At 44.6% G+C, this 104,392-nt stretch overlaps 2 protein-coding genes and 1 long non-coding RNA gene across 4 annotated transcripts; 1 reads left to right on the forward strand and 2 right to left on the reverse strand.

Moving 5' to 3' along the window:
* The first annotated feature begins 1,339 nt into the window (after nucleotides 1–1,339).
* Nucleotides 1,340–8,584, forward strand: RAB33B (RAB33B, member RAS oncogene family). 2 transcript variants are annotated; one of them, XM_081135397.1, is made up of 3 exons: nucleotides 1,340–2,271; nucleotides 7,558–7,779; nucleotides 8,160–8,584. In XM_081135397.1, the coding sequence occupies exons 1-3, from the start codon at nucleotides 2,023–2,025 to the stop codon at nucleotides 8,214–8,216; spliced, it is 528 nt and encodes a 175-aa protein (XP_080991523.1). In that variant the 5' UTR covers nucleotides 1,340–2,022; the 3' UTR covers nucleotides 8,217–8,584. The 2 variants fall into 2 exon arrangements, with proteins under 2 accessions (XP_080991523.1, XP_080991522.1); XM_081135396.1 differs by having other exon boundaries at nucleotides 1,344–2,271; nucleotides 7,558–8,584.
* Nucleotides 8,585–20,109: 11,525 nt separating this feature from the next.
* SETD7 (SET domain containing 7, histone lysine methyltransferase) lies at nucleotides 20,110–59,602 on the reverse strand. The gene is made up of 8 exons (XM_081134438.1): nucleotides 59,249–59,602; nucleotides 51,230–51,359; nucleotides 41,548–41,749; nucleotides 37,641–37,830; nucleotides 34,170–34,251; nucleotides 31,687–31,804; nucleotides 30,083–30,240; nucleotides 20,110–25,819 (listed from the first exon to the last, which is right to left on the reverse strand). Exons 1-8 carry the CDS (start codon nucleotides 59,286–59,288, stop codon nucleotides 25,639–25,641), a joined length of 1,101 nt encoding a protein of 366 aa, XP_080990564.1. The 5' UTR covers nucleotides 59,289–59,602; the 3' UTR covers nucleotides 20,110–25,638.
* A 1,479-nt stretch (nucleotides 59,603–61,081) lies between these two features.
* On the reverse strand, nucleotides 61,082–98,423 carry LOC308555937. The gene is made up of 4 exons (XR_013998655.1): nucleotides 98,231–98,423; nucleotides 69,722–69,856; nucleotides 64,586–64,698; nucleotides 61,082–64,161 (listed from the first exon to the last, which is right to left on the reverse strand). It is a non-coding gene; the product is annotated as an uncharacterized lncRNA (long non-coding RNA).
* Between the last annotated feature and the right edge of the window lie 5,969 nt (nucleotides 98,424–104,392).

Raw genomic sequence — 104,392 nt, forward strand, 5'->3', positions numbered from 1 at the left:
AAAGATGTTCGATGCCTTTTTCAGCATCTCTGAAATTACATGATTATTCACATCTCTGAATTCTTCAACTGCTTTTTGCCCTAAATCTTCAGATTCTCTCCTCTGAATGAGATATAGGTAGAAGTAAATTAGAGGAATATATTCTAAGGCTCTGTAATAGTTTCTGGGATAAATAATCTTCATGAAAATAACTTCACAATGAGAATTTCCCAGCACACGTTCCAATTCCTGTAACTGGAAACAACAAATGTAATTGGCACACACGTTCAACCAGGTGAGTCAACTTTTTCCCCCTGGCTAATATAAACTAATATAACTTGGTATATTAGTGACTGTATGAAGTTTTTCTGCTGCAAATTACTGTATATAAGGCTTTGTAAATTCCTGTTAACTTCGGGCATGCTCAGGTTCTATTACTAATTTGCTCAAACTACAATTTCATTTTATCTAATGGAATAAGCAGTTTATCTCCTTTCCTGGAACTTAGTGGTCTATCATTCCCGGCACTCTTATTTAAGACCTGCCATGTCCTCCTCTCCACTGTCCTTGACTTTTTTTTTTTTAAGGTATCTTTATTGATTTCAGGGAGAGGAAGTGAGAGGGAGAGAGAGTCATCGATGAGAGAGTCATCACTGGTCGGCTGCCCCAAACGGGAATGGAGCCCACAACCCGGGCATGTGCCCTGCGGGGAATCCAACCGCGACCCCCTGGATGCTAGGTCGATGCTCAACCGCTGGACCCCGGGCGGGGCTGTCCTTGACTTTCAAAACGGCATAAGCATTTGCTCAAACAGGAAAAATAAGATAGTCTTGCCATTGCAAAACAAAACACCTTTTCACAAAAAGTAACGTTTGCACACATTGTGAACCTTTTGTATGACAATGTATGGTAGGTTTCCTCTGAAGACTTCAAGGTAACCCACAGAAAACTCTATAAGGCTGGGTGCTCTTGTCTATTAGGTCAGTTTGCCAAAGACAACATCTGCGCGCGCTTAGTAATATTTAATGGCGACATCATCCTCACCCAGGCGTTAGACATAAATAGGGCATAACGGGTTTTATTCTCATCAGAGAGGCCGTCTAGCAGCAACTCCTCGGTTCGATGCTCACATGTTACCTACTCTACTTAGACCGGGGGCATTAGCCAAACGAGTGCCGGGCACCAGGGTCCCGCGGATACAGCGGACGCAGCGGGCGGCCTCGAACTCCCGCCCGCGGCCCGACCACGAGGTGCCTGCCACGCCTGAAGGCTGCCCCGTCCGCGCGGCCCGCAGCTCGCCCCCGGGGCTTCCGGCGCCGGACCGGCTTCCGGCTGCACCTCGCTCCCCACCCAGTTCTGGTCGCTGTCTGACTCCCGCGGCGCAGACAGCCCGGAGGGGGCGGGGAGCGCAGCGGACCCCGCGGCCCGGCGGCAGGCCCGGGAACCCGCCTGCACCCGCGCGCCGGGACAAACCCCAACAATACGTCGACGACGGTGCCTCACGAGGCACCGGCGCCTTGCAGACCCTCCCCGGGCACACGCCCCGGCAGAGGCGGCTCTTCGCCCTCTCGCGAGACAGCGCCGGGCGATAGCTCCTTCCTCTCAGCTGTCTTTCCCTCCCCGCCCCCGGGCTGATTGCGCCGCTTCCTCCGGAGGGCGGAGGCCTTGGACGTGGCGGGGCCGGGCCAGCCAGGGCGCCGGGCCTGGGCCGCTCCGCTCATCCCTCGGCAGGCTGGCCCTGCGCCGCGGCCAAGCCCCCGACAGGTCCCGGGCCCTCCCACGTAGACCGAGTGTCGCTGGGGCGGAGCGGCGGGGCCGGGCGGGAGGACCAGCGACGCTTTGCGGTGGGCGCCTCACCTGCGCGGCGGGGGCGGGGCGGGGCGGGAGGTGCGCACGCGCACGCCCGGCCTAGGGAGTGGTGGCTCCCGTGACGTTGCGCAGCGCGGCCGGCGGGCTGGCCGCGCTCGTTCGCTCCCGGTGGCGTAATTTCCCAGCGGGTCTGCACCTCCTTTCCTCCGCCTCAGATTGGGGCGGGTCTGGAGAATGGCCTCGGAGATGGAGTCGTCGCTGGAGGCGAGCTTCACGTCTAGCGGAGCGCTGTCAGGGTCGTCAGTGTTTCTGCCGCCCGCACGCTCCCGCATCTTCAAGATAATCGTGATCGGCGACTCCAATGTGGGCAAAACGTGCCTGACCTACCGCTTCTGCGCCGGCCGCTTCCCTGACCGCACGGAGGCTACTATCGGGGTGGACTTCCGAGAGCGAGCAGTGGAGATTGATGGGGAGCGCATCAAGGTGAGCGGGTGGGGGACTGTAAGGGGAAGGACGCCCCGGGGTGACATGTGCCCCCGCCTCAGGGTGGGTTAAACGCCGGCACCGCGCAAGGTGTGCGCTCCATGTTTTCTCACGCTCGTGTGGAGATTGGAAGGATTTGTATATAGCAAACTTCTAAGGCAGTGCTTCTTCAGCTTTAATGTCATGTTCATTACCCAGGGATCTTTTTTTTAAAGACAGATTCTGACTTGGTAAGGTCCCAGGTGATGCAGATGCAGATGCGGCCGGCCCGAGGACCACACTGTTGAGTAGTAAGAGTGTAGGGGGCAGCCACTGACTCATTGTCAGTGTCTCCTGTGCTGGGAGCCAGTGAAGTAAGACCAAAGGAATTTCTCAATCATGGAACATTTAATAAGTATTACTTATTGAACAGTCATCTGAGCACTGCCTGAGATATTGTGGCAGTAAGGCCCTGTTGCCTTTGAGAAATGCTTTGCATCCAGTTTTGCTACAGGTTTCTATGTGACATTGAGTTGTTTAGAAAAATCTGTTTTCCTGCTGAAATAGCCTGTACATGATAGTTCCTGTTTGGGTGCCAGAAGCACATTTTTGGCACCCCTCTCTCCCAATTCTTTAATTCTTTTTGGTGGCTCCTGAGACTGGAGACACAGAAATAGTGGGGAAGGCAGTAAGCTCAGGGCCAAGACTGGGCTTCTGAGGAGTTGGAATGGGGCATTGGAGATTGAGGATCAGTGACAGGGCCAAGGCCTCCTGATGGTGTAAACCTCAGACACACTTCTTCATTGCAAGCCACCACCAGCTCCTTAGCCATCTAATACCACCCCTTAAAACATGCGGGCCCTAGGAACTGCCCTGCCTTCCTCATACTACCTTTACTTTTTTGTTTTAAATTAGAATATTCATCTTTGCCTCATTTCCCCGTGGGGGCAACTAGGCTCACTGCTTCATTTCTACCTTTACATCCTTGAAGCAAGAAATATTTAATTTTTAATTCCCTGACCACTGCCCTTCTCCTCATCCCTAAAGGGGTTTAAATGCTAATGATGGTGAAGGAGAGGTAGGGCTGAAAAGAAATCAGCCTTCTGTAGGTTCCTTTGCCGTTTTATTTTCACTTTAATTTTTCGTTGTTCCATTCAAGCTGCCATTGGTGGTCCTCTGGGTGCACTGTATCAGTGAGTTAAGAACAATTTGTATCCATTACAGAGGAAAAGATAGAATGAGAGGGGCTGAATCTTTTTCATCAGAATTAGGTTAGGCCCAGGAACCTGTGAGAAAATAATGGGGCCTCTGAGGCTTGAGAGGGAGTTTAGTTTGGAAGAAGCAGGAGTTCTGGGAGAAAGTGTGTGGGCTTTCCTGGTCCACATCTGAACCTGTGAAAGGGTAACGATGGGCTGTGTCCTTAGTAGGGTGACCAACTTTGCCCAAGACCGCTGCAGTTTTAAAACTGGAAGTCCCAAGTCCCTGGAAGCCCCTCAGTCTCAGGTGAACTGGTGTGGTTGGTTACTCTAGTCCTCAGGCAGGCTCTGTTTTCTCTTCTGAAACACTGGATAATGATACCGCGTCAGGCTGGTGGGAGGATTAGAAGAGGGCATATATGAACTGCCACGTTTGTAGTTGGTAATCTTAAGAAAAGTCATCACCTCCTTCCCTGGTGGCTTCACATCATTATTCCTCTTTGGCACCATCAGTTCTGTGGCTGTATAACCAGAGAGTGAAGCAGAGATAAAGCAGGGCACAGGCAGACGGCTGCAGAGGAGAGAAATTCCCCCCAAACGGGAATAGGATATTTTTAAAAAATAAATAGAGGGAAGGGAGGCAGGGAAGGAGTTCAGATTTGATGGCCCTTTACCTGTTTCTGGGTTGCCATTTATACAGTAAGATCACAGATGAATCACGCATGTACAAATTTAAGAGATATTTAACATTGAAAATAAAACATGCCCAGTGTATAAAGTTGACTGCTTTGCTGGGATGAGTGTTGGCAGTGATAAGCAAACCAGGACCACTGCTGTAATGAATCTGGGAGCATAGAGTTGACCTTTCTGGTTGAGAGGGGCAAGGAGAAAACATTTTGGGGAGAATTATTCCTCCTGAGCTTCAGCCTAACCTGTTGTGTTAATAGGGGCCTGGACACTGAGTTTCTTTTTCTTCTTTCTAAGGCCCTAGTCATTGACTTGTACCTCCAACTGTAAGACTTGAGAGAGATTTTTATTGTGGTTGAAAAGACTACAGCAATGTTCTGAGATTTCTGTAGTGGAAAAAGATACGGTTATATTGGACACTGTTTCTAAAACTTAATTTTTATTTCTTATTGAATTTATTGGGGTGACTTTGGTTAATAAAATTATACAGATTTCAGGTATATAGTTCTATAATACATCAGCTGTATATTGTATTATGTGTTCACCACCCCAAGTCAAGAAGTCAAGTCTCCTTCTATCGCCTGTTATTCCCCCATGCCCTCTTCCTCCCCCTACCTACCCTTTCCCTCTAGTAATCACCATACTTTTGTCTGTGTCTATGATTTTTTTTGTTTGTTTTTTGCTTTAACCTTCACCTTTTTCACCCAGCCCCACAACCCCTCTCCCCTGTGACAACTGTCAGGCTGTTTTTTATCTGAGTCTGTTTCTATTTTGTTCGTTATTATAGTGTTAAAAAAATACTCACTGAAGTGACATAGAAGAGCTTTATTCCATGTACTGTTTTTGCTTCTTTTTTGTTAACCTGTTAATACATCTTAAGTGCCACTGTTTCTACCATGTTTATATTTTCTCTTTGGAAAATTATCACTTTAATCTGAAATGACATTTCTTCTAATTTAATCTTTGTTTTAAATATATCTTTATTGATTTCAGAGAGAGGAAAGGAGAGGGATAGAGAGACATAGAAACATCAGTGATGAGAGAGTCATTGATCAGCTGCCTCCTGCACACCCCTGACTGGGGATCAAGTCCACAACCTGAGCATGTGCCCTGACTGGGAATTGAACTCCGATCACTTGGATCCTAGGTCGACGCTCAACCACTGAGCCAGGCCCGGCCGGGCTCTTCTAATTTAATCTTAAAGTGAAAGCTGGAAAGCGCTATGTCACTTTACTAATAAAATAAAATTCTAGACTTTATTTTGTTTGATAAAAATAAGATGTGTTAAATGTTTTTAATTGTGGACTGGAAAATTTTCAGAGAGCATGTTTTATATCAGTGACCTTTTAGGAAATGTAATAAAGTCTGTATTTGTGCATCTGTTCCTGACTACTTATACAGGGTGTCCCCAAAGACTGCATACGCACTTTAACAGCTGATTTCTAATACATTTTGAAAATGAAATGTATTTTAATAAACACTGCCTTTATAGTTATTCGGTGCATGTGTACCTTTTTTTGGGACACCCTGTATGGATAATTAAGAGAGGGAATCCGGGTGAGACTCAGTCTGCCCCTTGACTTTCTCTTCTCTCTTGTCTGCTCTCTTTTTGTAGTAAGTAGTCTCTTACTTCAGCTGTCACTTCTCTGAAGGTAACTTCCAAATCTTTGGTTGGCCCAGACCTCTCTCCTCCTCTATCATTCTGCATTTCATTCTGTCTTCTAGACATGGCTATTTGGATAATCCCTCCTTTGCCTCAAATGTCTGAAGGAATCCATCTTTCCTGGCAAATCTGTCTCTCCTGTTTCTCCTCAGCATCACCCAGGGGAAGAAGGGAGTGACTGCTAATGGGTATGGGGTTTCTTTTTGTAGTGATAAAATCTTCTGGAATTAGATAATGATGATAAACAGCCTTGGGTATATACTAAAAACCACTGAATTGTATATTTTAAAAGGGTAAATTTTATGATATGTGAATTTTATCTCAATTTTTTTAATTAAAAAAGAATCCACTTCAAAATGTATCTTTAACATTTTGAAAGGTATTTTGGGAATAATTTGGATGACTCATATAAATGCTGTCCAAAGAAATTGGAGCTGATCTTTTATTTTTAATAACATTTCCTGTAACTCAGGTATTCAAAAGTGATTTCATCGATGAAGAATCATTTATAATGTTTTAAGCACAGTCTATAAGTTTTTTTTAAAAAACCTACGAAAAGGAAATATACCAAAATATTAACAATGGTTATCTTTAAGGCAGTTTCCCCCTTTATTTCTAACTTTTTGTTTTCCATGTATCTCTTTTATAACAATGAAACTTTAAAAAAAAATTACACAGAATTTAGACCTGCCTTGAAGAACTGTGGAAGTCCTTAGTAAATGTAAGTAGTGATGAGGAGGATGTTGATCCCTAAGACAGCCTTTGTTTTGTTTTGGGATAGGATTGACTCAACCATACTCTTCTTCCCATCAATCCTGCTCAAAACTCTATGCATTCTAATCATATCAAGACACCTGGGAAACAAGAAGTATGAAATAATAACTTCATACTTTATTGGAGAGCCATAAAAGTCATTACTAGGTTAATGAGGCATTTTCTAAGGACCATCTATAATATATCCTGTTTCCTGTTATTTCTGTATTGCTCTATGTGAAGTCACCAGTTTAGGCTTCCAGTCCATACTTTGGATATCTATAAATTGTACAGATTTTTCAGTTAAATCTGCCTCTAGTCTTTTCTACTGTGACTAGTAAACCCTCATCATTTAACTCTTTTTTTAAATGCAGTATAATTCAGTGTTTTAAGATAAGTACACATGACTTATATTTAGCTTTAGATATAATTTTCCTCAATTCTTCCGTATTTCAACTAGGAGACAGTGTAATAGTTTTGTTGGTAGAGATGTTTAGGATAGAAAAGTGATTTTCTAGACTTTAAAAATTTTCAAGGGGGCCTAGATTTCATAGAATGTATATATTTGTTGGTTTGGGGGCTAGACCTCATGACTCAACATCTGTATTAAGTCTAGTATTTTAAATTAGATCTGTGAAAGGTAGACAAGGGCATATAGTAACCAAATTTATAGCAATTTGACACTTAATGTTTGTAAAAATCTGATATAGTTTTCTCTTAATATTTTAAAATCATTTTTTGAAGCATAATTTCATCCAGACATATCTGATGTATTGAGGTTTAAGTGCTAAATTGAAATATTTGTTCTGTTACTTGCATTATTTATGAGGTGTGTAGACTAGCATCATGAAGTATAGATCCCATAAATAACACGGAAAAGGCATTATGGAAGGGAACCAAGTAATATAAGTGAAGACATACAAAAGCCCATGCAAAGGTGATTCAGATTTTCAGTATGAATAATTGGAATGAAATTTCAGTTTTCCTCTTTCTTTTTTTCATTTTTAGATCCAGCTGTGGGACACAGCAGGCCAAGAACGCTTCAGAAAGAGCATGGTGCAGCACTACTACAGAAACGTGCATGCCGTTGTTTTTGTGTATGACATGACCAACATGGCTAGTTTTCATAGCCTCCCATCTTGGATAGAAGAGTGCAAACAGCATTTGCTAGCCAGTGATATACCGCGGATTCTTGTTGGAAATAAATGTGACTTAAGAAGTGCCATTCAGGTACCTACAGACTTGGCACAAAAATTTGCTGACACACACAGTATGCCTTTGTTTGAAACCTCTGCTAAAAACCCCAATGATAATGACCACGTGGAAGCAATATTTATGACCTTGGCTCATAAGCTTAAGAGCCACAAACCATTAATGCTTAGTCAACCCCCTGATGATGGAGTTACCCTGAAGCCTGAACCAAAGCCTGTGATGACGTGCTGGTGCTAAACAACAGTCTTTACGATGCTGTTGAGTTTTGACTAAAGAAATAGTTGCGAAGTATGACAGTGATAGTCATAAGATTTAATCTCAGATATAATGGATCATCCTGGCACTTCACTGTTTATCGTCGTCATGCTCACTTCTTTATTATGTCTTTACATAATCAGGTTTGTCGGTGTGACAACACAAGGAAAATGTTGGTTTTCAGGCGAAGCTGGAAATGAAGCAGAGGTAGGATGATCAGACCATCTTCCCATTAGAGCCCAGTGAAGGAGGCTTCAGTTGAGAGCATGATGGAGTTTCAAGAGTCAATAACTGTTCAGTCCTATGTTCCTGAGATTGACAAAAAATATTAAGGGTTTAGTACACACATCATGGTATGTCCTTTAAATGGGAAGTGTTCTCAGTAGGATCAAAACTTGTATTTGCTTCTCCCCAGAGTTCTTTTTGTATTATTAATAGACTTAATTGCATTATTATTGGTATATTTTAGAGCCAATTTTTTAGTTCCAGTGGGAGGAGAAGGCATAGAATGTTTTCTGGGTCTCAAGTTTTTGGGTTTTTTTTTTCCCAAATATATTTTTATTGATTTCAGAGAGAGGAAGGGAGAGAGAGAGAGAAAAATCAATGATGAGAGAGAGTCATTGATCGGCTACCTCCCAACCCAATCCCCACCCTCACCCCACTGGGGTTTGAGCCCAAAACTCAGGCATGTGCCCCGATGGGGAGTTGAACCCTGACCTCCTGGTTCATAGGTTGACGCTGAACCACTGAGTCACAAGGGCCGGGCTGGGTCTCAATTCTTTTTTTTTTAATTTTATTTTTGTTTAAAATATTACAGATGTCCCTTTTTCTCCCCAATGACCCGTTTCCCCCTTCCCTTCCCCCTCCCCAGTCCCCCTCTCCACCATTGTCCGTGTCGGCGTGTCAGTTCTTAAGGGACTTTCCCAACAGTTCTAGATACTTAATATTTCTAATGAATGTCAATGAGTTTTCCAGATATCGTTGTTTTTAAAAGAGTAATTTGTATTGTTTTCTTAATAAATTCTATTAAAATGTGCAAAAATGAGTCAAATTCTAGTGCAAATGAAGTGACAATAAGGTGCTTTATATTTTATTATGATATCTTTAAACAGTGAAAAAATGAAAGCATCTGAGGAGTTGTAACTTGGGGGGAATATAGGTAAACATGATTCCTGGCTATCACAGAAGCCTTATTCTTAGCTTTTAGTAATTTCAAGATAAGTATCTGGCATAGTATCTCCTGCTCTCTGCCACCCCCAATCAACTTAAATGACTCAAGGCTGAATTAACAAATCATCTTCCATTTGGATTGTAGCTCTGAGGATACACCTCTAATTGCTGTGAGTGTACATATATTTCTGGAATAGTATTGTGTTATAGTACACCGATTTTTAAAATCTTTAAATTTTGTGGCCACAACATGCTGTTTCTCCTCGGTATGAAAATCAAGTTAGATATTGAAAAAAATCTTGCCTATTCCTCAGTGGTGGAAAGAACACTTCAAAGACTTGTTTTACCCTAAATATTTTTACTTTGAATTTAGGACTTTGCACATAGAAAAGAATAAGCTTGCATATGAAACTCTTACATGAATGGAATGTAAGCCATGAACTTTAACTGAAGTGTGCACATTGACTAATTCTGAAAGATTGCTGTCCGTGATCATTTTATTTTTAAAAAATGTTTTTATTGATTTTTAGAGAAAGAAAGGGAGAGGGATAGAGAGATAGAAACATGGATGAGAGAGAAACATCAAGCGACTGCCTCCTGCACGCCTCCTACTGGGGATCAAGCCCACAGTCCAGGCATGTGCCCTAACTGGGAATCAAACCAGTGACCTCTTGGTTCATGGGTCTACCCTCAACCACTGAGCCACACCAGCTGGGCATCCTTGATCATTTTAGAGGAAATCAAGCCAAAAGATGATTGTACTTATAATATTTTCAGAATATATGAAGCCAATTAAATATGTATCTAATCTAGTTTAGGTTTTTTGTTTTATCATCATGATGGTCCTAACGGATAATTTAATTATAAAAATGGGATAATTCTATTAAATGAACTAACCAAATTTATAGAAAATAATTGTTCAGTTTTAAATATTAGAACTTAAGGATAAACAAGTTGGCGTTATTTGTATTTAGAGAGATTAATTCATTTTTCTTATCATGCTAGAATTAAAAATGATTTGACTTTATGTAAATTAATGTTGATTTGTAACTATTTTTATAGTGAAACAGTGACAGCTGTAATAATTGTGATGGGCATAATAGTTTTTTAAAGAAGGGAATCTGTTTCTTGCTTTTCAAAACATTTTCTGGAGTGGGGGAAGAAAGTTTACAGACTTTCCAATCACATTTGTGTTTTTTCATTATGTTATTAATGATTTTTAAAAAAGGAAATTATTTCTTTTTGTAAGAACTTAGGAAGTATTTACAGTTCTGTGAAAGGACTTATTTTTTCACTTTAATATTTATTAATTTAAAACTTTGTATCTCATTTGTAATGATTTATTGTTTTAAATTTTTTCTATGTATGTTTTATTTTTAAAAAGAACATACATGTTAGTTGAATGGGGATAAAACTTTTAGATATTTTCTAAAATGTTTATAAATTATTTCATTGACTATTGAGAAATCATTTTCAGAATGGTGGTTATCAAACAACTATTAATTTTAAAGCACAAATCACACATTTTGTAACTCCTGTGTGAATTTATTTAAACTGTGACTTTAATTGAAAACATCAGATATGTTTTGGAGAAGTCTTAATTTAAAAACACCAAAGGAAGCTAATCCAGAATCTAATGTAGTTAGCTATTGATGACAATGCTTTATTGACGGTGTACTGCTATGTTTCCTCATGAAATCTAAACTCAATACTTTTGTTGTGGAATAATGTCACTGTAACATTTCCCCCATGCAGTTCAATAAACCAGCTTTGCCATAAAGAAATTGTTTCGATTGGGGCCATTTGGATGATTCCCTGGTTATCTCATGGCAGAGAAACACTTACCCAACTGAAAGATGTGCTTAGACATTTTTCTTTCCCAAAATGACACGACTCCAATTGCTCACCATTTCTGTAACAACAGGCGTCTGGGATGTATTTTATACTAACGACCATGCTACTTCAGGAGTTAGTTTGAGAGAAACAGACACATTCTGTCTCTTCCTGGTGTCTGTTTGGAGATGTTTCCATCTGTCTGCCTTTATTTCTAAAGTCTGTGTAACCTGACATGCTCCTATCTGAGCACTTTAAAAGTTAAATTTTCCATTCTGTTTCAAAATGTTCCAAACTAAGACTTACACTAGGTTTTGGATCCATTTGTTAAAATGTCAATGAGACATCAGTTAGTTTGTAAGAATGAATTGGGGACATGGAAATCTAGCAAATGAATTCAGTAAAAACCTTTGTGTAGCTGGTGGGCGGGGCTGAAAACTCAGATTTCAGGTTTAATAAGCTCGGTTGGTGATGTTCCTCTATTTGGACCCAAGGATCTTTGTGAGGTCTTTTTCTTCCCCCTTAACTCTGACAGTCATTAAATGCAAGTATCAGCATACACTGGATTTAGAAATAGATCATGAAGTGTTAACTCAAGATTTTCAAAATAATGAAACATTTAATCCCACCACTTTCACTCCATTTCTCCCTAGAATATTACCGTGGGAGGAGGGGGAACTACATTAATTCTGCTTCTAGGAGCCTTGATTGCATGTAATAGTCTTAACATCTTCATAGTCAGCATCTAGTATTTGATGTCATCTGTCTCCTCCACAATCATCCTTTTCTCCAAAGTGTTTGCTATTTGACGACCACTCATTTCACTAAGTGATTCCTCTTGATTCTTTTAACAATTTGGCTCCAAGAGGTTTTAAGAGGAAAAACATTCCTGATGTGATGGTTGAGTCATGCTTCGTGAAATGAGCAATTCATGCCCAGCACGGTGTGATAGCAGCATTGCATTCAGACTTTGCTGAGAACATGTGTCTTCTGGGAGCTTTACATGAAAGTAAAAATGAAGTCACTCTGCTTTTAACTCCTTTGCTAAGCTTTAAAAAAACAAAGCAATTCTTTATTTTTAAAAATGGACTTAAAATACTGAAGTCCTCATTTTTTTCTCTTGAATCATTATGGCAAGCAAGGTCCATCCAGTTCTACCAACTGAATCTCAGCAAGACCTCTACAAGGCATGTTATGTCTCTCAGCCTCAGTTTCCCCATCTGCAAAATAGGGTCAATAATAATACCTGTCCCCTTTTATGCCTGAAGACAATTACTATTATGTTGACTTATACTAATGAAATCCTCTTAGAAGCATAAATAGGACTCCTTTCTTCCTCAATTGAGAAAGTGTCTAATACAGACTTCTCTACTTTCTATTGTGTTTTTGTCTTATGAGAGCCATCATCCCAAAATTTCCTACAGCCAGAATCTTTTTTGGTTTTATGAATTAAATTCATATTAGATACTCATGATTTCAGATATCCTCCACAGCAGAAACAAAACAAAAAGCTACCAAACTCTTCCAAATTAGCCCCACTCTGGAGTTTCTGACCAGTGCAGAGGCTTGTTCAGATTACATCTTGTAACTACTGTCTTAAAGCCTAGTGCCCTCAGAGGTGACCCATTGCCACTGGGATGCGTAGGCAGGAAACGGCTGTCTCCTAGAAGCAGCTTTTATCTCACCCTTTCTTCCCCTCTGAGCCTCAGGACTCCTCGCTTCAGCCCAGGTTTTGGAACTTGGGCAATGGCAGCTGCCTCAGGGAGGCAGAGGTTTGGGGCTTGAAATCCCTTTCTATTTTGGAGGCCACAGGCTGAGTTACCCTCTCATACCTCCTGCTCCCAGCAAGCTAGCTCTGTCTAGTAGGCAGCTCTACACCAGTGCCTAGGGCCAAGGTGCTTTCTGAAGACCTAAGAAAATGTTTGAGACCTGAGAAAAAAAGGAGTGACCCCAAAATATGAAAATGAAATTAAGAAACAAATGTCTATAAACTAAAAATTATGCTGACATTAATTGATAACATGTTAATATTCATAAAACAGTAATTATATATATATCTAAATATATTTATTGATTTTAGAGAGAAGAAAGGAGAGAGTATGAGAGAGAAACATTGACCCTGTATGCACCCTGACCAGAGATCCAACTGCAACTTGGGTGTGTGCCCTAACAGGGAATTGAACCAGTGACCTTTTGGTGCATGGGACAATGCTCAACCAACTGAGCCATACCGGCCAGGCTAAAAAAACGTAATTATATTTTAAATCAGTTAGTAAGTTAGAGTATTTCCCTTCAAAAAGACCATGTACCATGCTTGCTGAGAGACTAGCTGATCACAAAATAAATGGTTTACTTGTAGCTAAATCATTAAAAAAAATTTTTTCAGAAAAACGGTACTAGGGGTGCATTTTAATATATTTGATATGATATAGAATGAGACCTCCAAAAGAAAGAGTGCTTGGAAGTTTGAATACGGACTGTGTTCTAGATGATATTAGGAAATGCTTGCTAATTTTCTTAGTTGTGACAGTGGTACTGGATTAAGTGGGAGACTCTTAGGAGATACCTGTATAAGCATTTAGGGGTGAAGTGTCTTGATGTCTGCAACCTGCTTTCAAATTGTTCTGCAAAATAACAACTATATGGTGGAAAGGAGGAGGAACTAGTCTCATTTATTCTGTTCATAGTAGCCTTTATTATGTATAATTGTTTCCACATCATTGTGGTCAGTATCTTTTATTTGAATGTCATTTGTTTTCTACACAATCATCCCCTTCCCTGAAGTGTTTGCCATTTGAAAACCACTCATCATGTCAGCCACCTGCTTTTAAAAGTTTCTGCAAAATGATAAATATATGTTTGTGTGTTTATATATACATATAGATGGTCCCGACTTGGAGAGTTCAATTTAGGAATTTTTGACTTTATGATAGTCTGAAAGTGGTACACATAATAATTTACATGAGATATTCAAAATTTTATTATAAAATAGGCTTTGTGTTGGTTTTACCTAGCTATAGGCTAATGTAAGTGTTCTGAGCATGTTTAAGGTATATTAAATGCATTTTCCATTTAGAATATTTCCAGTTCGTGATGGGTTTATCAGATGTAACCCTATGGTAAGGCGAGGGCCTTTATACATAAACACGTATACAGAGAGAGACTAAATGTGGTGAAATGTTACCAAGTGCTTTGAAGAACTTGAGGAGGTGAATCCGAGTAGTTGGTTTGAATAGAGGAGGCCTGTGAGGAGAGGAAATAAAGAGAAATGGGAATTTAAATGAACAGTGAGAGCCACTTCACCCCAGCATGTGAATTTACAGGAAGCAGAAATTTTACCTTGACTCGTATGTTTCAGGCGCTGTGCAAGGGACTAAGGATACAGCAATAAACAAGGTAGACAAAAGCTACAGTGATCCTCATATTCCAGTGATAAAAGATAATAAGTGAACAAATACACAGAGTAACTGGATTGGGATAAGGCATCACGATGAAACAAGTTAGGAGATAGAGGGCAAATGCGGGGGCCTTCTAAGACAGGCTGATCAGGGAAGGCATCGCTAACACTGACCATATGAATTAGAAGCTAACAGTTGAGAGAGCAAGTCATGCAAAGAACTGGAGGAGAGCACAGGGCAGAGGAGTAAGCAGGTGTCACGGCCCGGAGCCAGGAAAACGCTTGGCATGTTTGAAGAACAGAAGGTCTGGCTGGCCTGCAGCGAGTGGGGGAGAGCAGACTGAATGACACCGAAGAGGAAGAGGGAGCCAGTCCATTGTGAATAGTTTGGATTTTATTCTAACTTCAATGGAAAGCCATGGAAGGGTTTCAGCAGAGCAATGGCATGATCTGTTTTACTATTTTATTTAGTTATATATTTATTTTTATTACTCATCGGAGAGAGTGAAGGGGGAGGGGGTTGGAGAGAAAGAGAGAGAGAGAAACATCAATGTGAGAGAGACACATAGATTGGTTGCCTCCCGCATGCTCCCCAAATGGGGCCAGGGATTGAGCCTACAACTGAGGCACGTGCCCTTGGCTGGAATCAAACCTGGGACCCTTCAGTCTGCGGGTGGACACTCTAACCACTGAGCCAAACTGGCTAGGGCTGTCTTACTATTTTTAAAGGTCACTCTGGTTGTTCATGGAAAGTAGATTGGAAAGTAAGAGAGGAAGGTAGCAAGCCAGCTAAGGGCTCCACTCAGGGGCTGCCCACCCGTCCTCCTGACATCTTACTGGGCTGGTGGCCAGTTTAGCTGCAAGGGATTCCTGGAATGTGCAAGTTTTAGGCATAGGAAGGCAAAGGGACAAATGGCTGTGAATGGCCTTTGGGTAGCTAGTTCAGTGTCTGCCACTGGAGCCATCTGCATTATACTTAAAACAAGCCTGTGAAATAGGCAATTTTTATTGGACTCATTTGTGAAGGGGAAACAGCATTAAAGAGCACAAAGTTCATAGAGCTTGAGTCCTGATCATTTGACCTCAAATCGAAGGTGCTCATCTCATGGCCTTTCATTGTTCTGGACGCTGTGAAAGGCTGATCCCAGTTACATATGTCCTGGTGTGTCTGCTAGTGAGGCATTCTTCCAGCTCTGTGTTCAATGTTAAGTGTACCTGAGCAATCATCACGGCTGAAGGGCACTGGGGGAATGCCAGGTTATCAGACCAGACTATAGAATGGAAAGAAGCCTTTTAAAAAAGAGAGGGAAAAAATAAAATAGTGTCTTCTGTTATACTAGGAAATATTGTTTCACCAAACAGAATAGTAAGAGCATGCACCCCAGCGGGTGTGAAAGACAATTTACTGGGGAGGGGAAGGACAATAGAATTTTGTGTTTGCATGAATATAGATGATGTTGAGATAGATATCGAAATTCAGTATGGCTAATATTTAACACATGAAATGACACTGGATATCAGACAGACGCATGCCTTACACGTGTGAGGTCAGGTATCCTGATTCTGCAGTCCACACAGTGGGGAGGTTATCCTCAGCACCCTTACTGTTCATTCACTTCCAGTGGATTGTGACAATATGGGCTTACACGTGCCTGGTTAAGTGAGTTTACTAGTAATATTATCTTAGATGGTATACTTTTTATAATTCTTTGTAATAAGACTAGAATCAGAACCAGAATCCTGGTCTGGTCACAGGGAATCAAGACAGTGATAGTTGACTGAGGAGCTGTGTTAGCGCCATCAAAATATTTTCTCCAGGAATGAGAACAAGGGAGTTTTCACTTACATACATGTAACATTTAATGCTACCTAACAGATCTATTTTGCAGTAGAGCTTAGTTTGCCATGAGCCCGGGAAATTCAAGGAAGTTAATTACTTGGACAGAATTAGGATGGGTAATGTTGGTCTCTGTGACACTTGTGTTTAAATATGTTTATAGTTAATAATTTTCTCTAACTTTGTTATGGAGATTTAGAAACATAAAAATCCACAATATAAGATAACAACCCCCCGTAGCCATCACCCAGCTTCAGTCACCATCCACACAGGGCCAGTCTGGTTTTACCTATGTTCCCATCCACTTCCCCACCCCCTGCATTGGAATTTGAAGAAAATCCCAAACATCCTGAATGTTTTGAAAGATATTTTATCAAATCAAGTCCTGCTGGTTTGAGAGCCATTTTTTTCTTTCTCTGGTGACTTTAGGTATCTCTGCCTTGATCGGAACACGACTCCCAGAGAGCGATTTTCCCATCGTCATCAGACAGGATGCATCCCACTTGCTTCGATCTTAATTGCCCAGAAGCATCCCTCTGAGCGTCGCTGCACTGCACTCACGGTCCAGCAGAAACGCCAGGCTTTCCGTGTGCGCCGGGACTCGGGCCACTCGCAGGACCCCTGGGAGGGAGTCCAAGGGTCTGCATAGCTCCCACGTACTCGGGATTCTGCCCCCTGAAGCTGGGGAAGCAGATGTGGGCAGAGATTGTTCAGGTCACAGGTTTCAAGCTATGGTGCTGAAAAGCTGGAAAAGAGACTTCTAGAAAACCAGCCACATTTTTCTAATGCTTCTCCCACCCCTGTCTCTTGCTGGCTCTCATGTTTCGCTGGGACGGATGCTCTGAGGCTGGAACCTGACCCTCCAGGTCAGGGCAGCTCTACAGAGCAAAGTGCATGAACATCTAAATGGTTACTGGCCGCTCAGAAGTCACTTGTCTTCAGGTTTCTGGCTGTGTCCCATGTAGCCGTGGGCGATGCAAGTCTTACCTAGATAAGTGGTATTTCTGTACACACACACGCATACCTACACACATGCTATATTGTGAATAGAAATTTCTCTAATATCCCCATCCTATTGGGATAAGTTAGTTTCCTTTTAGGGACCAGTTTCAGTAGGTGTGGGATGGACACAGTTCCCCTCAGTGTGTATCCTGCTCACATGGTAAGCTTGAATACAGCTCCAGTTTTTATTTCAAGCTACTTAAGATTTCGTCTGCTTGAGCTAGGAACTAGAGTCCAGAAGAAATTGAGGAAGCTGCTTGTGGGTGAAGGTGTGTCTACATACTTCCGTGCAATTCTGCAGTTTGTGCACACAAGTCAGAGAAGTACAAGATTTGGTTAATTTGGGGCTAATGAACTCATAGCCCATGTTTTGCAGAAAACTATGCTCTAGCCAGGTAGATGTTCAAGAGCTGTGTGACATACAAATGCTTTTGTTTGTTTTAAAAGGTAAACAAGCTTTGCTCGATGTAGTTAGCTGCAGGCTCCAAAAGCACTATTAGCCTTTTTGAAATTTGGTCTTATTTAAAAAAACTAAAACACCCTGGAAATGGTGTCTTCATTCAGCTAGTCCAAGTCCAACCCGGTGGCAGGGGAAAAAAACACCAGCCCAGAGTTCATGTTTGTTTTTAAAATGTGTTAAATCATCCGTTGGCTAAAGTTTTTGTTTTATGGCTTCATTTCAGAATTCTCGCCACAAGAGGGAGCTGGACCATGGAAAAATGAATGGGTTGTTCTGGAACTAGAAATAAACATGGGAGTGCAGGCGATTCAGGGCTAGACCATCAGCATTAGGGGTCGTGACCGAATTTATTTTCCCAAGTGACTACTCCATTCGTTTACTTGCTCAGACCAAATTTCAGAGTCAGCTGTGATTCCTTATTTCCCAGTGTATTAAGCATGTCTTTTTATTCTGATGCTTTGACATCTGGGGTCCAGCTGACCCCTGGCTACCAATTGCTGGAGATAGCAAACCACTCGTATCTTTCACATGCAAACCAACCAATCCAGAGCCCTCAAGGCTACCAGCTTCTTTATAGGCTCTTCTACCCTGGCCACTCTCACCGCAGAGCCAGGCACCAACCAGAGGCAGCCCCGACACCCGGAGCCCACTGACCGATTCAAACTAGCCACCTAAACCTGCCAGCTAGGCCTGCCTTGCCTTCTTCCTCCAGAAGCCACAATAAAGGCTCTCGTGCGTCCTTCCCCTGCCCCTCTGCCTCCTGACTGTCCCTGATGCTTCCTCATGGGGTCCGTGCTTGGTGTGCCCTCTCCTCCTGGGAACTGTAACTATCTTTTCAATGGCACTTGTCTCCTGATCTGTTGGCCACACCATACCTGAAAAATAAAACCTACATTTTAAAATAGCTAACCCCACATTTCAGCAAATTCTATTGTCTCTGCCTTTACAATAGATCCAAAATGCAAACACTTCTCATCACCATCACCCCTTTCATCCCACCCATCATGTTGTACTTCCTGTTTCCACCTGGGTCCCCACCCCCACTCCAGTCTACTCTCCACCTCTTAACACCCAAAGTGACCCTGTTACCCAAGGGAGGCATGTCTTACCACTCCTCTGTTCAGAGCCCTCCACTGGAAGAGCTAATAACAAAATGCCAAAAGAGGGTTTTGGAACCTGCAGTAAACTTAGTTGAACAAAGCTGGTTTGTTTAGCATTTACATGATTGGTTAACCTCCCATCACACTCTGAGTTAAAACAAAGTCCTTAAAATGGCTTTGGGGACTCTACAGAATCTGATTCCTTGACCTCCCTGTTCTCGGACACTCCATGCAGCTCCCCACTCAGGGCTTGGCTTCTTGCAGTCTCTCCTGGGCCTGGAACCTCTCCCCAGACCTCCCAATTTGTGCTCTCGCCGCTCAGGGAGGTCTCCTTGATCTGGCCCCTGCAGCCATCTCCCAGCACTCCTTCCTGTCCCCCACCCTCCCTGTTCCATAGCACTTACCTGACACAAACATTATTCCCTGGATGGGTTACAACCAGCGTCCCCATGAAAATGTAAGATCCGCAAGGCAGGGACTTTGTGCACCGATTCGTTAATGGCCTAGAATAGTGACTTCTGGATGGTAAAGCTTGAGAAATATGTGTTGAATGAATGAGCAAACTGAGAACATGATTTTAAGAAAACGACACTCTAGCTCAGTCATTCTCACATCAAATATTTGGAGAATGCTTTGCGTGCACCCAGTAAGATATACTTGCTGTCATCTGAGAGGGAGGTCACTTAGATGGTTCACTTATTAAACCACCTTGCTGATTGGTCACGAGATAGCTCATGTCTGCATTAATACATTAATTTAAGTAATTTTAAACACCTTGCTGACCAAAGTAGCTGGCCACATGGGCGAGTTCTGGCTTGAAACAGCCCATCAGCAAGGTGTGTTAAGCGATCGACAATGTGCGGCATGCAGCCGGGTGTGGCTTGTCGGCTTCCATGGGTGCAGAGAAGGGGGACCAGTGAGGACAGGTTTTTCTGCTTTGCATTCCCAGCTGCCAGATATCTCTTGATAATCTCATTTACATTCAATACCCCTAACATTTATGTTGTCAATCAGAGACACTTTGGGTTGATCCTGCTAATTTTTCTGGATTTGTGGGTGTATGTGGAGTCACACCACCGACTATACAGCCAACTCCTAATCTTCCCTACTCCTCCTCAGGTCTTACTACAATGCTTTGAAAATGGGAAATGGTTAATAATATTTTTAAACAATGTAAAATGTAAAGTTTGCTTAGTAATTTAAATATATAGGTGGATGAGTCGTAAGAGAAAACGTGATTCCCCTTCTGCCTTTGAGGAAAGAAGACAAGGACAGGTGATTGTATATTTTGTTTAATACTTGCATTGTTTCTATAGCGCAGTTATAGCAATCTTTAAATTTACTTTTCATTACAAATAGTTGTCAAGTTTTGTTTCAGAAACATTTTTCCTACTCTCTTGCACATGCACCCAGACACACTACAAAAAACTCATTCATAACACAGTAAGGGCAAACATTATTCATGTAAACATCTTTCATTAATTTCCCATAATTTTAAAAAATCATAGAATTATAGATATTGAATAAGGCTCATAGATTTAGTTCAAATTCCACAGAAGATCAGTCAAAGATGCTCGTTAACTGTGGTGGGGTTAACTTTTGGTTGCAATAAATGCTGAAAGTATACCCCTGGCTTCCAATCCGTAAACATACCTCACAACCTCATAAACGCGTTTCAGAATAAAAAGAGGGTGTAGAAAACCCAGGACGAAAAACTTTTGAAGTAGGGAGCTCAGAACATGAACCTAATTTCTTCTATGATAAGCAGGCTTTACATAGTCCCTGTATTTACCAATATATGAATCGAGATTACTTATAGCAACCCAAAATGTAACCAGGTCAATGTTAAGATACATTGGCATGTGTGTACATATTGCTAGTATACACAGTGAAAATTTGTCATAAAATTGATCATTTCATTATATCCAGGACCAAGGCGGAAAAAAGAAAACCCCTCCTCAAGTTGAAAATCACTATAAAGGAGTGTTTTGGTAACATAAGTGTCAGGAGGGCTGGGAAGTGCGTCCTAGGGGCGTGATGGGTCTTGGTACTGAAGTCCCAGACAGGAAGCAAGGATTGGCGTTATCCGATATCCGAGGGCGTCTCTCTCTGGTTGGAAGTTCGGTGCTTACGTGCATAGTCTCCCAGAGCTGAGACAAGAAATGGACTGTGCTGAGAAATGGGCCCCTTGCCAGGTGCGCCCTCCTCCTTCCTCTCTGCGAGGTGGAGGCCAGGAGGCAGGGACTGCTAGCAAAACTGTGAAGTCCCACCCCGGGGTCTGAACCCCAACTCCACTGAGGGCAGCCTCCCTGACATGTGTGACTAGGCAGTAAGGGTGGCGGTTGAGGGTGGCCAGAAAACCCAGTTCTGAGGTTCACGTGGCCACGTCTGGCTTCTGATTCTGCTGCCCTGCAAAGAAATTGTGCTCTGGATAAATGCACCAGTGTCTCTAATGCCTTGAACCCACTCGTAGGCCCCCCGAAGGCCAGGAGTGATGTCACTGAAAGGTGGACACACCTCCACGAGCACCTAACTTACACCAGAAGTGGCTGAGGCACTGGGGAAGCCTACAAGCTCTCTCCACGTCAGATGCAACAACGCAGGGAAGTTGCCTTGGGTCAGAGTTATTTGTAGGCTTTTGATTTTTAAAAATCAAAATTGATCTGCATTGTATCTCAATAGACTCAGATAATTCTCATCAAAAATTTTGTAATTTGTTTAAACAGCACTGGAATAATTCAACTTCATTTAAATATATTCATTCTACCATGAAAATATTTCATACAAACATCTATTTACATACAAACACATTAAAATTTGTGAAAAGGGTTTCCACCCCTGTGGTTGTATGGCTTGAAATCGTTTCATTGCTTTGAATATGAATGCGCACATTTGGCGAAATAAAACCCTTAAAATTTAGAATTTTTAAAACAAAAAATGTACATCGAGGCTCCAATTCCTGAAGGGAAAGATCAAAGAAGAAAAACCAAAACCCCAATCTATCAAGGTACCCCAAGTAGATGTAGATTTAATATATTTTGTGAACCTTTGATCTGTGGCAAATAAACATCACAACGATCGGTCTCGCAGCGTAGTTTTGCTTGTTTTTTTCTAAAAGGAAAGATGTCTGGATTCTAAGTCACTACTCTTAAGACAGAAATTTGAGGCAACTGTTTCAAAACAAAGCAGAACAAAACTATACCTTCTTGGAAGATCTTAAATGCATTTTGCAGTTGAGTGACTTAAAATTTTATATATTAAAGGAAAGTTACTAAAGTGCCACATACTGTCTCACTGAGAAGACAACCCTTGAATTCACTGTTCACAGTTCCTGCCGTTTTAATAGTTACAATTAGGTGTTGTGAATGGTTACACTTGGCCTCCGTCTTGGCCTTTTCAGATTGTTGGTGGTAAGGAAATGGTTTTTTCAAGTGTGAAGAACCTCCAGAGGGCAGAGAAGTTTAACCACAGCCCCAGGCGGGTTCAAAGAGGCCTTGAAAAAGGAATTTCCTTCTTAGTTTCTCAGGTAGACCAGGGATGAAGCAATTAAAATAAGAATAGGTCCTACAAAACTCAAGTCTTCCCGGCCTGTTGCTTTTTAATTTCATCATTTCTTGGCATCGGAAATTCAGTTCTTACCGTTGTTTTTGTCAGTCCCAATGTCCATTTGGGGACATACTCCTACGGATTAGTTCCTATTCCTAACTAACACAAGATAATATTTCATCACAGAAAAGCTGCTAAGGAAAGTTCTGGTCATGCAGGGGTCGGGCTGAGACGGCTCTGAGTGAGTCTCCTGGGGACCAGGGGCGCCCACACCACGGGCGCCAGCTGGTTTTGGGGCGAGCAGAAAGCGACTTCTTCATTCCCGCCACGTGGGTCTTCCACGTTTCTCCTGTGATTATGACGCTGATGAAACCACCAGCTGTGGCTGCTTCCTGACATATTTCCTTCTACAGCGGATGTAGATTCAGCCGAAAAGCACATCCTGAGGCTTTCCCGGCGGACTTTGGCTCGCACAAGGAACAAACCCTCATTTCCTCACCAGTCACTTCCTTAGGGACCGTCAATCCCCTCGGCTTCTTTTCCTACCTAAGAGCACAGTGGACCTCAAGCCCCCTCCGATTCTACCCTGGCTGACCCTTGCATTTGGGAGCGTGAGCGTGTGTGTGTCGGGGGGGGGGGCAGGGGGACAACAGGAAAGACAGAGCCAGAAGAGACACAGAATAAATGAAGAGAGGTCCACACAGATTTTGGAAAGACAGACGGAGAGGGTCCGAACGAAGGGCGCTCAGAGCCAGAGAGAGCAGCAAGGGAGGCGCTGCGAACGCAGAGGAGAGAGGGGGAGAGGGAGGGGGATGGGGGGGCTGGTACACCCCCCCAGCCTTGTCACAGACAAGGGAGAGAGGAAAGAGCAGGCCGGAGAAGAAGAGCCAGGAGGTACCGGCAGGAGAGGAAGGAGGGAGAAAGACAGAGAGGGGCTCCGCTGGCTTTGTTTCCTCTGATTTGTCCGAAGATCAAGACGCACTGCTGGGTTTAAACAATCCTCCAATATGTAATGGATAGCTGGTTAATCACTACTTACAACTCTTGAATCCCTTTTATCATTAAAAAAAAAAAAGAAAAAAAATCCCATTTGAATGGGGTAATTAGAGTAGCCCATTAGGACCGAAATTATACCCCACTGCAGCCTCAGCCAGGGCGGCAGGACCCTCAGGAAGGAGATCCTCCGGGGTGGCTGCTCCGGAGGTGTGACCGAGCCCTCTCTCCCTGACCTCTCTCCCTCACCCCGCTCCCCAGCCCAGCCCACTGGGGTTAATTAAAGCTTCTTTCTCCTGCGGCCACTCACTTGGGGACCCACTTGAATTAAAGCACCTATCAGAATACAAGTCCCAAGGCTGCCCGTCTGTCACAGTTTACAGACCGGTCTCTTTCTACAGAATAGAAGCGATCCTATCCTGGTGCCTTTTAGTCTAAAAACTCTCTTCGGTCCTTTATGGGACATCTTCTGGCAGCCCTGACCACCTCTCATCCGTGAGCCGTCAGCTTATCTCCCTGAAACCCTGCCACCTGGCTGCTCGGCCCTGCCTGGGAGGGGAGCTCCCGCAAGCCTGGCCCTGCAAAAAAAAAAAAAGGAAGGGTGGCTTTTGTCACCATCTTGAGGGCTGAGTCCTGTGCCCAGGGGCTGCCCGGACTGAAGGTTGCCAGCAGCCCTGAGTCAAGCTCTCTGTTCAGTTCTTCCCAGGGCAATGCGTAACCGACAAGAACCACCAAACTTCTTTCTGCTGGTTTCTTTACTCTTGTCTTCCTCCCAGCAGCCAGAGCTCACTACCAGCTACAGCTTGGAAGGCTTCAGTTTTCGGGACCAAACTGGCTCAGGTGACAACTGCAGGTCGGTGGGAGTCACTGCTGCTCCCCAGACCTCCCAGCCAGCTCATCCAGGCTTCTAAGGAAGACACAGCTGTTGCACGTGGCGAGGGCTCGACCAGAAACCCCAAACTCCCGGAATTCATTCAGAGCAATCCCAGTTATGTTACATACCTAACTAGCTAAACTAAAAACAGGGTTTTTCTCCTTATATCTGCAGTTGTGAGTACACAATGGCTTGCAAAGAGGCTGAAATGCTATCGATATTGTTGCTTTTAAACTATACAGGTGTTATTCTTAATTCACGATGCTCCGAAGCAGGGAAGTGCTTTGAAGTTGCAGGGATGAAGAGTTTCAGCGTTAAGGTTTGATTCGTACCTAGTGATCAGTATGTCTCTCTTAACAGTAGCGATTAAAAAAAAAACCACCTACAACTTGTGAATTCTGCATTAGAATTCAAGCTCGCTGTTTGACTTCTGAATCCAGTGCACTGTGCCACAAGCCAGACTGCTCTGTGTTATGTACAATTGATGTATATGCGCGGAGAAAGAAATTACTAGCACTATTGAAGAGATTGCAAAATTGCCACAGTTACTGCTTAGAAATACTAATTTCCCTCTCTTCTTTCTTAAAGTATATATTACAGCTCTTCCATAACTTAATGCAAACTAAGTAAACTCTTTCTTCTCACATCTTAATGCAAAGATATCTTTGTTTACATGCGCGAATAATAATTCTATAATAATACCCTGGCTCTATGAGCCAAGTTCTTTATATTAGGACATAATAATGAAAGAATGATATAGAAAGAGCCAGAGAGACCTACACACTGGCACTGACACAAAATCCATTTGGGAGTTTTCTCTTATAAAAGGTTATCTAAGATAGAGAACAGGACCGAGGGGTGAAATGACTCAAAAGTGGGATTCTGTTCGTTAGGGGGAAAAAAAAGACATTCTATTGCAAGATACAGATCAAAGGTTAAAAGGCAAATTATACTACATTTAGAGCATAAAAATGTAGTAATTATCTCCCATACGGCCCAACTGCAGGCGTGATAGCAACACACTCTGCATTGGCCGTAGGAAAAAACATCATGGAAAAACCACTGACTAAAAGTGACTGAAAAAACCCCCTTTCCCTTTTTCAGTCTATCATTTGGCATCTCTGAATGTGGTCCAGATTTAGACTGGAACCACCCAAGAACATCTTGCTGTCTATGTCAAGTGCTCGACAATGCCTCTCAGTAGGACGCTGCTGCAAGGCTAGCTAATTTTAAGTCTGGTATGAGTAATACAGTCAAACCTAGTTAGTATGCGAGAAAGTCGTTGCGAACGCAGAGTGAGAGGATGTGATGTCACAGCACGAGCAGCCCCTGGTTGTCCCGTAGTCGGATAAACGTAGTGCATAGATCCAAGTTTCTATTCCAGGCCTCCGCGGCCCAGAGCCAGGCCCTTCACTTCTGCTGGGTGGCCTGGAAGGCCTTCAGCTCCACCTGGTACCACTCGGGCGCTTCCGGCCCACTCTTCCCTGGGGGGCTGTGGTCGTAGCCATAGGCCACGGTGAGCTCCTCGTCGGCCTCCACTGCTCGGAGTGTGCGGATGCATTTGATGGGCCCAAAACGGGGGTGGACAAACCTAGACAGCAAGACGTGCACAGTCATTCCTGGGCAGGGCCGAGGCAGAGGCTGGGGTGTGGGCTGATGTGGGAACCCTCCACGTGCTCTCCCCTGACACCAAACGGAGGTCCCCAACATGTGGTCCCCAGCCAGCATCAGCTTCACCCAGGAGGGGCTAACGGGACTCTCAGCCCTCGGACACCTGCTGGATTGGCATCTGCATTTTAACGACACCCCCGGGTGACTCATAGCCAGGTGAAGGTTTCAGAAGCACTGCCCTACCTTCCTTTCTGAGCATATTTGGCACTCGGTCTTTATAAACCCGAAATCACGGACAACAAAGTCTGTCCTTAATGAGAAATCGAGTCCAGTGCAGCCCGCCCGCACTTCAGCTCCCTTGTCCTGCCTGTAGCATCGGATTACCTGGCTGTCCCTGGGGGAGGGGCAGGGGACGCTTTACCAGGGCACTTGGGAGCTGTAAGAAAGAGCCTGTGGATTTTCAAAAGCAAAAAACTCTGTATTCCGCCCTATACAGAGAGAGAACATATTCTTTTCTAGGAAAAACGTAGAAGAAGATTTCTCTCCAAAAGGTAAGTCTAGACCTCTCTGCAACCTGTGTTAACATTTCCCTGCGGAGCCTCCTGTGAAGGGAGCAGCCTCCATCCCGGACGGAGTTCCCTCAGGACTCGCTATATCACGTTTCTCTACCAAAGGCTCCCAGCCCCGCTCACCTGCCCAGCTCTCTTCAGGAGGCCAGGAAATAAATCAGTAACGGACTCCCCTAACAGCTCCCCAGACCCAAAATGGGTGTACATGAGGCACAGCCAAGAAGAAATGAGCTTTGTTTTTATATGTGTCGGGTAAAAAGTCTCGCGCATTTACTGTCGCATTTTGAACAAAGGATATTGAGACATGGAAGCAGAAGGTTCCAGGCCTAAAGTTAGATGGCCACATGGGGCATGATTACGTCCTTGGCTGGTTCCCTCTATCGGTGGTGGGAAAGGGTGTGTCTGTGGCTTAGGGACACCTTTCGTGTGGTGTTAAAACAATGTCAACCTCATTCGTGGGGTTCTCTGTGTTCACCCTACTCAGGGGTCATGTTTCCTGAAAAGCACACTGAGTTGGGGTCAGACAACTTTAATGTGAGCCCCTGGATAGCTTAGCTCATATCTCTGAATCTCACTTTCCTCATCTGCAAAATCATAATACTAGTTATCCTTATCTGACAAGAGTGGTTATTGTGACAAAATAGGGTCACATATATAAAGCACCTCACACAGTGCTTGGCACAAAGTGAGGACTCACTACGGTGAGTGCGTTCACGTGTGTGAGCACGTGCATGTGCACTGAATTCTCAGGTTAAGCTCCATCACAGAGCAGATCCTTGGATCAGGGATTCAGGAATTCCTTATTAAAATCACAACTCTTTGTCTCAAATTAAAATATTTCATTAAAAGAATAATACTCTGGCCCGGCCGGGCGTGGTTCGTTCAACGGTTGAGCGTCGACCTGGGATCCAGGCGATCGGGGTTTGATTCCCGGTCAGGGCATATGCCCGGGTTGAGGGCTCACAGCCGATCAATGACTCTGTCATCATTGATGTTTCTCTCTCTCTCCTTCTCCCTTCCTCTCTCTGAAATCAATAAAGATATATTAAAAATAAAAATAAAAAAATAAACATTCTTTAAAAAAAAAAAATACTCTGACATGGAGCTCTAGTTAATTTTTTGGTGCACAAAAAAAAATCCTGTAAAAAGCCTATGACTTCTCTTACAGTCCTCTTGTATTTTCATTTTCCTACTCTTTATCATTGCTCTCAGAGTGGAAAACGGACAGACTGAAAAGAACAAACTCAACTCAACTTCAGGTGTTGGTTCTTCAAGGCAGTACCTAAAACACAACGGTGAAGAACACTTGACGGTGAGGCCCGCGGTTCCTGCCCGCGCTCTGCGACAGTCACTGGGGTGGCCGCACACAGACCCTGGGAGGACCTCACCCTAGAGCAAGTGTGCAGTAAACACGAGCTGCACAACACGAGCTGCGCAACGCGGCTTGGACCCCTCTCGACATGCTACCTGTATTCACAGCTAGGAAAGGAGTTCCTGATGGTCTGTTGGGCATTTTGTACCAGACTACAGCTTACAGAGGCGTTGTTTTGTTTGTGTTGCGTGTGCATAATAATGCCAATGATATGAGAAAGAAATGAATGCCATAAATAGGTATCTGACTTTCATATTGGATTGTTCTTCAGGTAGTCTTCCCATTGCCCCGAATAACTAATTGGTCACATTGGGCTTGAAAAAATAACCCTGAGGAGTACAGGGACTTGGTTTTGTCTTGTGTTCTGTTCCCTCTTCTTTTTGGTGAGAAAAATCGTCCTTGCTGTGAAATCACAGAATTGATTTGCTTTAAAACAGCGGTCTAAGTAGCATTTATTATCGTTGTTACCACTGCTTTAAAGGGTTGTTGCTAAGCTGTGTGCAGCTTGGAACGATGCTTTGGCCTAATTCACACTGGCCACGAAAGCCTTGGAGTTAATAAGAGTGTCAGTTTCATTTCACATGACACACATCCATTGCCATTTCCACCCGCCCTTTAAGCAGAAGTTGGAGCTTCAGTACTTGTTACTGACTGCCAAGGAGAGCAAGTCACTGCCAGAACAATTTTTAAGCCGTCTCAGGGATGCAAGAAGGGACAGTTAAGTCCTGGCAATTTTCCTGTAGATTAAATGCACATGATCTGATCCCGCTTATGTTAACCAGCTGGAGGACCGAGGGACTGACTTCAAGCTACAGCTGAGCAGGAAAGGATGCTTGCGGCTCCCTGGCTCCCGGGAAGAACTGGCATTCTCCGCCTGGGCCAAGGACAGCAATGAAAACAGTACAAAGAATCCCAACTGTATCCTTTAAGGAACAGTTAGAGATACTTGAGTTTGGGAAGAGAACATTCAGGGGGCACATAATACCTACTTGTAGGGCTACTGTGTAGAAGAGAGACTGACATAGTGCACCAGAAAGGGAGACAATTAGGGCCAAGGGCTGGATGTTACAGGGAAACCCATTTGGGCTCAATTACAAAAACAAAACCAAAAGAGCCCTGGCCGGGTAGCTCAGCTGGTTAGAGCACTGTCCCGATAAGCCAAGGTTGGGGCTTGACCCCTAGTCAGGACACAGACAAGGATCAACCAGAACGCATAAGTGAAACAATGAATTCATGCTTGTTTTCTCTCTCTCCTCTCTCTCTCTCTCTCCCCCTTCCTCCCTCTCTCTAAAATCAATCAATAAAAAATTAAATAAATAAAAAATCTGGAGCGCCCAAAAGCTAATTTCAGAATATCTGTCTGTCCTGACAGCCACCTCTGTGGTTAACAGTAACCTCCCCATCCACAGAGGTTTCCAAGAAGAGGTCCAAAGAGCAGTTGGAAGAGGGGACTCAAGCCCTGAGAGGAGCGTAGGATTATTTGATTTAAAAAAAAGAAAAAAGGCTTTGTTGAGATATAATTCACATATCATAAAATTCATCCATTTAAGTATACAATGCAGTAGTTTTCGTGGTACAACCGTCACCACTATCAAAAACTTAAAACCTGACCTTCGAAATAACTCCCATATTCAGTAGCCATCAACCCCCATTTCTCCCCACTCCCCCCGCTCCGGGCAGCCACTGATCTGCACTCTGTCTCTAGGAATTTGGCTATACCGGACAATTCAAATAAATGGTCTTTTGTGACCAGCTTCTTGTACTTGGCATAATGTTTTCTAGGCTCATCCATGTTGTGGCATTTGTCAATATTTCATTCCTCTTATTGTCAAACAATAGGGGCTCTTTGATTTTATAGGTCTTTACAACCCTGAGACCTCGCGCCCTAACCTTGGGAGTTTGCCCCCCTTCCTTCCACACCATAAAAGCACTCCCTACCCTCCATTAGGCAGAGTGATTTCAATTTTTACTATTATCTCAAATGACACTATCCTTAATTTTCCAGAATGAAACAACTGAAGGTCAAAAAAGCCACAATAAAACAGCAACCACTAACTACAGTATTTCCATAGCATTCCAACTCTCCAAAGTACTTTCCATTTCTCAGCCTGCCCAGGCCAAAGAATGGTATTGTTTACATTTTGAGTTCAAGTCATAACCAGGAGGCCCCGGCCAGGGGACCCTTCCTTGGGTATTCTGAGGGAACAGCCTCCTCTGGGGCCCGACGACACCTCTGACATGCCCTCCTCTGTCTCAGGGCCCTGAGGCACAGGGTGGCCCAGCAGCTGGGTGTCTTACTTACATGTCATAGATGCAGTTTGGAGTGAAGGAGTGATTTGCCTTGTGTCCCAAGGAGGCACAGTACTTGGACACATGGTTGTAGGGCTCAGGCACGTCGATGACCGTTTCTTCGTCAAGGGAGAGGGTGTTCCCGTTGAGGGCCCAGTCCCTGCTGTCCACCTGCAAAAACCAAGCAAGTGGGCATTAGAGAGGCCCTTTCTCCCCAAAGCTCAGAGGATGTCAGAGATATGAACTCACGTGTCCTGAAACTTCATGGTTTGAGTGCCACAAACATGAAAAGAGCCTAAGGCATCCATCCCTCTGCTGCTGCTGGTGCAAGAGGCATATGTGGCCATCACCAGGGAGCTCAACTTATTATTTATTGACTTTTCCTTATCTTACATGAGAAAAAAGGGTTAAAAGTCCCTTAAAGGCTCACAAAAATATAACCAGATGTCCCTAGGTTGTTTGTTCCTTCACTGCACACTGAAACCTGTTACCTCAAAAGCCCGTGAGCATCAAACTCAAATTTTTATACATCTGTTTGTTTTTTAAGTAGCTCAAAGAAAGCACATTTTTAGTCACTTGAAGCCTACTTTCAAGGGGACTCCCCCTCCCCCTACCATGAGCTTAAGTCCCATACCCTGAATCCAAGTCAGACCAGGGTGGAGAATACAAGCTGTGCTAAAAGCATTAAACATGTTGCCTTTAGGAAGATACTTACAGAAGTTAACTGTGCAGTGAAGAAAAAAGGACAGACAATATGAAATCTGGGAAATATATCAAAAATTGTGTCTTAAAGGCAAGAGGTGATTCAACTCTTTAAGTTTTTATTTTAATTTTTTTTTGGGGGGGAAACAATAGAACCCTCCCTGGCTAGATGTAGGCGATTGTATGGCTTTTGAACAAACAGAAGTAGGGGGTCTTTTTACAAAGCACCCTGCCCAAGGCTGGAAATTAGGTATTGACAGAGTCCAATTGGATCTTGATTTTTCAGACACTGGGTACAGTCCAGTACGAAGCAATTACTGTCTCATTGACGGCACCATCCCACTTTCTGTAACATAGTTGTGGAACTTAAAAAAGTAATTTTAAGGCTCAAAATAAGGAGGAAAATATTTGCTGTATCTGAAAGTTTGTGTTGTCTGCACAAAATTCATATGTTGAAACTTAATCCCCAATAGGATGGTATTAGGAGGTAATTAGGTCTTGGGGGCAGGCAGAGCCCTCCTGAATGGTTCCCTTATAAAAGAGACCCCAGAGAGCTCTGTCGTGCCTCCTGCCGTGTGAGGTTACGGAAAAAAGAGGGTCATCTATGAACCAGAAAGCAGCTCTCAGCAGACACCGAATCTGCTCACACCTTGATCTTGGACTTCGGAGTCTCCAGAACTCAGAGAAATAAATGTACGTTGTTGATAAGCCACCCAGACTATGGTATTTTTGCTACAGCTGTCCAAAGACTGCCGTAAGGCAATATCCAATCAATTTTTACGAAAAAGCCTGTTTGTTCCTTTATACTTCTAGTGAATACTACTACAGCAGAGGGACTAATGACAAAATTACGGGTGTTTGAAACAAAGCCCTTTAACCAATCAGGTCGATTTTTTCTGCTTCTACCCCACTCACCTCTTGGTGTGTAATGCGGACTCCATTATAAAAAGACATAACAGTGTTAGGTTCCACTGCGACCTTTGAGAACAGCCCTTCTCCAGCACTGGAAATGAGAGAGTCGGCAACATAAACCCTAAAGAGCAGAAAGAGTCAAATAATGATTCCTTAAGTGCGATATGTCTTTGACGGACTCCTTACACCAACCTTCAAAATATAATCATGGCTACTGAACCCAAAATGTCAGTTCATAATAGGGAAGAAAGGGAGGGAGGGAGGGAGGGAGGGAGGGAGGGAGGGAGGGAGGGAGGGAGGGAGGGAGGGAGGGAGGGAGGAAGGAAGGTTGGTTAAACCACAACATTTTGGCTTGGAAATTGAAGAACTGGTACTTACATCTCTTTTAAGAGTGGTGTTTAAAATTTGCTCTCTAATAAGAGGATTATTATGATATATCCATAAAGCAACTCAGTGCTTGATATAAGGTTTAAAAATATTTCTTTAATGTTTTTAGTGAATATCAATTTTCACTGTCTCCTGGACCAAATAAAACATTTTCCAAAGCTAACTGAAGCTATACCCAAGTTCATCAGTGCCAAATAGGAGGGAAAGACTTTTTAATTAAGCCCTGGGATGATTGTTTTACAAGAAAGAATGACAAAGAGTTAACAAAATCTACCCAATATGCACTTCCCAACAAAGGGGTTTATAGCAGGTCAGCAAACTATGGCCCGAGGGCCAAATCTGGCTGCTGCCCATTTTGGTAAATAAAGTTTTATTGGAACACAGTCACATCTGTTTGTTCAATATTATCTATGACTGCTTCTGCATCACAAAGGCAGAGTGGAGTAGTTACAAGAGAGATCCACAAAGCCTGAAATACTATGTCGCCCATTATAGAAAATGTTTTCAACCACTCGTTTAATAAGAAAATAGCGCTCATGAACTGGATTTAACAAGAGAATACATGCTCCATCAACTGCACAGTCCTTTGGGCACCGTAATGTCAGGACTGGTGGAATCTGTCATCTATAACTTCCGTTACGTGGATCTTACGCTTATTTTATGGACTGGAAGACTGAATTACTGCTTCCAGCTCTTTGCGCCCCCCTGTGATAGAATTATACATCCTGCCACGTTGCCATGTGACCTTGCGGTGTTTCTTCAGTGCTGGCAGGGGATATATTCCCGCCTGACTGGCTCGGGGCTTGGCTGCGTGATCTGCTTTCTGTAGGAACGTGGGCGAAGTGGCCGCGTGCCAGGTCTCAGGTGTAAGGAGCTGGGCAAGATTCTGCCGGTCTCCTCCAGGGTTCCCACCGTCCCCTCCAGAAGAAGACGGCCCGGGGGCTAGTGCTCCTCCAGCCTCAGTTTTGGAATGAAGATACGTGAAACAGACCTGAACCCAACTTGAAACCTGGAGTCCAGCCTAGTCCAGCTGAGCTGAGTTGAGCCCAGTCAAGAGTGGCTGAACCCCCGCCAACCTAAAGAACCACGGGCGTAAAATAGAAGGTTTGCATTCGTAAACCACTGGTAGTTTTTGAGGATATCGGTATGCAGCAGCATCACAATGACAGTAACAAAAAAAGACTGATACACACGGTCATGTACTGCTGTGTTTTGGGGCTAACGAGAGACCAAACCTTCCCTTTGTAAATGGGCCAGAGCCTCCTGTCAAGAAAGTCACATTCATTCATTGTGACACTGCAGGGTCAGCCCTGTCAGTTAAACCAGGGAAAAGGCCTATTTCTGAGATGGGAACAGAATAGAAACTGAATGGACCCAAGCTTCGGAAGCCAGGATTACAAAAAGTGAGGCCAAGAGAAAACCACCTGCAGATGGCACCCTCACTCATCAACAGGCCAGTTGCTAGGGAGTAAGAACCCCAAGCCGAGCACCAGAAGCCACATACCAGGAATCAGGAGCCGAGTTTAGATAAGAAACGGAGCAAGACTTTGCACTCCGGGAGTGAGCTTATAGAATCAGACCCTTCTAATTTATAGGTGGAATGCCTTTATGCTTCTTATATTTTCTCCGTTTCACTCCTGTGCTCCCTTAGTGAATAAATTGTGTTGTGTTCCAGACGTTCTCAGCTGGGCTGGGTAGAGAAGAAGGTATTCTGGTCCCTGGCCAGGCTAGAGCTTTAAAGAGTGTGAAATGCTCTCCTAGAGGCCAGCATGAGGCTGCAGCACAAATTGTGACACCGGAGCCTGGAGAAAGGGGACACCTGGGCAGGGCATTGCTGGCTACCTGGCCAGACTGCCTCCCTAGGTAGAGGTTTCATTCTAGGACTGACACGTGGGCTGTTCTGTGCTTCAAGGTTGGAGAAACTCTCCTACAGGGACAGATTCTATATGAGAATAGAAACACTTCCTCGGAACACATGAATATTTTTTTTCTGGTCAGGAACTCAGCCGGAGCAGAGAGCCACAGGAGACCATGGGTTCCCACCACCAGGGCTATTTAACCCCCCACAAGCAGTGCCGATACAATCACGAGAAAAATACCTCTCTGATTCATACGGATCTGGAAGAAGAGCGTTGGTGGAAATGCAAGATGAAGTCGACTTATCGAAGTGGTACACCGAGCCTACAAAGCAAACGAAAATCTCAATCCAGCTGCAGAGTTAGGGAAAAGCATAGAAAACATTTCTCTCTACCCATGGGACTGGAAAGAGTTAAATAGCAAAACATGTTATTCAAGTTATACCAACTAGAATGAAAATCTTCAGTATAAATGGACAGCTTTTAGATTTGCTCTTTAGTTTTAGTTTTGGGTGTAAATAAATAATCATCATAGGTATCTCTTAAAATGCTATTTTTTTTTCTTTTGACATTTCTTTATTCAAACGTTTTAAAAGATGCTTGTGTAATTAAATTTTTTAATCAAGAAAATGCTTTGTTGTGAAATTTTGAGAACTCTGGTCAGATCAGATTGGATAATGGTTTTAAAATTTTCTTGTGGTTTTCTTCCTAGTAGACAGTCTGTACAATCCAGCCACCAAGCCCTGGCAATTGTCTCCTTCACTAAAAATAAACATTTGGCTTCACCAGAATTAAGGAGAGCAAAACTACTTTTGATGAAGCATTTATAAAGTCATTCTATTTCTATTAAAGTGGTTCAGAAGTCAATTAGTAATTTATTCCAGAAAGTACAGTCCTAGAATTAACAGCCGTCCTAGAATTAACATTGGTTCTCTGCAAAGGATTAGCCTCAGAGGATCCTCCCGGAGCACAGGGAAGGCATACGATGCTCCAACCGCTAATGAGTAAAGAAACAAGTTTTGGAACTAGAGGGCTTCCTCCTGCAAAGTCAATTATTTTAGGCACTAAGGCATCATAAATAATTCCATGAAGCAATTCCTTAGTGGTTCCCAATGGTGACCAGGTCCTCTTTCAGTTTTTGTCTTAGAAAAACAACAACAATCACAACCCAAATTAATGTCTCAAACTAAAAGTTAGAAAACAATCTAGTCAGTCAGTGTCTAACCAGGCAACAGACCGCTTGAGTATTTCAAAGAGAGAGAATTGAATTCAGGGAAATGGTTACACAGAGGATGGAAGAGCTGAGAAGCCGGGCAGGGCAGGGCAGAGCCCAGGAACTGCCAAGAGCAGGAAGCCAAAGCCGTAAGCCAGAGGGACAAAGGCAGAGCTGGGGTTGCTGGATCTCTAGAGCTGGGGTTCCTGGAGCTTGAGAGCTAGGGTACCCAAGGAAGCTGGAACCATTGGGACCTTCCTGGTAAAAGACGGAATCAGGAGGCAGGTCACTGCTGGGGACACCGCTGGAAAGAGAGGGCTTCTTCCTGCTCCCTTCCCTCTGGTGTCCCCAGCCAGTGACTCCCTGTGGCCAAACCCAGACAGAAGCCAGAGGCACAGGAGCCTGGGAAATGCAGCCTGCAAGGGGCAGACGCCCTGCAGTAAAAGCAGGGCAGGGAAAGAAAGACTGAGGCAGGGAATCTGAGAGCACACATCTGCGAGCATGCTGGTAATGGACCAGCACACGCTCCATTAAAGGAAGTTAGGTCGAAAAAGGAAAAAAAATACCACTTTTTAACCACTTTTCTGTGAAATACATATCCTATTGTGCAGAAATCCTCTTATGAACCTCCATCACCTTTCCTTCGACTAATGCTTCCATCACAGATGTACTAAGCACACCACATGTAAAGCACTGTGTTAGGGGCTGTGCAGACACAAACAGGAGCAACATCTCTTCCCGCTTTCAAGGAGTTGATGCCGCCGTTTCCAGTGCCTGCTGTCCCTTCCCCCGCTCCCTTAGGCTGATGCTCCAGGCAGACAGGAGCATCCTTTACTGTTCCTCCTTGCCTCTATAGGCTACACGAGGACCTGTGGCCTGAAACACTGATTCTAAGAGGTGAACCAAGTCTCCCTATGTGCAGAGGGGAAGAGATGGAGAGAAGACATTCCAGCCAGAGGCGTAATGAGGAAATCAGCAAGAAGAAAGTGGAGACCCAGAAGCAGTCCGTGGTGACAGAAGCGTGATGAGAAAAGGTGTGGGGCAGGGGTCAGGGGGGAAAGGTTAGGGAAGAGGTCAGGAAGAAGCAGGCCAGCCGTGTTTCAGGTGAGATATCTGTGCTCAGGTTTACTCTTCCACCCCCAACTGCTGGGCCAGATAGGGCCCTGTAAGACAAGGCCTATCGGTTAGCCGGCGGTTCAATAAATGTAGCTGATCGAGGCAGAGGGGAGAAACAAAGTGGCAGAACATCAGAGATCTGCGCAAAGAAGCCTCAGTTCCGGACCCTGCCGAGGTCCTTTAAAGACCTGAGGCTGCCAGGACCTTGCCAACACCCCCCCTTCTTCTGCCTTAAGTAAGTAAGAGGGTGTTTGTTATTTGCAACCTTGAGTTCTAAGAAACACCATCCTTCCCGAGAATGATCACTCTTGCTTCCCAAAATCTGTTTCTTACTAATACCGAGAAGAATGTAATAACAAGCGCTTTCAATATGATGTTTTATGCTAGGTGCCGAGATGTGTATTTTATAAGGAAGAAGCGGGTTCTGTCAAGAATATAATACAGTAAATGTTGGCACTAAGACTCAAATTAGGTGACTTTTTCCCCATTGTCATTATTTATTCTCTTATAAAGTTTTAAATGAAATGTATTGATTAATAACATTATGTAAGTTTCAGGTATACAACTTGTCATCCAAAGTCTAGTCTCCTTCCATCACCACATATTTGACTCTTCAGTGCAAGGATCTTGCCATTAAAACTGCTGTGATTTCTGAAGTTTTAAAATTTGCATCAATTGGGATCCTCTGGCCCAAGTGTGCTCATTTCTAAACATTATGATGCTGTCTCCTTTCAGAACATACGTGAAGAGCACAGATATTAGAATCTGAAGTTCAAAGATTAATGTTTCACTGAAAATTTTTTTTTTAATTTTGGAATGATTTTAAATCTACGGAAAAGTTGCAGAGATAGTACAGAGAGTTTCCAATACCCCTCACGGTTTCTCCTAATGTTAGCTTTTTATGTTACGTGGTACATTTGTCAAAATTAAAACCCTAACATGGCTACATTACCATTAACTAAACTCCAGGTTTTATTCAGATTTGACCAGTTTTTCCACTAATGTCCTTTTTCTGTTCCAAGATCCAGTCCAGGACCCCACATTGAATTTAGATGGCCTTAATTTTTAACTTAAAATAAAACCAAAAATAAACAATGACACATTTAAGACAACCCAAGTTGGACCTAAATGTAAAATGCTAGATTTTCTATGTTTGGTCAACTTTCCTTTAGAGAGTCTCTTCAGATCATAAATAGCTGAAGGTTATTCAGGCTTATTAATGTCTACATTTATTATCTTTTCTGCTTTTTTTCTTCTTATAACTTAACTTGGACTGGAAATACACCATCGCAGTGGACTAGACAAAAAGAACAAACTTCTCTCAAATCAGCCCTAACCACCTGCTTTGGGACCAGAGCAGCCCACCTGGAGCCCATTCAACTTACTTCCAGGCATCAGCTCAAAGTGAGGCCTGCCTTCCTCAGTGGACATCAGGGCAGCCAGCTTTCCTTCTATCATCTCTCCATCAATGAACTTCCCGTAAAGCGCAGTCCTCTCATCAGGGTACACATAGGCTATCTTCTCCCCAGTCATCTCCCCATCTTCATTGACTTCTCCTACCAGGCTGCCTCCATCCTGACGGGGGAAACCAAAATCCAGAAAAATTACATAGAGTATTTATCTGCATGACACCAGCTTAAAGAAATTTCTCTTGGGCACCCCTACTGCAAAGAGCATGAATATGGACCCTAACAGTTTAAGGACTCGGAGCTCTTCACAGGAGTGAGAAGCACATCCAGCCCCCAAGAGCAAACTACTACAAGTTACGTGCGTGGAGCCCGAGTTAGAGCGTCAGAGGCTGAGTCGAACTCTCTGATCCTGGACCAGTTACTGATACTCAATCTTGGTGTGTTACCTAAGAACCAAATCTGTCATATTTGTAATATTAGTTACAAACAATGAAAGGACATGGAACAAGTGCTACTGTGGGCCATTACCCGTGTGCTGAGCCTTACCTACTATCCATCTGTGCAATCTCACTCCTCAATGTTGAACTTGGGATTCCTGGTCAATTAGGAAAACTTTTAGTTCAAATGTACTTAAGAATTAGTTTAGTGTACATGAGTAAAGGGAGTTGGCTGCATTTTCTAAGAGACAAATAAAAGGACTTCTGGATACTGCCTTTCTGAGAACCTCACGCCATCACTTTTTTTTGGAGTTAGAAGAAAAAGTGAAAAAAGATCAACGAAATTGCACTTGCTTCCCCATCACGCCCCCCCCCCCTTCCCTGCTTACTGCTCCCTGGGGCCTCCTTCCCAGAGAGCAGCCAGCTGTGCGCCCTCTTTAACAGCCATTTACTCCCCCCTTAAGGGTCATTAAATGCTTTAGGGCAGAGGCTGTCAGAATTCTACATCCCGGTAAGTGCTAGGGACACAGTAGGTGATTCATAAATACTTTTAGAATTGAACTGGGATATCCCAAAATAATCTAATAAATAATCAAAAACAATCTTAAGGTGCAAGAGATCCTTCCTTCCTTCCTTCCTTCCTTCCTTCCTTCCTTCCTTCCTTCCTTCCTTCCTTCCTTCCTTCCTTCCTTCCTTCCTTCCCTCCCTCCCTCCCTCCCTCCCTCCCTCCCTCCCTCCCTCTCTCCCTCCCTTTTCTACACAGAAAGTCCTTATAGTGTAACTTTGAAAATCTAAGACCTTTGTGGGTTTGATAGAACAACAGTAATGCCAGGACATCTTCTAAAAGCTTGGTTATTTCCCCAACTCAGGGGTTCTAGGAGCAGCTACCCAAAGTCAGTGAGGCAGGGTGACTTCTGAGTGACCCCAGGGCTGCTTTCACCGAGAGCCAGCAGGAGACAGTAACACCGGGTACACGGTGTACAGTTCCCCGAAGCCTAATTGCTCTTTGGAGAAAAAAGGTTATGAATTTAAAAATGAATCCCAGCACTGCCACAGAAAGAGAAGTACTTGGAAGTGTTTTTCACTCACAGAAAGTGCATTAGGGATATATTATTGCTCTTTCTCCTCCCGGAGTTACTTCCTAACGACCCAGCCTAACGGGGATGTTACTTTTCGCAACATCTGCTTCAGGCTGTCAGTGGTTACCGATGGTCCAGAGTGTTCCTGCTTCTTACATGCAGAACCGAATACAAGCCCTTATTGCTATTTAGTCTGTCTTTCTAGGGTCTCACCGCTTTTCTCTTAAATGCTTTAAGCCTCTGGTTTTGGGGGCAAGAGAATGTATTTGTCTGGAATGATAAAGCAGAGATTCTTCTTTTTATTTCCAAAAGGGGTTATGAACTTCTAATTAAAAACTTTGCATCACTGTTTCGAGGTAAAATTTTGAAACAAAGAAACTGTCCTTTGAGTGAGTTTATAAGTACTGCAGGGAGATTCATTATTTTTTCCTCCCCTTCTTCCTGTGTCACCAAAACTTTCTTGTCCGCTGTGTCAGGGAGTGTAAGGGAAGAAGCTGCTGCTCTCCCTCCTCTGCTCAGTGGCTCCTCCTCTCTGACACCCTCTGACACCCATGTCACTGTTGGGTGAGGGGTTAACAGGATCCAACTGCTGCCCCCATGGGTCCTGCCGCATTTTTTGCTCACCCCCTCCTGGGACCTGGAACCGGCAGTGCCCGCAGGCCCACCGGACCCTCCCTTCTCCACTGTTGTCTTCCTCTGGGGGAAGCCCCCGGGCAGGCCCCGCTTCCCCAGGGGAAACCCACAGCTTTCCAGCTGCTCTGTCGGCAGCTGATCCGCAGGCTCAGTTCAGAGGGGGGGCAGAAGGCCACACCGCATCTCCAGTCCAACGCTGCCCGAATAAAGCCACACGCCCATCCCTGCCACCTACGCTGTTTCTTAGAGCACAGGGGTGGGATTAGCCCCCTCCACTGCCAAGCGACACCAAAGATTAAAAAAAAGTGTTATAACGGAGTTCTTTTGAAAGCTTGTAACTCCCCGGTGCTTCCTTCCTAAGGCAGAGTCTTCTCTTGGAATTTAGTAACATAACAATGAAGGCTGAAGGCTAAAATGTAGCTGCACATTTAGGTTTCAAAACGCAGCCACATTGGGCAAGGTGGACCCACTCACTTAGGGCATCTTTGATCTCCTCTACGGGCTTTCACAGTCACAAGTAAAATGACAGGGAGTGGGAGAATCTGCTGATCCACAGTTTGCGTCTTTCCTATACCCATCCTAATGCAGGGAGGTCCACTCTCCCTGACTTCAAGAGTCACTGTCACATCAGCAGCAAGATGCTCCCCCTGCCTGCTCATGAAGTGCTATCTTTCTACGCCCGTCAGCACCTCCACCACTTCCCTCTTCCTGCTACTTCTAGGCAGGACTGAAAGGACTTCCGATCTATTGCAGATCCTACCAAGAGCGTGTGTAAATGCTTCAGTAACTATTAAAAAAAAGTGTTTTCAATGTTCTTTTCTTATGCCCTGTTCCTAGAGTATAGCTTATTTTTTAAGAACAACAGTGTGTAAGTAGACTGGGCTGGGACTATTTTTCTTCTTACACATGTAACAGATACTTTGCTTTTATTAATACTTTCTAACCATAAAGAGATAGGGTTCAGAATAAGAAACACATGTATTTTGACTGAAGCTCTGGACAAAATAAAATATTAGATAAAATATTTTCTAAGGTCTATTTTCTGAACATTTTTTCTGGAAATTCACTAACAACAGATGGGATATTTGAAATGCAAACAACAATTAGAGCATTAACGCCCGAGCTGGGGTCTTGTCACGTCTTTTTGCTCTAGTAAACTCCAGACATATCATAAAATGTTATCAACTACTCAAAGGCAAGTTCATATTAACCGCCTTAATTTAAGCACTATAAACCATAAAGCACCTTATAAAGTAGCGAGTAGGGTTATAAAATCAAGTAACTACAGTGTAGTAAGTCCAAACAGATGGTGACTTGCTGGATTAGTTCTTACATATGAGCAACAGGATAAAATTAAATGCAACAATGAAATATTCCACCATCTCTTTCTATACTGTATCAAAGAAACAGTTTAAGAAATAATATAATTTTGTCTTTATTAGTGGTACAATACAACCAATTTGTCCCAACTAGCTTTAATCATGATTAAGCATTCTTTTCCAAAACAACGCTGGCAAGGAATTCATCGTGGACGGAAGGGCCAGCCCTGTCTGGCAGGAGTAACAGGGGAGGACCCAGCTCCTAAACTCCTGGCTTCAGCTGCTGTGACTCTCAAGTTTCACAGCTTCACATTTCTTACGTAGAGAACACAGCTGACTCCCTATTGTATAGAGAGTCAAAGCTCTGCCTATAAACATGCTACTTTGCAGCGAAATGAGCAATCACAAGGCTTACTGGGTAATATATCCAGCACACTCCATGCCGAATGTTGTCCTTATACTGTCCCTTGAAGATCAGCCTCCCGTCCGTGTCGTATTCCTGGGCCGGACCATTGAGCTCTCCGTCCACATAGGTGCCCTGGAGAACTCCCCCATCCTCATAGGTGTAAACTCCCTGGCCCTGCAGGGCGTCGTCCACGTAATAGCCCTCCAGGGTGCTGTGAGAGAAGGCAAACAAAAGGAGCTGTCAGGCCGTGACTCAACTCTCCAGACAGAAAGGGTCGTATCCCAGGACCATGGGCCTGTGCTCGGCACTTCCCCCCGAACCTTGCTAGATCGCTAGGAAAACACTGCGAAGGATCAGGAACAGAGAGGGAGACTTCATTTCTAATCGGGTTCCCACTAATCTTTTTTCTCTGCTGGAGGAAACAGGCGAGAAAGAAGCCACAGGTGGAGACTGAGCACAAGCCTCAGCTGAGTGTGTTTCCAAGACGGGATGCCGACCACCGCCTGGCAGTAGAGGGTCGGTGTCGCCCTTTCCACACATAAGCCACTCAGGCCTAACTTCCCTCAAGAGCGGTAAGACTCGAGGGGCTTTCAGTTGGCTTGTGTATAGTGGTCTCTAACAATACAAATGTGGTTTAGAATGAATGTGAAAATGTCTACAGATTTGTTTTAAATCATTAATGGATTATTTGTCAGTGACAGCCATAATTGTTATCCAATCAAAATAATCCCCTTCCATCTTTTTGGAAGATATAGGGAAATTTATTTGTGTGTGTGTGTGTGTGTGTGTGTACATGACCATGGAAAATAGGGGCAAGTAAGGAAAACCACAGGCTAAACCTTGCGAACATCATTAGCAGACTGATAATGTGTGAGACCCATAGCCCTAGAACAGACGAATGCTCAGAAGGGTGCTCATGGTGATTTTACAAGTGCCTCTCTATCTCTCTCTCTTCATAAAACACTTTCAGAATTTCGATAACATTTTCGGTGCTAGCCTCACACAGGCCAGTGTGCAACGAAACTAACTTTACCAAAAACTCCCTTTATGGACTGATATTTGGAACAAGGGGGGAGACCAACTCAAATTATTTTTGAATTTAAAATGTAAGATGTTGCCCAGCCGGGCGTGGCTCAGCGGTTGAGCATTGGCCTAGGATCCAGGAGATCAGGGTTCGATTCCCGGTCAGGGCACATGCCCCGGTTGCGGGCTCCATCAATGACTCTCTCATCATTGATGTTTCTCTCTCTCTCTCCCTCTCCCTTCCTCTCTCTGAAATCAATAAAGATATATTAAAAAAAAAAAAAAGTAAGATGTTTAGCAGCAGAGACAGTTTGATTCCCTTAACATGTGCAGATAGCATTCATTCATTAATGCAACTAACAAGTATTTATTGGGTGCTTCCTAAGTAGCGAGCATTGTGTGAGGTTCTAGAGAGCCCAATAAACTGCGAACTGGTGGCAGGTGGGACGCAAAGGGGCCATGGGGACTGAGGTGGTTGCACCTGACTGTGCCTGGTAAAGTCTTTTCTTGCTTTAATAAATGACAGAATGATCTGTGGTTATTAAATGGAAAGTACAGTCCAAGTAACGATAACCTCTGATTACATTGTAATTACACTATTTGTGGTCTCCCAAGGAGATAAATAGTTCTCTTTTGGTTTTATTTGTACTATGAATGACAAATAGGCTTATTTTAAAGTGCACTTTAGCAGAACCCTTGCATAAATCATCAAAATTCTAAATCAGCAAGGGTGGAATTAATGAGAGTCGACTGTCATTAGACTCCTACAATTAAAAACAAAACAACAACCTTGGTGAAGGATAGCTAATCAACTGACATAATGATGCAATAAATATTGCAGAAAACGATTTCATTCTCTGTCTTCATTTTCAGAACTGCCAGAGTAAATACAGGATGCTCAGTTACGTTTGAATTTCAGATAAACAACAAATAAATTTGTAGTATACATGTCCCAAATATTGAATGGGACACGGTGCCACTAAAATATGCTTTGTTGTTTATCTGAAATGCCATTTTCACTGGGTGCCCTGGATTTTGATTGGCTAACCCTGGCAACCGGACTGACCGGGTTCTCAGCAGCGTTCAAAACTGAATTGCGTGTCGGGTAGAATTATCCCCTGACGAACTAGTCTGCCAATATTTCCCAGGTTTATGATCACCTCTACAAGTCATGGGTCTTACGAATCAGTTAAACAATAATATGGACTTAGACATATTCCCTCCTAACCACATGCAGTAGCTTGTCTCTTGCAGTGAAGCCCATCCTTATTAGTATCATAAGACCAAGAATAAACTGCTATTTCTTCTTAGCCCGGCTGACATAAGATACCCACATGCAAATTCTTGGGCCATTGCACAGCAAAACTAAACTGCATTACTTTCAGCACCTGCCTGAGAAAGCAGCTTCACTTCCTTGGAAAATATTTAGGGTGGCTTGGCTGGCATCTGAAGACAAAAGGGGCATGTTTCCACACCAGGGACTCCGAGCAATAAAAATGATCTGGCTCTGAAATCCTCCACCATGCAGGAAATAAGATAAAAGCGTCTCAGCCTGGTGTTAAAGGCGCTAACCTTTCTTTCCAACTCGTTCCTCCTGCAGAGGAGGCTGGCAAGCCACGGCCTGCTGCCTGTTTTTGTAAATACAGTTTTATTGGAACACAGCCGTGCGCATTCCTTCCCGGATCCTCTGTGGCTGCTTTCCTGTTACAACAGCAGAGCCGAATAGTTGCAACAGAGACTGTTTGTGGCCTGAGAAGCCGAAGGCGTTCACTGTCTCATCCTATAGAGGAAAAGTTTGCTGACACCTGCTCTCAAGCCCTCTGCTCACTCTAGATGATTTACTGGCCCCGGGCACATGTCTGTGTAGCTTAGCTTCCAAACTGTTTTCCTTGTTTCTTCCCATAAAACATGTCACCAAACTTTTAAAATCCCTGGGGACACAGTAAAAAAAAAACCTGGGGAGTCACATTCCCTTTTACCGAGACTGACATACTGTATTCATTTTAAAAGTCTCTTCAATATCTGAATACACATAAGTGGTCTTAGGACACTTAACAGCTTTGGCCTTTCCTTCGTAGTTTTGGGGTATACATGGTGTGTCTACTGCATGAGGCATAAACTCTGTTCTCTTTCTCCAGTGAGTTCCCTTCCTTCCCCAGGCGGTACAGCCATGTAAGAACCAAGAGGCAAATTTAAAATGGATCACAATTTCACTTTAAATTCCCACCTATAACCAAATTAAATTGTGATTCTTTTTAGAAACATTGTTTTAGGAATTATTTTGTATGACAATATATATATATGATCTCTTAAAATATTAAAGACTAAGTATGGAAGGAGAGGGTCAACGACAAACCCTAACCGGGTGCAGGGACCCCCTCGCCCAGAAGCATCAGCCCCCTGCACCGTGTGGGCAGGAGCTGCATGGAGCACCACCAAGCTTCCACTGCTGTAGGATCTGATTCTAATAAAGGCTCAAGATGACAGTGAAATATTCAAGAAACAATTAGTGAAATTCAGTTTTGCTCTTGAAAAACAAACTGTAAGAAAACTCTGTTAGTCATTGTTATCAACTAATAATAACAGTAACAACAATATGATAAAAGATGATAATAATCATCCATCCTTGACCTTCAGGGCATTATGCTAACTGAAACAAGTCAGGTGAAAAAAGACAAATGCTGTATGTCCTCACTCACATGTGGAATCTACAAAAGCCCAAATTCGCCTGGCCAGTGTGGCTCAGTGGTTGAACATCAGCCCATGAACCAGGAGGTCACAGCTGGATTCCCAGTCAGGGCACATGCCCGGGTTCCAGGCTCCATCGCCAGTAGGGGGCGTGCAGGAGGCAGCCAATCAATGATTCTCATCATTGATGTTTCTCTCTCTCCCTCTCTCTTCTTCTCTCTGAAATCAATTTAAAAAACCCATATTTAAAAAAGCCTCACTCATAGAAACAGAGAGTGGTGGTTGCCAGAGGCTGAGGGGTGGGGGAAATGGGGAGCTGTTAGTCAAAAGGTACAAACTTCCAGCTATAAGATGAGTAAGTTCTGGGATCTAATGTACAGCATGGTGATTATGATTCACAACGCTGTATCAAATACTTGAAACTTGTTAAGAGAGTACATCTTAACTGTTATCATCCCACATGCAAAAATGGTAGTTATGTGAAGGGATGGAGGTGTAGACTACCCTTACTGTGGTAATCATCTCTCAATATATGCGTGTATCAAGTCATCCCACTGTACACCTTAAACTTACGTATGTTATGTCAATTATATCTCCATAAAGCTGGGGGAAAGGCGATACACAGTAATAGAAGAAAAAAAATCCATGCTTCCCCATGAGCGCCTACTAGGTGCCCTTCAGTTTACCAGGTCCTGACAGGTTTTCTCTCCAGTCTTCACAACAGCTCAGAGCAGCGGGGGTAATCATCCCCATTCTATAAATGAGGGGCCAACTCGCTAGAACAGGGCTCCTCTGAGTTGTTTCTTAGGGAAACCTTCCATCAAACGGCCAGGCTCCTACCACATTGTTCCAGCTCCTACAGGAAAGTCACTGAAGTCACCCCAGGGCTCCTTTGAACATCTCACAGTTATAGCTGATGAGTGACCTCTAGTAAAGTCAAGGCATGGAAGAAGCTGTCAGGATCCGAGGAATTTCCTGGCTTCTGGTTAGAGGAGGGTATAGATGTAATGGGAAGAGGGGTGGCTCTGCAACTGAACTCACCTTCGTTTGAATCCCAGCTCTTACTAACGGGGACCTTGGGCAAGTTAGTTAACCACTCCGTGCCTTAGTTTCTTCATATGTAAAACCGGATTATAAAACGGACTTCCCAGGTTGTTCAGAAGGCAGGTGAACAAGTGACAGGTATTCAAAGTTATCCATTCTTTTCTACTCCCTGTCTTCTTGTGTGTCACAAAAATGTTTGCCTTAATCAGACTGTTTATTAGAATACAGATGAATATATTTGTCGAGTCTGGTGCCAACAAAAGCTGGATGACTATCAGGAACAGAAAAGGACTTTTTTTTTTTGGCCTCGTGTGGGAGACTGGAATACATGACTTCAGAAGTTCATTCTGACTCGTTTCTCTGAAGTGTGACCAAGCACTTTCTCAAAAGCAAACATTAAAAGTCCTGCATGGCCCTGTCACCCGGAACCCATTGGCCTTTCTTGGTGGCTCATCAGGTGGGCAGCCTCACTCAGGTTACCTGGCCAATGATAAACTATAAGGAGCCCTCTTAGCTAGACACATTAATGCAGCATCAACTGCAGAACATGATGGGCACAGGACAGTGACGTCATGGAGCAATAAATAATACTTGGAAATCTAATTGGCATGTAAGGAGAAGCAACAATAACATTTAAAAAAACTAAATGAATTAACTCATCTCTATCTTGTAGTCAGGCTAAAAAACATACATTTCCTTAATATTACACAAGCCAAAGCTTATCTGCATTGAAATACCCCTTCCTTGTTAGCATCCTAGGATTCTGAGAAGTCCTGCTAAATTGTCTTTACATTCATAATCTTGGCTGAAATGAGAACAATTATGAGGGGGGGGAAAGCATTATACTAAACATCCAGAATTGAGGATCAGTATGAAAATCAGAGATGTGTATATCAAAGTATTTTGCATGGTAAACATTTTCATAACACCCCACTGTGGCCCAGCAAATCCCCCCCAGAGCCACACCCACAAAGCCCGAGCCTCCTTTCTCCTCACTGCACAGGCGTCTTTATCTAGGACCTGAGTACCAATGACCTAGTCTTAGCACAGTTTTCTTCCTTCCTTTAAAAAGAAGGAAAAATGGAAACCAATAGCTGCTTGAAAAGACAATTTTCAAATGAAGGTCAGTTTTCACATTCATCCCTCATTTGTGGCATAAACGATCTGGCAAAGGATGAGTGTGGTCTGACTTCAGGTTTCCGACTTAATAAGCCTGTTGTAATAAAAGCTCTTCCGGTCTAATTTTGTCATATAATGAAGAAAAGACTAACTGTTGTTTAAGATCTCAAAACTAGCCAACAGTCTGAAGCTGAGACAGTAGTAAAAAGGTAAACAATGTACATCTTAACTATTTAAACTTAATTTAGAGATTTGGAAATAGCTATTTCCTTATTTTACCTTGAATATACTTAATTAAAATGCTTAAATTTTCTGCCAATAGTGGTGACTTCTGTTACATGGGAGTGAGGGTGAAAAAAAGGGAGCATATTCGCCTTTTAAATTTCTGTATTTCTTGAAGTTTTTAATTCTACCAAGCATTTGCCATATATGCACTTTGAAAATAAATTAAAATCTGCTTTTATCTAGGAACTTGGTTAAAAAATTTAACAGGTCCATTTTCCTGGTGATCTGAATATTTAAAATCCTTATTTAGGTTTATCATAACCTGTGGTAAGGGAAAAATTGATTCTGGAATTTTCTTGATAGAAACTCACATTTGTATGAAACCTCATAAATCGCACACCCAGTTAAAGGTATAGGTTATGGTGATGGTTTCATTATGGTGATGGTTTCATGGACATGTGTTTAACTCCAAATTCTTCCAGTTGTAGACATTAAATATGTACAGCTTTCTGCATGTGAATCATACCTCAATAAGTTGGTTTTAAAACAATCACACACCTGAGTTCAGGTTTTACATAAGATTAGAATGTCTCCATCTAAATCTGTCTCTACACTTTGTGATTTTGCAAACACAGGTTCCCGCAGTTGCAAACAAACCCTCTGATGGGAACATTAGCCAGCACGATAGGCTAGAACAACTTCATAAAACTCTAATAGAAACCTTTTGTTTCCTGTTATTTCAAAACCTTGATTTCAGCCTTTGTGAGGGAATTTTTCCTGACCAAAGTCTCCTGACTGGCAATAAAGGTGTTTGTAGGGTTCCCACCTTATTTTACCCAACACATCAGACCCTAAAATTTAGGAGCGGCAATAGGGAGAAAAACCGACAAACCAATGTAAAGTACAGGGCTGCTTCATGCAGAAACAGCTGAGTTCTCCATGACCAAACCCTGCACTCTCCTTAGAAAGACCCAACGGATTCCATGGCCTTTCCCCAGGCATAAGACTCTCTCACCGACTTTTTCAGTGACTCCCTTTAGCAGGTGTCTCATAACAGGATCAGCACTGGGTTTAAGAAAGAAGATGATGAGAGCCTGTCGTCACACGGCTTCATCACACATCATACAGCAGTGAGACTGACCTTCTCCCCTCAAGGCTTCAGTCCCCATCTGTCTGAAGAAAGCTAACAAAGGTAAGCTCTCGAGGTCCTCGCTAGTACCATCAATCTTTGAGTCTACTATCTGAGCTAAAGTGTCTACCAGGGTTTGAGTGATAGGTATGCAAACTAGTGAATTGGTGCCTCAAAAAAAAAAAGTCAATGAATTTACTTGTATCCCATAGGTAGTTTTTGGCTTGGCGCTTCAGCTCTGTCATGTCATGACACACGTGCCAACCACTGCATTCGTCCAACACACTCAGGTGACAGGGTGAAGCTGCTTGGAGCCAGCTTGACAGAGGAAAGGAGGTGCTTGGGGAGTCTCTGGCCCCACTCAGCACCAGGGGCCAAGGGGACTAGTATTTTTGGAGCTAACTAACATGTAGTTCATTCTCGGCATGCTGGTTTGGAAGCTCGGTTTAATCCATCAATACTGTATTATGTCTATGAAACAACCAAGTAACCAACACTAAATTCCAACCAAACTAACACTACTAACCAACACTAATAACCAACCAAATCTGCTGGACTGTCTTCCTAGAGTCAATCAATTACTTGCTCTGATCATCAAGCTACCAGATTTAAAGCATGGGTGTGTGTATGTGTGTGCTCTGGATGAATTCTACTCTCTTTCAGCTCCCATGCTCATTCAGGAAGAAATTTTTTTTAAGTATTAAATTAAGGGAAAGTGCTTTAAAGCCCAGAGGAGGAAACAGACAAGATTCTGCCCTCAAGGAAACCTCTGTCCTGCAGGGGAAACAAGACATTTATACAAATTACATTTGCTAAATGAATCAAAGAATAATTGCTGCATGAGGTAAAGAGAGACACTTTCCAGAAGACAGCAGCAGACCCACTGCTGTGGAAACAGGACACGTTCCCCTCTGCACAGGTGGCAGGATCAGGGGAGAAGAAAACGCTGACGTCAGATCTTGAAAGAGTCCTCCATGGGACTCAGGTATCCACCCGGTACTCAGAGCAGGGCAAAAGGAAGGAAGCAAAATACCCGACCATTTTAAATGTACAGTTTGTAAGCAAAGCTCTGCTTAAAAAAAAAAAGGTGGGGTTGGGGCAACGGGAAAGAGAAGGTTGGAATGAATAGTTAAAATAACGTTTTACAAAAGTCCTAGGATGGGTTTTTATTGTTTTCCTCACTCCTCCTGACATCAGATAATTGACAGCCCGAGGAACTGTTGGTATCTTCAAAAACAACCTACCCCATCCATGGGAAAGGGGTTTGGCTCACACGCCGGTCCCTGCGCTCACCCTCCAGCCGTCAGCTTACACACGGCCTTTCCCAGGGGAACTCCGAGGGCGAGAGGGCCCAGGTCACTCCCAGCGCCGGGAGCCGAGGAGTGTGCTCCGTGCACGGAGTCCTGAAACCGGGCTGGCTAAGCCCAGTTCTGTGCTACCCAACCAAGGTGTCTGAAGAGCTGGCCCTTCTGTGGCTCTCTTTCCTCTCAATGCTTGGGAAGGCCACGTGGACACTCTTTGTTTCTGAAGCTGACAAGGTTTAAAAGTCATCGTTGCAAAGCTGAGCCCCGGCAACCCCATCTCATCCTGAAACGGGAAAGGCCCACAGTCACTGCAGCCATCACAAGAGGGTACACAGCTTCTGCCCCACGCGTCCTCACACAGGAGGCGAAAGCAACGTGAAAGAACGCTGCTGTGAAGATGTTTCAACGAGAGGTAGGACATAGAAAATACAAGTGCCGGCATCAGCATCCGGGCACCACACATAAAGGCGGGTTATCCCAAGACAAGCCCGTGAGGCCGGAGCTGCACACCTCCCGCGCCTGCCTGTCCGCGCCTTACTCACTGCTTGGACCGGGAGGACGCGGCTCTGCAGAGCTCGGCTAAGTATTTTCCTGACCAGCCCCATGAGGAGAGGGAACATGCTGAGAAACTGATGAAGCTGCAGGAGCAATGAGGTGGGGGAATCTCCCTGCAGGACAGCAAGAAACCAGACCGTGAGGACAGAGAGCAGGCTGAAGGCATGGAGTGTGCGGTACACCTGGAAAAAAGCGTGTCGGGCACTGCTGGAGCTGCGCCAACGGGCCCCTGACACGCACACTCAAGTGACTTCCTTGAGACTTACTACCCGAATGAGAGGTGAAATCCATCAAGGAAATGGGTGACCACCTAACCAACTTGTTCAAGATGGGACCCATGCACCTAGCACTGAGGAGCATCCTCTGACTACCACACCCTAGGAGGCAGTGATGACAGCCAAGCCTTAGCCTGGCCTCTCCATAACCACGGGGTGACTTCCCTGTCCCCAAAGCAGTGCATGCATGCATGGTGGGCTCACTTTCATCTCACCTAAAAGTTGTACCAAAAGGCCCACTTAAGTTCTTTCACTGGTATCGTTCCTTCAAATAGTCATTTGGTACCCTCCCTCCCCCAAACAAAACAAAACGGAACCGTGAGTGCTACCTGCCGTCAAAGAAGAAGAACTTCCCGCGTCCGTTCTTTTCTCCGTGAACAAAGTTCCCCTCAAATCTGTCTGTGGAGGAGTAGGTGACTGTGCAGAACCCGTGCGGTAATCCGTCGTCATCCAGGTGCCCTGGAGAAAGGGAATCACAGGCAAACCTTAACATCTTCCACGCTCCCCCACCGACGCGTTGGGCACAGAAGCCACGGACAAGTCCCCCGGGGGGCCAAAGGGTCCCTTCCCTGCTCACGGGGAGAGCAGAGCAAAGCCTTCTCACCTCGCCCGCATCAGCAGTGCCAACCTGACCGTCTGTACACTTTGTGAAGGACAGGCCCACAACGGAGGGACTTGGGCACATTTCAGACATGAACGAAAGTAAGCTTGCATTTTAGCGGGGACTGAGTTCTTATCGATAACAGCATCCGCAGGGCCTGTTCAGTTTACCAAGCACTTCCCCACCTGGTACTCTCATGTTAGGAATTACGGCCTCCAAACTGATGCTTAACAGAAATGCAGCTGAGATAACATCATATTATAGTCTATTGCCAGGTACATTGTCCTTGCAATGAGTCATCGAATTCTAGAACTAGTACACAATATGGTTTTATATGTCATTATGTAGCATGACGTGGAGGACTGCTAGCCAGGGGACTTCTGGAAACCCCACTATTTGTTACATTCAAACAAGGGACGTGGCCACATCTCTAAAACTGCCTGGATATTTATATACCTCACTGTGCTAACGTGTGAACTCAGAGTCCTTCCAAGCCTGAACTTAAGCTTAACCTTGAACTCACTGCTTCCCTTTACAAAATCTTCCAGCTTTGAATGTCTCATAATGACCTTGTCGTATACCTTCCACCACTGCGTTCTGAGGGCTTTTGCTTTAAATGCAGCAAGAAGCAGCTACATGGCCATTTAGGCAGCCACATGGCCAGTTAAGCAGTGATTCTGAACATCACCAGCAGTTCTGATACTGTGATCTTTAAATTGCTGGTTCTGCCTGGGTCACAGGCTGGTATATTCTAACATTTGTGTTTGCAGTCAGTGTTTAGGATTTTATGATTATCTACATATTTCACAGAACCCAGGAGTCCCCTCACTGGTGTCTCCCCAATCGTTCTGGTGAGCTGATTTTGCAGAGGTGGGTGGAGCTGATTTTGCAGAGGTGGGTGAAAACGAAGGCAGTAGTTAATCTAGTGGCTTTTTTCGTGGGTGAATGACCTGGGTCATGGATGAAAAGGTACAAAAGCATTAAAAACTGTGGGGAGTGCAGGGGCATTAAACACTCAAATGTGGCTTCCAGATGGCTCACAGGCATAAAAGAAAACACAAACCCTGTCACCACAATGAACACTTTAGTCTCCCAAAATGATTTCTTCTAAAGGGATAAAAGTACATCATCCCTTGGAAGAGATGGTAAGTAAACACTCTTATAAAGAAAGAAGAGCTCTTTATTTTTATTGTATTCTTATGCAAGCAGAAAATAACAACAAACAATTTTAGTTCTTCATCTGACTGTATAGGATGAGTTACCTAGAATATATTGCAATAAAACGTGGCTGCTTAAATAAATCACAGTTGATACAGTTCCTTTCCACTTAACACAGGTGTTTTTTTTGTTCCTTTTTGTTTTTGTTTTTTACTGAGGGCCAGAAAATTAATGGTCAGGAGGGAAAGGAGCCATAATGCTTTCATCTTGTTCCAAACCCAACTGTATGTGACATAATTCAATGACTCTTAAGTCATGTGAAATAATTTGGACAATTATCTTCTAATTATCTACTGATGATATTTCTCTCATTGAAATAAATTAAATCTACTATTTTATGTTCATTAAAAAAACAGTGTATATAGCTAAATACTTTCTTTTATGAAATGTCGGGATCAAATTCAGCTTTAGCTGTTCACATTCCTATGAATTCAGCATTTTACTTTCGATGTAGGTATAAATATCAGAATACTCATTTTAGCCTTGTATTGAAGTATTTACTAATTTGTTGAAAATGCTTTCCCCATAGAAAACAGTTCACATATTTCAGACTTTCAAAAGTTAATATTTGATGAAATTTGTTATTCTACTTTAGATCAAGAGAAATACTATGGTAACCATGAACACTGAAAGGAAAAAAAACTACCCAATGTAAATTCATCTTCACCTTTCCCCAGTCACAATAGTCCTGTCCTATTTCTGAATAAAACACTGCAGATGCACCGGCAGCAATGGAATTTATATATTAGAGAAAATGGAAAGTGTCATATAACACACTAAAAGCACTTGAGGGTCAGTGCTGATCCCAATGGAGATGAAAGCAGAAATATCAGCCTCGCTCCACGAGGCTACTTGTTTCAATGCCTCTTTCGACAGGTCAGTGAAGAGGAGTCTCATCACCTTCCTAGTCTCCAAGGAGAGAGGAACAGAGAGGAGCTGCTGAACGATGGCCATTTCTCTGGTGACATCATGTGTTTAGAAGGAGGTGCTTGGACACCTGATGCTTCCCTGCCATTTTAAAGGTGTTAGGTTGCTTGTTGTGAGAGAAAGTCCTGAAATCTCCCTCTATCAGACCACTGTGGGACCCCGTGCTGGCCAGTTTGTTGTTTTCTTCCAAAGGAGATGTGATCAATGATCAGGATCAATGAACAGGAGCTAGATGTTAAGGGTTGTCATCATTCAAGACTTCCACCCTGAATGTTTAACAGCCTGGATTCATTGTCCTAGCCGCAGAACTTAATATATAAAACAGCAATCCAACCCAAACAATAACAACGCAGAGATTTTCCTTAGAAAGAAATGTAGGGATAAGAGACTTGGCTGCTGTGCCCTCACCTCTCCTTTCAACGTCAGTGCTAGAGGAGCCTCTGGCACGGCTCTTGTTCAGATGCCATCTGGACAATAGAGCATGTCATATTTGTCTTGTCAGTAATAGTCAATTTAATGGAGAGGAAACTGATACACAAAGGAGAAAGTTTGTGTTCCTTCCTATGCATCTGGCATTGGGTTGTGTGCTTTCCTGTTATCTAAATGGAACCCCACAACCATCTTCCAAGTGCCAACTGTATAGGCGAGGAAGCCAGAACTACATGACCTGCCCAGGAAGCACATCAACTGCTCCGAATGCGCTACTGAATGCTGAACGCCCCTTCCTAAGTCTTTCAGTTCCCTTTCTCTCTAGCCCCTTGCTTCCCTGCTGACGGTGGAAGCAGGTACCTCTAAACAGGTAGGTGCATCCAGGTCCCAGGTACAGAAGTGGAAGAGCCTTTGTAGTGAAGGTAGTTTTTGTAGAGCCTCCAGGACTTGCACTGGCATATCCTGGTCGCAAATTCCTGCCCCTTCCAAGTGTTACCTAACTCAGTGAGAAACACTAGTCTTCCTTGCTCTAGCGAGCTCAGTTTCTGAAACGTACCAAGTCAGCCAACAGCCTTCCAGGTCAGTTCCTACCACATGGAGGCTGAACACCAGGCCAGACAACAAGGGAGGTTCACTGGGATGACTGCTCTGTGTTGATAATGCTGTCCCAGCTCCTGTGCAGTCTGTCTGTCTGCAGCATGATTTTAAATATTTATAGAAGTTAGAAAAAGGGGAAAAAATGTCAGGGTCTCACAGTCTACTTTTGCACTTTGTTCTAGAGATCACTCTCTACTGAATGGATAGAAAGTGAATTCTTTCCCTGTGAGTTCCCTCTGAGCTTTCTCCTTAACCCGATGAGACCCAGGCCTGTCTGTTCTGTGCAGTGACTCTCTCCACATCAGACACCAGGCTGCTTCTGCCTCAGGCTCACTCACAGGAGATCTGAGAGTGGTGTGTGTGTGAGTGTGTGTGTGTGTGTGTGTGTGTGTTTCCCTAGGAACAAGAGACTCTTACATGCACTGTTGATTTTGTAGACTAGAACTGCTTATACAATAATAATAATAATAATAATAAAAGGCAAGCTTATTCTGTTCAGTGCAAAGAACATGCCCTCATGATGATGCATTTACACTGGTTGTTGAAAACTTAATTTGATTTTTGAAAGTAATTCCTTACCAGAGCTCAATTGTTAGTTATGAGGGTCATAATTTTAAGATATGGCCACAGGAAGAGGATGAGCAGGCTTATGAGAGACAGGCAGGATAAGATGTTAGGGGGACATTAAAAATATGCTTGGTATTTTGAGGGGCTTGGGGCAGAGCAACACTGAGATGCTTGTTTTCCTTCTGGCTCCTTAGTTCTGGGGATTCTTTTTTCCCTTTATTGTCTCCTATATATTTCCAGGCCTTTCCATTTTTTTTCTGCCCTCATAAATGCACATTGGGATTATTGCAAAGAGCCTTCTAGGTGATGGCCTCACCTGCTCACCACTGCCCTCTCATCTTCCCAGAGCAGAGGTCTGATCCTGGCATTCCCAGCTCCAAAGAGCCCCCATGGCTTCCTGTGGCTTCCAGCACAGTCTACGCCCTTGGCCTGTGACACAGCCACTTTTTCCTGTCATACTCTCCTTTTCTCCTGGGCCCCTTTTTTACAGTAGGACCAAAAGATTCGTCTCTGAACATGCCTGCATAATACCACTCCTCTATATCTTTATTCACCAAGTCCCCACCACCGCACTGAACTCAACTCCACACCACCTCTCTGGGAGCTCTTTCTTCATCTTCTTTCCCAAGCCAGAAGTAATTTTTATTTCCTCTCAACCACCATAATTCATCTGTTTAGATATGATATATTTATTTGAGATTATATTAGGAACCACATTGTATTCACCTTTTAATCTGTGGGTAGACAAAGACATAGATGTAGTAATAAATATTTCTGTTTCCAAAGTTCAACCTCACTTCCCACTGAACCAATGAGTCTCAAAGAATTTTTAAAAATCCATAGCAGGAGCTCAGGTGTAGGTTTTGGGACTCTGAGGCCCAGGGGCCGGCTGCCTTCCCAAGGGAGCACAGCAGGTCTGGTACACAGACAGAGAATCAAAATGTACATTATGTGACAAAAGATTTTCAAGTCCTGAACAGACCAATTTGTTCCCCAGAGTAAATTTCTCAGGAGGAAGAAAAAGAAGAATGTCTGTTGCAGAGGCTGTAAGTTAAATTCTCATTCCCCAAATACATCAGAACCAACCTCTAAAGAGCTACCACTGATAAAGAGTGATACTGACATAATATTTAACTGTTGCTTCCAGGCTTGGTTCCCAAGTATTTCATATACTTGATGACTCATTAAAAGTCAACAATAAGAAAAACGTAGAGAGATAGTTGGGTAGGATGGAGAGGGGTTCTGGAGGCCCAAGCCTGTCCCCCACGCCACTGAGTGTCCTAGGATTAGTTCTTAGCTATGTCTCAGTTTCCTCCTCTGTAAAATTCGGATAATATTAGTACCCACTTCATAAGACTGAATGGATAATGCATGTGTGAAACATTCAGCACAGAACCTACACAGAATAAGAATTAAACAATTATAGCAATAATAATAATAATAATAATAATAATAATGATAGCTAAGACAATGAAACTACTGAGAGCAGAGGCTTTGTTTATGGAGAGAGGTAGGTTAGTTGCTACTTGAACACCAAGATATTCAGACCAGCTGTATACCAGTCTCCCCAGCATGTGCTAGATGTTAAGTAAAGACTATTACAGACAGCGTTAAAAAGGACAAGGATGGCTGCAGAGAAGCCCACCGGTGCAGTTTCCCGCGTGTACACTCATGTACTCTAGACGCTGTCCGAGTTTGAGCCTTAGATGGCCCTAAGGACTTTTAAAGATTCTGTGTTACACTGATCACTATTATGTACAACTGAGTGATCACGTGTCCTGGATTGCCCCAAACATTCAAGGCTTACGCCTAAATTGTCCCAGCCTAAGTGTATGTGTGTGTGTGTGTGTGTGTGTGTGTGTGTGTGTGTGTGTATATATATATATATATATATATATGTGTGTGTGTGTGTGTGTGTGTGTGAAAGTTTCAGGTATACAACATTATTGCTCATCTGCATGCACTACAAATTGATCACCCCCAAAAGTCTAATTACTATCAATCACCATACAACTGACCCCCTTCATCCCTTCCACCCACCCCCACCCCCTTTGCCTCTGGTAACTACTGACCTGTTCTCTGTATCTATGAGTTTGTTTTTGTTTTACCAGCATAAGTATTAATAGTGACCCCTCTCATTCTCAAGCATTTTCTGGTTTTCTATTAAACAGAATCTTCCTTCTTTATATAAAGAACCTTCTGTTTCTATCCATTGGATAAGCTCAAAAAAGACACTGATACATTTCTAAAGCTGCTTGTTCACAAGGAGCCTGGGGACCACCGACTAATATTTCTAGACAGCTTCAAAGGAGAAAGTCGTTTAATCTGGGGAGCTCTGCCCATGACCAAGGGTTTGCATTAAAATTTTATAAGCACAAGTAAAAGTAAACTTTGAAGAATGAGAGCAAGCCCTGATAATTAGAGAAGATCATTTTTCGTTTCTCTTTCATAACACGAAGGCACAAGGAGTCAATAATTTAAATTGTAAGAAGGCTTCCAATGGATGGACTCAATCAATGTCTTTGGGCCCCACTGAGCCCCAACATAGGCTTTCTTTATCAGAGAGATAAATAGTTCTGTGAGTTCACAACATTGTGAAACTAAAGCAACTGAAGCTGGTAAATATGTCTTAGTAGTTACATTATAATGGATACCTTTCAGAGGATTCAGAAGTATTATTCTACTTACTCTCATCCTAAGACCTCCAAAAAGCACTGCAAAAGGAGTCAAAAATTATGTTTTATAAAAACATAAAAATGGAGTTCTCCCAATGCAGCAGTAACTATGTATCTTTATGCATTTGTACAGTGTTGCCACTTTTTCTTTCCCATTTATGAGAACTTGTTTGAACAAATGAGATAGAAACCAGATTCAACCAAAAAATAAAAATTATGTACTCAGATGCTTAGTTTGAAATATTACGGGTTCTAGGGTTTTACAAATAAGTATACTGAATGTATATGAGTTAAAAATATTTTTAAAATCCCATATTCTGGAATAATACCACACATTACAAAACATCACGACGTCTGGCTGGGAAGAAGCAAATAAATAAATACGCCAAAGAGTATTTTCCAGTATTCACTGTTACAAAATCCTAGCATCTCATGAGACAAACAACGAGATTGTATAACGTCCCCACCTCGCTTTTTAGAACTAGCAAAAAAAAAAAAAAAAGGTGGAGAAACTCGGCAAAACAAAGTGGCGAGAAAAGTCGGGGGAGGGGCGCTAGAAGAGAAGGGGCGGAGAAATACGACACCCAGGCGGTGATATCACCCGCCGCCGACCGCCTGGAATTCAGAAAGTTCAGTGTCACCCAGCAATTTCGGTGCCGGCCCGCGGCGCGCCCGCAGCGCGCGGCGGCCCCGGTCGGCGGCGGGGGGAGGGGCGCCGCGGCGGAGTTCGCCCGGGGACAGCGAGGGGAGGGCCGCCCCGCTCCCGGCCGGCGCGCGTTCAAGCCCCGGGTCCGGGCCGCCGTCCCTCGCCGGGCGATGATTTCATCTTTTCGGGACAGCGGCCGCCCGGGCCGCGGCCGCCACGTGCCAGGTTCGCCCCCGTGCGCGGCGCCGGGGGACCCACCGGGTCGCGGCGGCGGTCACCGCGGCGGGCGGAAGGCAAGGGCTGGCGGCTGGAGAGGGGCGCGGGCATTGCTCCGCGGAGACCGCGGGTCTCAGGGGACCGTCCTCTGGCGCACCCCCCCTCCCATCCTCGAAAAGGGGGAAGGGCAGAGTGCGGGGCAGGGCTCGCAACTCCGAGCACGGGATGCGGGCTGTGGCCGGTGGGATGGAGCAGCCGTGCCCGCCCGGCAGCCCGGCCCGCAGGGAGCCGCTCCCGGCCTGCGCCCCGCCGCGCAGTGCGCGCTCCCGGCCGCCGCCTGGGAGCCGCGCGGGGGCCGCCCGCGGAGGGGCCGGTGGCGGCCGCGGGGCCCGGCGCCGCGCGGGTCGCCCGCCGCCCCTTCCGCGTTCCGAGCCCTCGCGCCGCCTCCCCCGGCCCCGAGAAAGGCCCGTACCTTCCACCGCCTCCTCCACCATCTCGTCGTCGCTATCCATGGCGGCGGGGACCGTGCCCGGCTCGGCGCCGCGCGGCTGCCTCCCGTCCCTCCGGGCGCTCGGGCGGCTGGGCGAGCGCCGGGGCTGAACCCTGCGAGTTTGGGGGAGGAGGAGGAAGAGGAGGAGCAGCGGGGCTGGCTCGCGCTGCCTCCCCCTGCAGCCCTTTCGATTCCTCGGCCTTCAGCCGCCGCCGCCGCCGCCGCCCCTCCTCCCGTCGCCCACTTGCCCCTCGCCTCCGAGGCCCCGGGGTGCCGCCGCGTCCGCCGCCGCCGCAACTTTCTCCTGTAATAACCCCTCTTTGTTGGTGAGCAGCTGATCCGCTGACATCACCCGGCGCCGGTGCGCTCCCTCCCTCGATGATTGACAGTTCCCTGTCCCTTCCCAGAAGTGAGGCTCCTTAAAACGAGCGGCGCTCGGGGTCCGCGCTGCCCCTGCGCCCCCGCCGACCGGCCCCCGGGCCCGTCGGGGTTTCTCTCCTCGGCGCCTCCGAGTCTCCGGGCGCTCCGAGCGCGCCACGCGGTCCCGGGCGTCGAGGGGGGCTCTCGGGCACTTGGGGCCGCTGGGTCCCCGCCCTCGGGGGCTCCGCACCCCCGACCTCCAGCTGTGCCGCGGACACTCGGAAGTTCGCGGCGTTCTGCCTGCCAGCCCCGCGTCCCCCCAGCCTGCAAAGATTGGAGGGACACGAACGCAGCATTTCCGACTCTCTGGCGCCTCGACTTCCTCTCGCCCACGTCCCCAGTTCACCCCGTTTGCCACCCGGAGCTGCGCGAGTGCGGCACGCCCGGGAGCGCAGGTGTTCCCACGTCGCTGCATCACGTCAGAGAGCAAGTTTCCCGGACTCCGGGGGGTGACATCCAGCCCGGGCTCCGCGGGACTGCGGCGCCCCACCTCGGCGCGCCCGGTCCCCGCCCTCCTCGGCGCCGCCGCGCGTCTCGCCGTGCAGACCTCCGGCGAGCCCCAGCGGCTGCTGGCTCTGTGCGGCGGGGCGCGGGGCAGGCGGGCTGCTTCCCCCTCGCCGTGCGGCCCTGGCGGGAGCTGACGACGCGGGACCCTCCGCCCGGCGCGCCTCCTCCCGGCGCCTCCCGCCCCGGACGCGGTGCCCCCCAGCTGTCGCCCTGCTCTGCAAGTTCCAGCCACTCCACAGATCCGGGCTCTTCAAGTGGAGAAAATCACGGGGCACCCGGTTCCCGGCCCAGCCACTTCGCTTCATGGTGGCGTTGTCTCTTACAGGTGGCATAAAGGGCGGCTGTAAATAGCTGGTTAAATAGATGTAAATGTACACAGTGTACCGTGGAATTACCGGGTGCCGCTCTGGGCCTCTGCCAAGAACAGCCACTGCGCGGGAGGGGCGGGAGCGAGCCGTGAAAGTTGTTCCATGTTGTTTTCTCAACAACCGGCGAGGCTTTGGAGACTTCCAAGTACTTCCAGCACGAGGGAGGCCACGCCTTGTTGTTTGGCTCTGTGCTTAAATGCCAGGTATTTTTATCGAGTATTATGAGTTTCTCCTTAAATTCAGTTTTCCTCTGTGAAAAAGAGAACAACGTTAGGGACATTTGTTCCGTATAATGCCAGGAATTTCAACCCCTTTTGACTGTTTTAGAAGGGCCCTGGACCAGGAGTTAGGAGACTCGGGTTCTGGTGTTTCTCACCAGCCCTGCCAGTCGGAATGCCCTCCCCCCCCCAAGATAAGAGGCTCTGGCTACAGTACTGGGATAAGGTCCCTTTTGGCTTAGCCTAGACCACTCTGAGGTCCCCCAGCTTAGGCTAGACCACTCTGAGGTCCCCCAGCTTAGGCTAGACCACCCAGAGGACCTCCAACGTAGTCTACACCTCTCTGAACGCTTGTGGCTTAAGCTGAACCTCCGTCCAATCCTACAGAGCAGATACCTGGACACCAAAGCTACATGGAGAAAGTGTTGCTGCAGTGGAAAAAGAAAGAGCCACTCAGGTGACATCGTTTTCAAATATGCAGCACAGAAAGAGGATTTTATTTTGGACTAAAAAAAGGCCATCATGCATTGAGCTTGGTTACTCACTGGTTTTGAGTTACATTTTTTTTCTTATTTCCCCCTTTTAAACATATTATCTCCTACCCTATGTATTACTCTGATACACAAAAACACACCAGATACCCACCTTCTTCCCCGGTTTATTTTTGGGGGGGAGGGGGAGAAGAAATTTTTTGAAAGCTAAAAGGAAACAAAAATAATGTATTCCTTTACTAAAAGGGGGCTGAGGCAGAGGCAATGTAGGATGAAAGAAATCTCCCCTCAAAACACAGAGGAGAACCACAGAGACACAAGTTCATGGGGGATGGGTATGTGGGGGTGGGGGCAGGAATCATGTCACAGGTGTCCTGCTCCTATCTTTGGGTTCGGTGGAGGAGGTCCAGCTATCCCCTTGGTGCACAAGGATTCCCAGCCTGTACTGCGCAGTCTAACTGCCAAGGGCTTCCTTTCCGCCTGCTACCTTGGGAACACCAGGAACCCTGCACACAGCCGGCATCCGCAGCAGGCCTCCTCCGGACCTGTAAGAGGTGGGCATTCTTGCCAGGGCTGGAAGCTCCCTGAGAACCTTTTCTCAGATTTGCACATGAGGCAGGCAGCAGCCAGGACACAGGCCTGCTCTTCTTTGGCCACCATTTATTCCTGCTGTCTCGGGGCCCAAAATGAAGGCAAAATGTTTTCATGACTCCCTTAAGATACATTTGCAATTTTTACAAACCATTTTGGGTATGTTCTCAATCCCTTTCTCTCGACAGACTGATTGCTTATTTAAAGCCCTGCAACCCAACACAGTGCCTGGTACAGAATGAAGGTCAAACACTGTCAATGGCGATGCTGCAGAGAGGAATGCTGTTTCCCATAAACAGCGCTGCGTGGGGCTGCAGGCGGGCTCCTCTCTCTGCCTGCGTGTTGCCAACGCGCTTTGTTTTAGCTCAAGTCCGAAGAGAGTCTTTGAGCTGCTCCACTTTCCCACATCTACTGGCCCCAGATCTGCTTCCACCGCGTTCTTTCCCACAGTTTTCTTCATTGAGAGCTCATTTCATAAACCCTCTTTTCACTTGGCTTCCCGCCATTCTCCTCTGTCGTGCTCTGTCCCCACCAACGTGGTCATGGACTAGACAATCAATAAAGCTCTTAATCACAGTGGGCGGCTGCAGCTGCCGCAGGGCTCAGCTCCTCACTCAGCAGGTCAATGTGCCAGAACCAGCCTCCCTGGGAGGATGGGGACCGCACTGCCAGGCTCCTGTTGGGGGGGGCGGGGGGGAGACTTGTTTCCACAGGCACACCAAGGAGTGGCTTTTCTAGGCTGCTGTGGTTTGCTCTTTGCATCCAAGGATATATCCCTCTCTTCAGGGATATATAGAAACATAAGTCCCTCTTCCACTGCAGCAAACAGTGGAAATACTGAGTTCTTTCATTCTTTTTTACCATCGATGTCATTCCCCAGAGAAGGCTGGGGTTTACTTACAAGACCGATACAATATTTTTGCAATAAATGGATTTTTATAGGCATCTTGGATTTTATACACCTTCCTACATTTAGGGGAAACAATTGCCAATTCACTACTATGTGCACTGGCAAACTGGGAAAAACCTCGTGGATGTGGAATTCTTTAGTGCCTCTGTCCCCAAGCCCTCATCCCACCCTGCTGGTAGGGGCTGGAGGGGTCCAGGCAGTCTTCTGGGTCTCTAGGCCCCTGGGAGGCAGGAGCCTCTCCTGGTGTCCCATGTTTCTATGGCTGGTGTCTCAGTTCTGCTTTGTTTGTTTACACTGATGGCAGGAAGACAAAGACAGAACGACTGAAGGAACTCTTAAATAATCATCAAAGCTGCTCACACCTTAATAAGATTTCCCCCCTCCCACCAAATTCACCAATTTGATTAAGTTTACACCCCATTTGTTTTGGTTCCTCCAATGAATTAGCCACACAACTGGTCAATGAGGCTCTCTGGACCTTAGCTTTCCCATCTGGAAGTGAGGAGATTGGGCTACAAACATTCTGAGTGCTAACCTCCTCTGTCCACCATTCCTGGGGAAAGGCTAAATAGAGCATGGAGAGCCCCAGGGACATGCACAGAAAAGGGGAAGGGGAAGACACCACCTTCAAGTCCCAGAGTCATCTCAGCTTAATGGCACCGAGATCTGGGCTCGAGGGAGGGACTTTATCTTACCCTAGGAAGAGAGGCATGGGCCTTTCAGAGGAACCAAGGTCCTTGGATTCTGAAGCACTGAGTCACAGATCAACTGGCTAGCTGTGTGGTGACTACTGCAGAAGCTGGAGGGAGGGGCCCGGAGAGGAGCCGAGGAGCAGGCTGGGCGGGAGGGGGAGAGATGCAGATGAAAGGGAAGCCTTTAGAGCATGCAGAGTGCTGCAACCTGGGACATCAAGGGCACCAAATAAAGGTCTGGGAGCAAAGGAAGAAATGGAGAAAATACATTCTGCTGGAAATAGACGTGCCTGCAGTCGTGAGGAGGGCTCGGGAATCCAGGGTGACCTGATTTGATTACAACAGCGGAAAGTGCAGGAGAGAAAGGGAAGAATGACCTGACCTGAGGAAGTGAATGAAAGAATAGAGAAGACATCACAGTTACCATGGCATTAAAATACCTCGTGCCGCATTAAGCTTCTTTTTTCTCTTTTGCTTGATTTTCGTTCTTGCAACATGTTAATGTCATTGCAGTCTACCCAGTAAACTAAATTTAGATCTCTTAGGGCATGGAGGACAGGGAGATGCAGATCTCCCCGTCGGGTTCACTCGGGCACTTCCTCTTCCTCTGAAGCGTGCCTGGTTCTTTCGGTCTTGGCATTATGAGATATAAAAACCTGTGCCAGGCTGGGGTCTGAGGAAACTGCTAAAAGATGTAACTTGGAAAAAAAAAGAGAGAGAGGAAAAAAAAAACACAGAACAATTGGAAATGATTTTTAAAGAGGCCACTGCTTTAGAAATTACTTCAGAAAAATCAATAAGATGCAGAAATTTGAAAAATACAACTACCATAAAAATCAAATGAGTTTCCTTAAGTATTTATTTACTTATTCTTTTTAAAAAATTATTTTACTGGGCTATCATTAAGATTAGTGGGTCCTGCAGTCGGTTATATGCAAATGCTGTCATTGCCAAGGGTGGGCACACTGTGTATTCTCTTGACATTTCTGTACACAAAGTGAATGAAAGGGTATTTCCAGCTGATTTATTTACCACAAATGTTACAACTTTCATCAAGGTCTGGATCTTGATTTTCCTCAATTGGACTCATATTCACCAGCCCCCAGTCACTGATGTACGTACCTAAATGATAACCGACAGGCCAGAAAACCCATGTTGTCGTGGCAAGCACGGTCTTCCTGTGCAGATAAATGTGCTTAAGAAGACAATTCCATCCAGATGTTTGTTTAGCTAGCCTGGAGTTAGAATACATGAAATTAGTTGTGTGGGACACAAGAGGAATACTCCTGATACAATGTCCTGAAAGAGTGAGGCTGCCCACCCACCCTGTCCATGCCGGCTTAGATGGCCCTGTCTGTTTCTGAGACTTTGGGCTTCTTCTTCTTTTTAAAAAAATATATTTTATTGATTTCAGAGAGAGGAAGGGAGAGGGAGATAGAAACATCAATAATGAGAGAGAGTCATTGATTGGCTGCCTCCTGCAAGCCTTCCTCCCCCCCCCCCGCTGGGGATCAAGCCCGATACCCGGGCTTGTGCCCGACTGAGAATCAAACTGCGATCTCCTGGATCCTAGGTCAATTAAGATTGGTGGGTCCTGCCGGGCCTCCTCCTCCTCCTTCTTTTTTTACATGTTCTAGTCTCTTCAAACTGGTTTTTCCACATGGCATTCTATATAGCCAGCTAGGCAGATTTATACTTTTAAAGCCATAATCATATTCAGTTTCTACCTTCCTGATATAACAGTCAAGTCACTTTGATGGGAATTTGGGGCACCTACAAATTCTTCAGTCACAAATTCAGTCACTGTCGTGGTTTACCATCATCGAATTCTAGTCAAATCCATCCTGTGAGCACATTTTGCTAGTCTAACTTTCTGAGGGCGACCTGGTACCCAAGTTCTTGGAGAAGCACCTCATTGTTGCTTCATAGCCACCACCAGTTGCCTAACCTCCCTCAGGCTATCGTGACGGTTGGATAAAGAGATCAGGCTTATTAAGGTCCATATGTCCTGTGGAGTTGTCCATCTTTTCCTGCGTATCAAGCTCAGGGATATTTGGCCTTTTGCTTTGATGACTTAGGCTGTGAAATTTCACCTTGGGGGTGCAGGTACCATCTACTTATAACATGGATGTGGAGTAAAGTATCCAAACAGGACTCTGATTTTGAATTTTATATCCAGGAATGAAAAAATTCACATGGCCCTGTTAACTCAAGTCACAAACAAGGACAAGTTGATGAAGTGTTTTTGGGACCCCTGGCATTGAAATTACACCTTTGCCCAATAGGTCGCCCAGATCTGGAGGGACTTGATGTTAAGCCATCCCTTCCTGGGATGTGCTTTGCTCTGGACCTTTCTTGCAATCCTTTTGAATGTAGAGTGTAATTTCCGGTCATTTAAGTTCCTATTGATCCTCCTTGCTGAGTCCATAGATCAATTCCTGGGAAAAGATGCTGTGGCCAACCTTGTGGAGTATCTTTCACCCAAGTTTAAGGAGTCCAGTTCAAATGGTGGCAGGCCTTGCACTGTCTCCTTAGAGAGCAATGCTAGCTGAGCAGCTCTCCTATGAGGGCAGGTCTTCTGTAAGCCCTAAGCATCTTTTCCCAACCTGGCATCTGGGCAATGCCTCAAGCCTGGGTTGAACCTGGGTCCCCATCAGAGGGGGAAGACTTGCTATTGATCAGCTAGGAAGTCAGGACACCTTCTCCACATTGCCTGCAACCCCCTTCTCTTGTCTGGCTTCCCCTGCGGTTTTCTACCCATTCAGGTGTGCCAAAAGGTTGTGATTTGAAGCAGGTGAGGTTCAGTCTCAGTTATATATGAGATAAGAGAGGGGGCAAGTCAGGTTTTTTTCACTTCCCACCAATCTTGCATTAGATTTGGATCCTATTTCAAGATAATCCCTTTGAAAATGTTCATTAAACATTTTTTGGGTTATACAGTGGATTTATCTTATTTATAGGTTCATTTTCACCCAACGGCTTATTCCTCTTGTTGCTATACTCTTCTAGTATTTGAGAACTTTATCTTAAATAGAAAATAATTTGGTATCGATGATCTCATTTGTATTTCATAGTAATCCGCAAGACCGTGATGGTTTAAAGACTTGCCCAGTATCCCACAACAAAAACACGGCTGAATGGGGCTCAGATCAAGGCCCATTGGGACTTCAACCATGATTCAGAGTAATGAGATCCTTTAGAGGGTGGGCATACAAAGGCAGGAGAGAAGTGAGATGAGAATGGCATTTAGAGACAGTCTACTGTATCCCAGGAGCTTGGTCCATGTGATTTCATCTAATCCTGAAAATGAGCTTACAGAATATTATCTCCATTTATAGATGAGTAAACCTGAAACTCTGAGTTTAAATAACCTGCATCAGGTCACATAATTAGTAGTAGTGGGATTGAAGCCATAGCTATTTAAATCATGGAGGGGCAAGTACAGAGGAAAGGGAAATAACAGGACAGTGGTAGAGAAACAATTCTAGAAGATGGCTGAGTAAAGGGAAAGTTCTTGAGGAAGCTCTGCATCTAAATTCATTGTGCCATACAAGCTGGACTTAAGGGGGACAAAACCACCAGAGCATATTCATGGCTGCCTCGGGTGGCAGAGGAGAGCTTTGAATTTATCTCTGGAGGTATGTTTTTATGGAGGTGTCCCAAGTGACCCTCCCTTATTTGACATGACATACTGCTTGGACCCAAGTTGCTCAGTTTCTTTTTCTGGCTATGGGGACTGAGGTGAAGGGCAGAAATTATGTTTGCTGCTGCCGTGTTGGCCTTCATTTGCCTAGCACAGTGCTGGATATGTGCAGGCTTGGTGCCAGGAGGTGGCCCCTGCCACTGAGGGACCAGGCCTAACAAGTCCACCAGAGCAGATTGCTGAGTATGGCCTTCTTGGGAGCAATTTGTGTGTGACACATGACTTTGGAGCTGTGGGTATGGAAGAGGACACAGTGTTGCAAGTTCTTTCTCTTTGGAGAACTTCATTCAGAAAAATCCAGTTTGAATCTATAATATTACACTACCACTTACTTTATTACTTTTAGAAGAAAAACAGTCATTGTTGGAATATTAGAAAGATAGAATATCAAAAAGAAGAAAGCAAAACTCACTTGAAAGCCTAACAACCAACACTAACTTCTATAAACAATGTGGTACATACCCTCTCAGGCACTTTCTAAAAATATAGTCATAGGTAGACTGGGCTTACAGGATACATTATATTCTGTAATTCATCAATTAACTCCATTCTTAATTAGTATTTCATATTAGTTAACTATTCAATAGTATACTTAGTTCTATGTATTACAATTTAACATTTTTTTCCCATACTTTCATTCAAGATGGATTTGTGGACAGTATTCTTAAAATTAATAATAAAAATGTAAAAAAATCTGTACTCTGGGAATTATGTCATTTATAGAAGTAAGCAGTCATATGCTTTTGAGAACAGTAGATAATATAGTTGCATCTGGAAAAATATAAACCAAAATGTTAAGAGTAGTTATCTCAGAGTGATGTGATAGTAAGTGATTTAATTTTGTTGTTGTTCATTTAAAAAAGCCATCTTATAATGACTCTTGTTAACTTACATAATTATAAAAGGAGGTTATTTTTTAAAAAAAACAGCAACAACTACCAGCTGAAGGCAAGTTGCTTTACTTTCCCAGGCTTTCTTTTCTGTATGCATAACATGGAAATTCTAATAATCTCCATTCCATAGAGTGGTGTGAGGGTTGATCAATGTAATGCAAGTAAAGCACTTCCAACACTTCCAGGCACAGGCTAAGTACACAGAACCTGATGGCCACCACCATCCTGACAGTCATTGTATTAATGCTTCAGCTTCCACTCTTGCCTTCCCTAAAGTAGGAGAGTGGCCTTTCAACTCAGATCCCATAAGTCATTGCCTTGCTTAAAGCCTTCCAATTTGTCCTTGCACTTAGGGTTATGGCTAAACAACCTACCCTGGAGGCAGGGCCCTGCAGGATCTGGTCCCTCTCTACCTCTATAAGCAACTCCCACTTTACTCTCCCTTCTTCTAAATTGCTACTCTCCAGCCTCCATTGACTCTTTTGTTCCTAGAATAAAATCAAGTTCTATCCAACCCCAGGGCCTTTGCACTCACTTTCCCCTTTACCTGGAATCCTCTTCCCTATATTGTCTCATAGCTGGGGTTTATTCTTCATGTAAAAGTCCCTCCTGAGGGAAGCCTTCTCTGGCCGTTCAACCAAAAGTCCATGCCCAGACATACTTCTCCTGTTTAATATTTCCCCTGGTTTGTTTTCATCATAGCATCTGTCACTACTTGACATGTTCTTGTTATTTGTTTAATTCTGTTACCTAGTGTCAGTCTCCCCATAGACCTTGTTTATTTGTCAGGGTTTTCACTGGAATACCTAGAACAGTGTCCAGAACATCACAGGTACTCAATATATGGTTGTTGGACAATTGAATTAATCAAGTAGATTATCTTTGTCAAATGAACAAACAGTTCAATTACCTCCTACCACCTCTCCTCTCAGGACTGGTGCTTTCCTAAAGAGGAAGCAGGTGATCACATCACTATTTCTATATCCACCCCTCCCAGTTAGAAAGAGGTTGATTTAAAAAAAAATCAGAATGGTCTGCTTCTCAGGATCCCCACATGAGGCCAGATTCATAGCTTTGCATCCCAGAATGAGACCTAAAAAAAAAGGCTGCCAGATTTGAAAAGAGAACACTTGCAGGCTTTGACTCTCATACATGAGGCTGGACAGGCAGTCCCCACTCTACAAAGAGGTCGTGTTCCCAAGGTTTCTTTGTGTATGGTGTTTGTTTCCAACACAGAATGTGTTTTTCACTGCAGGCAATGTCCCCAGGCGAGCCCACAAAAGCCTATTTAACCCACCATGCTCAGTAGGAAAAAAAAAAGTTGAAATTCTAGGAAACAAAACAGAGAGAATGAATAAGAAACACACTTTAAATGTTTATCTTGAAAACTAATGTTTGAGGGAAAGCATCTTACAAGAAAGGAGAATGAAGCAGGGGGCCAGGGGTAGGGCCTAGGGCGGGCAAGATCTGAGCACAGGTTGTAAGGCCAGCTGTCCTGGCCACATCTCAACCCGGCCTCTGATTGGCTGAGGCTGCAGACAAAAGCCACGCCTCCTCAGGACACCTGGGCAGTGGGCGGGTCCGAGCCTGTCTGAGGGAACATTCCTGCAGATCCACCTGCAACAGAGGGCAGGTGGGGCTGACGCCTCCTCTTCCACTCACTGAATTCTGGAGGTTAGAATCAACCTGAGGGCTCTTCCACGCAGCCAAGATCCAAGTAGGTACTCATCGGATTGTTCATGAGCGTTCCCAGGGAATTTCTGCTTGAGTTATCTAGGTATAAGCAGGATAATACCACTTAAAAAAAAAAAAAAAAAGCTTCAGTATTGGTCTCATAATTGAAAATCATCATTTCATCATTGAAATTACCACTAGGTAACCTCAGGCATTTCCCCTCCCCCCATATCTGACCTTTGTCCTGCTACCTTGGGGCCAAAGCTTTTATTGCCTAAAAATTAGGTGTCACAAAACAGAGAGGGGTCTCCTTATAGGGAGTTCTTCTAAAATTTCTTGTGTTATTTTGAATAAGAAAGTGTTCTATTCGGGAAAGACCCATTAACCTGAAACAACTCCGATCAATCCTAATTTTGGAAGCTTGTAGAGATGATCTCCTGGTGGAATTGGTAAAGAAGTAGGCAAAGAAATTTAACACACAATTGGTTAGTTACTATTCCTAGAAAGACCTCACAATTAAGTGTTGTCTGTCATTGTAAATGAACTCTTAAAGATCATTGAAAGCAATAGCAGAAGTTATACTTGTAGCAATGATGATCTACATTTAGAAGAAAACTATAAAGGGGGTAAGATTTCCAATGACAGTGTCTTAGTGGAAATTTAAGTGCTTGGGCGGGAGAAGAAAGAGCCCTAGTGATAATGAGGACATTAATGTTGAAGATGTTTGTGAAGAGTTTGAAGAAATTTGTCTCATGACATGTGAGATTGAAAATAGTGATTTATTAAGATATTATTTTATAGAATGTGTTATTTAAATATATATCAACCAAATTAATATCTTAAGTATTACAGGCATTTGACTCTTTCATCTACAGCCCTAATAGTTTACATATTCTGCTGAGCTAATTCAGGGAGGAAAAAATCTTATCGGAAAAATAATGCTCACATTACATATGCTGTCTCTTTGTAAACAGGCATATGTGGGATACATCACATACATATTTGCTTCTAAAGGAGGCAGAGCCTACTGCACTAAGAGTAAGATGACAGACTATCCAGACTCTGGTTCTGAACTTACTACAGCATGTCCTCTGGGCAAGTCCCCTCTCTCTCTGAAGTGGCTCAGTTTTATCAACTGTGAAATGGAAACACACTTCTTACATTACTGTTTTTATCATCTTTATTATAAATATGTAGACTCAGTTATTGATTGCTTTATACTAGTTGAAGCAGAGTTTTGGATCACCTCAGATGAATTAATTTGATGTAGTTGGGTGTGTATCTATTAAATCTGATCTGCAATTTTACATTACACAAAATACTGAGACTAGGCCATAAGCACTGGTCTCAGTGGTTGAGGGCTTGCTTAGGTTTTCTTTACTGGGGTTAGTTCCTCCATGGAGCCTACTCTAAAGTGTCAGCAGCAGTATATGATTGAGGGAAGGCTTTGGGGTCAGACAGCGTGATTAGATCTATGTCCTATCCCTCCTTAGCTGTCTGATCTTCAGCAAATTTCTTAATCTTACTTAGCCATGTCCAACTGTTTCCTAAAATGGGGGAGGACAATAACATAAAAGTGGGAATGATAAACCCACTTCACTGGGTTACTGAGAGGATTCAATGAGATCATGCTTGTAAAATCCTAAGGCTGTCGTATCAAAACATCACAAACAGAGAGACTTGAAACAACAGAAATGTGTTGTCTCACAGTTCTGGGGGCCAGAAGTCCTAAATCAAGGTGTCAGCAGGGTCTATACTCCCCCTGAAACTGGCAGGGGAATCCTTCCTTGTCTCTTCCTAGCTCTGGTGTTTGTCAACGATCTTTGGCATTCCTTGGCTTATAGATGCCTCATACCAGTCACATGGCATCTTCTCCACATGTGTGTCTGTCTCTGTTTAAATTTCCCCTTTCTAAAAGGACCCAGTCATATTGGATTAGGGCCCACACTAATGACCTCATTTTAACGTGATCACCTCTGCAAAGATCCTGTTTTCAAATGAGGTCACATTCAGAGGTACTGGGATTTGGACTTCAGCATATCTTTTTTGGGGGAAGGGGGGCGGTATTGGGAGGAAGACAATTCAACCCATAACAGTAATGGAAGTTCTTTCTTTCAAAAATTCTCTAAAGTAAGAACTAGTGTCTTACATTTTGCTATCTAAAATTTCTTCCCCACAAGATGTTATTATTACAGAGATTTTGCTCAGCAAATATGTTTAGATGTAAAAACATCAAACTCTTAAGTTGGTTCTGTCTGTCAATAAATGTGAAAGCAAAGAATTTGCTTTATTTAAAAGAGGGAAGGATTCTTTGCAGCAGGACCCTGTTAAGAATTGACAAATTATCTGTTCTTGGGAAGTATTCACTGCTTTCCATCCAGATAGGCAAGAACCAAACTCCATTCCCTCTTGGGTGGTGGCCAAGCCCCTCACTAGGTCTTGATTTCAAATGGTCATCAAAATCCATCCTTGTGATCTCTGATCTGCAATAAAAACCAATGTCTCTGTTTCCCCTGACACTGGGGATGAACTTGGCAATACCAAGAACGTGGGGGTGCTATCAGGCTGCCCTGAGTGGAGTAAAGGAAATTTCATAGGTTCTTAGAGTTGGAAAGTGTTTTAGATATCATCTAGTTCAATGGTTCCCAAATCTGGCTGTGGGTAGGGATTGCCCAGGGAACTTTAAAAACGTATTGATTCTTAGGCTTCCTCGGAAAGGTATTCCATCAAAGTTGCAGGATGGAGCTGGACTTTTGAGAAGGTCTCCAGGTGATTTGGTTACAGCCACCCTGGCATCAGCATTTGGGTGTCACTGGCAGATGGGGAGCTGAGGCCCAGAGAGGCTGTCTGAGGTTGGTCAGTAGTTAAGTAGTTGACTGACTCCTAGTTAAGGGCTGGTTTCACTGCTCCAACTTTCTTCTTTGATGGTGCCAGGGCTTTGATCCTGGTGATGTTTGCAAGAGGAGCACAAAGACTCTCACTGCCTGTAGTAGTTCCAGAGAGCCTTTCAAGGGCACAGCAGGTGGAGGTCTCTGTGATTTCCCCAACGCCTGCAATAGCTTTGCAATGGGCTGTACAGGTTTGGTATGTCTCCTTTTAACGGTTCTGTCTTTTATGTTCTTTGTTCTGACATAATTTTTTTACTTCACTGAATTATGCTTGCACATTTTAAAATACCTTTTTTTTTTTCTCATTTAAAAGAGAGGAACTAAAAGGTTAGTTATAAAGAGTCATCTATACCTTTCCATCAGAGATCACCCACAAAAGGGAGAGAGAGGTTGGAGGGAGCGGGATCTGGCTAGAGAGAAAAGTTGCAAGAAATATGCTTCTTGCAGAGGCGAGAGTTTGGGATGCAGAAGAGGAGGAAGGGCCCACCCTTGGAGCACCATCCCCTCCCTACATTAAGACGCTGCCCGACTCTCAGCGCAGTGTGGAATGAGGCAGCCGCCCCACAGTCAGGCTGGACAGGGAAGGATGTGGAAGGTAAGAACATGCCTGTGGAAGTCATGTAGAATTGGGTTCAGGTTCAAGCTCTATCACCCATGAGCCAGTTACTAATGTCCCTGAGCCTCAGTCTTCTCATCTGTAACATGGGGGTAGTAACACCTCATGGGTGGTGGTAAGATCTGGAGTGCCTGATACCTGGTTAAAGGAAGGAGGGGTTATTATCTCTCATATTTCACAGAATATTAAAGAATTAAAAGCTGAAGTAATGTTCCCAAGGCTGCATGGTGAATAAGTAACAGAGACAGGGAAAGGATTTGGTTTTCTGGCCCATCCAGTTTTATTGCCTTAAGTCTTGCTGTCTCTTTAAGTCCCACATTTAGTTAGGACTATGGACTGTAAACTGTGTATTAATTCCAGCTTAACTTTCCTCATTAAAAAACAAACAAACAATAATGGGGCAAGCCTTCTACTGCAAAACTGTTCTGAGATGATTGAGCAAGGCCTAAAAGATGGTGGAATTTTCCCACTGCCATGTGAGCGCCCCTTTCTTTCTGCTGGGTACTCTGCAGCAGGGGTCCCCCCCCTGAGCCTGGAGCCTTCCAGCAGGGCCGGGCCGGAACTCCAGCTGCTGGTGAGCCAGTGCTCACTATTTATAGCCAGAGGGGGTGCAAAGGAATGGAATTTTCCCCTTCTGAGTAGTTTTGATGCAACCAACAGGAAGTGGGCTCTGACAGATGCTAAATCCGATGACATGAATGAGATAATTTCTAGTCCCTCTCGAACCGAATGTGCATCGGAATTACCTGGAGCAGCTCGTTAAAACACAGATTGCTGGGCACCAGCCCCAGAGTTTCGGAATTGGTAGGTTGAGTGGGGCCCGAGAATGTGCATTTCTCACAGGTTCTGGGGTAATGCCCATGCTGCTCTAGAATGAGTGGAGTGTACAGGGAAAGGCCATCATATGTGGCAGCAGATTGAGCCAAAGTGTCCTACTGTCCTGTCCAATCAAAATCAGTCACTCCTGAGCCAGTGTTTCCAGGGCCAAGGTGTTATTTTATAAGTAAACAGAACAGTATAATATTAAAAGGATAAGGCTCATAAGAAATATGTATGTGTACTACTTAATACAAATTATTTTTTATCTCACATCTTTCTCCAGTGAAAAAATGCTATTAATATGGTCATTTTATAACACCACAGTGCTTGGAGTCAAGGCTGGCAGATTTGACCTCCACTTTCAACTTTAGGCAGAACCAGACATGGACCCTGAGGTCATCCGTCTTTGATCCGGGGCCAAGGAAAGGCCAGAGGGCAGGCACTGGAAGAAGGTAGCTGATCTGCCGAGTAGACCATGACCTTGGCTTTGGCCTCTCAATTTCTTGCGTGAGATTGCCCCGTTTAGGTTTTCTGCATCTTTTTGAGTGAATTTGGATATTTTACATTTTCTTCAATTATTTACTTCACTTAAAATATTGTACATATTTGTACAAATGATTCTTTTATAAGAATTATAATTTTCTATATACAAATAGTATGCCATACTCCTGAAATTAATATAATGTTATATGTCAGTTGTATCTCAAATAAATAAATGAAAGTTTAAAAAAGAGATCATAGTTTCCTATATATGTGTGTTAGTCCATTTCGTAATTCCTAACTTTGTTTTCCCTTTTTTTTTCTTGATAGGCTTGCTAATGGATTATTTATTATTGTTTATTGTTGTTTTCTTTGTTTTCAATGAACTAGTGCTGAATTTCCTTATCAATGTGAAGACCCGCAGAGAGTCTGAGATTGCACCCTGCGTGCATGCTGACAAGTTAGTTTGCTAGTGAAACACAGGCGTCTCCCAGGTCCAAGAGAGCTAGAAGATCGGCATTTGTGCCAGTTCCCTCACCCCACTTCCCACAGGTCCACACCATGACACCTGCTAAGATAGTGGGTTGAGTTACAGGAGAGGAATCTGAATCCTAAGGTTAGGGAGCTTGAATCTTTTATAATGGACAGTAAGGATGCCTGCCCTTGGCTCTAGGAGAGGCGCTCTAGCTTCCAAAGCTGTTTGCTCCACAAATCTCCTTGAAAAGACAGCCCAGAACAGAAGCAGCCAGTACCTCTGCTCTTGATGTGCAGAAATGCAACACACATGGACCACTGTCTCCCGACAACTGATTCCACAGATTTTTTTCAACTTCATTATATTCTGTTTTCATTTTTAATTCTTTTCTTAAATTTTAAAAATTATGTTTTCCATCTTTTTGACATAAGTGATCACTTCCTTCACATTCATTCTTTCTAAGCTAAAAAGGTTTTACAAAGATGACTTTTTCTTTGAACAAGGCTTTGATGACATCTCATAGGTTATTTAATATGTGGTGTTCTCCTGATCATTAGTTGATAAATTATCTAGTTTTCTTTCTTATTTACAGAAGTCAAAGGTTTTGAACAAAATCTATCAGTCACCTTTAGGACTCCTTGCTCTCTTGGCTTACTCTGGAAGCTACTGTTTAACAGACCCTTGTAGATTAAGGCCAAAAGGCTCTGTTGAACAGGATCTCTGTGACTTGTGTGCTAAACAAGGTTCCAGTGTACTTCATTGCCATTTAAGAGGAAATGGAATTTGGAAGATAAAGGTTCAAGTTCTGACTCTGCTACTGCCTGCTGGTAATCAAATAAACTACCTACTTCGAGTCTCATTTTTGTCCACAAATGTAAGACAAATGACATTAACCCTAATGTCCTTTTCAATTTATGACTCCAAGAGATTTGGAATTAGTTTCAATTAAACTGGTTCAATAGTTGCTAGGCTGACTTGTTAGTTGAGACAGCATGGCCGAATAGAAAGATCCCGGGTCTCAGAAACTGGAATAGCTGAGTTCAACCCTTGCCACGGGCAAGCAAATGCCTCAGTTTCCTCACATAATTTCTTGTGTGACACTCACAGAAGAGAGAGAATCTTATGGCCTTAGTGGCCCATTTCCTCCTCTTTTGTAGCAAGAAGCCAGCTCAGTTGGTCAGAGTTGTCTAATGGAGGAAGAAACCTATCCTGGCCGGGAGCCTCCCTTTCTAACAAGGCCGTTTCGAGGCTCAGGATGCCCCATCACTACAGAGTTATCTAGACGAGGCCGTGCTTCTTTCTCCAATGTGTGCAGGGCGCCGAAGGCCCTGAGCCCGTCTTGGGATCTCTCCATGGTGTGTCGGGCCTCCTGTGCTGAGTCCGTGCCCCCGTGTTGTGGATAACGGGACATCAGAGCCTCACGGACACATCTTACTTCTAAGCTTGTGAGTGTTTCCCCATTAAATTCTACTTTTATTTGATGCCATGTACACTATTGACATGCGTGCTTTTGTCCTTTCTGCACAAACCATACTATTTTTTAAAATCCTTGCCAGAGGATATGTTTTTATTGATTTTTAGAGAGAGGAAGAGAGAGAGAGAGAGGGAAACATCTATCGGTTGCCTCCCGTACACACCCCAACCAGTGATTGAACCCACAACCTAAGTATGTGCCCTGATCAGGAGTCGAACCTGCAACCTTCTGGTGTACAGGGTGATGTTCCAGCCAACCGAGCCACCTGGTCAGGGCCACAATCCATGGTATCTAATGAGCATAATACTAAGTGCTTTACACACTTCGCCTCATTTAATCCTTACAATAAGCTCGATAGTCGGGTATATTATCCCCATTTCACAAGGGGAACAAGCCTAGTGCTTGGAAAAGGTAAACAATTTGTCCAAGGCCACACTGCTGGAAGAAGCATAGCTAGAGTTTAATTCCAAATTGTTTGGACATCATAGACAATTTTCCTGAAAATGGCACTCAAGGATCTTCTTCAAACAAAATCAGTATGCTATGGCAATTTTTTTAATAGAGGAAGGTCAAGTGTAAGGGAGATCTTCTCTAATTTGTCCAAAAGCACCATACAGACCAGCAGCAGTCCTGATGTCATATGATCATGTCATAAGAGGCAATTAATACATGGTGATAAACTGTATATTTTTTAATGAAATGTTTCATTGAAAACACATTTAACGCTCATGAGAAAGCAAAGCCTGGACTCAGAGGGAAGGAGGAAGGGGCAGGGCCAGGGGTGGAGCTTCAGAGAGCCCAATACAGTGACCTGAGAGGCTGGAACATTCAAGACTCGCTCACCCTTTCACTCCTTCCCCACTGCCCGGTTGACTCTACTTCCAGGTCTCACAGGAAGATGATCCGGAACGAGTGTGTCTACGGGAGTTCCACAGCACTGCTGCTTGTAGACAACTATTTGTTGTCCTATCGTTGATATGGAAGTCTGTGACTAGGAACATCTATTTTATAAAGGCAGATTTTAATTTCCTAAAATCTTGAATTTTAGGAAATTAACTTTATTATGTTTCATGAGCTAAAAATGACGCATCGGCTCCATAGTGCTTCAGGCTCCCATGGGGCTGTAGAGATCCCCTACCTGCCTGCTAGCATTTTGTTACAAAATATCCTTTAATTTTTTTCCATAAGGCTCAAATGTCCTACTTCCGCATGCTATTTTCAGTTTTTGTGAGCAAAATACTCTTCTGAGATCTGCCAGTACTCATATGAACTCATTCCCTTCTTTTCTCCATGGCTCTGCATGACATTCCCTGGGTTCCAAGTAGGGCCCAGTCTTCTAGAATCTTCTTTGACTCAACTTGCAACAGGTTTAAACAGGTGATCACTTCAGGGCAGCCAGCAGTCCTCAAAGTGCCCCCGGAAGACTTGCGATAGCAAATACGTAGAAACACTTTCAAGACCCAGATATGCATGTGCATACATCTGCTAGGTGATGTGTCTAAACAGTGAGGTGACTGAGTGGTCACAGGGGGCTTGTGAAGTAAAGCACAAAGTTTTGCTGTTACGCTGTAAATCCACACACCTAGCCCTAGCCAGTTTGCTCAGTGGTTAGAGCGTCAGCCCTCGGACTGAAGGGTCCTGGGTTCAATTACAGCCAAGGGCATGTACCTCTGTTGCAGGCTCAATCCCCAGTGATGGGTCGGGGTGCGTGTAGGAGGCAACCAATTGATGTTTCTCTCTCTCTTTCTCTTCCACTCTCTCTGAAAAGCGATGGAAAAAATATCCTTAGGTGAGGATTAAAAAAACAAAACAAAAAAACATAAATAAACCCATACACTTAAATGCAGCTTCATGGAGAGCCGCACAGAAACACATGCACGTAGCCACACAGAAATGGATACATTACGCAGAGAGAGTGATGGATGCATGGAGGCCTTCCTGTAAGAAGCTTACAAAAGCCTTCCTAGACTCATGAGTTAAAAGGATGCCAGCAACTAGGAGGCAGGTAAAAGCGGCACCAGCTCAAGAAGATAACTGCCTTAGAGAATAGGTTCACAGTCAAAAGCAAAATAATAGGGCCCTGGAATTTCACGTGTCATTTCTGGGTTGGAATCTGGGGCAAGAAATAATTCCAACAATTCTCTATGATTCTTCAGCACTATAAACAGAAGAACTTTGATCTGCACAGAAATGTCCCTAGTAGGAAAGTGGTTTTATGCAAGTTGTGTGAATGTTACATCTTGAATTAATGTCTTTTAAATCTACATATTTACCATTTTACTGATTCCAAGTTCTTCCATATTAGCCTTCTGATAATTAATTTGGTGCTCTGGGAGGTCTCTAACTACTGCTCAACTCAACAGAAACTTAGTAATACCAAAGATAGTTCCTGTGGAGAATTTTTTATTATTTTTATCTTTTGGTGCTTCCTAGGGAAATATTAAACCAGGCATATCTCCCACTGCAAAATAATAAATGTATCCTGGTGGTGTATAAATTAGTCTCCTGAGAGTTTGGTTAATATAAATTCATTCAGTAGAATTTGAGCTAAGAAAATTGAGTTTCTTATCTTTAACATCAGTCAAAACAGAGCTTCCTCAGGGAATTCACCCTAACCCCTCATTAGTTAAAAAAAAAAAAAAAAGCAGAAAAAAGCAAACAAAACCAAACCTCCAGCGCAGCAGAGAAAGGGGCAGTCTGAAAAATGGTGTCAACACTGAAAGAGAATGACTCCAATATTTGGGTAACAAACCCCTTTGCAAGCCAGGTGGTTCCTAGTTGTGTTGAAGGCGAACCCAATCACCATTTTCGCTGCTAGACCATAAAAAGTCTAGATGCTAGGTCACTGTGTGACTGTTGGTCTATAACTTGGAAGGTGTTGAGGGAACTAAGTAAAGTTGCTCTAGGAGAAAAAAGAGCAACACAAAATTTCCAATTGTCAAGAAGAGCTTATTTTGTGTTTTTAAAAATGGATATTGTGGCTTTCATTTTGCTGGGGTTCTTTATTCCACTTGATGTATTTAAAAGAGTGATATGATGGTTTTATTTTCAAATGTCAATATTTAGCCCGGCAGGCATGGCTCAGCGCTTGAGCATGAACCGATGAACCAGGAGATCACAGTTCGATTCCTGGTCAGGGCACATGCCCAGGTTGCGAGCTCAGTCCCCAGTAGGGGTTGTGTAGGAGGCAGCCAATCAATGATTCTCTCTGATCATCGATGTTTCTATCTCTCTTTCTCTCCCCCTCTCCTTTCCTCTCTCTGAAATCAATAAAAACATTTAAAAATAATAATACTAAAATGTCAGTATTTATAATACACTAGGACAGCAGTGTTCAGGGTGTGGTTCCTGAGCCAGCAGCACTGGGGTCACCTGGGAAATCTACAGAAATGCAGGTTCTCAGGTCCTACCCCCGCCCCACTAAATCAGAAACTCTGTTTTAACCTGCCCCCAGGTGATTCTGATGCACGCTCCAGTGAGAACCACAGCATCAGAAATCATTGCCTTTGCAGTTACTTAAACTTATAAAGAAAATCTTTTTATGTCCATTTCAAGTGTGTGAGGGGACAGGTGGGCTACTCTGGAGCCTGGAGCATGGGGAGAGAGTAGTTGGAAATAAGTTTGGAAAGACAAGATGGCAGGGATGCTAGGACTTCACTTTGAGCAGGAGGGAGATGTGGTCAGAGATGGCACAGGTCAGGTGCAAGAGACAGGAGGCAGTGAGGTCAGATGCTAGGGTGGCATCCTGGAGCCCATCCTCGCCCCAGGTGAGTCACTACCCTCTGTCGGCTGAAGCAGTACCGGCCCTTTATCACAGAAAAGTACAGGGGATGCCCACCTGGGCTATAATAAGAAATGTATTTGCCTCTGTGCTTGGTTCCAGTACAGAGCTCCTCAAACACTTGGAATTTCCTGAGTGATAGGAGTGTCCTTTGGTATTCATAAGGCCCCCCCCTCCAGCACATCTGCATTTATGCTAAGGGGGTGACTTAGGGTGGCACCCCTAGATAGCTTCAGGATGGGGCTGGTCACCAGAAAGACCAAGTCATTAGAAGGAGGGAGTGGCAGGGGTGGGGGTGGGGCTGCCATAGCTCCGTACAACCTCCTGAAGCGCAAGATTGAATGAGCTCCTGGGCTGGCGAAAGCATCCACGTGCTCTGTACCTCACCTTACGTACCTCATCTCTATCCCTTACATCATTTAATGCAAGTAACTGTTTCTCTGAGCTCTATAAGCAACTCTAGCAAATTAATCGATCCCGAGGAGGGGGTTGTGGAAACCCCCTATCTATAGCCAGCTGGTCAGGAGCGCAGGTGACAACCTGGACTTGTGATTGGTGTCTGAAGTGGGGGGGCTTCAGCCCTAACCTGTGGGATCCTAGGCTATCTCCAGGTAGCGTTAGAAATGAGTTACATTTGTAGGACGCCCAGTCAGTGTCTGCTGAGAACTGGAGAATCGCTTGGTGTGTTGGAAAACACACCTGACAACCTAATCCAGGGAGACAGGCGAACCCGGGGGACTGAGGGAGCCTTGTTGCTGTTCTGGTCCATCTGTTGCGTTGGGCTTAGCCTGACGCCACGTCTGAAATCCTTGCCATTCCCTAAGTAGGGACCATGCCCTGTGGGGAAAGGGCAAAGCTCCCCCTTCCCCGCTCCGGTTCCTTTGGCTGGTTGAATAATCAACTCGACGGGAGAGACTGAGGAGAGAAAATCTCTCTCTTGCGAACGGGAATCGCCTATACAGGAGAGTCAGAGACCCCGTGTACACGAGAGGTTCAGGGATAGAAAGGGAAGGGGAGGCACATGTGACATCCTGAGCTCGGGAAGGGGTGAGGCACTTCGGGGCTTCAGAGGCTCGTGGCAGGAGGGTAAGAAAAGCAGATGTTCTGTGATGAGTTGTTTCCCCTGTCGTACAAACAGCTCGAGAAAGAGGTCATCTCTGACAATCTCTTCCTATGGGCAAGGCCTCTAATTCAAATTCCTCCAGATAGTTACGGTGAGGTGGGGGGAGGGGAGGCAGAACTTTCTCTTGAGCCTGCAGGTTCTCGGTGGCTTTTAGCTCAGACTAATCTGCATGCCACAGAGGCACTTCTAGGGGTGGCTCCTATGAGCCCCTGTACCCACCTCCCGAGATCAATGAGGTGTCTGCAAGATGCCAGGAGTTGTTCAGGCAGAAGGAATCCACAGATTCCTGGAGCACATTATTGTTATCTTTGTTTCTGTTTAACCAAGGACCGGCCAGGGGGAAAAGGCATTACATCATCCAGGCAGCCTCTCATTGGCTGCCCATTCCCCAGGGGGAGGGTCTCTTTCCAGTTGCTTGGTTCTTCCAAGCATCCTGTGCAGCACAGAGGACTGTCCTGTCACTTCAGTTTCCAGGTTCAGCGCCTCTGATGTCCCTAGGTTAGGGCAAGGGATGAGATAACACCAGGATGGTAAATTTAAGTTGACAACGGTGCACCTTAGACTAAGCTGCTCCAAGCCTCCTGCTTTCCTTTTAAGGCTGCTTTCGGTTTTGCAGCACAACATTAATCCATAATGTAATATGCATGAGGGACAGGGATAATGAAATTGTGACACTGGCTCTTCTATTTTGCGTCCTCTAAGATGGGATACAAATGAATTGGTTCTGTCGGTGCGTTTGTCACAAAGCTTCCATTTACAGTTCCTGCAAGGACGGCTGCCCGTGGGCTTATGAGTTTCAGGTGCCTTCTCAGTTTTCATTATCTGTCTCATTTCTTGAAGGTTAATGAAGTGATTTTTTTTCTTGAAAAGTCTTATACAATGAGGTTGAAGAAAAGGAGGAAATCGTCACAATATCTTTTCTCCAGGCTTTAATTTGATGTTCCTTTTGGATGAGGAGAGGAAAGAAAATGAATATCCCATTTCTCTGGCAGTTAAAAATCTACATAATTCATCAAACAGTCCCAATCATTTGATTGAAAAAAAATGTAAAGAATAAAATTTCAAAGGGATTTTATTTAAAAATAATCACTGGGCATGTACCATAATAAAACTTTTAATGCCCATTTTATTTTTCATTTCTGAGGTCATTTTTAGTGAAATGACTTGGTAACTAGAACCAGAGCAATGGCCTGGGAGATAAAGCTCCTTGGTTTCTGAAATAATGAAAAGTAGCACATGCTGGTGATTTAGTCTTTCGCAGGAACTCCAAGCTCCCTCGAAGTGGTCTTGCCCCATCCACGGCACGTTCCCTCAGGCCTGGGGGGGCTGGAGGTGGGGAACATGACCATGCCTGCTACCTTTCTCCTGGCCTGGAGGGAGCCCTGGGAGGTGCCATGACTTTTCTGAGGACATGCAGCCCCTGGATCAAGTGAAGCCCAGGGGCTGGGAACTCCTGGGAAGAGTCCTACCTGTATATGGCTCTCCCAGAGTTACACTCCCGCAGCCTCTCGGGGCCAGGGAGGCTTCAGGGCAGCCAGGCCTCCTGAAGCCAGTTAGCGTCGCAGAACTCAGGGAGACCTGACCCAGGATGTGTGTTTTCCTGTCACTCACATTAATCTCTCTGGAACACAGACCAATTTCACTGCAATGGTGTACAAAGGCATCCTTCAATAAAACTGTGTTTTGTGAAGGGCTTTTCTGTTTTCAGAGAGAGTTTGGGGTGATATTTTTACGTCTGAATGTTCAGAACCAATATGGTTTGTGGTTCAAAGCTCAGGCTGTGGAGTTAGACCTGGCTGGACTCCTGGATTCAACACTTACTAGCCGTGTGGCCTTGTCAATGAAAACTTTCTGAGCCTTAGTTTACTTTTGTGTAAAACTGGGATACTAAATCCACATAGAAAACTTGGTTACGGAGTCAATAAGATTATATATAAATGCTTAGCACAATGCCAAGCACATAGTAAATACTCAAAGAAATTAAATTTCCTCTTCTTACACTACTGTTGTAAATCTCATATATTGTTGGAAAGCTCTAAATTGCTGAATCCCTTTCTCTCTGCACAATAACCCAAGTGTGTGTATCTGGAAAAGATGGAGTGGAGAAAGAAATAGTTTTGGTCTCCACTTACTGAGTCCCTCGCTTGGGTTCTTAGAGGTGGGGTCAAGGCTGGAGTAATTCCCCTGGTGTCTCCAGCCCCACCATGAGCAACCCAAAGGGGCTCTGTCAGGTTTAGGGTCTGGAGCCTGCAGAGAGCAGTGGCCGGGCCCCTCTTCCAAAGGGCTCTGCCCACTGCTCCTGTTTCCCTATACTTTCTGCTGTTTGCTGGAATTGGAAACAGTCTACTGGGCTAACATTTTAGAGGACAGAACATTTCCAATCCTTAAAAAATAAAATCTTTCCACAGAAGTGTTTCAGCTGGAGACAGAGTAGAGGCTCTGATGGTTCTGGTAAATAAAGTTAGGCAATCGCTTCTCCCATCAATCTATTCACAGCTACTGACGCTGGGAGGGGTGAGGAGTCTCCTCTGGAACACAGGAGCCTGCTGACAGCCAGGCCCACTCACCACAAAGGGCCACAAGAGCACTGTTTCCAGAACTGCCTTCTACCCAGGCCCCACACTTTCATGCCCAGGGGAGAAAAGAGCTTTGTGCCTGAATTGAAAGGGCTGGTGACTAAGGCGAGTGATATTCTGGGGCTCGAGAACCCTTGTGCTTTCAACTCCCTGAGTGTAACCAGAGAATGCTCTGACTTCACCAGAGAGATGAAGCTTGTCTCCAACATGGAGTTCCAGAGGAGTGCCAACCCCATGGGCACCCCGGGGGAGCAGCCATCAGCTTGGAGGGGCTTCTCTGGGGTTGGGTTAAGGTCCCCTCTCAGCCAAACTTGCAACTTTAGTGATGCTATAAATACACACCCTGGGAATTCCCTAATACACACAAGGGAGGGGAATTTGATGTCCAGCTGGCGGAGGCCGTGAGTCATGGAGATTTGGATAGTAACATGGATGAAATCTCACTGTGGTCACAGACTAGTGAAGCCTGAGATATTTTGGCTATGGAGACACAGAAACAATTTGCACAATATGTATTCTTCAGGGTTTTGCATCAATTCTCGAATCTAACCATTTACTGTCATTCACTAAAGAAGCCCAGAACAGCTCAAGATTTAAGCTGTGTCGTCTGGAGGCCCATTTGGTGGAAAACACAACCCCTAGTGAATGGCAAATGACATGGTTGGGCTACTTCACTACAGTGACTGATTTGACCAGAGGCTTGGCACAGTGCGCCAGACTTGCCGTCAAGACAGTAGAATTTGAGGCCTCCCACTTGTCTAGTGGTTATCCTGATTCTTGGGGTGACCACACTGTTCTTCAGCAATACTTTAGAGCCTTTTAAAATGGTTTCTCTGAGTGGTTTTCCCTCACACCGTCACCAGTGCTACTAAGAACAGCAAGGCCTTTCCCTCAGGAACCTAGAATTAGGACCATGGTGTGACTCCAGCAGTGATAGCTCAGGACTCAGCCTTGATGGCTCTTCCAGACCTGCTCAGAGCATTGCATGGGCTCAGGGTGGAGATGTGGGGGTCCCAGGATGTGGGTAGCATTGAAAGCCACAAGACCCCTGAGGTCAACCCTGGCGGGAGGAGAGTAGATGGAAGAAGGGAGCCACACCAGCATTGGAGGACCCAGCTAAGAGACTGCCGGCGGTAGCCAGGGAGGTAGGCGGGGGAACAGGAGAGCATGAGGTCCTGGAAGCCGAGGGAAGAGGCTGCCAAGGAGGAAGGAGCGATTAAAGCCTTATTTTCACTATGGCATTGGGGTTGCAAATCCTCAAACCTGAGTTTTCCTGTAAAAGTTGAAATTTCCTCTGGTTTTCTGTATTAAGATTTTGCAATTTTCTGCTCTTTTACGATGTGGGAAAGCCAGTGACATCTGCTTGACATTATCACCACTACCCTTGTTATCTTCTAATGAAGTCTATTTTCAAAGTGTTTTGTTTTCGTTTTCCTCGGCAAAGGCTTTTCACCGGGTCAGCATTCAGAGCATTTGACTCAGAAGGGGGAAAAAGCATCTGGCTCAGACGCCTTTTGCATGCAAACGCCGGCTCAACACCTCCACTCAATGTCACATAAGCATCTCAACCCTGAAGCATCCAACACTGAGCTCCTGGGCTCCTCTCCCAAACAAGACCCCCCCCCCCCCTTCCTCCATCCCAGTAAAGAGCAGGTTGCACTATCCTGGGCTAAAATAACTTAGAGTCATAGTCATGCATTGAACAGTGACTCCCTAAAAGATATGTCCCTGTCCCAGTACATGTGAATGTGACCTTATTTGGGAATAGGGTCTTTACAGATATAATTAAATGAAGGACATTTAGATCATCCTGGAATATCTGTGTGGGCCCTAAATCCAATGACAAGTGTCTTCATAGAGACAAAAATGGAGATGACAGACATGGAGAAGGCCAGGTGAGGGTGGAGGCAGAGCTGAGGGGCGCCTGGGTGCCCTGACCGGGAATCGAACCTCGATCTCCCGGATCCTAGGTCAATGCTCAACCGCTGAGCCAGGCCCGGCTGGGCCTTTCTCTTTCTTTTGAGCCTGTCTCTCAGCAACTCCTGTTGGCCTCACCTTCAAAATACACCCACTTCTCACAACCACCACTGCTGCCAACCCGGTTTGAGATTCTAGCGTCTTAGCTGGAATATTGCAACCCTACTAGTCGCCCTGGTTCTGCTCTTGACGCCCCTCGGTGATCCATGTTAGATCGTGTCATTCCTCTAGCTGCCACCTCAGAGTAAGATCGAAGGTCTTACTAATAATGGACTTCCTCTGTTATGTCTCTAACCTCATCTTAGATGATTTCCCTCTTGCTTACTCTGCTCCAGCCACTATGACCCCTTTGCTTTTTCTTGTACATACCAGTCATGCTTCTTTCTGCCTCAGGGCCTTTGCACTGACTTTTGTTTTTGTCTGAAACACTCTTCCCCCAGATACCTGCATGGCTAACTTCCTTATCTCATTCAAGTCTTACATATCATCTTCTCAGCGAGATTTTTTCTGACCACCCTATTTAAAATTACAACTCTTGTACACACTCCATCCACCTTCTCCATAGCTCTTATTGCTATCTAGATACCCTGTATCTTACTTGTTTATTTTATTTCATGTTTTTCTCCACCTGTTGGAAGGTAGGATCTCTATGGATAGGGAATTTGGGGGGGGGGCCTTTTTTAAAATTCTCACCTGAGGATATGTTTTTATTGATTTTAGAGAGAGAGGAAGGGAGAAAGAGAGGGAGAGAAACATTGGTGTGAGAGAACAACATCTGTTGTTTGGTTGCCTCCCATATGTGCCCTGACTGGGAATCGAACCTGCAACCTTTTGGTGTATGGGGTGTTGCTCCAACCAACTGAGCCACACCTGCTAGGGCTGGGGAAAACCAAGAATACAGTTCAGTGGTGTGAAGCACATTCACATTTTATGACCATCACCACCGTTCATCTCTAGAACTCTTTTCATCTTGCAAAACTGAAACTCAGTATCCATTAAATAATAACCCTCCTTCCCTTTCCATGCCCAGCCCCTGGCAACCACCATTCTACTTTCTGCCTTTAGGATTTTGACTATTCTAGGTGCCTCATGTAAATAAATCACACAGTATTTGTCCTTCTGTGACTGCTTTATTTCACTTAGCATGACGTTCTCAAGGTTCATCCATGTTGTCGCATAGGTCAGAATTTCCTTTCTTTTTCAGTTAAAGAGTTGTATTAGCCAGTAAACACCCGTGGTTCCCCTCCGGCTCCCCTGGATTGATCCAATTCCCTTACCACATTCATTGCCCGTTCAGTTTAGGACAAGAAACAAACTTGACTCCAGGGTGTAGCCGTGAGGTTGAAAACCATATATCACAGGGTTTCCTGAAAGCTCTGTTTCCCATGGTGCCAACCAGCTCAGCCAGGCTCACTGTCTCCTGGGTACACACAGCCTAAGGTGCTTTGCGCAAATAGGAACGTGAAACTCTGAACATGCAAAGCGAACCAAATCTGAAGGTGGTTGTTTACATTATAAATGGACTTTTTAATTTAGAAAAGAAACCAGGTTGAGTGCCTGTAGGTAGCAGCTCTCTGCTGCAAATGAGTGCTTGTTTATTTGACTAAGTGGTTGGGGGTCAGAAAAACTTCAAACTAAAATGTTAGCAGGTCAAAGTGATCCTTTGACGATCAGTCAGAAATGATGGCAAATTATCGCTAAAATAATTATGCAATCAGTGAGAAAAGAAAATTTATACGCTCCCTCCTCTCAAATCATCCTAAAATGACACTTTGAAAAACACAGTTTTGACACGAAGCTGAGCACACTCATACACGCAGCTGCCATGTGGGACAGCCTGGCCTTGCAACTCACACAGAATCACAATCGGAAGACTGTGTAGCTGTCAGCATTTTCACAGGCTCAGGAGATAAAGTAAGTCTCTTTACAGACAGGCGGGCCAGGCCAGACCCATAACTTCTCATTTACAAGCAGCACACATGCAATCTTTTTATGTACGTGTTTTGTTTAAAAAACAACAAAACAACTTGCTTTTCAATCACAATCAAGGTGTAAGGACCCTGAAAAGCACTCTAAGTCTTAACAGTCGTAAGCAGCCACTTCCAGTACAACTTTATTTCTCCAAATGACAACTAAATTGATCATACAACCATGGCTATTTGAGGAGAAAGTGTTGTAATAAACGTAACCTGACATTTTGTACTTCATAAGAAAATTGTAGTGTTCAAAATAAAATACTCAAAGGGACATTTGCAAAGCCTTCTGAGGTTATGTGCTTTATGTAACTTTTATAGACTTATTGGTTAAATACACAATTCTAGTAGATTTCTCTGAACAGTAAGGACAAAATTCAACTTCTCCATAATGAGAGAATCGCATACAGCAAGCAGCAGGTAAACTAGATTCGTGTCAATCTTGAGACTTTGAACAAGAGACAATCATTTCTGTCACCAGAGGGCACCAAAGCTCAAGTTGCTAGGAAAACTGCAAACCACAGGGACTAAAAGCCCTGACCTGTCATTCTTGTGGTCAGACAAGCCCTTACCTAATTATTTCAGAGGACAGAGAATGTCTCCTATAAGGGAATAACTTCCCTAGCTTGTTTTCACAGCCCTGTCTATTATTTAACAGCTCTCCCAGCCAAGAAAATTCTCAACACCAGCTCATTTGTTCAGTCACCTTATATGTATTTATTGAGGACTTACTACATACCAGCCCTGCGGTAGCAGTGGTGGACAAGAAAAGCAAAGCCTCCGCCCCCTTGAACTTGCAGTCGAGAAGGGAAGACTGACGCTAAACAAACACAGTTCAGTGCCATACGGGTAATGACAGGGGCAGTCAGGGAGTATCGAGCAGGGTCCTAATCTTGTCGGTGTGCATTAGTTTCCCGTGGCTTCCGTAACAAATGACAACGAACTGGGTGGCTTAAAACAACAAAAGCTTATTCCCTCACAGTTTCAGAAGCCAGAAGCGGAAACAAGGTGTTGGCAGGGCTCTACTCCCTCCCAAGGCTCTGGGTGGGGCCCCGTTCCTGCCTCTCCCTCATCTGGTGGCTCTGCGCTCCTTGGTTTGTGGCTGCATCACTCCAATTTCTGCCTCTGTGGTCATACTACGTCCTCCTCTTACCTGTGTACCTACATTATAAGGATACATGTTATTGCATTTAGGGCCTCTTATAGACTGAATTGTGTTCTCCTAAATCCATATGTTGAAGCCCTAACCCGCAATGTGACTGTATTTGGAGCTAGAGCCTTTAAGGTAATGAAGGTTAAATGAAGTCAATAGGACTGGTGGCCTTGAAGGAAGGGGAGGAGCCATGTGCCAGCCAGGGAGAGAGGTCTCACCAGAGACCAACCCTGCCAGCACCTTGACCTTGGACTTGCAGCCCCTGGAGTGCTGAGAAAATAACTTTCTGTTGTTTAAGCCGCCCAGTCTGTGAAATATTTGTGATGGCAGCCCAAGCAGACCACTACAAGGCCCACCTGGACCATCCAGGAAAATCCCCCCAGATTCTTAGCTTGATCACGTCTTTTAACGTATAAGGTAATAGTCACAGGTTCTGGGACTTTGGACATAGAATAGCCTTTTAGAGGGTAGCGGTGGAGCGAGGCACCATTCAAACCGCTAAGGAAAGCCTCCTGAGGAAGTGATATGTAAGCAGAGACCAGAAGCCTAAGTGAAGGTTAGAGGGGGCGGGGGAAGGACGGGTGTATGGGAGGCGGGGTGAGCTGTGCGGAGCAAGGGGAAAGGCAGGGAAGCAAGGCCCTCGGGAGCCTTGTCTGGGGGTCTGCATTTCATCTTAGGGGCCATGGGAGTCTTAGCGGATTTCAGAGGAGGAGGAGTGGGTGCAGGACACAATCTGATGAGCACTGTAGACCGTCAAAGTGGTTTTTGAGAAACCAGCAGACCAGTGAAGAAGGCTTTGCTACATACACTAAGCAAGGGCTGGTGACCCAGACCAGCAAGTGGCAGTGAGGATGGACAGACATTTCGAAAAGAGAATTGGAAGACTTGTCTAGTGATTGGAGGTGAGGAGTGAAGAATAGTTCCTGAGTTCCTGGCTGGAGCACGGGGGCAAGTAGTGGGGTTGTTACTATGACAAGGGGACCTGCAAGAGGAGTGTGTTGGGAGGAAGGAAGGACTAACATGCCCCATGATGAGCTGAGGGGTTTGTAGGGCAGTCTCCAAGGACAGGTGTCCAGTGGTTATTTGTCTGTATGGAGTTGTCTATATGGAGCTCAGTAGAAAGATCTAGACTAAAGGAAAAGGTCCCTTTACATGGTAAATGACGCCTTGAGAGTAAACAAGCTCATCCAGGGAGAGTCTGAAGAGTGAAAAGAGAAGAGAGCCTAAGACAGAGCCCGAGGAGAAAACACAGAACAAAGCACATCCTTTGGAAGCGAATCAGGGGGTCTAGAAAGAAGAGTGACGGGAGTGGAGAGAGAGAATATATGAGACCAGGTGGATGCTGGTGCCACAGGCAGCGCAGAGCAGGACGCAGTCTGCAGGGGACCAAAGGGAGTTTACTCCAAAAAGCTTTAGGTGGATCAGTGGAGGCTCCGGTGAAAGGCACCTGGTGCAGCGGGAGCCAGAGGCCCGCTGGAGGGGGGAGTGAGGGGCGCGGATGGAGAAAAGAGACAACCCAGGCAGAGAGGGAGGAGACAGGCTAGCAGTGGGACCAAGGGAGTCTTGATTTATTTTTTAAGATGAGAGAAAATGAATATGTTAAATGCTGATGGAAACTGTCCACAGAAAGGGAGAGACTGAAGATAAAAAGAGGAGCTGAGGAAGGTCGGGAGTCAGGAGGAAAGGACAGGTGAGGGTGACCGTCCAGGAGGAAAAGGGAAGAAGGCAGGTGTGACGATCTGGTGGCGAATGTTCTGGGTGTTCTTTTCTGGCAGCATCTATTTTCTTCTGGATGAAGCAGGGTGGGGTGATCTGCTGGGGGTGCAGGGGAGGAGCTGGGTTTGCAGCTGGAAGCTTGAAGCACTCACCCTGGAGATCAGAAGAGAGTTGACCCAAGAATCAAGGCGGGGCTGTAGAGGTCAGAGAAGTTGTCTGGGGAGGAAGGAGTCAGCTAGTTGGGAGGGTAAGAGGTTCCTGTGTTACGTATGTTTTCCAAGGAAGAGCTGGTATGACAAGTCCAGGGTGTGCCCGTGAAGTGAGGAGCTCTGGTCATCATTGTGGATCTTGGGGTCACCTAAGACGCTAACAATTCTTGGGGTGGAAAGAACTCAAACCAAGAGCCAAAATCCTCTCAGGAAGACAGCAGCTTGCATGGAGTAGGGTTTTGAGGAGAGTGGAGGAGTTCTGGTGCCAGGAGGCTGGACTCACTATGGAAACGGTGCTCCTCTGGCTGACAAAGGTCTACAAACCAGTCTAAGGATGGCCTGTATTTTGTTTTCCAAACTGTGATAAAAGCTAATTAAGTTGCCTTGGCATAAAAAATTACCCTGAATGATCTACCAATGGGTCCAGTCAACTGTGCAATAAGTGAATGCAGCAGGAAAAAAAATCTGCAAATGGTCAAAGGTTGTTTTTATAAAGATGTTCCCTTAACAAGTGTCAATGACTTCACTTCAAAGCCAAACAGTGTTTTGCATTATAAACTGGTTTGCAGTACCCATTCTTGGATAACTTTCTCTAAGTGGGTTTCATCCAGAGTTGGCTAAATCTCTACTTTAAATGCCACAGTTAAGCCTCATAATTCATTTCTGTCTTAGTGGAAATGGAACAGAGCTGACCACTGTCTCATCATAATAGCTTTTAATATCCTCACTGAAGACAGCTATTGGTTTCACACACTCGGCCTTCTTTTTCCCGAGCCAAATCCTGCTCCTGTTAGCTTTTTCACAGTGTATATTTCTCTACCCCTTAATAATTTTATATGTAAGCCTAAAAATCCCCCTTTGCAAAAGCAACAGATTGGATAGAACCATGTGTTTTTTTATGAGCATCTAAAGACAGGTCAGCACTGGGACATGGGAGATACCATGTCTAGGAAAATTTCTACTGTAATGAGGAATTATTTTTTTGCAGATATGAATTTTGCAACCCATTGGGCAAGTTTGGGTCTCTCTTTCTCTGCGCTTCAGTGGAATGAAATCAGTCTAGGGTGTGTTTCTTATGACAAACGTCTCTACTGATTAGCAAGTGGTAGCAGTGAAGGCTAGTATATGCCATTAAGCGAGAAGGTACAATGTCCAGGCTCTGGGCTGTCTTCTGTACACCTCATTTAAACATCACAAAGCTGCCATGAGGAGGTACTTTTATTATCCCCATTTTGTGCACAAGGAAACGAGCTTAGAGCTTGGGTCCATGCCTGATTGATTCAAAGTTAGATCAGTCTAAATCCAAAATCCATGCTATGATAAGAATGCAGGGCCTGTGCGTGTGTGTGTGCTTGAGAGAGAGAGAGAGAGAGGTTGGTGGTGGTGAAGGTGTGGGCACAGGCAGGGACAGGCATGTAAAGAGAATAGAGAGGATGGCAAAAGGTTTGGGACTGAGGAGAGCAGAGAAACATCAGAACTAAGAAAAAAGTAAAGGCGCACAGGTATGTATTTAATGGCAACACTATAAAATGAGCTGTGGGGAACCCTTGTCTCTTCAATGTGCTTTTTCACTACATGGTGATCATAGGGGTTGGGGACAGCTCTAGAATAACTTCCTAACAGCATTCTGATTTCCTTATTTGTAAGCATCGCTTCTTGGGTGGAAGCAGACAAGTGACTGGGTTGACCGGTCAGATGTTCGTCGCACTCTAGAATTCGCCTCTGGGTGTGCCATCTCCTCCTCCAGGCAGGTCCTCATCGAGTTTTCCTGCCACAGGGTTACTGTTAACCTTGGAGTTTAAACCTCAGCTCAATTCTATTTCACTGATCTTTCCGTATGCCAGAATCACAGTCTTGGTTATTAATGCTTTGTAACATGTTTCTAAATTGAGAAGTATGAGTCCTCCAACTTGGTTCTTATTTTTCAGAATTCCTTTGGTTATTCTGGGTCCCTTGCATTTCCATATAAATTTTAGGATCAGCTTGTCCATTCATTTCCGCAAAAAAGGCATTTAAAATTTTGCTAGGGATCATATTGAGTCTGTGGATCACTTTGGGGAATATTACCACCTGAACAATGTTGCCTTCCATCCATGAATTTGGGAAGTTTTTCCATTTACTTAGGTCTTCTTTCATTTCTTTCAATGATGCTTTGCAGTTTGCAGTTTGCAGTATACACATCTTGCATATGTTTTGTTAAATTTATTCCTCAATATTTTACTATTTTTGATGCTATTGTAAATGGAATTATTTTTTTAATTTCACATCCAAATTGTTCACTGTTAGTTTATAGAAATATAATTGATTTTTGTAGGTGGATATTGTGCCCAGCAACCTTGCTGAACTTGTTTATTAGCTCTAATATAGTAGCTTTTTTTTTCTTTCTGGTGGATTATTTGGAATTTACTACATACAAGATTATCTCATCTGCAAATAGAGATAGTTTTATTTCTTTTCCACAGGGATGCCTTCTATTTCATTTTCTTGCCTGGTTGCCCTGGCTAGAACCTACAGTTCAATACTGAGTAGAAGCGGTAGGGACAGACAGCCTCGTCTTGCTCCTGATCTTAGAGGGGAAGCATTCAGCTTTTCAACACTATGTGTGATGTTGGCTGTGGGTTTTCCCATAGATGTCGTTCATTAGGTTGAGAAAATTCCCTTCCATTTCCAGTTTGTTGAGTATTTTTACCATGAAAGCATGCTAGAATTAAATACAACACCAGACTCGTGTTCTGAGTTTCAGAACTCTTCAGATGGCAGGTAGAGGAGGTGTGGGAACGTTCTGTTTATATTGCAGCCTAGAGTAGGATAAAATATGTGAGTTGGTATATTGTGGGCCTCAGCTCATTTTAAGCAAGGTCTTGAATTTCTATGGCACTGTTCTCTAAGTAGCTAACAATATTACCCATCCTGGATCTAACTCATCCCCCCCATTCCTTTAGAGACAGATAGGTGGGTGGCATATGATCTGAGGAAGATGTAGCCACCAAATGGCTGCTCACACTAAAAATATCTACCGTGGTATAGATGGAAAAGCCACGGCTTTCATCTACTCCACGCTAGGAGCATAAACGTCTGACTTTTCTGGTGAATGTGATGGATGCAGGTAGCCCAGAGCAGGAGGATCTGGCCAGCCCGATAGAGAACTTTCTCCGTTTCACTTAGGGCTGGAGAGACTCCCAATGTCTACAGTTCCCTCAATGGCCGTTAGAGTCACTGAGGAGAAAAAAACACAACTTCAGAAAACCTAGCGTGAATAACGGCAGCAAGAGAGGTTCCTGGTTGTAGCCCACTCAAACATTTTTGAAATGTAGGTCAGATCGAGAGGAAGTGAAATAAACTTCCTGTTGCATTTTCATTTATAGCGTGTGTCTGGAAATCTCTAAATGTAATTTCTTGGTGTAAAATAAACTGCAGAAATCTGGGATGCGTCAGTCTGCTTTATGTTTATTGGAGCTATTCTATTTGAAGCTGAAATGTTGTAAAAATGAGATAGTGGAGTGAAGAGCTATAATTAGTTTAACAGACATGACCGCCTTCCTCAATTGAAAAGCTGTCAAGATCTCAACAATCAGATCCAAAAAAGATCCAGGAATCCCATAAAATCCTGTCTCCTAGGAAAGATAACATTTTTGTTTGGTTGCTACACATCCTTTTCTGTATTTTACTACCTTCTACCCACGTTTTTGTCTTAAAAAAAAAAAAGTACTATCTGAAGAGAAAGTCACAGTGTTTTTAAAGCTTTGAATTGGTTGGGACAACTTGGATGTTTTGATGATCCCCAAACAAACTCTCAAAATGAACAGGATTTGAGCAAAATTGTAAAAATCTCATCGCTGCAGTGTGGCAGACGTCACCATTGACTTTGTCTACAGTCTACTTTGATTTTGGATTTTCCTTCTAAATTGAGATGAGAACCTATTAGCTGTTAAAGTAATGTTATTTGATAAAAGCTACTTGGTGATGATGAATGTTACCTGATGCCATGGGTAGCCGGAGCTCTGATTTTGTGGTCATGTTCGCCTCCTTCAGGTGAAGGTGATCCTATTTCCCATTGAGGGGGGAATCATAATTTTGCTGAGCCAATTGTGGTAATGCCATTTTCCTGGCCAGTGATTGGTTTAAGAATGGGCTTCTGACCTAATAAGATAGGAGGGACGCTGGGGAAGCTTCCTGGAGAAGGTGTCCTCTCTTTCATTGGAGGCTGTTGTATCGGTAATGCCTACAAGAATGGTAGCATCTTGTGATCCTTCATGATATCATGAAATCATCAAGCCCTGAAGCAACCCACATTGAGACTTTTAAAAATGTGAGATAATTAATCTTTCTTAATGTGTAAACCAAAATCAGCAAGGACTTTCTGTTACTTATTTCCCCAGACACTCTATTACTGTAGCAAAGAAAATACCTTTATAATGCTACTGGGGAGAAAGCCTTCAGCTTCATGGGCCAGGACTTGGCCTCTGGGAGATTAGAAAGGCCTCATAAGATTGAGCCAAGAGCCCTGAACTTAGGGTCAGAATAACTAGCCCTAAATCACACCTACCACCTGCTACTTGTGAGATCTCAGGCAGGTGGTTTAGTCTGTCTGTGGCTCAAATTAACGATACTAACTCATGGGCTGGTTGTGAAGGTTAAAAAGCGTGTGAAAGGCCATCAGATGGAGTCTCCTTGAACGCAAAGATTACATTGTGCTTATATTTGTATCCCTGTCACCCACTGGCCTACATAAAGCAGCAAATACTTATATATCACCTACTCTGCGCCAATACCTTTCATGTATTTTTAAGTATTTTTCATGTACTAAATCATTTAATTCTCACAAAAACAGGAGTATTATTACTCCTTTTTAGACAAAGAAATGCTCAGAGATTAAGTAATTTGCCCAAGGTTGTCCAGATTGGAAGTAGTAGAGCCAGGATTTAAATCCAGACACAGTAGGAGCTGGATTTCTACATAGTAGGGGCTCGATATTTGTTAAATGGGTGACTGTACTAGTAAGAATTCAATTAATGTTTATAGAACAAATGAGACATAGTAGTTGAATAACAATTTAATGCTCTTAAGAAAGAATGCAATACTATGATTTTTTTCTGTTGGAAAAAAAAAGTTCTTCGAAGTTTACTGGGCTTCTGTGACCACGTGTTAATTGGGGTGCATCTTTCCGTGGTAATGAGAGTGGCCCCCTAGGCAGCCACTAGCAGAATCAGGCCTGAATACAAGGACTGTTGTCTGGAGAGCCTCTGAAATGAAGAGCATGCCTAGTTTCTCTGTTACCTCCTCTCCCAAATGGCTTGTGAGAGCACATGCTGGGGCTCTTCTGGCTACTAGAACATGCTGGTCACACACCCATAACTAGTTGCAGCTAAGGATTGGTTAGGTAGGTGAGTTTTTCTTGGTGCTCTGCCATGTTCCCATTCCCTGTGGCACTCCTACACCTCTGTCCCCATCCTCAGCATCAGTACCGCTCTGCTCGCCACACTGCCAGCCACCCCCCCACCCCCCACTAAAACCTGTGGACCACAAGCAGTGCTGAAGGAAAGAATTCTAGCAATAAAATCAAACACATAAATGACAAATATGTAACAAATTCCACACTAAGATTATAACCGACTCATAGCCTAATGAATGTGTTCTTCCCTTGAGGACATTAATAGAAGGACATTTTTCAACTCCAAGAGGTCAAGTTGACAGGACAGCAGGAAAGAGTTGGTTTGGGAAGGAAGAGTGACAAGTGACATCTTAGAAGAAGGCCACTTAGCCTTCTTGCCAGACCATACATTTAATTGTCTCCATGATCCTATTACCTCTGCAGTATGTGGCCTTCCTCTTTCCTTCTCTGTGCCTTCTTTCATTTCCTCCACACCATCCTCCTTCCCTTCTTCCCAGGAAAGCCACAATTTCCATTTTTTGTCTAGAGTCTCTTATAGGACGCAGAAACTTAGCCTTAGAATTGGTCTTTGTGGAAATATTGCATTCAGATCACTCTATGTTCCAGAACTCATACATCTTATAGACATAAACAGAGCAAGTTTAACAGTCTTATAGAAAAGAGGACCTGATCAACATTAAACTCTAAGCTAGCACTGTCCAACAAAAATATAATGCAAGCCACAAATGTGAACCACGTATGTAATTTAAATTTTCTGGTAACCACCTTAGAAAAGTAAAAAGAAACAAGTGTAATCAATTTTAATAATATATTTTATTTAACCCAATGTACTAAAAATATAATAATTTCCACATGTAGTCAACATAAAATTATTAATGAGATAGTTTATTTTTTCATACTAAACTTTGAAATCCAGTATGCCACATATCAGTTCAGACTAGCCACATGGCTGGTACTCAGCCGTTCCCTGAGGCTGGTGGCTACCGTATCGGAGACTGCTGCTCTAAACTAGTCATGTCTTTTCACATATTCTTCTAATTTTTCTAAACAGTTACATACATTTTTTGCATGTATCTAACCAATGTTCAAGCTTGCTTGGATTCTTTCCCCCTGAATTACTGTATACATGTATCTATGTCACATAGTATATACATATACTGTATATAGTCACATAATTCCATGCTGTATGCGTTATATATATTTAAATGTACACTTATCTCTATGATGGGTGTGGCTCATATAAACGGCCTACCATTTGTAAAGTCGATCTAATGCTCTTCTGTTGTGTTATTATACTGACTGTTCTGACATTCTTCCATTGGGCATCTGGGCAGTTTACCACTGTTCTCTCTTACAAGTATTACTGCTACAAATGCTTTTTTTTTAAAAAGCGCGGAATTCATTTTATCCTTTCTATCACTCTCCTTTCTTCCTTCCTTATTCTGCTCTCTCTCCCAGGATTACAGAAAGTGGTTGGACACCCTCCGTCTCCACTGTGCAAGTGCTCCCGGAGGTATTACATCTTCTGTGACAGTCAGCTACCACGCCTGGGCCTAAGTGGTTAATCCAGGAAAGTGGAGAGAAGGAACAAAGGGTGGCGGTGGGAGATGTTAAGCAAACAGCTTCTTTCATAAGGGCTTTCGCAGGAGAAAAGAAAGGCCCCCTCATTTTGAAGTCTAACAAGGATGTAGCAACACATTAGAAAACACATGCACGAGTGTGGATATAGCCCTCCACGCAGCCCGAGCGCCTGAAGACGACAATGAAAAAGCTATTATGCCTCCTATTACAAAGGTGACGGGCTGGATATAATTAGGGATTAGATCTGAGATTCCCAGTACATACCCCGCGTCTTGGGAACTTGACAAGCTGCCATCACTCCGAGGTCCTTGAGGGAAGCAGTGCTGCCTCTGGCTTAATCGGGGAGGGGGCATCGGGGGACCTGCCCAGAGTGAGCCACTTATCACATTGCTAATGAACGGGGAGGCCCTCTAAGAGGGGGCTGGCGCGATGGTGTCACTTTCCCTTTGTTGTGTGCACATCAGCTGGCATCTCTGCAGGGGCGGTGACTTGTCAGCAAGGAGACAAGTTGCTAGGTAACCAGGAAGTATGAGGGAAGCCCCCTCCCCCACTCCCAGGGACGCCGAGTGCCAAGAGGGCCCCAGGAAGGATTTGGCAGTTAAAAAACAAAACAACTACAGCTTTTAAGATGGAAAAATTAAGCACTACCCTAAGGAGTGGCAGGCTGCTACTTTTTGTTTGTTTGTTTTTGGAAGGGGAAGGCTGATTGGAAGAGAAGGGCTGTGACCTAGGAGCGGAAGGAGAAGAAGGGATAGGCCAGAGAGGAGAGGAGGAGCTAGCATTATAAAGGGAGGGAGGGAGAAGACAGGGAAGAAAGCATCTGGAAATGACCCCACTACAGGACCGTGCACTGGGGCCTCCATGAATTCCAGGGGCCTCAGAGTAAAAAACAGGCTAAAGTATGGTCCCCAAAGCAGCCGTGCATGCCTTATCTGGAAACCTGTTGGAAATTCACCGAGCCCCACCAGAAGGCCTACAGTTCTGGAAAATGTTCTAACAAGGCTTCCAGGTGATTCAGAGACTCATCACAGTTTGAGAGCCACTGCTGCACAGAAATAAGATGGCTTTTGAAGGGCAAGGAGCGGATGTCAAAGCACAGATTGCACCAGACAAAGTCCATTAGGCAAGAAGAGCTTTATTCAAGGCTATTGCAATAAGGGAGAGAGGCCAGAACTCAGTCTGAACTCAACTGTCTTGCAGCAGAGGTGGGTGGTGGGCTGGGGCTAAAAGGCTGGGGTAAGCTGATGAAAAAGTACTGGAGGACTTTGGGGGTGGGTCATAGGCTGTTAGTGTTTACTCATAAATTTCCACCTTTATAATAGGAGCTGGTTTTACAACTCAGAGCCAGGTGTCCCACTGAAATTAGGCTCCTACCCTTCCACAGAGACTAGGAGATAGAGGAGCCATCTCCTTTGATGGTTTCAAAGAGATGGTTCCCAGGTCCCAGAGAAAGACATTCCTAGGTTTAAAACTCATAGACGTTTTTTAAAAAAGATTTACCTACATCTTCAATGGGCAGAGAAAGAATTTGCAATGACAAGTTTTTTTTTTAATGAAAATGCTCTAAGTAAAGGGAGGTCAACTCTTCCGTCAAGCTGAATGGAAGGAACGGTAAGGCTCTCTTGGTCTGGGAAAAGGGAGACCCATGGCACAGTCAAGCCAATGGGGCCCCTCTGTGAATTGAATTGAATTCTCTCTCTGAATCCTCTTTTCTCTTTGTAATCGTCATCCAGCACCTCACTACATGCTACAGGACCATAGTGGAGGTGACAGGGATGAAAGAGAGCGTATCCCAGGAGGTGACTTCTTCAGGGTGGTGGATAGAAGGGTGGAGTGGGGTGGGGTGGAGAACACCAGCTTGTGCAGAGCCTCCTCCGTCCCAGCTCTGCTGGTTTCATTTTCTTCATGGGAAAACAGACCAGGACAGACAGACAGTGAGGGCAGCTTGGGCTGGACTTGCTTGGTTCTCTCAAAAAGTTTTCTGAAGAGCTGATAACATTTGCTTGGAACAAAGAGGTGGTGGTTAAGATAACCAGCCAGTTTAAGCCAGATCTTTTCTGCTGCACAAACAGTTGTAACCTGCCCATAGGTTGGTCTTGGAGGGACTTGGCCAAGATGAATTGCCTTCCAAGACAGATTTAGTGCAAGGCTCCAGGCCTCTAACTGTAGGGTTCCTGGGGGGTGGGGGTGGATGGCCACCCTTGTGTTTGATCATTAAAGTCCTGCCAGAAGGGCTGGCTTTCTTCCCATCCCATTGTCTGCCGTGGTTCTTCTTCCACAGAGCTGGTGACTGAGCAAGCAGCACTGATTAGCGCTGAGCTACTCCGAAGGACAAACAGGCTTTTGCTAGTGACCTTTTAGATAACCTGCTTTTTTTTTTTTTCGCTTTTTCTTGGAATAGTAAGGAGGCAGCTGTTCCAGAAACCCAGCCAAGAGGCCTGGTGTGGGGCCCTGACTAATGTGTGTGGGAGGCCATGCTGCTCCTGTCTGCGCAGTCCTGGTCACACACCCCATAGCACCTTTGCTCAGCTGACCTGCCTCCTGCTCAGAACAGGTGGGTAGGCTGCAGGCCTCCGACGCCCAATTGTCTCATCTGAGTAGTAGTGTCTGCTACAGCCCATCTGATTTGCTCCTGGGCCAACTGACATTTAATAAATAAAAAAGCTGTGAAAATGTCCACTGTTACTTGCTCATGTGTTTCCTTAGACTATGGGCTTCTCAAAGCAGGGCTGAGCCCCAGTAAATGCTTGTGTCAATGGAAGAGTAAAAGAATGAATGAATTGCCCCAGGACTCCTTTTGTCCACTCTGCTGTGGCCTCTTACCATCTTAAATTCCATCCATGAAAATGTCTCTGAGTTCCAGAGACAAAAAAAAGCTGTGCTTCCTTCACCTTGCTTAGGAGTTTGAGAATTTCTGCCAGAAGAACTATCAGAAGATTGTCAATCTCGGTAATATTTATGGGTGTCACTTTAACATAAAAAACTAAACCAATCAGAGAAAAACATCATCTAGCACATGATAACATTTTTTGGGGGGGTTGAACTGCTAACAGTGCAATGAATACAAGGAAAATGCCCATTTATGAAGAAGATTTACACGGCCAAACCCACGTTTTAGAGTCTAAAAGATTAACGCATCCGCACCGTAAATAATTCACCAAGGAAATTATTTAGTGTGTGCTTACTGTGTGCTTGGTGGGTACCTGGCCAGACACAGAAATGCTGAGATCACATTGACCTCCCTCAGGTCTCTGCAAGCGAGCTGCCCTCACAATGGACAGAGCCCAAGGAGCCTGGAGCCGTGCACAGAAAAACCATGCTCCCAGGGCCAACAGTTTTAAGAGGCCCATTTAAAAGACACTATTTTAAATAAATTTAAAACAACAGCATTAAATGGTTCCCACTTTAAGCTGTTCTTCTTGTAGAATGAAGTAATTTTCCTTAGGATATAAACTCAAAAAACAGCCACCCCAAAGGATGAGCTGGACACACTGCTTTTAGCATTAAGAGGGGAGGCTGGAAACAAACCCGGCCATATCCTTCCTAAGTGTCTTTTTTCCACGGAATTCTAAGGAGCGAGCGAGGACGTGCTTGTAAGCATTTGCATTGCAAAGCAGCTGGAAATGGGCCTGGTTCAAACAGACGCCCCTTGCAAGGCCGCCCTCCGTCGCCCACCCTCGGCAGCCCGACCTGCGGGTGATGAGAGAGGCAGCCACGTGAGCGCTGCAGCTGAGGAGGAGATGTGAGCTGCTGACTGTTTAAGTAATTAATGCAGCCCTCCCCCAAGGTTAGAAATGAAGGAGGGGGGATGGATCTGTGAGCGATAAGCCACTTAGGGTGCATTATATGCTCGCAAAGAGAGGCGCCAGGTCCCTCCAGCCCCCGAGAACCCGGCCTAATCCCCGCGTGTCCGAGGATTACGGCGGCCTGGGCAGAGCGCCTCTCGGTGGGTCCTTAACGACAGGAAAGACTCTAAAGCTCCTTTTGATCCCCGCATCAATCAGAAGGGGGAAAAAACCCTCCACGACTCCCACCAGGGAACTTTAGTTATCTAGACTGGGGTATTGAAAAACTAAGCGAACCTTTGAGAAGACAATAAAGTGACTCAAGATTAAGGCAGAGCGCTCCCAACTCAAACAACTGCCTTTGTTTGAGGCCATGTATTTGCCTCAGTCTGACAGCCAGCCCCAGAAATCCAGGGGATAGAGGACAGCAAATGCAGGGGAGGGAGGAGGGAGAAGTGGGGGGCCTGGCCCTGTAGGAGCCAGTGTCCTTGTTGTGTGACAAATCCGCCTGTGTCGCATTCCCCCCCTTCTCCCCTTCTCCCCTTCCCTCTCCAGTTATGCCCCCAGAGCCAGAACTACACAAAATTGTGAAGGAAAAATCTAGATTCAGTATCCTAGACAGACCGCCCCCCATTTATTTATTTATTTGTTTGTTTAGAAATTATTTTTCCTGTATTAGTCTGCTAATTTTGTCACAGGTCTGGAGGCTGGAGTCCAACATCAGTCTCCTGGTAGGGTTGGTTTCTCGTGAGGACTCTCTTCCTGGCTTGCAGGTGGCCACCTTCTCACTGTGTCCTCACATGGCCTCTTGTGTGTGTGTGTGTGTGTGTGTGTGCACTCCTGGTGTCTCTTCCCTTTCTTATAAGGCTACCGGTCCTGTTGGATTAGGGCTCCACCTTTATGACCTCATTTCACCCAGTTTCCTCCTTATAGGTCCTATCTCCAAATCCAATCACAATGGGGCGAGAGCTTCAACACATGGCTTTCGGGGGGGGGGGGCACACACACACACACAATTCACTGCACAGCACACCTCCTTCCTCTTCTTTCCATGGCTGCAGACCTGTCTGCACATCTCCTTTCTACTTCTTTCCCCCAAAACTCTATCAAAACACTCACTCAGGAAAGGGCATAGCTGGCACCACCCTAGGCGTGTGTCGGTGGAAAACTGGGTGCCTCAGGGGTGCCCTGTGTTAGGGTTTAGGGTCACACGATGAGTGTAAAATAACTGGACTGCAGGACAAAGCCTGGATCGTGTCAGGGGTGCTGCATCTAAGTGTCCTCCTTTTCACATTCAGCTCCCAGAAAAGCAAAGGCACAGTCGTTTCACCCGCTTTCTCATCCCCATTCACTCTCCAGCCCAGCCTGGCTTCCATCATAGTTCTGAAATGTTTCCATTGAGAGGGCTAAAAACTGCCTAGTAAATACCTCCTTGTGTTACATGTTAAAGGAAAACACGCCTGTGTTTCTCCCCTCCTCTCACAGTACACCACCACTCACAACATCTCTGACACCGGATGTGTGGGGTCATTCCCACACCGATCAATTCTGCAACACCTGCTGGGTGTCCTATAATTCAATTCAGGCCTGGCACCACCCGGAGCCAGTATCAGACCCCACGGGTAAAGGCTCAGTCCTACGGCACTGCCCCCTACTTCAGATGCCAATCGCAAGCCCAGGTTGTCACCTAAGCTTCTGACCTATTGGCTATAAACTGAAGGTTACAGCAAATGCCCTCCTTTTGTTAGATTAATTTGCTGGAACAGCTCACAGAACTCAGAAAAACAATTTGCTAGATTACTGGTTTATTATGAAAGGATATTACTCAGGAACAGCCAGAGGGAAGAGATGCACCGGGTAAGGTACGTGGGAAGGGGCAAGGAGCCTCCATGCCCACTGCGCCACTATCCCAACACCTCCGGTGTCCAGTAGCCTAGAAGCTGTCTGGACCTCATCCTTTTGGGTTTGTATGGAGGCTTCATTGCATAGGCATGATTGATTAAATCACTGGCTATTGGCGATCGATTCAACCTTCAGCCCCCCCCCCCCCCCCCAGTGTGTGTGTGTCTGAAAGTTTCAATTTTCTAATCACATGGTTGGTTCTCCAGTCCACAAGCCCCCGTCCTTCGGGGCTTTCCAGGAGCCATCTCATTAGCAGACACCCAGGTGTGGTTGAAATGGGGTTGTTATGAATAATAAGACACTCTTTTCACCTTAATAGCTCTGGAACTATTCTAAAAGTTTTAGGAGCCCTGTGCCAGAAACAGGGACAAAGACCACATGTATATATCTCTTATCATAAATCATAGCATCATATACACACACTTCATTTGTTCATTTAACTGAGCCTCGCATTTACCCACAACCCACCTTCCCCTGGTTTGCATACTTGGGGCCCTGCGACAAATGAATCTTTGGTTCTTGGATCATCTCTTTACTAGACTGGGCTGTGGGATTGTATGTAAAATTTCTCTCTTCTTATATTTGAACTAGAAAAGTACTTTTCAGATTTTGAACACTATTACCAACATGATGTCATTTTATCTTGGGTAATAGGAACATGATAAAGTTGGTGTATTAGAACAGTTTCTTGTAATTCTGCATTTTGGGGAAGGAACAGAATTCCTCTTGGAGGTTGGTG

The sequence above is a fragment of the Miniopterus schreibersii genome (assembly GCF_964146895.1).
Source record: "Miniopterus schreibersii genome assembly, chromosome: 4".
In the NCBI taxonomy this organism is placed as follows: domain Eukaryota; kingdom Metazoa; phylum Chordata; class Mammalia; order Chiroptera; family Miniopteridae; genus Miniopterus; species Miniopterus schreibersii.

Coding starts and splice junctions, on each gene's coding strand:
- RAB33B (XM_081135396.1), top strand. CDS start 2,023: ATGGCCTCGGAGATGGAGTCGTCGCTGGAGGCGAGCTTCACGTCTAGC. Junction 2,272..7,557: donor TTGATGGGGAGCGCATCAAG/GTGAGCGGGTGG, acceptor TTTCATTTTTAG/ATCCAGCTGTGGGACACAGC.
- SETD7 (XM_081134438.1), bottom strand. CDS start 59,288: ATGGATAGCGACGACGAGATGGTGGAGGAGGCGGTGGAAG. Junction 41,750..51,229: donor TTCTTCTTCTTTGACGGCAG/GTAGCACTCACG, acceptor CTTCTCTCACAG/CACCCTGGAGGGCTATTACG. Junction 37,831..41,547: donor TGTGCTGGATATATTACCCA/GTAAGCCTTGTG, acceptor TTCCCCCGTCAG/GATGGAGGCAGCCTGGTAGG.